Source organism: Taudactylus pleione, unplaced genomic scaffold, assembly GCF_031769625.1.
Source record: "Taudactylus pleione unplaced genomic scaffold, aTauple2 ptg000652l, whole genome shotgun sequence".
NCBI classification, from domain to species: domain Eukaryota; kingdom Metazoa; phylum Chordata; class Amphibia; order Anura; family Myobatrachidae; genus Taudactylus; species Taudactylus pleione.
In genome coordinates, this window is record NW_028285054.1 from 9,217,844 (window position 1) to 9,345,211 (window position 127,368).

The window sequence follows — 127,368 nt, forward strand, 5'->3', positions numbered from 1 at the left end:
GTGATAATGGCCAATTTTCCCATCACTCTCTTGTGAAACTTAACTCAAACCTCTTACAACAACATCCCATAAGATATTGCCTGCAGCTCAGTATCAGGAAATGTTTCTCAACATCTTTCATAAGAGATTACTCTTAATTATCAGTGCAGTAGCACAAAAAGCCATATTGCAAACATGGATCAGCTCAGTCCCTCCGACTCTAATACCACTTTTACATTAAAGTCTTCGGTCTGACCCGGGATTTGGAACATGTTTGCAAACCGATATCCCTTTTACACCAGAGCTAAAACCCGGGTTATTGCAGGGTTAACCTGGGTGGCTCCTTGGTGTAAAAGAGAACAGGGTTGGATTCCTGGGTCGAGTGACCCGTCAATCCAACCCAGGTAACTTGCAGGGTTTAACACTGGAACGACCTGTGAAACCCTGCAGTGTAAATGGCATGATCTGGGTCACAATGCCGGCTTCAGTGATGCTTGGAGATGACGTCATCTCCAAACGTCCACTTCCAGGCCAGAAGAGTCGGGTCACTGCAGACCCAGCTCTGGTGTGAACGGCGCCAACTCGGGAATATCCTGGGTCGGCGCTGGCTAAATTCCGGGTCTGGTCCAGTTTGGAACTCTGGCCCTGATTCAGAGCCGGTCGCTCTGACAGAGCGCTCGCTCTGAATCAGGGCCGGTCTTTTTTTTTGTTAGAACGGCCTCCTGGCCGCTCGCATAGCTGTGGGTGACCACCCACAGCTATAGCGAGCGGCCAGGAAGATGGTCGCGATGGTCAAGACCATCGCGACCATCGAGCTTGCGACGAGACTCTTGTGGTAGGGTCTCGTTGCCGCAAGCCCCAGAGAGATTTCGGCTCTAACAGAGTGATGTCAGTGGGGCCGGCCCCAAACGGAGGCGTTCACATGGGAACGCCTCCGTTTGGGCAGCCACTCCCCCGGCCCGCCCACCAAAGGGGGCGTGCTGTCACGCAACATCGACAGCACGCCCCCTTTGGTACGAGACCCGGAGCGATGGATTGCCCGTCACTATCCGGGTCTCGCGCATGCGCACGACGGAGCCGGCTCCATCGTGCACATGCGCTCTGGGCCACTATCGACCCGGTTGCGAGCGCTCAGCGCTTGCGACCGGGTCTGAATCAGGCCCTCTATTCCAACCTCCTGGTCAAATCCGAAATTTAGGTATAAAAGCGGTAGGAGTCAGTCCCGGGACAGCCCCTTTAACACTGTGGCACAGACCCGGGTTATTCCCGGGTCGGCGCCGTTCACACTGCATCGTGTGCAGTGGAACGCTTCAGGCGGCGCTTGGAGATGACATCGTTTCCAAGCGCCGATCTCCCCATGCTGAAAAAGGGACCCGGGTAGGATGACCCGGGATACCAGTTTCCACTGAGCCCTACCAGACCCCTTCCCGGGTAAATCCCTGCTAGCTACCAGGGTTGGATTCCCGGGACACTGGACTCAGGTTGACCCATTTCCACTGACATAAATCCCAGGTTCATGCGCTCCCACGTGCAATAACCCAGGATTTTCAGATTAGTGGAAAAGGGGTATAACGGTATTTAAAGAAAAACTGTTTCATGTATTTAACATGGATTGGCTTGAAACCACTTTGAATCGGGAGCCTATGTAGGCTTGTTATATCATCCCTTTAATTCGGGACACATATAAATTACACAGATTCTGTGGATGGCTGACTCCATTTCACCAGGTTTTAGTCACTCACGGAACTAGTGTAATTCACATGTGTCCCAAATTACAGGGATGATATGGCAAGCCTAAGCATAGGGCTTCCCAGTTCTTTGACAAACGAAAGAGTTACGTTAACACGCTTCCCCCCCTAGACCAGTGGTTTTCAAACTTGGTCCTCAGGACCCCAACACATAATCCAGGTCACCCAGCAGGTGCACAAGTGTATTCATTACTCACTGACACATTTTAGAAGATCCACATGTAGAACTAATTATTTCACTTGTGATTCTGTAAGGAGACCTGGGAAAACATGCACTGTTTGGGGTCCTGAGGACGGAGTTTGAGAACCTGTGCCTTAGACTTTAAGAAAAGAAGAGCTAAAATAATTTAGATTAAATGGCGCATGACTATATCAATGGTATATACGTTCTGGAAGCCGGCTGACGCAATGCCCACAGCCGGCTTCCCGACTACTGAATCCCGGCGAGAGTTAAATAACAGGCGTCTAAATCTCGACGCCTGTCATTTTACCTACACCGGGAGACCGGCATCCCGATTGAAGTGATGCCATGGACAGCCGAGGGGGGGAGGGTTAAATTAGGGGCTCCCGGGGGGGATTTAAGGTTAGGCACCCCCTCGGGAGGTTAGGGTTAGGCTAGGGGGGAGGGAGAGTTAGGGTTAGGCACCCCTGGGGGGAGGTTAGGGTTAGGCATCCCCCGGGGGACTTAGGTTTAGGTGGCGGGGAAGGGGAGTTTAGGGTTAGGCACCCCTAAGGGAGGGTTAGGGAGTAGAATTAGATTAGTTTATACTTACCGTTAGGACGATCGGGATTTCCTCCTCTGTCGGGCTGTCGTTGCCGGGATTTGAACTGCCGGCCACACGGCCAGCGGTAAATCATACCGAATGCATATCAATACACTATTGTGTCATATATAGTAAGCAAATGCAACAGAGTGTTCTTTAAAAAAAGAAAAAAGAAGTGTGTGAGTACCCTTAGAGAATAGAAATCAGAAAGGGGGTGTGGCGCTGCCATGATGCAGCATATTAACGGGATTGTGAAGCAGGGGGCGGGGCCATGATGATGCAATTCAGCGTCACCGGTCCCCTCCCACTGCGGGGGTTGAGCGGGTCGGCGGGGGGGGGGGGGGCGGGAGAGGCATCCAATTTTCGGGAGGGTCCAGGCCGAATCGGTAGGGTAGGCAAGTTTGTATTATTTATGCATAGTTACCAGTTACTAGGAACCGGATACTCTAAAGACAAGTCACTCTGGAACCTACTATGTGTTTTTATTCTCTAAAGGGTACTCACGGTTATTTCTTCTTTCTCCTTTTTTTTTAAATAACGGATCCTTTTGCATTTGCTTACTGTATATGACACAATAGTGTATTGATATAGTCATGCGCCTGTTAATCTAAATTATTTTAGCACTTCTTTGCCGATAGTATCTTCCTGGGGTGACTACCCAGTATATGCGGCAGCATACTACCATATCTTTTTTCATATATAGAGATATATGTACTGTTCTTTATCTATTGTGTATTTGAAATTTGCATATTATTCACATGTATTGACTCTAGGCATAGCCTCAATACTTGTACTTCTGTACTTTCCAATATCGCCCTAGACTTTAAACTGAGGATCCGTGACTCACATCAGCATAATCAGTGGTACTGTTACCACCAATCATCTCAGGACCCTCCAATTCTCCTGACAGTTGACTAATATTTATTCAGTTCTCCCTTTTCCTGGGTCAGATGTGGGGTCCCACCGTGCGTCTCTTATCATCTTTATCAGTCATTGCTTATGGTGTGCCTCTATTAATAAGTTTCCAACGGGATGCGGTTAATTTACCGCTGCCTGGAATGCCGGCCGTCGGAAAATCCAGACCCGGGACTAAAGATAGGCGTTGAAATGCCGACGCCTATCTTTAGCCCCACGCCCAGCATACCGAATGAGGTAAGCCTGGGACGGTTAGGTTGTAGCCGCGGAGAGGGTGGGGGATAGCTTTAGGTACCCACAGGGGGACTTAGAGCTAGGCATCCCCCCCGGGAGGGTTAGGCTAGGGGAAGGGTGGGTTAGGCACTCCCCGGGGATGGTTAAGTTTAGGGTGCGGGGAGGGGGGTTAGGCACCCCCCAGGGAAGTAGAGGTTAGGGGGGAGGGTTAGGGCACTAAGTGCCCCTGTCGGGATGTCCTCCTGTCGGGCTTCCGGCGTCGGTATTTAATACTGATTCCATTTCAATCCCACTTACATCTCTGAGTATTACTTTCGGATGTTTTTGTTATTATATTTGTTATGTTCACCAATTCCTGCTAATATTTATGTCACAATGTTTTACTGTTGGATGTAACACTGTTTATTTATTGAACCATTGACGTCTTTATTGTATTTGTATTGTAACTCTGTATCTTTAGACTACTTAATGGCAGTAAGTCTGCTTCATCTCAAATAGCTTTAGATCTGATCAACTCCTGATTATTTTACATGTGAAACTATTATTAGCAGCTGGTATATGTAAGAGCTACTTACAAGTGTTATGTTTACTTTATATTCCACGCTGAATAAATAAAGGTCAATTGCAACAAGTTAGTGGCACTCACTGTGTAAAGAAATCTGCCCTGGGCTGCCAGCAGTGCTGCTGTTGTGCCAAGTTCCAACTTTCGGACACTAGGTGGCAGCAGACTGTAGCGCTTCATTTGCACCCCTATGCCATGATAATTGCATGCTCTGTCCCTTCAACTAAGCTATTGGACGAGTCCATTCCACTCGTTACATGGGTGTAGATGATAATTAGTACACGGTCTTTTCTTCTCATGGAAAACTTAGGCAAGTAGAACATTTGCTAAAGAGGCGGCAAATTAGTGGGGCGTGATGTAACTCCCTCTTACCCCCCAAACTTTATGGGTACTATAGATAGTTGACTGGGTCTCGTGACTGTGTGTGGGTCGTAAGCATGCAAGTGGTGTCACGTGAGCGTGGTCGTCATCGAAACCGGAGGAGCCATTGTGCACGTGATGACGCCACGTAGCTCTTAAGTGCTCACACTTCCGGCATTTCGGCGTCCATGCTGGTTTAGGGCAAGGAGTCTGTCTCGCCCTTACTACTGCATTTTGGCATGTCAGCTCCCAGTTATGACGTCACGGTCTTGGTGCTGTAGTGCAGCAGCTTCCCCAGCTGGTGTCTGTGTGACACTATACATATATATATATACTTTTTTTTTTTCCGCTATTACATATGCTTATATTATAGAAATGCCGCTTTATGTATACCTGACTGTTCTTAGGGGGATCCAATCTTGTTCAGCCACACAGCTACTCAAGGATGATCTGTTAGAAAGGGACCAGAACAATGGTGTGTTTGCACCTGGGGTCCCAGCCAAATGGAGATTTACCCCCACTGGTCTAGACATTACTCCAGAGATGAATTGTGGTGTGAAGTATGTATATAATTTAGTAGGTTTGCCAAGCTCCAAAAGCATAGGTGGCTGGTGGGATCTCCCCTGATCTAATTAGCTTTGCTCAGATGAATGGTACAGTACCTACTACTTTTGCATTTACCTAGTTTGGCTGTTAGACGTTATCCTGCTAATTGGGCACCATGTAGTGTTTCTATTGGCTAAAATTCTGCTAGTGGGGTATCACCTGGGTTGGCTATTAGTATTCTGCTAGTGGGGTATCACCTGGGTTGGCTGCTAGTCAGTATCCTGCTTGTGGGGTATCACCTGGGTTGGCTGCTAGTCAGTATCCTGCTTGTGGGGTATTACCTGGGTTGGCTGCTAGTCAGTATCCTGCTTGTGGTGTATCACATAGGTTGGTTGTTAGTATCCTGCTAGTGGGGTATCACCTGGGTTGGCTGTTAGTATACTGCTTGTGGTGTATCACATAGGGTTGGCTTGGCTGTTGGGTAATATCCTGCTAGCTGAGCATCATCTGGTATTTTTCTGTTGGGTAGTATTCTGGTACAAAGGCATGGTTGCCAACTGTCAATACCCTACTAAGATTTCTAAACTACACATGAATTGTACATTAGTATAATAGCCCATATAGGTTTTAACATCTTATTTGAATTTGTTAATGTAATTATCCTCAAAATTGCTACTAATCTCATTTACTAATATACATCAATGGGGTAACCCCTTGCAGACCCTGTTGGGCAATATCCAGAAGTGTAGTAATCCCAGCGGTGTCTGCTAGCACAGGGTATCTCCTAGTGCGTCTCCTTGATGATATGCCAGTAGAGGGGTATCTCTGGAGAGGTCTGTTGCATGGCATACATTTTGCGGGGTATCCAGCCTTTTTTTTTTTTTTTTTGTCCCCCGGAGTATTTGTTGTGTGGTTTTCATCAGTCGGCTATCCTTCAGGTGTCTGCTGTTTGATATTCCAGTAGAGGGGTATCTCCTGGTGTGGCTATTGGGTGACATGGGGTGTCTGTTTGGTGATATTGGGTGATGTCCGAGTACAGGGGATCTCTTGGGATGGTATCTGGTGGTGGGATCATTATGTTGTTTTATATCCCATTAGAGGGGTATCTCCCTAGGTGATGTCATGGCAAACTAGTATATACTTGGGTGGTATATATTGGGTGATATCCAGTGTTGGGGTGATGTATGTTTGGGTAATATCCTGGTAGATACCCCTATCTCCTGTGGACCCTGTTGGGTGATATGCTGGTAGAGGCAGGATTAACTGGATGGTATCCCATGGTGGGTGATGAGTATTGGTTTATTTATATCCTATGTATGATGGGTGGCTGCCAGGTAGAGGCATCTCCTGTGGGTCTGTTGGGTGGTATCCAGATGCCCCAGTAGTGGGGCATCTCCTGGGGTGATATCCAGGTAGTCGGGCATGGTATCTGGGTAGTGGGGCATCTCCTGTGTGTCGGGTTGGGTAGTATCCTGGTAGTGGGGCATCTCCCGGGGTGATATCCGGGTAGTGGGGCATCTCCCTGGGTGATATCCGGGTAGTGGGGCATCTCCCGCGGTAGTATCCTGGTAGTGAGGCATCTCCTGGGGTGATTTCAGGGCAGTCGGGCATCTCCTGTGTGTCTGTTGGGTTGGGTGGTATCCCGGTAGTGGGGCATCTCCTGGGGTGATATCCGGGTAGTGGGCATCTCCTGGGGTGATATCCGGGTAGTGGGGCATCTCCTGGGGTGATATCCGGGTAGTGGGGCATCTCCTGAGGTGATATACGGGTAGTGGGGCATCTCTTGGTGTAGTATACGGTAGTGGACCTGTGTAGTGGAAGCACTGCCTGGCTTGCATGAGGTGATCGGACCTCTCCCGGTGGCGGGTGTGTGACTGTGTGGAGGAGAGCTTGGTGTACGTATGGTAGCTGCTGCTACCTGCTTCTTCCTCCCGGACGCCGGTGTGGGTGAGGCGGGTTAGGCCCCAGGGGGAGGCGGCCTCTCCTCTCTCTCCTCCTCCCTGTGTCCGGGCGGTACGAGCCGCATCTCCCTCACTCTGTATCGGACGCTCAGCTGCCCTCACCCCGTCTCACAGATTGTGGTCTCCCCAGGACATGGGCCCGGAGCCATGCTCGGCCTCACCCAGCGGTGATCTCCTCAGAGCCCTTTGTCAGTGACCCGAGTCCTGGCCCCAGCTTACCAACGTCCCGGAGCATGGAGCACTCCACAAGCCGGCCCAGCGCCGACATCCTCCGCAAGAACCCCCAGCAGGACTTCGAGCTCATCCAGAGGGTCGGCAGCGGTACCTATGGGGACGTATATAAGGTGAGAGTTCATATAGCGCCAGTCAGCCTATGTGACACCTAACAGTAGGGAGCACACACACATCCCCAGTCCTCCTGTACATTAATATACATATCCCCAGTCCTCCTGTACCATACTCATAATATACATATCCCCAGTCCTCCTGTACCATACTCATAATATACATATCCCCAGTCCTCCTGTACCATACTCATAATATACATATCCCCAGTCCTCCTGTACCATACTCATAATATACATATCCCCAGTCCTCCTGTACCATACTCATAATATACATATCCCCAGTCCTCCTGTACCATACTCATAATATACATATCCCCATTCCTCCTGTACCATACTCATAATATACATATCCCCAGTCCTCCTGTACATTAATATACATATCCCCAGGCCTCCTGTACATTAATATACATATCCCCAGGCCTCCTGTACCATACTCATAATATACATATCCCCAGTCCTCCTGTACCATACTCATAATATACATATCCCCAGTCCTCCTGTACCATACTCATAATATACATATCCCCAGTCCTCCTGTACATTGCACATTAATATACATATACACATCCCCAGTCCTCCTGTACATTGCACATTAATATACACATCCCCAGTCCTCCTGTACATTGCACATTAATATACATATACACATCCCCAGTCCTCCTGTACATTGCACATTAATATACATATACACATCCCCAGTTCTCCTGTACATTGCACATTAATATACACATCCCCAGTCCTCCTGTACATTGCACATTAATATACATATACACATCCCCAGTCCTTCCTGTACATTGCACATTAATATACACATCCCCTGTCCTCCTGTACATTGCACATACATATACACATCCCCAGTCCTCCTGTACATTGCACATTAATATACATATACACATCCCCAGTCCTCCAGTACCATACACATAATATACACATACCCAGTGCTCCTGTACCACACTCATAATATACATATACACATCCCCAGTCCTCCTGTAACATTGCACATTAATATACATGTACACATCCCCAGTTCTCCTGTACATTGCACATTAATATACACATCCCCAGTCCTCCTGTACATTGCACATTAATATACATATACACATCCCCAGTCCTTCCTGTACATTGCACATTAATATACACATCCCCTGTCCTCCTGTACATTGCACATACATATACACATCCCCAGTCCTCCTGTACATTGCACATTAATATACATATACACATCCCCAGTCCTCCAGTACCATACACATAATATACACATACCCAGTGCTCCTGTACCACACTCATAATATACATATACACATCCCCAGTCCTCCTGTAACATTGCACATTAATATACATGTACACATCCCCAGGCCTCCTGTACATTGCACATTAATATACACATCCCCAGTCCTCCTGTACATTGCACATTAATATACATATACACATCCCCAGTTCTCCTGTACATTGCACATTAATATACATATACACATCCCCAGTCCTCCAGTACCATACACATAATATACACATACCCAGTGCTCCTGTACCACACTCATAATATACATATACACCCCCCCAGTCCTCCTGTACATTGCACATTAATATACATATACACATCCCCAGTTCTCCTGTACATTGCACATTAATATACACATCCCCAGTCCTCCTGTACATTGCACATTAATATACATATACACATCCCCAGTCCTTCCTGTACATTGCACATTAATATACATATACACATCCCCAGTCCTCCTGTACAGTGCACATTAATATACACACCCCCAGTCCTCCTGTACATTGCACATTAATATACATATACACATCCCCAGTCCTCCTGTACATTGCACATAATATACACATACCCAGTGCTCCTGTACCACACTCATAATATACATGTACACATCCCCAGTCCTCCTGTAACATTGCACATTAATATACATGTACACATCCCCAGGCCTCCTGTACATTGCACATTAATATACACATCCCCAGTCCTCCTGTACATTGCACATTAATATACATATATACATCCCCAGTCCTTCTGTACCATACACAGTGATATACATATACACATCCCCAGTCCTCCTGCACCAAACACATTAATATACATATCCCCAGTCCTCCTGTACCATACACATTGATATACAGATCTCCAGTCCTCCTGTACCATACACATTAATATACACATCCCCAGTCCTCCTGTACAGTACACATTGATATACATATACACATCCCCAGTCCTCCTGTACCATACACATTGATATACATATCCGCAGTCCTCCAATACAGTACACATTGATATACATATCCCCAGTCCTCCAATACAGTACACATTGATATACATATCCCCAGTCCTCCAATACAGTACACATTGATATACGTATATTTAGGGCCGGTTCTAGACATTGTGGAGCTCAGGGTGAAAGTTCACAGTTGCGCCCCCCCCCTCCCCCCAAAAAACAACAACTTTTTGTAGATGACGTACCTCTGCACGCGCTGAAAGCACACACGCTTTCGGAAAGGGGGTGTGTCCTTGCGGAACACCCCCAATTCATCACACTGTGTGGCGTGCCCAGCACTTATGAAGGTGCTGGGCTTCCCGCAAGCTCTCTGCTCGTGGCGAATAATTGCCATGTGCAGTAATGCGCCTTACACAGTAATGCCCTTTATAAATACATTATGCCACACACAGTAATGCCCTGTATAACACATTATGCCACACGCAGTAATGGCCTTTATAACACATTATGCCACATGCAGTAATGCCGTTATAACACATTATGCCACATGCAGTAATGCCCTTTATAACACATTATGCCACATGCAGTAATGCCCTTTATAACACATTATGCCACATGTAGTAATGCCCTGTATAACACATTATGCCACATGCAGTAATGCCCTGTATAACACATTATGCCACATGCAGTAATGGCTTTTATAACACATTGGGTGGAATTCAATTCTTTCTAGCCCCTATCGCGCCCGACAGAGCTATTCAATTCTTGCTCCTGTCGGGCACGATGAGCTGCCAGCGCTACATTTCAGCTCGCAGCCCCTGGGGGATGAGAGCTGAAATGTGCGAAAAGTGACATGTTTGGGCGCCCAAACATCACTTTTCGCGATCGCGCCTAGCACTTTGGTCGGGTTTAGCTGCTTTACACGGCTAAACCTGACCTCTATGAGCGCGATCAGCACGAAAATCTTGGACAATTGCATAGCGGCCCGCGATCTCCTGTCACTTTAGACGGGAGATGCGGGCCGCGAATACAATTGAATTCCGCCCCTAATGTCACATGCAGTAATGCCCTGTATAACACGTTATGTCACATGCAGTAATGCCCTGTATAACACGTTATGTCACATGCAGTAATGCCCTGTATATCACGTTATGTCACATGCAGTAATGCCCTGTATATCACGTTATGCCACATGCAGTAATGCCCTGTATAACACGTTATGTCACATGCAGTAATGCCCTGTATAACACGTTATGTCACATGCAGTAATGCCCTGTATATCACATTATGCCACATGCAGTAATTCCCTTTATAATACAGTATTCCCATTTCAAATTATGCCACACATTAGTCCCTTATGCATGTTATGACACACAATGGTGCCCCTTTTACACAATGCCCAAATTAGTGCCCCTCATAAACAAGGCCCACAGTACTGAGTAGTAGTGCCCCTAATACAATGCCCACAGTAGTAGTGCCCCAGTAATAATGCCCCCTATAGTAGTGCCGACAGTAGGAATGCCCTCTATAGTAGTGCCCAAAGTTGGAATGCCCCCATTAGTGCCCCCTATAGTAGTGCTTCCAGTAGGAATGCCCCCTTATAGACTTGTCCCCATTAGTAATGCCTCCTTATAGACATGCCACCAGTAGTAATGCCCCCTTATAGACATGCCCCCAGTAGAAATGCCCCTTATAGACATGTCCCCAGTAGTAATGCCCCATTATAGACATGTCCCCAGTAGTAATGCCCCCTTATAGACATGCTCCCAGTAGTAATGCCCCCTTATAGACATGCCCCCAGTAGTAATGCCCCTTATAGACATGCCCCCAGTAGTAATGCCCCTTATAGACATGCCCCCAGTAGTAATGCCCCCTTATAGACATGCCCCCAGTAGTAATGCCCCCTTATAGACATGCCCCCAGTAGTAATGCCCCCTTATAGACATGCCCCCAGTAGAAATGCCCCCTTATAGACATGCCCCCAGAAGTAATGCCCCTTATAGACGTGTCCCCAGTAGTAATGCCCCCTTATAGACATGCCCCCAGTAGTAATGCCCCCCTATAGACATGCCCCCAGTAGTAATGCCTCTTATAGACATGCCCCCAGTAGTAATGCCCCCTTATAGACATGCCCCCAGTAGTAATGCCCCCTTATAGACATGCCCCCAGTAGTAATGCCCCCATGCCTCCCTTCTGAAAAATAAAAAATACAAACACAATACTTACCTTAGGTCCCGCTCCTGCGTCCGCTGCCGTCCGGTCCGACCACGGATCTATGGGACAGACGTCATGACGTCCCTCCCATAGTGCTCTCTGCTGGAGCCGGAGCTCTGGAGTGAGCTTCGGCTGCCTCTGCAGGGAGGGAGCCGGGTGCCCACTGATAACAAATATCAGCGGGTGCCCGGCAACATGGGGGGAACCGGCGCTGTTTTTTTTTTATTATTATTATTATGGGATTTTTTTGTTTTTTTACCTCCTGGGGACTCAGTGGCGCCCTCTAGGGGCCGGCGCCCCGAGCGACGGCCCTGTTAGCCCACCCCTAGAACCGCCACTGCGTATACACATCCCCAGTCCTCCTGTACCATACACATTGATATACATATTCACGTCCCCAGTCTTCCTATACAGTACACATTGATATACCTATACACATCCCCAGTCCTCCTGTACCATACACATCGATATACACATCCCCAGTCCTCCTGTACCATACACACTAATATACCTATACACATCCCCAGTCCTCCTGTACCATACACATTGATATACACATCCCCAGTCCTCCTGTACCATACACATTGATATACATATCCCCAGTCCTCCTGTACCATACACATTAATATACACATCCCCAGTCCACCTACACAGTACACATTGATATACATATACACATCCCCAGTCCTCCTGTTCCATGCACATTGATATACATATCCCCAGTCCTCCAATACAGTACACATTGATATACGTATATACATCCCCAGTCCTCCTGTACAGTACACATTAATATACATATACACATCCCCAGTCCTCCTGTACCATACACATTGATATACATATTCACGTCCCCAGTCTTCCTATACAGTAGACATTGATATACATCTACACATCGCCAGTCCCCCTGTAATACTTTATACCTATATTTGGTTCCCCTAACCCTCCCCCCAACCCCGCTACTTACCTTAGGAATTTCTGCGGACGGGATGCCGGCGCCGGTATTCTGTTAAGTGTCAGGATTCCGGCATCGGCATTCTGACCGCTGGAATCATTGCGGTCGGGATACATCACTCCAGACAACACACACAACTGCGAGATCTACTGTATGCAATTCCTTCTTCAAGTACATTATATATTGGCTGTGTTCGAGGTATGCAATTTGGAGATTGGGACCCCAATCTGAATTATATCATTTTGTTGGAGGGGAGTGTATGGGGTATATTTACTAAAGTGTGGTTTAATAAAAGTGGAGATGTTGCCCATAGCAACCAATCAGTATCTAGCTATTATCTTCTAGAAGGTGCTAGATACATGAGTAGAATCTGATTGGTTGCTATGGGCAACACCTACTGTTCTATAAACCTGCACTTTAGTAAATATACCTCTGAGTGTGCCAATAGATATCATTATATAAATAATAGTGGGCCTACCAAATAGGTAGCTCTCTGACACTAGGCATTGTGGTATGCTGTTACAGTGCCGTCATTGGCAGCTGTTGTGCAAATCATATGCATTAGAGTGCCATGACTTCTTTCATGTTAGTGTTGCATTTATATTCCACATGCATTTGTACTAGCAGTAAAACGAACATTGTAGGTGATTCCTGGCCTGCTATACACAGAACAGTATAGGAAATAAGACCCCGAATGGCGCTATCCAAAAACACACCGAATGGCGTTGATACACTAGAAAAACCGATTTCTAGGGTCATACCCATCTACATGCATTTGACAAGCGTTAAAGAGTATGTGAAGTGTTGGCATCACTAAAAATGTGCACGTATATTTCCAGTGTATATATGAGTTTGTTGCATGGTTTCTTTTTCCGTAATCTAGGGTAACACATTGTCTCCGGGGCCTCTTTGTTGGTCTACTAGGACTTTAAATGCTTTCTAACCAGCATCCTGTGGTAGCACCGCAGCTGGAGATGAATCCTGAAGTCACATTACCAACACGCGTGCTCATTTTTCTAAAAGTGTGCGAAGAGTTAAAAACTTGTTTGTCATGTCTGTGGGAAAGGCTGTGTACATGTCTATCTGCACTTATTCTGTGTGTCACAAGTCAAGATCAGCTACCAGAAAGCACATTGTAACATGCAAAGTAATTAAATGAGGCATATAACAACCCCCAGAGTTTCTGTGATCTGATCTAAACAACCTGGACTTGTAATGGGATGTGGATCTGGAACTGGCTTCGCTGTTGTCCTTATACCTTTGCAAACAATAGGATTAACACTGTACATGCTCCCGGATTTAATTAACATCGAAGTGAGGATTAGCCGCGATGCTGTGCCCTTTAGCTATTCAATATAAGCCCGGGGGCTGCACTTAAAGCGGATTTCTGTTCACCTTCCACTGAGACTCCAACAGAAATCCACGTTAATTGGGGCTGTCTGCCCTTATTGCGGCTGCCGCAAATGTGTTATCCCATAGCGCCAGGTGCTTATCCCGAAATCTATGGGTTACGTCTGTTAGCCCCAGATCTACCACACGAGGAAAAGGGTTTGTACTTGAATAGCTCCGGGTGTAAAAGTCTGAGGCTACAACCGTTTTCTTTGTGCGGTAAGGTAACAAGGCTAATTTAATCTGTCCCTATGTCTCTTGTCATCTGATGTTGATCACCCACGGGTTAAAATTATTTCTACAAATGTAGTTATTGGTCCTGCGTGGCAACTACAGTAAATAACCCATTGGCGTTTTGTACAAGCTCTGAGTATGTTACAGATGGTTACAAATGAAATGGAGGAATTTAGTAACGACCGTCTTCCTAAAATGTGTCATGTTTTGTTCATCCTTTAAATTCAGGATTTCTCTTCCTTCCCTTTTAGCACACAGTGTGACACCTGTTGTTTGTATACAGATTCTTCCTTTACCTGAGTATGGTGTTCAATTAGTGAAACGATGTACTTTCTTTGTGTGGTGATAAAAGTGAATTAGTGGTAGGAGCTAGTGCTTACATTGCCTGTCTAGGATAGAGAGCATGGTCTATACTGGATGCTTCTAATGCAGGCCATTCACTGTGCGATTTGCACCATGGATGACGACGGCCGATCCGATGCCTGACATATCGGGCGGTCACCACACACGGAGCGGTGGTGGCTGATCGCCTGATATGCCGGCACCCCCCTCCCTCACCCTCATAGCGCCACATGGGGTCGTACATCGCATCTCCATATCTGGGGATGCGATCCACGGGAGTGCGCACGGGACGATATCGTGCCAATTCCTCGGATCGGCTACTATGTCGCACCGTGTAAGAGTCATCAAGTCACCCTTAAAAAGTGTAATTGTGTCTCTGGTTTAATAAAACTGTTAAGTCGGGTACACACTAGACGACTGTGGAGGAGATGTATTATAGCGGCATATATCGTGCCGTCAGGGGTGTTTCTAGAGAGGAGGGGACCCGTGTGCAGTCTCCGACACGGACCCCCTCCTCTCTGTCCGGTGGCCGGCAGCGCACTGAGCTGTGCGCGGCCAGCGCAGGAGTTATAGACTCTTTGCACTAGAGTGCCCCTAGAGTCTATAGAGTAAGCGCAGGTCACTGGGAAAATGGCCGCAGGGGCCATTTTCCCTGTAATGCGCATGCGCAAATGACGGGAAAATGTCCAGCGGCCATTTTCCAGTTGTTTTTACAGCGCCGGACCCCCGCTCCGAAGTGGGACTCAGAAGAGGTAAGTAATGCTATGGGTGCAGGGTGTGCGGTGTGGGGCCTTGCTGGACCCAGGGGCCCGTGTGCCCTGCACCCATTATAGATCCGCCCCTGCGTGCCGCTATAACTATTCCTGCTTTGCCTCTTTACCGAGGCGAAGCAGGAAACCCTAACGATGAGATGTATTGACATCTCATTGGCCGGAGCGGGGGAGTGAAAGTTCTCCCCTCCAGCGATCCCTGTCTGCTGATGCGCTGTGTCTCACTCGCAAGCACCGCAAAATCCCGCGCGCAGCCCCCGGAGCCAGCAGCCCCTGCAGCAGGGACAGTGCTGTCCCTGCTGTGGGTACAGGGCATGGCCAGGCTGCAGATATCGTTCCCCCGTCACATCCAGGAGCATAGTGTCGGGCACCGGATCTTGAGATCTGTGCAGTGCGTCGTAGAAAACACGCGCATCTTTGCGGATCTTCAGGCTGTTCTGAGTAGAACGGAGCTCGTGGTTTCTCTCCGTTTGTTGGCACTTCAGGGTGTCAGCAGTACGTATGCATGGAAGAGACGTGTGGTGGGAATGTAGCTAGAGGTGCATCCTATTCTGCGTTGTGTGTGCTGAGAGAATGCGTTATTTCAGAGGGATCTCTTACAGCCAGATCGGGGTAGGTGTAAGTGGTGATACTAGTAAGGACAGCTCCGCTGGTGGACAGAGGGCCTAATTCAGACCCGCTCGCGAGCGCTATGCGCTCGCAAGCGGGTCGATGGTGGCCCAGTGCGCATGTGCACGACGGAGCCGGCTCCATCGTGCGCATGCGCGAGACCTGGATAGCGACGGGCAAACTGTCACTCCGGATCTCGTACCAAAGGGGGCGTGCTGTCGATGTTGAGTGACAGCACGTCCCCTTTGGTGGGCGGGCCGGGGGAGTGGCTGCCCAGACGGAGGCGTTCCCATGTGAACGCCTCCGTTTGGGGGCGACCCCACTGACATCACGAGTGATGTCAGTGGGAGAGATTTCGGCTCTGTTAGAGCCGATATCTCAATGGGGCTTGCGGCAATGAGACCCCACCACAAGGGTCTCGTCGCAAGCCCGATGGTCTTGACCATCGCGACCATCTTCCTGGCCGCTCCCTATCGCTGTGGGTGGTCACCCACAGCTATGTGAGCAGCCAGGAGGCCGCTATAAAAAACAAGAAGACCGGCCCTGATTCAGAGCGAGCGCTCTGTCAGAGCGTCCGGCTCTGAATCAGGTCCAGTGTGGTGTGGAGGAACTGTACCATCCTGTATGTATGTATGTATGTGTGTGTGTGTGTATATATATGTATGTATGTATGTATGTGTGTGTGTATATATATATATATATATATTAGTGGTTGCGCATTTAAAAAAATGCAATGGATAATGAACAATAAGGCTCACTTGAGTCCAGCAATGAAACTACTTTGGTTTCAGTATTTAAAATTTATTTTTAAACATCGGGTCCTGGTTCTCTTATTCAAGGACCGCAGCTCTCCTTTAAAAAAGACCGGAATCCAGGTCCACAAATCTGTCAATATAGAATAAAAGGAGAGCGCTCCATGGTGCAAATAAACACTTTTGTAATGTCACATAATGTTGCTAAAAACTAGGGATGTGCAGGCTCGGATAGGTTCGAGTTTGCACGTTGAGTTCGGATTTTTCCCTCCAAAAAAACGGAACTCAGAAAGAGGCAAAATGTCATCTTGCATGGACGAACATCATCATTCCTGGTCAAAAGTCCAGGAATGATGATGTTCGTCCATGCAAGATAACGTTTTGCCTCTTTCTGAGTTCCGTTTTTTTGGAGGGAAAAATCCGAACTCAACGTGCAAACTCGAACCTATCCGAGCCTGCACATCCCTACTAAAAACGCACACGGCAGCGGTATAGTGCCGCTTGTACTTTATTAAAAACAGTGTGGGGTGGTTACCACGTGGTATGTTTAAAATACTCCACCGGACTAGACTCCAGACACAAGGATCCGTCGGGTTCGGCCCCGCTCTAATGCGTTTCGTCATGGACTTCGTTAGAGCCCTCTGACTAAGTCCATGACGAAACGCGTTAGTGCGGGGCTTTGTCACGTGAACACTACAGACTCCCGGCTCTCCTCACAGCGTGTCCAGGACTGACGCGGTCCGACCAGCAGCGGCCTGTTGCCAGTGTCCAGTGGCGGGGTGTGAGCCCGACGGATCCCAGGGACGGTGTCTGGAGTCTAGGCTGGTGCAGTATATTAAACATATCGATGGCCGCGCTGTTACAGTGATGTGGTCAGAAGGCGCCACCTGGTGTATCAGAGAGTCGGCAAGGTTGCCAAGCGACCAAATAAACATGTGCTAAAACAGCAACATTATTATTATTATCCTTTATTTATATGGCGCCACAAGTGTTTAGCAGCGCCTTACATAGTACATAGAACTAATAGGTGAACAAGAAACAAGTAACTTACAGTACATTACAGTGCAGGACAAGGACACGACTTATATACATTGCTGAAATAGTGATTAAAGCACTCACAATAAGCTGCCGGAAGTTGGTGGTCCCGTGTTAGGTGCCCTATGGGGAGTGGAGAGTAGAAGAAAATGTAAAGAGAAGCACATGAGGGAAGAGGTCCCTGCTCATGAGAGCTTACATTCTAAGGCGAGGGGCAGACAGACAGGTGTGACACAGAAGGGGAGGGGCAGACAGACAGGCGTGACACAGAAGGGGAAGATAGGGAGGAAAGAGCATGACGTGGGGTAGGATGATCAACCGGTATACATTACCTATCAATCATTAACCCATATGTGTTACTAGTCTATACCATAATAGTATTACAACTAGGAGAAATTATATATATATATATATATATATATATATATAAGAAATATCAGGTCGCACACAAAACTTGTTCAGGAGTGCACGGATCAAATGATTTGTAGCAGTATTTCCAGTAATGGACAAAAATCCAGCACACCTTTTGTAGACAGCAATATGAAAAAAAATTGAATGTTTAAAAATCACGATCAGGGTATAATAGCCAGCCATAGGGCAATAATGTATGAAGTAATACTCAGCAAATCTTGATAATGTATAGCCTCCATAGGGCCCGGGGAGACACGCTCTGAACCCGGATGGCTCCAACAGCTGTTTCGGGTTACCGTCCTCAGGGAAAGTTTTTTTTTTCATATTGCTGTCTACAAAAGGTGTGCTGGATTTTTGACCTACTGCTATATATATATATATATATATATATATATATATATATATAAGTGCTCACTGATGGACCATAGACAGACATTTACAATCAATTTAAAACAGTGGAAAAACTCCTTATAACATCACGATATATACAATAAGGACAAGATTATATTGTGCTTACAACAAGAATCACAATAGCAATACAGATTTCATCATTCTATAATTTTGCGCTGTGTTAATATCATATAGCTATGCGCTCAGATGACGAAGAGTATATTTTGCTATACCTGTCTCTGCAATCAAATGTATTTGAATGCACCATATAAAAAACAACTTAAAATAGGAATATGCTGTAAACGATTACCCTGCAACCTATGACATCAACAATCGAAGCAATTCTATAAAAAAAACACTGTAACCCCAGGGTTTTATTGAGCCTCATAGGTGTTAAAGTATATAAGGTGTAAATCCACCTACTCTCTTGCATATACAGGTACATCATCTATAATTATAAAACGTATGGCTGCTGCACTGTCTCTTGCCTGTGTGCAGTGTCTGGCTACTGGTTGGTCACTAACACCTGATTCTAAAGCCTGGCATTTTGCGCTTCTATGTAGTGCCATACGTTCCTTAAACTGTCTTTGGGTGTTCCCTATGTAAGCTAAGCCACATGGACATGTGAGCATGTATATTACATAGATGGTACTACAGGTGACCGCAAAGTTGAGTTTATAACGTCTACCCGTATGAGGATGGCAGAATGTGCTGCCTACCGTCAGGGACCGACATGTTACACAACCTAGACATCTATGACATCCGTTTTTCTGTCTCAAAAAGTGTGTAGGTTGTATCTTGTCCCAACCAGCGATATCAAGTTTGACTAGATGATCCCTTAAATTTGTACTTCTACTGTAGCTGGGTAAGAGTCTGGTGCGGGCCAATGATGTTAAATCCTTGTCTGAGGTTATTATCGGCCACCTCTATTTGGCTTTTTTTAAGTAATTGTTCCACTCCAGGGGGTGTATCTATTAACCCTAGGAATACAATCTGTAGGTAAATTACTCCTTTTATGACTACCTGTCTGTAGTGTACAGGCTCGCAGGGTGTTCATAACCTTTCTTTTAAGTTTCTCTAGCTAATTTCGCTTATACCCTCTTACTACAAATTTCATCCAAGATGCTTTCTATCTGACTAGAATCCGAAGTTATACCGAAGTCTAGCCCACATGGGGTAAAAATTAAATTCCTGGGGGTAATGGACGGACAGCCGGGCATGCATATGAATAGAATGATTCATATGCATGACAAGCTGTGCCGCAGGGAGGCTCTAAGCTGGACGCCGGCTGAGATGTTATTACCAGCGGGCGCCCTGCTCCTTCCCTGTAGCACCGCGTTAGCTGGAGGCTGGAGTTCTCTTCTGAACTCTAGCTTTAGGCTCTCTCCATGCGCACTATGGGAGAGACGTCATGGCGTTTCTCCCATAGTTCTGCGGAGCAGCCGGGCGGACAGGACGGCGGCGGATGCAGGAGCGGGGATTAAGGTGTTTTTTTTTTTGTACAAGCAGCACTACAGGGGCATTATATGGGGGCACTACTACAGGGGCATAACTATGGGGGCACTACTATATGATTTCCTTCCTTTCAAATAACGTCAGCGTATCTAAATATATTTTGGGGTAAAAGGTAAAAAAAAGTTCCTTACCCCTGGTCTAGCCAGTAGAAATTGGGAATAAGGCAATCCTTTGCGGAGTGGGTCTTGGTGAAAGCTGTCATGTCGCAACAACGTGTTTCTATCTGTTGGCTTGGAGAATAGGGAGGTATTTAGTTTGCCATTGGCCAATGTAATATTTACATCTAGATATTCTATATTAGTTTTGCTGATCTTGTGGTGTCAATTTGACTACACTATCCAAATTATATTGTTATTCCAAAATTTTGACTAACAATTCCTTCCCACCTTTCCATATCACCAACATATCATCAATGTAGCATAAATATAGGCCTACCTCTGTTCTGAGGACTCCTTGCTCATAGAATAATTGTTGTACCACCTGATACATGAATGTATTGGCGTATAATGGGGCCACTGAGGACCCCATCGCACAGCCTGAGATTGCTAAGTAATATTTCCCATCGTATGTAAAATAATTTCTAGAAAGGACGAGTAGTAAAGAAAAAAACCTCCACTGGAGTTGTATTGCTACGTGATTTTTGTTATATTATTGTTATAAGCACAATATAATCTTGTCCTTTTTTCTATATATTGTGATGTTCTATGGAGATATCTCGCAGTGTCTGTCCGCGATATCTGCAGGCTGACAGGCTGCCGGATAAAATGTCTGTCAAATCACTCAGACCTTTTAGGTTCTTTTCACACACACAACGGTTTTGTCCGAACAGAAAAAAAACGTCCCCCCCCCCCCCCCTGTGGATCAGTCCCTTTCCCACACAACAGTGTGTAATGTTATTGCAGTGTGTTTGAATCTCTTCAATCTTTACAACTGAAATAGTGGACGTCAGCCGTCCTAGTCCTATTCGTGCAGTATGGAAGCCCTAATATATTTGTAACTTCCACTAAAGTTAAACTAACGGTAAAAAAAAAAGTACGTCTTTTTCTTTTTCCCGGACGGACAAAACCTGTGTGTGTGTGTGTGTTGTGAAGTAGCCCTTCTGTGGGCAGTATATTTATTATCTGCCTATCCACACTTCAATAAACTTCCACGTACCGTAGGTTATGTATAAATACTTATGTTGTGGTGCTGTCTTGCCACCTCAAACTTAATATTTCCACCTGACATCTCGATTTCTGTTGATAACACGACAAACAACCCTACCTCCCAAGCCCGCTGCTTAGGTGTCATCCTGTACTGTGAACTGTCCTTTGCTCTCCACATTCAATCTGTTTCCAAATTACATTTCTATACAAATAATAAACATATCCAGAATATGCCCATATCTCACGTAAAGTAAGATGCTGCCAATACTCTTAATACCCCTTTTCCATCAAAATTTGTGTCTGACCCGGGATTTGGAACATGGTTCCAAGTCGGGTCAGACCCGGATTTACCCCAGTTCCACTGCGGTGCCGACCCGGGAATATCCCGGGTCGGCGACATTCACACTGCCCACGAGTGCAGTGCCAGTGCTTGGAGATGATTTCATCACCAAGCACCGGAAACTCCAGATCTCCCCCGAACGCCGGAGCGGACCGCCGACCAGGGGAGGGGGTCCTTTCCAGGGGTGGGTTGTCATTCGCAAGGTGTTTGTGACAGCTGTCACCAGAGAGAGAGATTACAGCCTTCCGGTATGAAGCTGGGATGGGGTAAAAACTGGAACGGTCCAGACCATACAGTGCGGCTGTAATCTCTCCCTCACCGGTGACAGCTGTCACAGGCAGCTTCCAAATATCAGCCAATCACCATGCGGTAAATGGGTCCCGGGACAGAAGACTGAGCCTGACCAGGGATTTACCCACCTAATACCCTGCTTGAGACCCGGGAAGAAATGCAGGGATTTTTTTCCTAGGAGCTTTTTCCACTGAGCCTCTACCCGGGTTGACACAGCAATAACCCGGGTAATTTGGCCAGTGGAAAACGGATATATTTCACACATTCATTAACTCCCGCATTGATTATTGCAATAGTCTCCTTACTGGTCTTCCCCCAACCAGACTGTCACCCCTACAATCTATGTGGAATGCAGCAGTTATCTTCCTCGCAATACGTTCTACTGCTGTTCCGCTCTGTCAGTCCTTACATTGGTTGTCTGGCTTTTACCAAAATTCAATAAAATACTTCTACTAAAGCCAGCTACACACTTGTACAATCATACTTGTGATACAATTCTTCTTACAGTTACACTAGCCACAGACATAGCGATGTGCTGAAGATGAGCCGATGTGTACGATTTCCCTTGAAGCTCTCCCCGGCAGCTCAGCACACGATCTCCACGTGATCTGCACACGATTTGGTGTCCAATCTTCAAACGATCTCTCCTGCATCCAGACTTTCGCAGTGCATCGGGACCTAGATTGTCAGATCTGCCCTACTGCACGGCAGATTTGAAGATGCGATGTGTGACCAGTGGGGACGCGCATCGTGAGTGGGGACTCACGATTTACTCTTAATTTGGCTTATTTTACACGATCTGATGTTCCAATGTGTCGGAATCAGCCAGATCGGGTAAAATATCGCTATGTGTGTGGCCAGCATTACAATTAAATTCCAGATGCAGATTCACTCGTACACGCTATTACAAACTACCATTCAGTCTGTGATCCTCATCTCTTGAAACCATCTGCTGAATGGTTGTGACCGCTGAACGGTTGGTAGCGTATACACACACTTCAGATTTTGTCCAATATTGTACTATTGCATCTGACGAATATCTTCAGATGCGATCAGTTATCTTCCAATAAAACACGATGGAAGGTGCGTACCTAGCTCTGCACATAAAGCCAAACTACACCAACGTACATCTCTTTGCTTGTCTCAACATTTATTTAGCTTTGTTCTCAATGATAAAGCTCAGCGTCATATGTTGGTGCAATATAAGTACATTTATATCCCGGAGCCCAGTAATCAACATTTGCATTACAAACCTTGACACCCAATGTTTACCAAGTTATTGATCTAGAAACTGATGTTTAAAGCTGTTTCGCTAACCACCAGTAATACAGTACTGCTGCATAGAGATTATTGTTACTGCTGTGTGTCTATACTGGTCATGTAAGCGGAGGACCCTCCAGCTAGTAAATACTTTCCTGCAGCGAATACCTTTTTTAAAGAGCAAATGAGAAAAGCAGATGTGAGGAATAGTGCTCTGTGGCTGACAAGTTTCTTGGCACCTCGATCCCACTTATTATTTTTGGCGTTGTCAAACAAGTTCGGTTTGATAATTACACAGTGGAAAATGAGCCATGCCCAACCGCCCTCCCTTTAACCCATTCGCTTTACATCCTACTATATACCTCCGTGCGCTGCGCCATGCCAGGGAGACCACAGCTGGCTTCTGTCAGGCGCGTTTCAGTGTCTAGGTGAATCCCATGTTCTTCCTGGCCTCAGACGTGTGTGTATATATATATATATATATATATATATATATATATATAATATTACTGCATTCCTCCCAGAGAAGTAAGAGATCTGGAGGTGGTGAGAACACCAAGTGTGGAAACATTTTAAATTCCTATAGAAATAGAGGTGCCTTTGGGCCAGCTCACCTGACATGTCCCGTTATGGAAGATGTCCTGAGACGATGACTGTTGGACGCTTTATATTTTATTGTTCTTTAACCATTTGACCAGGTGAATTTACAGGCATCATCCGTCGCAGACCATCCCAAACGTTTTCATATTTGCACTTATTAGCAGTTCTAGACTGCAGTAGGACGCTGCCCATAGTGGACAAATATAATGTTTCAGAATATTGTCCTTTATAAAAGATGCTTTAACCCTTTTTATTGTGAAATGGAAATATTCCTAGATACCTGTATAAGCTTATTATAGGAAAGTGTTACAAAGTGGGCTTGCAGGGTTTCCATTCTGTGGACTGCAGTTCTTATTGTCTCCATACCTAATGCTTTTATGCCTTCCCAGAGCTCATCTGTCAATCTATTTTTTTCTGGACTGATAATCCACCTGCATTACATTATCTTGATGACGTGTCCTATGTGCCAGGCATGTGTCTACCTAGTTAAGGGCGGGGCATGACATGACCAAATATTGGGAAGAACGTCCTAGCTTGTTCACAGCTTATCTAGAGCAGTGGTTCTCAACCTCGGTCCCCAGGACCCCACACAGTTCTCGTTTTGCAGGTCACCAATCAGGAGCACAGGCGTACTCATTAGTCACTGACACATTTTAAAAGATCTACAGATGGCGCTAATATCTCGATTGTGATTCTGTGAGGAGACATGGAAAACATGCACTGTTTGGGCAACTGAGGACCAAGTTTAAACCCCTGCGATCTAGAGTGGTAGCCTAAATGGGATGTCGACAATGTCAGGATTCACATTGTCGACACCACAGTGTCAACCGTTATGATGTTGACAGACAACGTGTTGACATCAGATTGTAGACAGGTGAAATGTCGACATCTCAGAATGTCGGAGGGTTTGGGGGTCTGGCTGCAGGTGTGAGGGTTGTAAAACCTGGTGCTTCTGGTCGTGTTTATGCCCAATGTTTAAAAGGGCAATGCATTTACTTGCAAGACACGGCTAGTAAAAGCATTGCCCTTTTAAAATTACAGGCAGAAGCACCAGGGTTTTACAACCCAACGCTTCGTGAATAAACCCTAAATATTCCCAACAATGTAGACCATCAATTCACTTACGAGCCAGTAGCTCATAATGTGACTATGCCTCACTGATTCCTAGCAAGTAGAAGATGGCAGAGCCGTAGCTAGACTTTTTGGTGCCCTGTGCCAGAAAGAGCATTGGTGCCCCCCTCATTTTCAAAGGGACATAATGCACCCAAAAAAAAGGAATTGCCTCATGGGGAAGGGCCAGGGAATACATAGGGGAGGCCAGGAGATGCTGGGGATGAGATAAGAGGAAGCTATAAGTGATGATGATAAACAAATTTGACAGGCCCAAACAGTGCCCCCTGACCTGTGGTTCCCTGTGTGATGGCATCGGCCGCACTACCCTAGCTACGGCCCTGGAAGATGGACTGCATGCACCAGGTTCAGCTCACAGCATGGGCTCACACAGTATGTGTAGGTGACAGGCCATGTGTAATATGTACAGAATAGTGCAGACTTGTGTGATAGACTTCATCACTGACCACTCGAAATCTGAGTATATAGAACAGACGCAAATCTGGACATTCTTTCACTTTGACACATGGATAGCTTACTGCACCGTCTGTGTAATGCCGTGGGGAATTGTGCATCTTTTATTCCTGTAAGTGTCTCTCCCTTTTATTCCTGTAAGTGTCTCTCCAGTTTTTCATGTCCAACCTCTGCTGCTTTTAATTTGCATAAACTGGGCCAACCCTATAGAAAGACCAGACATGTCCATCCCAGGGCAAGGCTTGTGTGCAGAGAAAGCTGACCGAACTTCCTGGTGCAAAGATGCACTCGCCTGTTTCCAAAATATCACTGGAATTCCTTCCTGTAATTGCTTATATGCTGGCGTCTTATGCGTGCACATACAGCATTCAGATCTTAGGGCCTGATTCAGCAAGGAACACAGTTGCTTATACGCACACAATCGGGCGATTAATTCGCACTGCGCATGCGTATGCATCACAGTGCGCGAACCAGGCGCTGCTATCGGGACAGCCATTGCAGAGGCTACGCAGACACAGAGGGTGGTGACGGGTTTGGGTGAACGCAGGCGTGCCAGTGCGTTTGAACGCAGTTGCATGAGCGTGCATAAATTAGCCACTGCGATGACAGACGCAGCCTGAGGACTCGTAGCTTGCGCTGAAGTAAGCAATTCCTGAGTGAGGTCTGACCTGCCTTAACTGTGTGTCTGGTTCCGATGTTACCGATTGTTTCGCTATGTTAAAGTATACGGATGTGTGTAAGGGTACGTGGGTGTCCTTATGTCAGGCTGCGATCAGAATGTGAATGCAATCATTTACATATCACCGCTGATATTAGCAACTGCGTAGCGTGCGTATAAGCAGAACAGTGATCCGTAGTGAATCAGGCCCGTAGTTCTGTTTTATTGTAGCAGAGTCATGATATAAAATGTTATTTATGTGACGTGTTTTATTCACAGAAAGTAATAAGTTACTCTTGTAATTCCTCTTTACTGTTACGATGTTCCTCTAGTGATTCTGCCTGTTATTTTCACATTATGGGAGGCTGCAACCTATCCCTACGCCAAGGACCTGCTACATTACTGAGGCATGAGCCACAGAAGGTCGCTCGTCCCTAGTGATTTCATTTGCTGCACTCTCATGAATATAGTTTCATCTCACAATTATTTTTTTCTGTCTCTTTTGTGCACAAGTGACAAATGTAGTGTAATAGCACCAAGCATAACACTGCTATATTGTGTCTATATAACACACATAAAATACTCTTTCTTGTTATAGCAAACACTATAGTAACATATTGCTCTCACATAATTGCACGCCATCCGATGGTTGTACAGTCAGTTCTCTGCTGTACACTGATAACACTCTATAAAAGAAAAACACCTACTGTATATTATTTTTCTTTACATAAAGGTGAAGGCATTGCCCGTGCTGCGCTCACATAATGCCTGCTTGCTGCAATACAGAGCTCTAGGTGTAGTTACACTTGTCACTATCTCCATCTGTGTACCTATATCAGGGCAGTATTCTACCCCCAGAAACGCAATGCTTTGAATCTAGTGATCAGGGGTAAGTCAGAACAGACTGTTGGAAGCACTCAGGCCAACACGTGTTTGGAAGCTATACAATACAAATGAAAGTCACTGTGGCCATCAGATAATGGGCCATATTCAATTAGAGGCGAAAAGCCTTTTTCGCCTGTTTTTTTTTTTGCAAAAATTTTGCCTAAAAACTTTTCACCTAATTAAATTCCAGTACGCCTCAGCGGGAACTCGGTGCATTGAATTCGCCAAAAAAGATTCTCCAATCAATAGCAGGTGAAAAGAAATGCAAAATCTTTTCACCTGCTAATCTCTTCACTCGTATATATTAATAATTAGAGTGCTTCTTAAGGTTCTATCATACACTGCAGTTTTGTCATATCATTTTGGTTATCTTCTATCATATTGCCTGTCATGTGTGGGCCCAAATATCCATAATCAACATTTTCTTGATCAAGTACACTGAAAAAAGATATAAAAATGCAGGAATCTGATGAATACAATATTGATGAGTATTCAGTGGGCCAGCCGCACTAATAGAGCCTTGAACTATGTGTTCCGACCACACTGGAAATAGACCCAGTCGTTTGGTGCTCTGGATAAAATGCTGCATCTGTGTCAGTGTGAGATAAGTGCCTGGGGGCAGGGTCTCTGCAGCCTGTGAATGTCGGGGCTGTAGGAAAGTCGTTCTCCTGTAAAGGTGGTATGTTTTGAGAACTAACCTATTTGTGACGTGCCCTTCCCATGATATAATGCAAATTATGACCAGCTGGTGTACAGAAAGGCAAATTAATCTGTTCTCTCCAATGTTTTACAGCACTCGATTGACGAATACGATAGTAGTGATTTCAGACAATAGTGTAGTGTATTAATCCATGACTCTATAGTTGCTGTCTGGATAATACAGATGACAGGTAGCAACAGTGCCTAAAATAGGTAGCTTACAACACATACCCCTGGTTCCTACATATAGTTATCCACTTTTGTATTTATTTAGGACACCACTTGCAGGCCCTTTCCTCTATATACGCCAGCCTAACTTACCTAGCACATGGTGGCAGTTCTGTTAATCGGGCTGTACAGTTTTTGGAGAGCACCTTCCACCCCCTTTCTCCTGTGGCTTCATCTGTCACCCGATTCTTTGTGGCCAGGGACTGCAGTGGTTGGCTGCTGAGAGAGCACTTGGTGCTTCATTGTACTGTGTGGGTAAAAGCCCTGGTCACCTCCAATACGGTCTTAATGGGTATCTGACATGGGGGTAAATCTTTCATACCTCGCTCTTGTACCTGCTGAACACCACTGTCCGGTAAATGTAGGGGTCTAGGGTATGGGTCCTGATGAAAAGTTCCCCAAGTTTATTCCTGTTTTGATGTTTCTTTCAGTCTTTACAGCTTTCTGCTTTCTTTTTTTTGTAATAATCATATGCAGAGTTGAGGATTTGTGTATAGATATATGTATGGGAAGAGCAGGGAAACCCTTGGAAACCAGCTGGCTTTATGCTCAGCTTCGTTATGCATTTTCTACACATTCTTCATTCACTACTTTCTTACCCGTATAATCGGTACTATTGATTAGTGCATGAGGGAGATACAGCATTGACTACGCAATGTGCATAACGCTATAGGCTGTTACTTGCCCTGTGTGTAATGCATTTATTAATGGATAAGTGTGAAATGCCTCAAAGAGTGAACAATGAGCCTCAGCCTTGCCAGGAAAAACTCCTCAGTATGCATTTTGTCTCAGGGAAGAAATGTCTCTGGAGAGATGCCAGCGTTCAACTTGTAGCAAGATCGTAACATAAAATTGACAGCAGATAAGAACCTATTTGCCCATTTTATTATTCCTAAAAAGCACAGGCCAAATCCTGAATACCCCGCCCACCTTCCCCTGCATGCACCATTCCACCCTCACTTCATTCTCCAAACCATACAGGACCCATCATCTCACCCGACAATCTGCTCCTCTATCCTATTCCCTCCCAACTTCTCTGCTCCCTCTCACCCCACACTAATACCCCCTCATGACTGTCCCAATCTCCATTCTGGGTTGCAGTCGCTCCTCTTGTCTCAGCTGTTAGCATGCAAGCTCTCTCTCATGTAGTATCCTGTCAGAAGGTTGACCGTAACCATGTTGATATTCATAATGTCGACATTGTTGAAACTGTCAACTGACACCCTGTCGACATTCTCAGAATGTAGACATCTGAGCTGTCACCATGTGAAATGTCGACAGTCTGAGGATGCAGATGGTTAGGGTTAGTCTGCAGGGGAAGGTTAGGGTAAGGATACTTACCGGAACACCACTACAAAGACTTTGCCGCTGGAACGTATCCTCACGTGGCCGCAAGGAGTCAGAGGAAGAAGCTGCAGCCGATGCAGCTGCTGGTATAAAATAAGACAACTAGGGACCATTTGTCGACAGTTCATCATGTCGAAATATTTATGTAACCAAGATGAATGACCAATGGTACCAAACCCCTCACAAGCAGGGTACTCCCTACAGCAGTGTTTCCCAACCTCAGTCCTCAAGGCACAGTCCAGGTTTTAGTTATATCCATGCTTGAACACAGATGGTCAAATCAAAATAACTGCAGTACTAATTAAAACACTTGTGCTCAAGTATGGCTATCCTTAAAACCTGGACTGTTGGTGTGCCTTGAGGACCGTGGTTGGGAAACCCTGCCCAACACTCTTGTTTTCTTTGTCTATGCTTTGTATGTTCCATTCTGTTAAGATATTTTCCACCGTCGTCTGGCCCTGTGGAGCACAGTAGCGTCTTACTAATCGATAAGGATAATATTTGATTAGTGGATCATTTTTTTGTCTATCCCAAACCTGTTTTATATTTTATTGCCGTATTTGCCTCTCCTACCTCAGTTGGGAGGATGCTTCATATATCTGCTGTCCTTTTTATTATATAGTTTCCCTTAAACACGCTACTCTCCAGCTATAGCGAATATCCCCTTGTGGTAGAATGCTTTCTTCCTGTACTTTGTTAACACTTAATCTATTTTAAAACGTTGATCTTATCTCCCTAAATCCTCCCCTGCTCAATGCTATTCTTGGTGGAGGTCTTTCAGTCTTTCCTGGGGACGTTTCATGACATTGCACCAGTTCAGTCTTTGAATCTGTTTAATTTTCTTTATGTATTTCTGGAGATGTAGCCTCCAGAACTGAACACAATATTATAGGTGTGACATCACCATGTCTTTCTTCTACTAATCCCACTTCATCTTGGCATCTGCTGGCCTTCCCCAGTGCTTCCCTTTATTGTCTGACAACCATTAAGTCACCTGAAATAGTGACTCGGATCCCATCCCTCCACAGTAGTTACCGTTTTTGTGCCGTTAATACTAGAGTTTGCTGATTTAGGTTTTTTGAGAGCCAAGTGCATGATTTAGCATTTTTGGGAATTTAACTGTAAGTATCACATACCATTCCTCTATATACATGATTATAGTAGAGTTTTATACTTGCTAACACTGATACCCCTTTTCCACCAAAATGGTGGGTCCAACTCTTTTTACACTGCACCTTGGACCCGGGTTATTCCCGGTGGGCCTCAATCACACTGAACCCGTATCTTCCCTGCAAAACTTGTGTATGTCATTAGTAATGGATGTTTTTTGGAGATGACAATCATCTATGAGCGCACCTTCCAGCTCTAATCAGCGGCTTTTAGCGTGACCCGGGTCAGATAACCTGGCTCGCACAGTTACCAGCTACCAGGGTCAGATTCCAGGGTAATTTGTCTCAGACCATTTCACACCAAACCTCCACCTGGGTTGCTACGGCAATAATCTGGGTTAAAATTTTGGTGGAAAAGGGGTTGATTAAATTTGCTCATTAATGAATTGTAGAAGGTAGATTTTGGGCTCCGGAAATCTGTACTTGCAGATAATAAATTATTAAAGCTGTGTTCTTGTTTAATGACGTTATGTGTGACAATAGCCGCTTTGGGTCTCAATACCATCTGGTTGGAATTCTGGCAAGGACGTGGCCCATTATTCTGACTATGTATTCACAGTATGCTGTTCTCTATATAATTAGTCAGGGATTAAGGGGAAGCCTGTTAGAAATATGCCAACACGCTCCACTACATGCTACAAAACAGTGAATGCCTCAACGTTCATTGATACTGTGTATTTGTCTAGTTTAAACTCTGGAGAGAAGACCGAGATTACGAATCTGGTTTCTGAAATTGCAGTTACAGTTTGGAGTAATTTCCCAATCACATTAACGTTAATGCAATCACCGACCACTTTTTAGGTGCCTGTTCCAGTATGGCATCCCGTCTGTATGGCTTACCAAAACTTTGCAGCAAGATAAATTTGAAGAAGTTGCCGCTTTTAATTCCTAGATTTGACATGATCAGAATATTCTGTTTGCCACAGTCACTGAGTTAGGAGGAGAATGGGTGCTGACGCATTAGAGACATCTGTACATATTTAGGGGGTGGAATCTCATGTACTAATAAAATGCAGATTGTCTGTGCACTCACTGAGTGGGATCTGTGTGTAGAATATGCAGTCCTAGCACAGTGACTGTCAGTGTATAGCTGTCCTGGCAGCACAGGCAAACACACTGTTCTCTGTCCTATGGACAATGGGAGACCCCTCCCCTAACTCATAATTGGAGACACAGACTGGTACTAATACATACTGGCTCAACTGGAGTCCACATGTGTTGGTTAGGTTTCTCCTATGGAACGGTACTGTTCAAAGCTATGTCCTTGTGACGCTTTATACTTGCTCAACACATTGGTTTGTTTAAGCATCTTGCAGTCTAGACCATGGTTTAAACTTTCTTTTCTTACCAAAGACCTCATACATCAGACAAAACTTCCTCTTGTGACCAGGGACTGGCTGCCTTTGAATATTGCAAGTTGGTCCGGTGACTTTATCTGCTTCCCCTATTATACTTTATCTGTATAATGTTACTCTCACCGTACAGAGCTGCAGAGTATAGGGTATTTTATTTGGGAATATCTGACCCAGTGGAGCTTGCAATCTAATTTTCCTACTGACCGGTATACTCTTGTATCACAGGGAAAAGAGCGCACTCCGGGGGAGGGGGTGGAAGAGCAATATGTGAGCACAGAGAGGGAGAGCATAAAAACTATACACAGACGGAACCATGGGTTGGAAACAAACCCAGGCACTGCAGTGCTGTGGTGCATTAATACGCAGCACTGTCCCCCTGTATTACAGTTGTGTCCACATGCACTTATCCTCAAATGGGACTATTTGCTTATTAATGTGCTGCTTTATACCAATTCATTGGGCGCAAAGAAATTACTAATCACAAGTACTTTCTTCGCTACTAGCAAAATTCTGGACAAAGTATGTAATCTAGGCGAAAAGGCCAAAAGACTAAGGTCCCATACATGCGACAAGCATCACACCTCGTTATGCATAATGTACTACATTATAGCAATTCCTCTGCAACAAAAAATAATGATCCTAAGTACAGGACACCATTATCTATCTGTCTGTCTGTCTATTATCTATCTTATCTCATCATTTTTTAGGGGCACAGGTGCTTGTACAATTCTTGAGGTAAATGGTTCCTAGGTAATAAACAAGTGACATACAGATGTCTCCTCATACATTATTGCTGCAGTTGCGCAAAACTGCCCTTAACGGCGCACCAGGTCCCGTGCAACTTGGCTTGTGCCGAGCGTCTTTCCCGCACAAATGGCCTTTTTAGCCGCAACAAAACCGCTTCAAACTGCACAGATTCATTTGATTAGCGACACTTATATATATCTGTGTGCAAATGAGTCTGAATTTGTACACAAAGTGCTACGATGCAGCGGCCGCAGCATTTTTTTTTACACCAGGTTCTGTTGTGCTAGCTATTCGCATCACTGTGGGCCTGATTCAGACCCACTCGCGAGCGCATAGCGCTCGCAAGCGGGTCGATGGTGGGGTACTGCACATGCGTGGCGCTCGCAAGCCCCGGAGCGAGAAATTCTCTCGCTCCGGGACCTACTACAAAAGGGGCGGCTGTAGATTTTGATTGACAGCTTGCCCCGTTTTGTGGGAGGGGTGGTGGCTACACAAATGGAGGCGTTCCAGAAGGAACGCCTGCCGTTTGTGGGAGGTACCACTGACATCACCAGTGATGTCAGTGGAGAGCTTCCTGCTCTGTTAGAGCAGGAAGCTCTATGGGGCTTGCGACGGACGAGACCCTACCACAAGGGTCACATCGCAAGCCCCGATGGTCGCGACCATCACCTGGCCGCCCGCAAAAGCGTCCGGCTCTGAATCAGGCCCTGTGTACACAAGACGCATTTGAAGGTAAAAAGGCGCTCCGCGCTACCAAGTCACGCAACGGCATGGCGCAACTGGAAGGGCTGTTTAACGCGCAAGGAGGCTAGATGTATCACACATCTGTATATGGCCATTTCCAATCTCTAGATGATGGTGACAGCTTGATCAGAGGTTTATAATTACACTATATCAACATATGTGACTATTAAATGTGATTTGCATAAAGGTTTGACATGTTTTCCTAAGTACGAAATATCTGTAAATTGCTGGCCTGCCCCTGTCTACCTCATGTATTTCCACGCTGCAGTGCTTCATGGGGAATGTTTGCCTGTAGTGTGACACGATAGTAAGCATTGGCAGGAATATTGCATTACAGTGATAGTATCTCGGCAGGATTCGTTCCCTGACCCTAATCCATAAGCAGCTGAGATTCCTCTGAGAGCCAAATACCGAAGTCTTCTGGCACACAACTGGGGGCTTGCGGGACATTTGAAGAACCAGCTGAGGTTTCAGTCACCCCCTCTTGTCAGACCCTCAAACCCAGTCACTGAATGCTGATGGTTCATGGCCTACACTATAATATTGTGATTCTACGTATAACTGCAAAAACTCTTTGGTCTGCAGCCCTTTCGCTACATTACTGAATAGAAAAATTGCACCATATTGACTAAAGTTTTCTACTTCAGGGTCCATAGGGTATCCACAGGATACCTTGGGGGTATAGGTGTGACGTCAGTCATCGGGCACCATAGAGTTAAGCTTTCAGCCTCCCAGGATGCACTAGGGTCCCCCTCCTATACCCCGCCCCCGAGCCAAGGCACCTCAGTTTAGTTTGGTGCCCGGCCGGAGTCGGGTGCACCTGTTGGAGTGGGGGCTAAGAAGAGCCCCTGAATTTTTCTGCATGCAACTGTGGCTGCACATCTGGAAGTACAGCATGGACAGTCAGTCCTCTGACGTCCATGCTGTCTTCCCTACACCCCCGCCGGTACCAGGACGCCGGTACCGATCCGGGGATGCTGGTGAGCATCTGGGGTCACAGCTAGCGGTGACCCCAGATGTTCTGGACCATGGCCGGAATCAAGGGGGACAGCAAGGTAAGCAGCGGGGTCCCGCGGTGGGTCCCCGCTGTTACATGGTCCAGAGTCCCCAGGCAGGGGGCTCCCTTGGTACTGGCTGCAGCGTGGAGCCAGGTATATAACCTGCGCTTCCACTACCCCCCTGGGACAGCGGACCGCAGCAGAGCGGTAGCGCTGCGGCGTCCCGGGGGTTAAATGGATGCCAGGGGAGCGCGCCTTCCCTGTCTCACAGCCGGCGCCTCCCCCGCTGCACACAGCCCTCTCTGCAATACGCCGACTGGCCCGGTGGCAGCGCTCCTCCCCCAGGCCAGCCTCCTCTCTGCTCCTCGGTGGCCTTCTTCAAGAACGCATGGTGAACGCTGCTGGAAGTCTGGACGGAGGCATCGTGGTCTGGGTCCCCCCGCATACCTCTCCTCCGCTGTGGTCAGGTCTGTGTATGCAGCGCTGTGTCCTACCAGACTCTGTGTCTGTGTAGTTGATTGATCAGCGCTGATTAGTGCAGGAATTGAGTTTCTTTGCATTGTATGTGACTGTGCTAGCGCTGCTGCCTGTACTTTTCTTTTCTGACTGTCAGCCTTATTACTGTCCCTGTTCTTTCTGCTAAAGCCCTTGTGGTGCGGTGCTGCAGGGTGGTCTCTCGCCTTTTTAAAACAATTGATGAGAGGGGTCACATACTTTCTACCATCATGTCTGAAAGTGACTTTCCTCTCCGGCTACAGTGTACTACGTGTAAAGTACCTTTAGCGGAGGGGGAGGGTAGCGCGGAGGGCCTCTGCCGGCAGTGTTTGTCAATGGCGCGGCCTATTATGGTTACAGCACCGGTACAGGAGCCGCCTTGGGCTTTTTTCGCTCAGGCGCTTACAACCTTAGTGGGCCAGTTAGCTCCGCAGCCCGCGTTTACGCAGATGGGTTTGTCCCAGCAATCAGTGGTGTCGTCACCCATGCAGGGTTTCCCAAGACAATTGGTGGTACCCCGCAGTCTCCCTATTTCCCCTCTCCCGGTTTCTCAGGAGCCGGCGTGGGTTAACTCCCTGACGAGTTCTGTACAGCACTTGTCGGATGTGTTGCAGGGGGAGGCTGTGATGCGGCCACATAAACGGCCGGTGGCGTCTCTATCGGCTCCTTATGAGGATGACGAAGGGACGTCTGATGGGGAGATTCTGGATCCTTACGATCAGGAACCTCTCCATACTAAGGATGCAGACGCTAGGTCCAAGGTGTATATTCCTGGACTTATTCAGGCAGTCCGCACAGTCTTGGTGATTGAGGACGAAGTTCCCCCGGCGGCTAAATCCAAGTATGCCTTTTTTAAGGATGTGAAGGGTGACGCCACAGTCTTTCCTCTTTCGAGTCAGTTGGTGGACCATTTAGAGGAGGCGTGGAAACAGCCTGGCAAGCGATACCAGCCACAGAGGCGCCTGGCGGTGGCTTATCCGTTCGCGGATAATTTTGTTAAGTGGGAATCCCCTCCACAGGTGGATTCTCATGTGACACGTCTTCTCCGTAGTGCCACATTACCAATGCCATCCATGTCCTCCCTTAAGGATGCTACGGACCGCAAGGTGGAGATCTGCCTGAAGTCCACTTATTCCCTTGCGGGGGGGGGGCAGCGCGGCCGGCTATGGCCATTGCTGGGTTGCCAGAGCTATGGAGCGCTGGGCGGATTCGCTGGAGGCGTCCTTCGATTCCGACTGTCCGGCTGAGCAGGCGGAGTTGATTGGTAATCTCCGTGATTCGGCCACTTATATCAACGAGGCGGCCTTACACATTAGTACCCTGGTGTCTCGAATTTCTTCAGCAGCGGTGGCTGCTCGTCGCACCTTGTGGTTGCGATCCTGGAAGGCGGACGCTGATTCCAAAAAGGGTTTGGAGGCGTTGCCCTTTAACGGAGAAGTTCTCTTCGGTCCAGATCTGGACAAGATTGTAGCCACACTGGCGGCAGCCAAATCGGCATGTCTCCCGTCGGCCGCTGTTCCTTCTGGTTCAGGACCATCGTCCTTTCGGTCTTATAGGGCCCAGGGCAGGCCCAAACCACAGTCTTTTCCCCAACAGGCTGGTCCCAAGAAATCGGCCAAGCCCCAAAGCAGGCATGGAGTACCAGACGTCCGGCCCCTAAGCCAGATGACAAGCCTGCGGCCTGACGGTCCGGGCCTCCCTTTGGGGGATCCCAAAGTGGGAGGCCGCCTGCTGCAGTTCGCCCGGTTTTGGTCGGTCACCACGACAGACACGGGTTCTCGAGGTGGTCTCCCACGGGTACGCCCTCTCTTTCCGGCACAGACCCCCGGCTCGATTTTTCACCATGGGTCTACCATCAGACCGGAACAAGGCCACGGAGCTGCGTAAGGTCTTGCACACTATGCTCCAGGCTGGAGTTATAGTGCCTGTTCCATTCTCCCAGAGGGGCCAGGGTTTCTATTCCAATCTCTTTTTGGTGCAGAAACCCAATGGTTCGTATCGTCCGAATCTCAACCTCAAAGCTCTCAACAAGTCTTTGCTGGTGCCGAAGTTTCGGATGGAGACCCTACGGTCCATCATTCTGGCGCTGGAACCTGGGGACTACATGGTGTCATTGGACATACACGATGCTTACATGCATGTCCCTATTCTTTTGCGCCATCAACAGTTCCTCAGGTTTGCAATCCGCAGCGACCACTTTCAGTTTCGGGCGTTGCCTTTTGGCCTGGCGACAGCACCGCGTGTGTTCACCAAGGTGATGGCGGTTATGGCGGCTTCTCTGCGGCTGCAGGGAGTCAGCATGTTGCCGTACTTGGACGACCTTTTATTAGTGGCAGGATCTCCGGAGCTCCTTCTGCGCCACTTGGACCTGACCATTGCGCTACTGCAACGGCACGGCTGGTTAATCAACTGGCAGAAGTCCACTCTAATCCCGTCTCGGCGGATTCTGCACCTCGGAGCCTTTTTGGACTCGGGACAGCAAAGGATCTTTGTGACGGGGGAAAAGATCTCTGCTTTTACAGTCGAGGGTGCGCAGTTGTCTGCACAGTCGCCGGGTGTCTCTCCACTCGGCGATGAGGTTACTGGGCTTCATGGTGTCGGTGTTCGACATGGTGCAATATGCCCAGTTTCACTCCAGATCTCTGCAGCATCTGATTCTGTCCAAGTGGAACGGGCTGCCTCAGTCTCTCAAATCCCAGACGATAGTGCTCACCCCGGAGGTTCGCCTGTCCCTTGCCTGGTGGTTGCAGACGACCCATCTCAACAAGGGACATCCGTTCTGGGTACCAAATTGGGTCCTGTTGGAGCGCAATCTTCCGGCCATATCAGCTGTCTTCATTCCGGGAGTGCTAAATTGGGAGGCGGACTTTCTCAGTCGCCAGGACGTTCATCCAGGGGAATGGTCCCTGCACCCAGACTTGTTTCAACTTCTGGTGGACAAGTGGGGTCTTCCAGAGATCGACCTCATGGTGTCCCGGCACAACAACAAGTTGCTGGTGTACGGGTCTCGCACAATAGACGAAAAGGCGTCTCTGGTGGATGCTCTGTCCGTCCGGTGGACGTTCCAGTTCGCTTACCTGTTTCCTCCGGTTTCCCTTCTTCCACGGGTAATCCGGAAATTCAAACAGGAAGGAGGGACGCTCCTGTTGATAGCTCCCGTGTGGCCCAGACGGCACTGGTTCTCAGACTTTCAGGGTCTGTCCGTGGACAGTCCTCTGCGGTTGCCGCTACGACCGGACCTTCTGTCGCAGGGTCCTTGTCTTCACCCGGACCTAACTCGGCTGTCTTTGGCGTGGCTGTTGAGACAGCCATGTTAAGGTCCAGGGGGTTTTCCAGCTCTGTAGTGCGTACCATGTTACAAGCTCGGAAACAGTCTTCCGCGAGGATATACCATCGCGTGTGGCATACGTTCTTCCAGTGGTGTCGACCGAGAGGTTATGCACCGCGGGAGTTTCGTCTGTCTCGGATACTCGCCTTCCTACAAGTGGGACTAGACCATGGGCTTCGCCTTGCTTATTTGAAGTTACAGGTTTCGGCCCTGTCTGTCTGGTTTCACCGTAGGATTGCTACAATCCCGGATGTGCGCACCTTTATGCAAGGTGTTCTACGCATTCAGCCACCCTTTGTTCCACCTGTGGCGCCTTGGGATTTGGCTGTGGTCCTGAGGGCTCTCCAGGGACCGCCATTTGAACCACTGGGCTCAGTGGATCTTAAATGGCTAACAGCTAAGACTGTTTTCCTTCTGGCCATAGCTTCGGCCAGACGTGTTTCTGATTTAGGGGCTCTTTCTTGTAGACCCCCTTTCTTGATTTTTCATGGGAACAGGGCAGTGCTACGCACTCGTCCTGAATTTCTTCCCAAAGTTGTTTCCCAGTTTCATGTTAACGAGGAAATAGTTGTTCCGGCCTTTAACTCACCTGGCCTTTCAGTGGGTGAGGCCACTTTGGATGTTGTGCGGGCCTTAAGGACTTATGTTGACCGCACTTCTTCGTTTAGGAAGTCGGATGCCTTGTTTGTCCTCTATGGCTTCCGTAAAAAGGGTTGGCCTGCTTCAAAGCAAACTTTGGCAGCCTGGATCCGTATGACTATTTCTGAAGCTTATCTTCATGAAGATCTGCCGGTTTCTCCTTCTGTGAAGGCTCATTCCACTAGGTCTGTGGGTCCTTCGTGGGCAGCTCGACGTGGTGCCTCTGCAGTCCAGATATGCAAGGCTGCTACGTGGTCCTCTGTCCATACCTTCGTGAGGTATTACAGGTTTGACACCTTCGCCTCTCAGGATGCTTCCTTCGGGCGGCGGATTCTCCTTTCAGCACAGGAGCGTCCCCACCCTTAAAGGATACTGCTTTGGGACATCCCCAAGGTATCCTGTGGAACCCTATGGACTTTGTAGAAATAGAGATAACAAAGGTAAGTTCTTACCATATCTCATATTTTTCTCTAGTGTGGCATGAATCGCTTTCTTCTGGTGTTCATCCTGCAGAGATGTAACCTTTGCCGCTAGAGAGGTGCAGCACTATTGAGAACTGAAACACTTAGAAGTGAAGGATAGGATGCTTCTATTCTGAAGAAGTTGCCAGGAACGGTGTAAAAATAAGTGTGACCCCACCAAAGAGGATTTGGCATTTATTAAACGAGCTCCAGTCTATTAACTATCCGGCTGCTGAATGCACTGCCAAAAATATAGGTATCACTTTTAATTTACCATGACAATGGGTGACCTGGCAAACGTGAACTGTGTGGGGTCCTGAGGACCGAGTTTGAGAACCACTGGTCTAGAGGACCACATAAATGGAAGGCCAAACCACAGGTTTACAATTGTTCAGGAGATGGGCCTACTGATGGCAGTTTGGTTGTACTTCCACCATAGTTAAAGGCTTCACGCGCTTGGTTATCCAGACAAGACAACAGTTTTCCATTCTGTTTATATCATCACTTAGTCATACATTATTTTATTTACTTCCTATTACGAGTTTTTTTTTTTTTTTTTCAAACACCGCCCACCTATTCTTCTAATAAATAACGGAGGCTGTGTTTTTGTAAACGGGAATGAGCAAGGGGCAGTGTGCAATTACTAATTTTACAGGATAATGTTTAAGGCAGCATGAACTCACAGCCCTACACGTACATAAGTAAATTGGAGAAATAGCATAAATGAGGTCCTTTTCATCTCTATGCTGCTGGACATCAGCAACTTATAGAAACTGGTGGAGGAAGCTATGCAGAGTTTAAGTCAAGAAGAGTGCTTGCTCACATCCTTGTGTCTCTTCATGTACTGTAATCCTAGACAGACTCGATGATGTTGAACTCGGGGCTCTGTGGGGGCCATATCATCACTTCCAAGACTCCTTATTCTTCAGCCCTTTGGCTCAAAACTGGCAGAAACCAGTGAGACCCAGTACACCCATCTAATGTTCGGAGAAGTCTGGCCAGAAGTAGTCTTCATGGAAGAATTGCTGCCAAAAGCTATACCTTTGACGTGGAAACAAGGCCAAGCGATTCAACTTTGCATAAAAGCAGAATCCTGGCGGTCAGAATCCCAAAGCCGGGATCCCAACAGGGTTAACATACCGGCACTTGTTGGTCGGCATGCTAACCCCTCCCTCCTTCCCTACCCTAACCCTCCCTCTTTGGTGCCTAAGCCTAACCTCCCCCACCCCATGTGCCTGAACCTAACCTCCCCCTCCCTGCACCCTAAACCTAACCATCCCCCTTCAGTGCTTAACCCTCCCCCTAATGCCTAACACCTAAACCTTCCCCCAACCCCATTACTTAACTTTGGCATCCTGGCGATCAGTATGCCGGCGCCGGGATTCTAACCGGCTTTTGTATTCTGGCGCTGGTAATGTAATCGTCGGCATCCCGACCGCCGGGGATGCCAAACGCGTACCATAAAAACATAGGAACTGGGGTGCAGAAAAATGGCAGCAGGTGCTCTGGACTGATGAGTCAAAATTTGTAATATTTGTCTGTAACAGATGGGAGTTTGTTCACAGATGGGCTGGAGAGTGGTACAATAATGAGTGTCTGCAAGCAAACGTGAAGCATGGTGGAGGTTCCTTGCAAATGTGGGGCTGCATTTCAGCAAATGGAGTTGGGATTGGTCAGGATTAATGGTGTCCTCAATGCTGAGAAATACAGGCAGGTACTTATCCATCATGCAATACCATCAGGGAGGCATCTGATTGGCTCCAAATGTATTCTGCAGCAGGACGACCCGAAACATACAGCCAATGGCATTTAAGAACTATCTTCAGTGTAAAGAAGAACAAATAGTCCTGGAAGTGATGATATGGCCCCCACAGAGCCCTGATCTCAACATCATCCAGTCTGTCTGAGATTATATGAAGAGACAGAAGGATTTGAGCAAGCCTACATCCACAGAAGATCTGTGGTTCTCCAAGATGGGTGTAATATGTATTACCGGCGGCCGCGGAATCCCGGCAGAGGGGAAGATCCCGATCGCTAATAAGGTAAGTATAACTAACCCTACTTTCCCCCCTAACCCTCCCTTAGGGGTGCCTTAACCCTAACCTCCCCCCCAAGTGCCTAACCCTAACCCCCTCTTCCCCGCAGCCCTAATGGAGCGTACACACGGTCAGATTTGTCAGACTTGTCAGATTTGTCAGATGAACGATTGAACGATTAAACGATTTGAACGATTTTACCAAAGTTTTGAACGATTTGAACGATTGAACGATTTTTGACTGCATTAAAATGAATGGAATCGTCCAAGTCTGACTGCAAACACATCAGATATCAGAAATCGTTATCTGACCATCGGGAACGCGCATCGTTGATCGTCCATCGTTCAGGCATGTCAGATATGAACGATTTTCCTTCAGATATGAACGACTGAACGATTTTTAAATCGTTATCGTTCATATCTGAAGGAAAAATCTGATCGTGTGTATGCACCATTAGTCTCCCGGGGGGGTGCCCAACCCTAACCTCCCCCTGGGGGTGCCTAACCCTAACCCCCCCTTCCCCTAGCCTAAACCTAACCCTTCCGGGGGGGTGCCTAACCCTACATCCCCCCAGGAGCCCTTAAAACCTAACCCTCCCCCCCGTGCGGCTGTCCACGCCAGGCTTACCTTCGTTCGGTATGCCGAGCGTCGGGCTGCCAGTCTAGGGATTTGGATGCCTGTCATTAGTACCTAGCCGGGATTAGAAAGTTGGGAAGCCGGCAGTAGGTATTTAGACCGTCGGCTTCCTGACTACGGAATACACACGAATTACCACCGGACATAAGTCCGGCGGTTCAAATCCCGACAGCGGCAGGCCAACATGGCTGAAAATCCCGATTATCCCCAGGTAAGTATCAACTAACCTAACCCCCCTATTCCTAACCCTCCTTAGGGGTGCCTAACCCTAATCCCCCCCTCTAAGTGCCTAAACCTAACCCCCCCTCCCCCTAGCCTAACCCTAACCTCCTGGGGGGATGCCTAACTCTTAAGTCCCCCCCGGGAGCCCTAAACCTAACCTTCCCCCCCACAGCTGTCCGCAGCGGCGCCCGGCATCACTTCGATCGGGATGCCGGGCGCTGGCCTCCCGGCGTCTGTAAAATGACAGGCGTCTAGATTGAGACGCCTGTCATTTAACCCTCGCCGGGATAAAGCTGTCGGGAAGCCGGGGGATTACGTCCGCTGGCTTCCCGATTGCATACCCTGACTACATCCCCTCCAAGATGTATGGAACAACCTCTCGGCTGAGTAACTTCAAAACTGTGTGCAAGTGTACCTAGAATTGATGCGGTTTTGAAGGCAGAGGGGGGGGTCACACCAAATATTGATTTGATTTAAATTTCTCTTCTATTCATTCACTTAGTTTCTTTTTATCAATTAACAAAATACAATTAATACTTCTATTTTTTTAAACCATTCTTTGCAGCGTTTTTTACCCACCTGCCTAAACCCTTTGCACAGTACTGTATATTTGGAAATGACATCCATAGGATGTTGTAAGGAAAGGCTCATTTACAAAATCTTGGTGGAGGAAAGGTGCTTCTTTCTAGTTTTCCGGTCCTTGCAAGTATGGAATGAAGATGTCAGTTTGGCATTCCAGTTCGCATAGCTACCGATGGGCCCTGGTTGTCGGCATCATAGTCTGGCTGCAGTATTGTGTCTGAGAATGGTCTGATTCTGTCCCCAGGCTTCTGATCTCTTGAAAACAAATGTTAGAAGTGGAATCTTCCGCTTTAGAGCTGCTGGGAACCACAGTTATGACACTATAACGTCACGGAGGACTCCTGCAGTGAAGACGCAGACTAATTTATTACCAATTTATTTATTGATTATTTATATAACGCATACAAATTCTGCAGCGCTTTACAGAAAATATTTGGCCATACGCACCACTCCCTGACCCAATGGAGCTTACAATCTATATTACCTCATACATGCCTACCCGCCCGGAAGTCGTGGGAGGCTCACGATTTTTCTGATAACTCTCGCCCCCCCCCTGGAAGGGTAGGCACTTCTCCCACATTCTGCCCACTTCCTAGTGAAGTGGGCAGAATAAGGAGAATTTTCTTGCGGGCCGGCGGGTCAGCTTGAGAATCGCTTCATTTGGCCCCGCCCCTAATGTAAATATGTGCCGCTCGCGACTAATTGCCGTGAGGGAGCGGGGCTTAATGACTTGACCTGTCTGGCCCCGCCCCCAACACCTTCCGTCCGCTTCTCCTCGGGCTTCTCCTGGGGAGTAAAAAGCAAATGTCGGCAAGTATGTATTACCTACCACATGTACACACACACACTAGGATTACTTTTTGTTCAAAGCCAATTAGGCTAGTTATATATTTGGATTAGAAACCCACACAAGCATGGGGAGAATATACAAACTCCACACAATTGGAGCTGTGGTGGGAATTAAAACCACAACCTCAGTTCTATGAGTTAGTAATACTAACCATTGCACTAACCATGCAGCCCCAATGAGTTTCTTTTAAAGTTGCTCACCCCTTCCTGGTTGTAGGTCTTTACATGGTGCATTGCCCTCTTCAGGGGTCAGATTAGGAAGGCAGAAAGGATGACCCTTTAGTACACTGATCACTATGAGGACATTAAAGTCCTTACTGGCAGTATGGTGACTGCTGTCAGTGCTGTGTATTAATCGCCTTCCAGTGACCTCAGCAGCACGGTACCTCTCTCATATAGAGATACTAAACATCTACGTGTCGTAAGATAGCACCTTGGGAGGTGTAGTTTAGCAACCGTATGAGCCCAAATGATGCCAGAAATTATCGGATTGTACAAGGTTGTGGTATATGTTGGCGCTATTCAAAGGTAGTAATAGTTACTATGTCCTTCAGTGCTGCACCCTATGAAGATGTCTTTGCACCCTCCACCTGCCTGTGTGTGTGTTTGGTGAGGCAGGAACAGACAAGCCATGAAGCGTGTCCCCACTTGTTTATCCGGGTTACTTGCTGCTGCTCTTTGTTTGGTTCTCAGTTTCAGTCTCACACCTGGGTATGGGGGGAGGTGGGATGTTTGTATTATGTGGTTTTCATGCAGAACTTTGTTAGAACTAGAACATTCATTTGTTGCATGAATTTATTCCAGGGACCAACAAGTTACCCGATGACCATGACCATGATAGCCACATGCAGTGTTGTTTTGTGAAGTGTTACCTCTCAGTGCAGTAATCCCAGATACCTGTTATACCACATTAGCTGCTTACACATTGGGGATTCCTGGCAGCTAAATAGCGCTGTCTTCCCCCTGTGTACGTCCCATCTGTATTACTGTCATTTCATGCTCATTGGCCCATTCATGAACCAAACTGACATTTTGTCGCCATGAATGTGGCTGTCAGACTGATTTTTCTCACTAACTGCTACAACACTATGCCAGATTGGTTACGCTCTCTTTCCTGGATATAATTCATGATCCTTAACTACAAAGCCCTGAAAAATGCTGCAAGAGCCTATGGGGAGACCTATGATTTTGTAAAATTACCACGTCTCCAGCTAATGTCAAGTCACTGTATGTACTAGAATGCGATTATATGCAAATTTGCTGTCCCCCATTTTTTGGGGGGGTTAGAGCTATAACTCTCCAGATGCAATAGGTAGCGAGTTGTAAAGTTGTCATAAATGCACCAGAAAAATAATTATCATATGGCTCCATATGTAAAATAATTTGATAGAAAACCGTAATAAAAAACCGCATAGGGTACCACCAGCAAACGTGCAACCAGCAGTAGCGCTTCTTCCAAGGTTGGTATTGGTAAAATTGGAGAAACCAGGGCTCCCACCATAGTGCCAGTCAGCACAGGGCTGGTATCCCTAGATAAGAAAGTAAGATTGTACCCTTGGGTATTTTTGTATGGGATTAATAATATATGTATAATAAAAATTTAAGATTATTTTTTTCTGGCGCACTACAGGTCCCAGGTTTTTATGGGTTGTCAGGGAATGCCTCTACTTGGAGAACTACAATTGCCAGCATGCATTGGGTTGTCAGGGAAATGCCTCTACCTGGAGAACTATAATTGCCAGCATGCATTGGCAGACAGTTATCTATGTCCAAGTATAAAATGGAGCTAAACATTCAAAATTAAACATTTGATAAATTACATAATTATGGGCTGATTTATTCAAATGTACAATTCAGCATTTTATTCAATTCCTCTTATTGACTATAGATTGTAAGCTCTTGCGAGCTAGTTTCTCTCACCGTCTGCTGCACAGAATCCCACGTTTTGCCATTGTATCTTCAAATTTCACTCCCTGACGGTACAATGCGGAGGAACATGTTGACATTTTGTAAATAGCATGGATGGTGTAGAGGTTAGAGGTCATTAGTTAATTTCCTGGTCATGGCACATAGGTGTGCAGTTTATATGTTCTTCCTGTGCCTGGTTTCCTCTCACACTCCAAAAATAAATATACTGGTAGGTTTACAGGGTTTTGACATGGGCCCTGATTCAGAGCCGGATGCTATTTGTGCTCGCTCGTTCAGAAAAAATGGGTGGCTATTCAAATGAACGGTTCGCTCTTTGCGGTCTGTTCACGCCTCTAGGTCTGAACGAGCGAACAAAACTTGCGGTCGTTTTTTTGAAAACTACGCCCCCTGGCCGCTCGCATCCTACCTCATGTCCGCTATTTATTAGATAAATCGAGTACATCGACCAGCGTATGAACTGCTCGCTATTCTTGTGGTTGGTTTTTCCTATCACAATCTTGCGAGCAGTTCTGACTATAAAATAACTCAGTGACGTGGTCAATGACGCTGCTGTATTAATTATGCACACCCATAAAACGCCCGTTTTGACCTTTAAGCACGCCTGCGTTCGGATCTCCACTCCCCGTTTTCAAGCACCTTCCCCTGTTACCACCCACATACGCCTCCTCCTGTCACTCAAAATAGCAGGCATTCGCTATTTAGCGAACAAACGATTTTTGGCCGCACTGACTGGTTCGCGCATGCATATTACGATCCGTATGCATGCGCAGTTGTGCAAACATCGCTCGGAACGAATGAGCGGCCGCTTACGAGCGGCTCTGAATCAGGCCCATAGTGTGTATATATGTGTGTGTGGTAAGGACCATAGATTGTAAGCTAAATCAGGGCAGGGACTGATGTGAATGACTGGAATATTCTCTGTAAAGTGCCTCGGAATATGTGTGTGCTCTACCAATAACTGTCTCTAAATAAATAATAGGATATTAGTAATAATGAGTATACACTTATTTGAAGATCATCACATTGTGTTTGTGTTGTCATCACTCACATCATGCGGTATGTGGATGTTTAGTACATTGAGAAGTGTTTATTAATATTTATCCTGTTACAGGAGAAACATTAAAGGCAAAATCCTTGTGAAACAGCGTTGCAATCCTACTAGGTGTCATGGTATTCAATCTTTAAAGGGGCACATCCACTAGACGATCTACTCCCTGTCCAATCTCTACACGATTTTCCCTTGATCTTTTCCCTTGAAATTTTATATTCCAGTCTGAACGATTTGCAAACGATCTTTAATAGATCAAGTGAAATTGACCTGCATGTTCAGTCGACTGACGAGACGATCAAACAACCAGCGGGAGCGCGCATCGTTGATCGTTAACGACCAAACACTGCACGATTTATAAATGATTTTTAAACGATTGAACGATAACGATGTTATCGTTCAATCGCCTGCTAAAATCGTGTAGTGGATGCCCCCTTAAAACACAGCTGTGCTAAATATCTAGATGTGATAGATTACTAAGAGTTACTGTAGGGTTTTCTTTACCTGTTTGATACCTATATATCTGTCTGTTATTACCCAGTTATGTTCTATTAATGTTTACAATTGTAAAGTGCAACTGAATATGCTGCGCTATATAAGAAACTGATGATAATAATAATAAAGACTTTTGTGGCCATAAAAATTCAGATACATGTAATTGATTATTTAGTATAGAAATTGTTGTAATAATGTTTAAATTGCATTTATTGATGTATATTATTGGTCTAAGGAAAATGGCTATTTTTATGTGCTAAAGAGCTGATAAATCCTATTTAGGAAAAGGAATATTAAATTGTTATTTTTTATTTTAGAACTGTGTGTTAGCGCTTTCATTTTTCCGTAGTTTATTTGATCAGTTCAGCATGCACTTATTGACGTGGGTAGAGACAAACTCTTTATTAAACTTGTATAGGAAGTCGGCACCTATCACCCCATCCTCCCCGCTGTCCACTGTGATAGCTGCCAACTTGTACAGTGCCATACCCGACGATGTGCCGTAGGTCAGACAAGCAACTGAAACAGACTGATGCCGTTAGGCAGGAGTAGGCGCTAGCCATCATATTGGCTACTTTCATAGATTAACAATGATGGATTTCCCTTCTAGTTCCATGCTGGTATCCCCTTAGCACCCCTTAGTGAGATGCTTCTATCAAACGTCACCTGGCCCTCACCCCTATTTCTCAGTCACTGAAATATCCTCATTCAGCCACTCTAGCTGTAACTATAGGCAACGCCTAGTGGTGTTATTCGTCCGATGCAAGCATGGGCCACAACCTTTTTTTTCCTTTTATTGTAGCCATTACCCTCATTACTGAAGGTACATACAGTACATCATATACAAATATTACACCACAATTTAGATTCCTGTCCACATAGCTCAGTCCCAGTTGAACTCATTAGACGAAGAGGGGTATTCAATTTGAAACGTTAACTTCACTGCCGAAGTTAACGTTTCATATCGGAGTTTTTTTTCTGCGTTAAGTCTGGTGCGCGCTCCCGCTTATCCCCGTATTCAATATAAAATTAACGAAAACGGGAAACTCCGAAGTTGGATTTGCGTAAAGTTACGAATTTTTCCTTAAAATGATTGTAAGACCCCCCTAAAGTTGTAAAAACATGGGGGAACACTATGGGTACCCCCGTTTTAGCCTTTAATTGAAAGTCGGGGATTTAAATAGCCGCAGCAGGTACTTTTTTCCCGACATTGAAGTGATGCAGAAGAGCACTTAGGTTATTTTTTTCGTTTTTTTAAGTGGTCCCATCAAATTTGGGGTACATGAAAATGGGTACTAGCATATTTTGGTGTCCCTAAAGTAAGTTTTAAAAAATTCTGCATTTGTGCACCTGCCGCTATAATTCTATTCTAGAAAACACCTGCCGCATACTTGCAGAATAGCCCTAAACCTATTTCCCTATTGTTTAATTATTTTTTCCCATTTTTTTTTATTTTTGCACCCCAATTTTTAAATTAATTTTTTGGGGTGTCCCTATTTTTTTTTTAAACTTTTTTTGACACAGTTCTTTTTTAAATGTCAATCTCAGGGGTGCAGGCTATCTTTTTTAAGCCTGCACCCCTAAACCCCAATTCTGCACTTTTTTTCGACACCTATTCAATGGTGAAAAGTTATCCCCGTTTTTTATCAAAGACTTTTCAAAACTGCGATAAGTCTTTGATATTGAATACAGTGTAAAACTAAAACAAGTGATATTAACGCAAAAACGATAAAAAGTGCGATATTAACGCAAAAAACACCCATATTGAATACCCCTCGATATGTCAGTAATACATAAATGTCTAACCATAGATGAATACCTATTACGCTGATGTTCCCCCCTTACGGTTTCCCACTTCCCCATAAGCTGTCCCACGCATATTGTGCACTTTTAAAGATCTTTTAATACATAAGGACGTTTTTGACTAGAAGATTAATGAGTGAATGCAGCCTGCAGATGGAGCAGTGTACGTGTAGAACGCTTTACTGGTCAGACCCATAGCTGAGGCAAGCGATGCGGCTGGCGGTGTCCCCGTTTTCTATGACATAGATGAGCTTTGTGTTTTGTTGATGCTAACCGCCATATTGTATGTCTTTGTTTCCAGGCTAGGAACCTCCAGACAGGAGAACTGGCTGCAGTGAAGATTATAAAACTTGAACCTGGTGAGTTCCCATATACTGTGCACTTCCCTATCAATAGGTAACATGAAGTTGTGACTCTGTTTCATTATCCCCTGTCCAGAGCATGCTAGCGGTTTCCTTACAGGAAGTGTTCAAACAAGATTGAGACTCGCATCAATTTTATGATTGCAGCCTAATGTCCGTTCCAAGTGCCTCTACCGTACAATGCAGTGTCATGTTATTATTAGTGTGTGCACTGGGCTGGGGAAATGCATATTACTGAGGCTTATTCAGTGTTTTCAATATGTAATCTACTGAATGTTTCTATGTTGTGTTCTAATGGCTATGTTTATTCCGTTTGCCTTATAATACGACTGAAAGGGTATATCAAACGGTGTTCCAGAGTATACTGCTGCATGCATACAACATTTGCCATGTGTCCATAGGGGATGTAGTTAGGAAGTCGGCTTCCCGACTGTAAAATCCCGGCATGGGACTATTGATAGACGTCTAAATCCTGACGCCTATCATCAGCCCGACACCGAAATCCCGACGCCCGGCATACCGATCGTAGGTAAGCCAGGCATAAGGAGGGCTTTGGCTTAAGATTAGAGACTCCCCGTGGGACTGGGTTAGGCACCCCCCCCGGGAGGGTTAGGTTTAGGCTAGGGAAAGGGAGTCTTAGGGTCAGGCACCACCGGGGGGGCGTGAGGTGTAGGAGCCCCCCCGGGAGGGTTAGGTTTAGGGTGCAGGAAGGGGGTGTTAGGTTTAGGCACCCCTAACGGAGGGTTAGGAGTGTTACTTACCTCAGTCAGGGTCTTCAACTACCGGTCTTCCGGCATCAGTATTTCATCTGACAGGCTTAGGTCCGGCGGTGATTCATACCGGTTCCGGCTATAAATGTGTGCAGCGTTTAGCAACACCATGAATGCAGCATTGACATTTATATTGGGGATCAGCAAGCCATATGGAAGGCACATCACACACTGTATTCCATATCATAACCATACTTCCAGTTTTTTCTTATTTTTATGGACACTCCAAGCGTGCTGGGTGCATGTTTTACATTAGGGTCAATGATCCTTTACCAAATCACACGAAAGTGGCTATTGTGACAGTGGATACATAAGAATATAGTAAAAGAAGGCTTATGAGAAAAATACTCCGGCCTCAGTGTTCAGCACTCGCCATGCGGCGCACTGACGTACGGGGCGTAGTAAAGCGGCAGCGGAGGATTTTGCATGCTAGATGCCAGTTATTATGCGATTGGCATACCAGCTGCCATTCAGCAAACAAAGAGCAGGGGGACTTCATTTTTTTTTGCTCTGTCCACTACATAATCTCTGGGCCCAGTATTGCTTCACTTAATGTATGGCTGGGCATGCACAGCTCATGCTTAACAAATGGGCATACGACTGGCGCGGCATGTATGCAGCCCATATAATTCTACGGTGTAAGCGTTGGCTGCCGGCCACAGTCTCTTCTCATGAAAAGCTGCGCTGTTGTTTTAATCTGGCTTGGTAAAGGCTGGCTGGATGCTGTTTTAGAGACAAAAACATGGTAAATACAGTCATTGGCTGTGCTCTATTTCTGCCATAAGGATGCAAAAAGGTGACAACAAAACATTGGTAAATCATTCTTTTATCAATTGGGTATATACATTACATTTTACATACTTACGAGCCTGGTCATTTGTACTGGAGGTCTGACTTGCTGTGCTTTTTGCTGGAATTGTTAACACCTGTGCTCAGGCTTTGGCTGTTAAAAGATACGTGTAGTGTAATAAGACATTTTCCACTAGCCTGCCATACAAATGTGTTCTTGCAAATATACAAAATATTCTGCATATAGTTATCAGTAGTCATGTCTCCTCCTGTTCTTGAAAAACGACAAAACAAAACCTAATGACTTTTTTCGTTTTAACGGAACATAAAAGGTTTATAAGAACATACTGTACATCCATATGCACTACTGTACATAACAATCATAGCTACACATTGAATATTAAATTGAACTCTGATTGAAACAATTAAGTGTTTAGGGAACAGCTAACCTTGGCCCTTTACCCCAAAAGTGTCTGGTCACCCCCCACCCTTCCATCCTGGTAATCAGGAAATCGGGTGGTTGCACTCTGTCTTTTAAACGTTGGTTTTATAGGCTTAAACTAGATCCACATTAGAGCGATGTGTATGGTAGCAACCCGCTGCCCTATCTATCAGTATAGCGGTTGGCCGTACACACTGCACGATGTGGTATAAGACAGGCCGATCTATCATTCACCCGCTCCACTCACCTGCACAGCGTTGTCACCCGGGTCTTTCCATTTGACGTATGGAGATAACCAGACCATCAATTTTCTATGTGTTCCTAACTAGAACAGAGCCTCTAAATATAAGCCAGGAGTCCCAGGTTTCCTAGAAAGAAGCCAATGCGTGTTTTCGGACAGTTGTCCGTCTTTCCCTTAAAAAGTTATTTTACAAAGTTTAATCTTAATATTTGATATTTCAGGACTGCTAGACAGCAGCCTGCAGCCATACAATTAATAGAGACCAATCTCTTCATGTTTATTAAAAGGATAGGGTGTTGAATACATAGACCAAGCAGGACAGTCCATATTTTAGGATGGGATATTTGCTCAGTAGGTTACTGAATAGTTTAAACATATCGAGACAAATACTTTACCACAAATTTTAAAAATATGCCAATTCTGCTCTGTTAGCAAAGGCAGGAGATGGGGGTATATATATTATGTAGCCTAGCTTGGGGTCAAATACCACTGGCATAGGGATTTATAACCATTTTTGTAACGATTGCATATGTAACTATGTTAAGATGATCCTAAATCAACCACTACTGGTAAGGGAAAGACTTTCTATTGTATTGTATTGTATTTATTGTTGTCATCAGCAAAACAAGTTTGACAGACGAAATTACATTGCACTTTTTTAAAACAGTGAATAGCAATCCATGGTAAAGGTTATCACAAACAATTTCACAAAAATAATAAAATTAAAATTAACTAAAGAGATACAATCATAGCATTCAACATGCGCACAGCAGATGGAAGAAAACTAACCCTGAAGCGACTCGTACGTGCCCGAAGTACTCTAAACCGCTTTAAAGATGGGAGCTTATCAAAAAATTCATGAAATGGATGGCTTGGATCCGATATGATACCTTTGGTTCTCTTTAGAACCCTAAGCCCATAAACATCATGAATAGTTGGCAACTGCACGCCAATGATTTTGCTGGCGGTCCTAACAACCCGTTCCAGTGCACTTCTTTCACTCGCTGTGCAGTTGCCATACCAGATAATGATACCAAACGTCAGAATGCTCTCAATTGAGCATCTGTAAAAGTTTAGCATAGTTACTTTGCTAACTCCCGAGGCCCTCAAACGTCTTAGGAAAAACAAACGCTGTTGCGCCTTTTTAATTAGGGACAGTGTATTTAAAGACCATGTCAAATCTGCCGCAACCTGGATACCCAGAAATTTAAAAGACTCAACTATATCAACATCCTGGTTGTTAATAGACACTGGCAATTTCTGCTCTAAACATCTCCTACGAAAATCAATTACCAGTTCTTTTGTCTTGTCACCATTTAGGAGCAAGTGATTATCACCACTCCAAGAAACCAAATTTTTGATCTCTTTCCTATAATGGGACTCATCATTCCTGCTAATTAACCCAACGACTGCAATATCATCAGCAAATTTGATGATTTTCACAGAATCAGAATTCGACATGCAGTCGTGGGTAAATAGCGAGTATAATAGGGGGCTGAGAACACAACCCTGGGGAACACCAGTCTTAATCAACACTTCCCCCGACACAGCACCTCCAATTCTAACTACTTGTGGTCTATCAGTTAAAAAGTTTAAAACCCAGTTACAAATAGACCCACTTAACCCCAAGTCAAACAACTTAGATGTTAGTGAGATGGGAATAACCGTATTAAAAGCAGAACTAAAATCAACAAAGAGTATCCGAACATAAGAATCCCTCACTTCCAAATGAGCTAAAATAGAGTGAAGTGCTGTAAGTACCGCATCATCAGTGCAACGATTTTTCCTATATGCAAACTGAAAAGGATCAAAATCTACTGGGAAAAAAGATTGAATATGTCCTAATACCAGCCTTTCAAAGCATTTCATTATCAATGAAGTTAGTGCAATTGGGCGATAATCATTAAGGCATTTTACTACCCCCTTTTTTGGAACTGGAACAATATTTGCCTTCTTAAAACATCTCGGCACTACACAATTAAAAAGGGACAAATTAAATAAGACCGTTAATATCCAACTTAACTGGTCTGCACACCCCTTGAGGACTTTACCGCTAATCCCATCCGGGCCGGCTGATTTACACAAATCAACCCGACGTAGACATTTAATCACATCATACTCCTCCAACATAAGAGGAGACTCCCCCACCCGGGGAATTTGGGGCGTAACAGAAAAACTATTCTCTTGATCAAACCTAGAGTAGAACAGGTTCAAATCTTCAGCTAATAGATTATTGTCATTGCTAATCACCTCCTTTTTTATTTTACAACCAGTAATATCCTGGATCATCTGCCACAGGCTTCTCGGATTCCTGTTATCATGACTTCTAGCTTCAATCTTTGCGGAGTAACTAATTTTAGCCCTCCTAATACCTTTCTGCAATTCACACCTGGAAGATTTCAACATTTCTAAATCACCAGATTTAAACGCTCTATCACGAGCCTTGAGTAGAGATCGAACTTCCCCGTTCAACCAAGGCTTCACGTTGGGAAATATTTTAATACTCTTTGTTACTGTAACACTATCCGTACAGCAACCGATGTAACCTAATATCAATGATGCTAGAGAGTCAATATCTATATCGCCATTTACCCTACTCTCATCAATAAACAAATCCCAGTTTGTGAATTCCAACATATCCTGTAATCTAGTCAGTGCGTCCTCCGGCCATATAGTTACCAGACGTCTGACCGGTCGCACTCTCCTAACTAATGACCTGTAAACAGGTATGAGAAACAGGGACATATGATCGGATCTGCCAATATGGGGGCAAACAACAGTTTCATAAGCTGACTTGAGGTTTGTATACACCTGGTCCAAGGTACGCATGCCCCTAGTTGGAGCCGATACATTTTTATATAACTTAGGCAATACTTTCCTCAGGTCAGCTTGATTGAAATCACCTGCTATAATGAAAACTGCCTCAACATACACAGATTGTAATTTCGCAATTTCCTCGTAAAGAATTCCCAGGGCAATTGTCACATTAGCCTGAGGGGGAATATAAACGGCAATGATAATTGCCACCGAAACTTCTCTGGGCAAATAAAAGGGTCTACATTTGACAGACAGATATTCAATATCCACTGAGCAATGATTACCAATACAGATAGCATCAATACACCAGGTACGCAGGACATACAAACACAGCCCCCCACCCCTACTTTTCCCTGATGAAGAAGTTCTGTCTGCTCTGAACAGAATCCTGTTTCCAAAAGAGACCGCAGTATCCAGAACTAAGTCATTTAGCCAAGTCTCGGTAAAAATTAATACAGAGCAGGACTCCAGATGCTTCATGTATGAAAGAACTGCATGTAATTCGTCCAGTTTACTAGTCAGGGACTGAACATTTGCTAGAAATAAGCTAGGCAAAGGGGGTTTGATAAAACATAAATTGAGCCTGGCTCTAGTACCAGCTCGTTTACCCCTTTTTTGCCTCCTCTCCCTCCTCCGATGCCTCTTCCAACCCTGCCTGCGTCTCCAGGGATAACCGAGTCTCCAGAAATGCCCCCCTCCAGAGCGCTGCCCACCCCCATAATCTCTACTTCCATTGCCGTGCACATGGCTCTTCTCACAACTCCAGTCTCCAGACCAGCCACCACTCACCACCCCAGCTGCGACAGACCCATCCAGGGCCGCCACGCTTGCAGGCACAGTAACTCCAGGGGCAGCAGACACACAAGCTCCAGAAGCGGCAGCAATCCCAGCCACCCCCGCTCCACCCACAATGCCTGTGGCTGAGGGGTTACCCGGGGCTGTACCTCCCTCAGAGACCTGCACAGCCTCTGCGCCGGACCCAACAGCTCCTGCAAGCGGCTCCACTCCACCAGCTCCGGAACCTGCCACTCCACTCCAAACTCCAGTCAGGCGGAGACCAAGGAGCACCTCGCGGGGGTATGTGATCCCACACCAGCCGCCGTCACCACACAGGACTCCGACAAGCAGGAACAGGAACAACCACACCACATCCGGAGCGCGCAACACACGGACACCCGGACCATAGGAATCGCCATCACCGGCACCAACGGTAAGTGCAGCCGCAGCGTATACACGCGCCGCCATTTCCAGGCACAGCAGGGATCTGGCAAGAGTCCACGAAAGACAGTTAGGTTTTCAAGTGTCTCTGAGCAAACTCCCTGTCTGCTCTCCCAGGAGCTTAGATTCTCTTGTAACATGAAAAAGTATTCTATACACCAGCAAAATCGTCCAGTATAGTTAGAAGATAGCTCTCAAGACTTGATCACATAACCTCTCAAACTTTGTCAGTCTGGTGACCATGTTTTGTTTTAGAATTTGGAATGACAATCCTTTAAGTTACAAAGGTCGTAGTTTGTAGAATGTTAAGGTGCCTACTTACCCGATCTGGCCGATTCCGAAGCATCGGAACGACAGATTGTGTAAAATATGCCCACAAATCGTGAGTCCCCACTCACGATCACGATGCGATGCGCGTCCCCGCTGGTCGCTCATCGCATCTTCAGATCTGTCGTGCTGTAGGGCAGATCTGACAAGCTCAAGTCATGATGCACTGGATAGTTTAGGAGGCACAATAGATCATGTGTCAAAATGGCAGCTTTTTCAGACCAAATCGTGCCCATGACTGCCGGGGAGCTCCCGGGGACAGTTCAGTGGGAAATCGTACACATCGTGGGATTGTGAGCACATCGCTATGTGTGTAGGCACCTTAAGTGCCAGGGTGAAAAATTAGCTATCCAACGTTGCATGCTCCCGAGGGAAATCCTGGACTCGGGTTCTGGTGTGAAGCAGCAGGCACTTAAAAAGCTTCCTACAGCTTAGATGAGGTAATGGGCGAGATTAATCAACGCGTGATATTCTTGTTATCACTCCTTACTAATCCTACAAAATGCTACAACCACTCAGCTCCTAACAGTCATTTTTCAAACACATGACAGGAGCTGATTGGTTGGAGCACCATCTAAGATTAGTGACAAGTGAATATCCCTCGTTGATAAATCTGGGCCAATGGAGTGGCTTTTAGCGCAAGATAAACCTGAAGAATCAGTTCAGTCTACAAAACAATGGCAGGACCTTGCACTAGTTTGTCATGTTGCCTCCCAGTAAGGGGTTTCAGTTTAACTAGACCGTTTTACAAGGGTATTTCATTTATGACATGATCAGATGATGAGTAATGACAGATGTCCGTTTTGACAAAAATCATTAAATAAATCGATGTGTTAACAGGATTGATCGCATGAGTCATTGAAGGAGAAAGTAAAATAAAAAGGCAAAAATAAACAAATATATGGGACAGACAAAGGTTTTCAGGGGTGTGCATTAGCCCGCAGAGTCCTAAAATAAAAAACTGTATAAAATCTATGCGTTACACTAATAGGGGCTACCAAAGTGCTTAAGGGATGGGTCTGGTTCGTATCTCCATCTTTGTAAAGCCAAAAATAACTTATAAGAACAAGCTTGACAACTAGTATATAATACAGTAAAATATCCATAAACTGTAACCCTAAGTGGCAGTAATTAAATATTTTTTAATGTTTTTTTTTTTGCAGTAGTGAACTAGCCAATGACTGTGACGATTTGGTCAGACATAACTAATGACTAAGGCGGGCTCTGCTCTAAATTACTTCTTGGGCTGCCTATGATGTTTTATGTAATACGCATAAACTCCTAGTGATAAAGAAGCTTAAAACCACTCTACAGGATTGATATTACTTTAAAACACTGTCATTTATTTAAGGGAGCTATAGTGCAGCCATTAATGTGATCATCCTTTCTGAACCACAAAAAGCCTGTCTGGGTGCTCAAAGCATAAATGAATTGCTTTTCCAATTACATTTTTCTTTTTCTTTTTTTTTGAGCATCACATTCATTTACAAGTATTGAGCATGATTTGTCAAAATACATAAAAGCAAAATAGGAAAAACATAAACATGTTTGTAGTCGTATACAGAAATATACAATATTGTACATAAATCTGGTCATACATATGGCTAATACGCCCAGAACCATTAGTGAGTGACTATCAAATATAATGACCGCTGTTAAGTCTATATCTTAATAGGGCCCTTATTGGAGACGGGAGGAGCCAAGGACCCAACTTGAATAATAAGATATGAAGGAGTTAACTAGCCAGTATTATCGGAGGATCACCAAACACCATTCTGGTTTCATACCATTCTGTATTTTAAATGGAATGTTTAATTCGACCATGAAAATCTGCTGGGAGGATGGAAATATAACTCTCTCAGGACTCAAACAATTTTTCAACCAATTTTTCTTTGTCCAAGGTCGTCTCTATCCCAGCCATTCGAAAAATATCCCAGTTACATTTTACTAACATTGCACAGTAAAATTATCCTTTTTCAGTTTTGCTTTGTAAGAAATCGGACAGGGCAGTGAGATGGCCAATCCGATTATGGTGATTAGCAGCCAAGGGTGGAGGTTAAATCAGTCCCTTGTCCAGATGGGGGTCATTAAAGTTAGACCTCTTCCCCATTCCATCCACAGCAATGCTAAAAACTTTGCAAACCATTTAAATAATTGTGACCTTAAATGAGTTTATATTGTCATGTAAGGTGTAAAATTAGATTTAGAATCTAATAAATCGATTTACACAAAAGGGCATTTTCTTTCAAATTATTTTATCAAAATTATTATTAACATTAAATTTCTTTGCCGAAAAAATATGGGAACCTATTCTTTCAGTAACTGTTGTGGCTCCACGTACAGCATACATTTACAGTTATTGTTGATCAATCCCACCCATTGGCTATGAGGAATTTGGGCCATTCCCCCTTACGGAACTTCTGTAACTCATGGATGTTAGTGGACTTTCTAGCATGAATACACACCTTCAAGTCCTGCCACAGTATTTCTATTGGATTAAGGTCTTGTCATTGACCCTCCCAAAATGTAAAATATATTTTTTTGTAGATGGACTTGTGTGTTTAGCCTTGTTGTCCTGATATAGGACCCCTCTGTTGAGATTCAGTTGGATAAGCCGACAATTTCTTGTACAATTTGTTGGTACATTAAAGAATTCTAGGATTTAATCTATGGTAAGCTCTTACTAGCAGGGCCCCCTACCCTCTTGTGCTTCTCCCTACTTTAGTTTCATCTACTTCTTACTCCCCACTAGGGCACCTAGCACTTGGTTGCTTATGCACTGTTGCTTATCTGGGTGTTATGGTCGCTAATGTAGCAATATATATTATCCATGTCCTGTATTGTATTGTTCTGTAAGTCGCTTGTCAACAATTTGTTTATGTACTTTGTAAGGCGCTGCGGAACACTTATGGTGCCATATAAATAAATTATGATAATAATAATAATGGTGGCAAGCCGCTTTGGTCCCAGGACCTAAAAAAACAAAAAAAACAAACCATGGCTGGGGTGAGGTTCTTATATTTGAGTGAGGTGTTTGGTTTTCTCCAAACATAACGTTTCTCATTTAAGCCAAAACACTTAATAAGTAATTTTACAAAGATTGTTCTGTATCCAAATGAACATTCACCCAGTAGTCCTCTGGCTCATCCAGGTTGTCTTCAGCAAACTTATAATGGGGCAGCTCTTTATATTGAATGTTTGCTTGATAGTGAACCCAAGAACATGAACTCCCCGGAATGTGTACTAAGGTTTGGAGAGAGAGAGAAAGTACCAGCCAATCAGCTCCTAACTGTCACTTTTCAGGCTGGGTTTGAAAAATGACAGGAGTTGATTGGTTGGTACTTTATCTCTCTCCACTTTATCTCTCCAAGGCTTAGATCATCTACCCCTATATGCCGTGTACTGTGAGCGTTTTTGTTGAACGACTACTCATGGTGAGAGTTAGTGGTGTTGACGTTCTTTTTCCATTTGTGCACTATCTGACGGGATAGTGGATTGGTGAAACTATATTGCCAGCTTTTCCATCCTCCTGAGCATCAACAACTCTTTCATAGTGATTAGCACTCATGACTATGCTATTAACTGAACTGATAATCCTAGAGGTTCACAAACTTTCCCCACAAAGAAATGTAATTCTGGAACATATTAATCCATAAATGTTTATAGTCTCCATCACTGATTTGATGGCCCTTCTACTCTCTCAGATGTCATTGGGCTGCAGTACACGTGTAAGGTGTCTGGTTTCAAATGTTTACTTCCCAGTTTATAGTGTTTCCGATGTTTGGTACAAAAATAATACTTCACAACATGTAGGGCTTTCTCTTATCAGTCTCTCAGCAACCTATTCCTTCACACCTTGTTATTCCCACTTGTTGCGGCAAATAAACTATTTCTAATGAGCCTATAATAGATTATTTGGTACTTTGTGGTGTTGCCTTAAACTGAAGAGAGAGAGTGGGACTCCTGAGGGGTCAGATCAGACCATGCAACTGAGGCTTTAAGATTATTAGCTACCTCAGGGCTCCTTGCTACCTCCTGGATTCTTGTATTTCTCTCTTGGCCGATTCAGTTCCCAGTGATGTGCCTGTGGAATGGTGTGGGAGTGTTCGCAATGGCAGCACATTGTGACTGCAACTGCGCTCAGTTTACTTCCCACCTCCACAGCAGGCGTGGTAAAATGAGCGATGTTACTATCCCATAATTAAGTCCTGTGTGCAGCCGCACATTGTGACCACAGGTCATTCCTAATTGAATTGGCCTTTTTGAGTTATAGGGGTAAATTCCATTAGCTGTTCTAGGCTGCATCCATTACACATCGGTCCAGCTTGCCATTTTTCCCTCTGTAATGAGGGTCTCTCGTCATCTCATGCTGTATTTATCATCAGAGTAGCAGAACTGTGCAGCGGGATAACACTGGATGGAATCGTTGTTGTGTGCTCTCAACACCTATGTAGACGGAATGGGATTGAAATGCCGGCGACTGTTTAGCCGGTTCAAATCCCGACAGCGGCTGCCCGACAGGATGAAAATCCTGACAGAGGCAGGTAAGTATGCTAACACTTCCCCTGCCCCCCCCCCCCAACCCTAACCCTCCCTTAGTGGTGCCTAACCCTAACCTCTCCCCTAGTGCCTAATCCTAGCCTTCCCCCAGGGGTGCCTAACAGCCCCCTTACCACTCCCTACACCTAACCCTCCCGGGAGGGGGGGTGCCTAACCCTAACCTCCCCCCCTTAGCGCCTAACCCTAACCTCTCCCCCTAGTGCCTAATCCTAACCTTCCCCCAGGGGTGCCTAACAGCCCCCTTACCGCTCCCTAAACCTAACCCTCCCAGGTGGTACCCGACCCAAACCCTCCCCCCTATGGGTGTCTAATCCTAACCCCCCCCCCCTGCCCAAAACCTAACGCTAACTGCCTTAAACCTAACCCTCCCACGTGGCTAACAGGACAGGCGTCCGGACTAACCTCATTCGGGCACGCGTCGTCCTGGATTCTGGCGTCGGGATTATGATAGGCGTCGGTATTTCGACATATATCATAAAGCCCTAGCCGGCATTCTGCTGCCGGGATTGTGACTGGCGGCCGTAGTAGACAATCCCGTACATCTCGTAGTAGACAATACACTTGGCCAGAGTGCATAAGGTGTAAGACCTGTTGCGCAGTTGTTTGGTGCTGGTGGCGGTTAGTCCACACGTGATATAGCTTAACCAGGTCTTAGTTATATTGACCAGGTAGAACAATGAGTAGCGTTCCCGCTAGGCTGTTTTATTGGGGCGCTGTGCCCTGCCCTCCTTCTGGAGGGCAAAAAGCGCCCTGCCCTCACAGCCTGCGGGTGCCGTCTTCACTCGAGGGTCGCAGTGTCCCGCGGGTGGGGAAATGTGCGCTGACTCGGTCACTGCCAGTGAATAGACGCTGGGCACATGCGCCCGGCATCTATTCTCCCTGTCAGCAGCGCTTGGGGACTGCCCGGCGTGTCCGTAAGTGCCGGGCACTCCCACAACAGTGACGATTTTGTGACGCGTTTTCAATGGCCACGCCCCCTTTTTGGTTGCGTGCGCGGAAGTGCCTTCTCTAGCTCCGGCTCCCTGCCTGACACCAGAGCTAAAGTGAACACTAAATAAGTAGCATATGACACAGGGTTATAACAGGTAAACAGTAGTACTGAAGCAGCCTGGAGCCATTAGGGCAGAGGTTCTCAAACTCGGTCCTCAGGACCCCACACAGTTCGCATTTTCCAGGTCACCCAGCAGGTGCACAGGTGTACTCATTACTCACTGACACATTTTAAAAGATCCACAGGTGGAGCTAATTATTTCACTTGTGATTCTTTGAGGAGACCTGGAATACATGCACTGTTTGGGGTCATGAGGACCGAGTTTGAGAACCTGTGCATTAGGGTATTGCTAGGTTTTGTAGCGCGCCTGGTGTCTGGGTTAAATGATAGGTAGCGCTATGCTCCTTTAATATACCGGTGGTGATACAGTGTACTTGCAGGCTCCTAGTAGTCACTGCAGGACTGCTGCCATAGGAGAGTCTCAGAGCTGCTCCCATTAACTGAGGCCGCCAGAGAGGAAAGGTGCGCATACGCAGTACTGCATGTTAGAGATCAGGCCTCTTGCTGAGCTCTGGCGGGTCCTTGGGGCCACCGGCTCAGTATATTTGTTTGACATTATGGATGGAGTCAGCACAGGAGTGCTCCTCATCCTCCAGCATTTTCATCTCAATGGGGGCGATGCAGTTCAGACTGCGCTGTTAGGGTGACTAAATGCTTTCTCCTTTGCGTTGCTTTCACAATCTCTCTGAAATATTTCTTCAAAAGTAGGCAAGTATGGCTTTCGGTATCATTGTCAGTGGGCTTAAAAAATGCAAATGATTTCTTTATTAGCAAATGACTGTATAGATCTGCGTAATCTCTGGCTTCTGTTATTCTACAATACAACAGGAAGTGTGCTGTGTGCAAGTAAATTCTTCCCCAGGGCAGAGGGTGACAGATGTGCATCAAAGTATATTTTTATTTACCTATTAATGATCCTAATTTTAAGTACTCTGTAAGTATTCTCAGACCCTTCAGTTATCCTGTAGGAGTCTCTGCAGCTGGGTCATATGGAGTGCTTGTCTGATTGAATATGAGCTGATTTATACTCCGGGACTGAAGTGTTATGTATCATTGATGTTGCGGGAAGGGGTATTGCAGGTGATCTGTTTTGTCTGCTAAACAACAATAATATGGTCCTGCTGTTTGTTAATGACTTGTCTGTGTCCCACACACTGTACAGATCAGATGGCAAGAGTTATTCTGAGCACACACGTGTGTACAGGCTCCTGAGTTATTCACTTAGCCAGCTATTGTTTGCCAGGACGTGTTTTGTGTAAATCTATACAGGGAGTATCCCCAGTGATGTGGATGTGGAATTTGTGGACAGTAAGTAGACTGGTATCGCTCTGAGGTCACTGTGGTATCATGTAATGACATAATCATCGTCACTGCTGGAAAATAGCATTTATGTATAGCCAAAAGGCTTTAAATTGCACACTAGCTGCAAACACTTCCTCCTGCTCTCTCCCTTGCTATCTACTATTCCTTCCTCTCTCCCCATTTCTGCATATTATTCCTTCCTCTCTCTCCCTTGCTACCTACTATTCTCTCTCCTTGCTACCTACTATTCCTTCCTCTCTCTCCATTTCTGCATATTATTCCTTCCTCTCTCTCCTTGCTACCTACTATTCCTTCCTCTCTCTCCATTTCTGCATATTATTCCTTCCTCTCTCTCCCTTGCTACCTACTATTCCTTCCTCTCTCTCCATTTCTGCATACTATTCCTTCCGCCCTCTCCCTTTCTGCATACTATTCCTTCCTCTCTTCCTTGCTGCATACTATTCCTTCCTCTCTTCCTTGCTGCATACTATACCTTCCTCTCTTCCTTGCTGCATACTATTCCTTCCTCTCTTCCTTGCTGCATACTATTCCTTCCTGTCTCCCTTGCTGCATACTATTCCTTCCTCTCTTCCTTGCTGCATACTATTCCTTCCTCTCTTCCTTGCTGCATACTATTCCTTCCTCTCTTCCTTGCTGCATACTATTCCTTCCTCTCTTCCTTGCTGCATACTATTCCTTCCTCTCTCCCTTGCTGCATACTATTCCTTCCTCTCTCTGCTTTAATGACAGCTTGGATTCTCCGAGGCATGCTATCAATATGACTCTAGATCACATTCATATCGCATTGCGCCCACTCCATGACCAAGTGGTCCTTCAGTGCAGCCAAATTCGTAGGGTGTTTGTGTTTCTTTTTCACAGTACATTCCAACATGTCCCAAATTTTCTCAATAACATTGAGATCTGGTGAATTTCGAGGGCTACGTGAGATGTGGCATGTCAGTCTGGTGCTCTGCAAACCAATCCTGCACAATCCTAGCGCAATGGATGGTACAGTTATTATCCTGAAACCGTGGATCCACGAGATTGTCTTAGTCTTTCAGAAACTGGACAAATGGCAAAACCGCATGATCCAACAATGTCACATAGTCCACCACTTTCATGCGATTGGACACCTCGACCAAGGGTCCAGCTCCAGCACTCAATATATACACCCAAAACAAGATAATTCCAACTCTTTCTTCACAACTTGTTGGACACAGTCTGGTTGGAACAATTTCCCAGCCCTCCTCATGACTCTGGAGCGGCCGTCATTGGAATATAAGCAAAATCAGGATTCATCAGACCATATGATGCGTCTCCACTATTCAATGGTCCAGTGACGATGCTGTTTGGCCCATGTCAGATGCTGTTTCTTTTGGATGGTTGTTAACCTGGGACGCACCTGGGCTATATGACTGAAAATTCGTAACCCATGCAGTTTGCGCCAAAGTGTTCGTTCTGATACTGTTTGGCAGGGTCCAGCTTTGTACTGTTGTAGCAGTTTCTGACGCGTTTGGAACAGATTGGTGGTTGCTAGGCACCCTAAATGCCTGCAGTCCCGATTTGTCATGATTGACTTTCGGCCACTGTTCTGCCGCTGAGATTCTTGGTTTCCATGCTTCTTCCATTGTAGATGGAAACTGCTCACTGTCTTCCAAGACACACCAACAAACGCCGCCATCTCCTCCAGGCTATGGCCATGCTCTCGGCCTAAAACCAGTGGCTCCCTTTTGCCACTCAGTGACGTCACTTGTACGACCCATGGTTCCACCTGAAAAAGAAACACTATCTCAACAGTTCGCATTGTATCAATACCTCAGACATTCACAGTGATCATCCAATAGTTTGTGTCACCATCTACACGCATGTTCACGTCCTGCTTCGTTGAACTTATACCACCTTGTCTTTCCGCATTCCATATTATTTTGTCAAGTGTGTTTACTACATCAGTGGTCAGTTTAGTCAAACACACGAGTGAGGACTGAATGGCGCTGAACCAGTTGTTCAAGTAGCACACAAACAAATGTAATAAACCCACAACAGGGGCAGATCTAATTGTATATAATATGTGGGCGTCTGCGCATGCTACAATGATCGTACAAGACTGGTACAGAACAAAATAGAGATCTTGTTGTAGGCTTTTATCCTCTGTAGTCAGTCTCTACAGAGTTTATTATATTTTGGTCCTGATAACGTGTAACTTTGTTACAATTTTTGCTGCAATATTCTCTTTAAAATATGTGACAGCTATAGAATTAATTAAATTTCAATGTATTGTCACTAGAAAACTTAAAAAAATGCATTTAAGTGATGTCACATTGTGATCTGTACTAAAACTCCCAAGTATGAATACAAAAGAGTCAGCTAAGGATATAATATAAATTCAGCCTAACCGCCTTGGAAGGAAAGAAACTATTTCACAACTCTAATAGTACGGCATTTAATACACCTATATCCAGGGGCGTAACTAGGTGTTTGAAGGCCCCATAGCAAAAGTATGTAAGGGCCGCTATGTACCAACCAATGGTGAAAAATTTACTTAGCACATGTACCTTTGACAAGGAAGATGCCCCCCCCCCCCCCCTCAGCTCCGGGCCCCATAGCAGCTGCACCCCATGCACCTGTGGTAGTTATACCCATACCTATATCATTTTGAAAATAGGGAGCAACATGGATGGCCAGGATCAGCAGTGATCTTATTGGCTTTCAATAATTTGCTTCTCCTAGCAAATAAAATGTCTCCAACTGCTGCAAAGATCGACCAGTGATTCTCTCAGCCACTTTACCCATCCAGGCCATAGATTCATGATCAGACCATGTACAGTGCCCATACCACACCCTGATAACATAGGTTCAGAGACTGTCGATAGCACCTCAATAAAAATGTTCATTACTCGGTACGCCCACCGCCCGCAATTTTCTCAGAAAGTAAAGATGGCACTTTGCCTTCCCAACTACAGATGAAATGTGTGAAGGCCATGATAAATCATCATGATTGAGTCCTTAAACCTTAAAACAGCTAACCGTGTCCAGCTCTGTGCCATATAACGGCTGTGGGACAGTTTTCTTAGAGCTCCTAAAGTCCCATTACTTTTCCTGCCATTTAAAGACCGGTAATTATCCTCTCCCCACTTAATAATGAGCTCCACCTCATTTCTGTAACGAACGTTGTCCCCACTGGTAATTAGACCCACTACTGTAGCGTCATCTGCAAATATTTACTATCGTATAAGACTGAGCTTGTAGCACAATCAGAAGTATACAAAAAGGGGCTTAGTACAAACCCCTGAGTGTATCCTGTACTTTATATATAATATAATTATAATATTTAATATAGGCTCAGACAAAAACGCAGTTCCCATCTTAACCGACTGCGGTTCCAGCCTCCTCACAAGTCTACCCCAGCCTCAGCAAGTCTAGGGCACTTCCCCCAGGCAATGGCTGCTCGACAGGGGACTGGCGGCTCCCAGACCTCCTAGCACTGAGCCGAGTCTCGGCGACAGAAGATCATGCCAGCCGTAACAGGTCTAACCTAAACAGTTGGTACACAACGCACACGGCCAGCAGTACAAGCAACAGTCCACGCCAGGCCAATAATCCTGGAAGACCAATAAGTCCTGGAGTTTTGGCAAGAATCACAGCCGCTGAGCCTGCGCGCACCACCATCGTAATAGGTATGTCTATATATATATTATAACAGAAGGTTATAATATATAGGGGCAGATTTAATTAGCCATGAAAAGTCACGTTTTGGTGAAAAGTGTTCGCAGGTGCGAACTTTTAGCACAAAACTGTGCATCGTGCAATCCTATTGCCGAAGTTTTCACATGTGCGAAAGAAAATAAAACGGCAAACTGTTCTCACCACCTCAGAGCCGGTGAAAAAAATATGCAAAATCCCTATTTTTTGCTACAAATGTGGGGATTGGCTCAGAACCCCTTGGACACTCCCCCCTATTGACTAATTTTGCAAAAAAATTAAATTTAATTACCTTAATTTGACCAATAATGAAATGACAATTTTGGGGAGAGAAAAAATAAAAGTAATGTAAAATGGATTTACAGTACTGGGTCGGGTACTTTGGGGGGCTGTATGGATGGGACGCTTTATAGACACAAAATGATACTAGAACCCATTTTAATGTACCCCCAATTTAACTACAGCAATTATTTTCTCCAAAAAAATTAGCTTTGTTTTTTTTTTTTTTCATTTTTCAGCACTTAAGCAAATATGAATATAACAGCCATTTGTCACAATTTCAGGACCCAAAGTATTTATATTAATGGCACTAATATAAATACAAATACTATTGATTTCCTATGTCAGCTAGGCTTTTTATGGGATGCAGACTGATTTCCCCAAAATGTGCTGTACCTTTGGCTGGTTTCACGTGCGCAGTTTTCGCACGTATGCGTTTTCACGTCTTTTGTAATAGCATGGGGCGAAAAACGGGAGCGAGCATTGCCAAATGACGCGAAAAGATCGCACCAAAACACGCAAATAGTGCGAAAACGTCTCCGGTGTTAAGTTTTTGTTTTATCGCAGCTAATTGAATCTCCCCATAGTGTCCTTTGTCTGTCCATGTGATCATCTTCTTACCTTGCTGCAGGGTTTATCCCCTACGGCTCCTTACTGTAAGGGAATGCTGTTCCGTGGTGACACTCCCTGGCAGTGTCCTGGAATAGCAGGTGAAGCGTCTCCTCCCAGACAGTCGCACAGAGCTGGGCGTTGGTAGAGCGGCTCTGGCTCTCAGCTGACAGAATTGATGTAAACAAAGCATTTCATGTCAGGCCCAGGCTTGCCTTCCTCATACAGCTGCATTGCAAAGGGACTGCGGTCCTGACGGAGATTGTAGTCTGCACGGGAAAAGCTACTGATGACATGCTGCTTGTATGCATGGGCCGGGTACAGTCTCAGTGAGCCACATTCTGTCAAGTGTTTTTTTAAAATTCTTAACACTTGTCCATTTGTTTTTTTCTTCTCTCGTTAATTCCTTTTACTTTATCATGAAACTGTCTTTAGTGCATTACTTTAGAATTCATTTTGGATTAGTATATTTTGTTGTTGCAAAGGAAGTGGTATCTGGCATCTTAATTTTCTAATAGTTTATTATGTATTTAGGATTAGTATAGGTGGGAATTCAATTAGCCACAGTAATTTACCGCAGGCTAGTTGACCCCCTGGGGCTATCCAATTATAGCCACAAAGCGCGGCCGCCAGCAGCACTTATCGGGGATTTACTTTCGGGAACCCAGCAGACTATGGAACCCCCCCCCTGATAATTAGCCTATTTTCGGGAAGCCGGCAGCAAAAAACACATAGGTCCATGAAATTATCATGGATTCTATGTGTTTTTCGCCCCAAAACAGATCATTTTTTTGCGGGCAAAAAAAAAGTGCTCTAATTGAATTGCGCGAAGCTTAAAAATTTGTGCTAAAATGTCCCCGAAACATTATCGGGGCTAATTGAATTCCTCCCTATGATGGATATTTTAAGCAAAAAGTCTATATATGATCTATATTTTTAGAACTGAAGCTGTACCAATGTATTCCTATATACTTTCTCAGGGCGTAAAATCCTCCTCTCTGCCATGTGTATGGGACTGAATGCCCTTTAAAACAATTTTTACTGTATTTTCCCAGCTTCTTAACGGTTTAGAATATGATCATCTGAGCCTTGGTTAGATGTCTATACATGCGTGATCCTTTCCCTGTATCGTTCTGACATACAACACGCACATGGCTGTGCATTACATACTGTCACTCTCAATCCTGCAATCACATTCCTATCGGCATGTCATAACCTAGAAGGTAATCACATTCAACTTTGAAAGACCTTTTAGTTGTTTAGTTCCATTCCTATCCGGTGTTATAAATGCACAGAATCAACAGTAATGCTGGGTACACACTGGCCGACATCTAAATTGAACGGCCGCTATATTGTGGATACGTCAGCCAGTGTGTACAGACGATGTATCAACGTTCACAGATATATCGCACTGCCGATGGCAGATATATCCAGTTTAAGTCAGGGTGTAAGTGGTGCACAGTCTGCATCTGAAATATTAGGTAGGTTTTGAATGTATACAGTAGTGGTATTTGTTTTTCCAGATGCTGGTGTTCAAGTTTTGTTACTGTAAACTTACAGTCTTGATTTATTTATTTATTTTTTTTAATATATATATATATATTTTTTTATATATTTACCAGTGATCAGTTTTCAACGCTAGGTTTAAAAGGACAATAGAAATACACGACTGAGTTTGTGTGTATTGATATTACCCTTTTAAATCCAAACTGGTCTTTTGTAAATATACCTTCTAAGATCATTTTGATGTGTGTATTGTTTGACAATTTCTGCTTAGACTGATACATTTGTAAACTTAGTCATTTAAAATATAAATGTAAAGAATAAATTAAAAGCCACATATATGTGTGCCCCATGTTTTGCTACTTTAGGGAGAGTGTAGTGCAGTGGATTCTTCTTTTCCTATTTTACAACAACCTTTAGATTGTGTTGCTATGTAAACTGCGTGACAGATCCTTGTACACTAATGGAGCATACACACGGTCAGATTTGTCAGATGAACGATTAAACAATTTGAACGATTTGAACGATTGAATGATTTTTGACTGCATTAAAATGAATGGAATCGTCCAAGTCTGACTGCAAACCCATCAGATGTCAGATATCGTTATCTGACCATCGGGAACGCGCATTGTTCATTGTCCATCGTTCAGGCATGTCAGATATGTCAGATTTTCCTTCAGATATGAACGACTGAACGATTTTTAAATCGTTATCGTTCATATCTGAAGGAAAAATCTGACCGTGTGTATGCACCATAAATTTACATTGCAAGTCTTATCTGTTCTCTTCCGTCTTCTCATTCCAGACGGACAAAGTACTTGTTAGAATGTTATTTTTTTTATTTGAAGTGGTGTGTACATAAGGACAGTGATTCTAATGTATTTCCATTTGGTTGTTCTCTGATTAACTTGAATACTGGCTCCCAGATTCTTTGCTACCAAACCCCAGGCTACAAGTTGTTGCACGCAGACCTATTGCAACACTACAGGTTATACGAAGAAGCTGCACTTCTCTTGGCAGGACTTGAGATTTTTCACATTGTTTCATATACGTTTTTGTATACATTTTTATTAACCTTACAACTGAAAGTGGGTATTTAGATCAGCTTGGCGTGAACGTTTTGTGGTTTTACTCTTTACGTGGTAAAAGGTAGACTATAAATTTACGATGAAATCTATGAACATAACATTAGAAAGCTTCTGAAAGAAACATTTACTTGTATAACAAAAAAAAAAAGAAACTAATAAGGATCTTATAGCAACATAGAATGATAGCAGATAAGAACCCCTTGGCCCATCTAGTCTGCCCTTTTTTTTTTTTAACCTTTTGGAGTAATTCCAAAGAACCATTACAGCAAAGATCGTTATTAGCAACGGCATCTAGTGTTTAATCTTGTGATTGTACACGGCTAACGGTTCATTTTGAATCCTCCATTAAACCCTCTATGGATCCTTGTGTTATACCATATGGGTATACCATTTTTTGTTGACATTCTTCATGTCGAAGTGGTATCATGCAGAGTATCAACCATGACCATGCTGACAGTCATCATCTTAACACTGATTAAATTTCGACATGATCAGAATGTTGAGAAAACGTTCCTGATGGTCTAGTGGTGACTTACCTGGTACGGAGGCCCCAGCAATGTCCCGGGTCTGGGGATGACGTCTGGATGACCTCCGGTGGCAATTATGACTAACTCTCTGCAGCCAGTCCTTGCAGAATTGACATGACACATGTCGACATTCAGCACATGCCGTCATGTTTAATTTCCACATCATAATTGTTGACATTGTGATGTTGACATTATGGCTACATCCCGTACATACAGTTTGCTTCTCTTTGTCACTGACTGCATTTACTATGTGGCCGCATTGCTGTTGGTGTTCGCTGTTAGGCTTTTGCAGTGCCATGAGACCTTTGCAGTTTACTTGAATAGGCTTTAGCTGAATACCTTCGTATAAATTTTGGTTTGTTCACCAAGTTAGTCATTTTTTTCAAATTCCCCCGATCATTACTTTGTGTACCACCCAAACACTCTTATCTGAACAATCAAAATCGGTTTTAATTTGTTTATTGCAAAATCTGCCCAACCAGATGTCTTCCGTCATGTGGGAGGTCGTTGTCTGACCTTCAAGTGGTATCTACGCACTTTTCAGTGTGATCAGTCCAACACCAAAGGGACTGATCACGTGGCGTTGGCCTTCCTTGATCTGGATATCCAGGGTGGAATGTCCTAAAACTTGTCTTAAAGGTGTTCTGTAAGCCAGTGGGGGATGACATACGTAAGTACGGGCAATGCAGAGGCATAGGGAAATTTCTCATGTGGGCAAGGTTCAGCGAGCACATGCCGATTCAAATGTACGCTATGCAAAGTTGAACTGAAGTCTAAATACGCCTGATTTCAGACATATCATTTGCCCCAAGTATAGGTTAGTGCCAGTTTTTCCTGATGATGATAATGATTAGCATACTGATCTCACGCATAGTCGCGGGCGGGCGACAACGATGCCTATGGCTCTGCATGGAGGTGAATATACACATTTTCCCCCTCTGCATCAGGCTCTATATGTATTAAAGGATGTATGAAAATAATTTATTAATGAAATCAGAAATTACAGGTTATTATTAGATGGAGCCACAACACTCTGGCCAACCACATCAAGCAAATCCAAAGCCATGTGACCATTTTTTTGTCTAGTCATGATGGTAGATTACACAACACTTACATACCAGCAAAGCGTGTGGGTGGTTTTTTGTGTCTGTGTCTAGATCTTGGGCTGAGAATTGGTCCAGGGAAATGCTATCCTGACTGTAGTATTAGACAGGTGCTACCCTCAGGTCGCAACCTCTAGGGGTGTCGGCGCTCCCTGCTGGTCTTCCACAGAAATGTTTGTAGGCAAAGCATAAGTCAACATTCTCTACATTTGCAAATTATTAATGCAGTTTTGGAAATCATAGCATTTATATGGGTTATGGATTGAAAGATCTACAGACAATGTCTAGATAAACACCAGATATTAGACAGGCAATAGGTCGACTGGGACAAAAAGTCAACACACTAAAAGTCGACAGGAACAAAAGGTCGACATGAAAATGGTCGACACATGTTTATTTTTTTTCCCTAACAATAATCTTCACCCTAATCCTCCCTCCTGGTGCCTAACCCTAACCGTCGGGGTAGGTGCCTGACCCTAACCGTCCCTTCTAGTGCCTAACCCTAACCATTGGGGTAAGTGCCTAACCCTCCGGTAAGTGCCTAACCCTAAAAAATACATTAAAAAAAGCACGTGTCGACCATTTTCATGTCGACAATTTGTAAATGTCGACATTCTTACATGTCGACATCTAGTGTGTCGACCTTTGTTCCTGTCGACTATTGTCTGTCTAACATCTGGTGTCTATCAAGACATCGTCTACTTTTTTGCTGTAGATCTTTAGACCGGATACCTTGATATGTCTGTTCTCTCTTCATAGAGATTTGTGTTTCCTAGCTTAGTAATGGCTGATGGGGCCTGGGATCACTCTTAAGTGGGGAAACTGTTACTATTGTCCCTTGTTCTGTGTAACAATATGTGTGTTAAGTTATAAACGGTACCTTCATTTAGCAAAGCTTCAAGAAAGTGCATTGCAACAAACAAACTAAAAAGCTGCTAGTAAGATTTGAAACTTTCTTTTCTAACATAGGAGCTGACTTTGCTCAGCACCAGTGAAGCCTGTGCTTGTGCCTCATGCCTCCGTTATGTAACCCCACGCATTTGCCGCCTTGTGTAATGCTGCTTTTTCTCGTGGTGCTTTATAATACTGACGTTCCGCGGTTTTCTCACATTATTTTGTCTCTTACTTTTTCAGGTGACGACTTTTCTCTGATACAACAAGAAATCTTCATGGTGAAGGAGTGTAAACACACCAATATCGTGGCTTATTTCGGCAGCTATCTCTGGTACAGTATACTCCAGATGGAGTTAAATGGACCTCATTGCTTTTTACTGGGATTTACTTAATAACAACATTAAATATATCCAGTAATTTGAAGCAACTAATCAGATGTCTTTTTATTGTCTACTGTGCACTAGATGGATGAAAGTTGATTGGTTGCTGTGAGTTAGGGAATGACCTCTACTATAGGTCCATGTTCACACCATTTATGATGGACAATTCCTAGCTGAGACTATTATTTTACGGTGGACAGTTCCTATCTGACAGTCTCTGTATTGTCATCTGTATTCTGTCTTCTTTCCATGCTAGCCGGGAGAAGTTATGGATCTGTATGGAATATTGCGGTGGAGGGTCTCTCCAGGACATATACCATGGTAAGTCCACATCCTACAACATATGAGGAGACTGTAATAGATGGTAATACAGTAATAACTGTAGGCTCAGTAATCTGCAAAACCAATATTTTTGCGATTCATAATTGTTTCCCAATTCTCCAATTTGCTTGGAGACGCTCCAAAAAAAACTACATACGATTTCCTTGGCGCCCCACAAGGGTTATTGTCCTGTGGGGCTCGGCTGAGATCCATTTCTCTTTTAATTACTCCAGCTTAATTAGTAACTTTCATCTGCAGTCAGAGGGGACATAGAACAGCTGTACGTGGCCCTAATTATGTGGAGATATTGTATAACGCTTATTTATTTTAACCATCTGACTTGTCAAACTGGTCCACAGTTTGCATGAACAGTTACTCAATAGTGTGAACTGCCTGATTACAATAATTTGTTTCAAAAGTGGGTGACACTCCGCTGACCACCCTATGTCGTAAGTCTGCAGTGGATAATAAAAATTATCATTTTAGAAAATGAATAAGTTCTGACTCAATCTACAGTAACTATAGATGTAGAGGAACAGCAGCATCTAATCCTCCATTCTTAACCAACAACTAGGGGTTTTTACTCTGTTAACAAATAGGTAAAATTATTACTTAATTATATGGCGCCTCCAAAGTCTGCAGTGCCATGAAATGGTTTTGATGATGAAATTACGTCGACATGTGAAATGCCAATTCCTCATTTGTAGCTAGAGCTGAAGATCTGACTAAAGGCCGGGATAAGCTGTCATTGCCGTATCATAATTCCCAAATGTATCTGTAATTTTAGCCCTAGCTCCATGTTTATATCGACTATGAGCGTCTTTTAGGATAATCCACTGTTGTTGCTAAATTCGGGCCTGTCAGTGCGAGCACTTCCTACTTACCCCAGGAATGCCTTGCTGGCTGGCACAATGTATAGCGGCGGATAGTCACATTGTTGTTCCTCCCTCCTGACATATGCCATGAGACTCTCTTCAAACAAAATAACTGTATGTTCTGCTGTATAGCATGCACCCCTTATTATTCCTATGCCAACGTTGTACTTAGTGCTGTACAATGAGGATCACGGACGTTGCACACTAATACATACTGAAGCAATGCATTGCAGAGGGCTGTGAGTAAAATATAAAGGCATCAGCACTGATCCTTACATCATAGTTATTTATTTATTCCCAGTGGTAGCTATCGTGTTTATTCCGTGACGGGGTAACATTGATTGACCTTCTGTTTTCCTCTCTGCAGTAACTGGGCCACTCTCAGAAAACCAAATCTCCTATATGTGTCGGGAGACCTTACAGGTATATTACTTCCCATGTGAGCTCATCTAACATGTATGGTTAAGTGATAACAGTATGTGTATTATGGAAAAACAATAACTACAAAACACACTTATCAGGCTTATGGTACATATCGCTTTTATAGCTGTCTTTATGGATGTAAGTTGCACTGTATTTCTCACTGGTACGGACTCCTGTGCTGAACGCTCAAATTGCATCATGTTAAAGCAGAACATAGACTTGATTTACTGCTGACTTTCAGCGACTATTTATGTAGGACACATCACACACTGCATAGTGTCCACCATTCATCTAGGACACATCACACACTGCATAGTGTCCACCATCCATCTAGGACACATCACACACTGTATAGTGTCCACCAGTCATCTAGGACACATCACCCACTGCATAGTGTCCACCATCCATCTAGGACACATCACACACTGCATAGTGTCCACCATCCATCTAGGACACATCACACACTGTATAGTGTCCACCAGTCATCTAGGACACATCACCCACTGCATAGTGTCCACCATCCATCTAGGACACATCACACACTGTATAGTGTCCACCATCCATCTAGGACACATCACACACTGTATAGTGTCCACCATTCATCTAGGACACATCACCCACTGCATAGTGTCCACCATTCATCTAGGACACATCACACACTGCATAGTGTCCACCATTCATCTAGGACACATCACCCACTGCATAGTGTCCACCATTCATCTAGGACACATCACCCACTGCATAGTGTCCACCATCCATCTAGGACACATCACACACTGTATAGTGTCCACCATCCATCTAGGACACATCACACACTGTATAGTGTCCACCATTCATCTAGGACACATCTGCATAGTGTCCACCATTCATCTAGAACACATCACCCACTGCATAGTGTCCACCATTCATCTAGGACACATCACCCACTGCATAGTGTCCACCATTCATCTAGGACACATCACACACTGTATAGTGTCCACCATCCATCTAGGACACATCACACACTGTATAGTGTCCACCATCCATCTAGGACACATCACACACTGTATAGTGTCCACCATCCATCTAGGACACATCACACACTGTATAGTGTCCACCATTCATCTAGGACACATCACACACTGTATAGTGTCCACCATTCATCTAGGACACATCTGCATAGTGTCCACCATTCATCTAGGACACATCTGCATAGTGTCCACCATTCATCTAGGACACATCACCCACTGCATAGTGTCCACCATTCGTCTAGGACACCTCACAAACTGTATAGTGTTCACCATCCATCTAGGACACATCACACACTGTATAGTGTCCACCATTCAAGTAGGACACATCACCACTGCATAGTGTCCACCACTCATCTAGGATACATCACCACTGCATAGTGTCCACCACTTATCTAGGACACATCACCACTACATAGTGTCCACCACTCATCTAGGACACATCACCACTGCATAGTGTCCACCATTCATCTAGGACACATCACAAACTGTATAGTGTTCACCATCCATCTAGGACACATCACACACTGTATAGTGTCCACCATTCAAGTAGGACACATCACCACTGCATAGTGTCCACCACTCATCTAGGATACATCACCACTGCATAGTGTCCACCACTTATCTAGGACACATCACAAACTGTATAGTGTCCACCATTCATCTAGGACACATCACACTGCATAGTGTCCACCACTCATCTAGGACACATCACACACTGTATAGTGTCCACCATTCATCTAGGATACATCACCACTGCATAGTGTCCACCATTCATCTAGGACACATCACCCACTGCATAGTGTCCTCCATTCATCTAGGACACATCACCCACTGCATAGTGTCCACCATTCATCTAGGACACATCACACACTGTATAGTGTTCACCATCCATCTAGGACACATCACACACTGTATAGTGTCCACCATTCAAGTAGGACACATCACCACTGCATAGTGTCCACCACTCATCTAGGATACATCACCACTGCATAGTGTCCACCACTTATCTAGGACACATCACCACTACATAGTGTCCACCACTCATCTAGGACACATCACCACTGCATAGTGTCCACCATTCATCTAGGACACATCACAAACTGTATAGTGTCCACCATTCAAGTAGGACACATCACCACTGCATAGTGTCCACCACTCATCTAGGATACATCACCACTGCATAGTGTCCACCATCCATCTAGGACACATCACACACTGTATAGTGTCCACCATTCAAGTAGGACACATCACCACTGCATAGTGTCCACCACTCATCTAGGATACATCACCACTGCATAGTGTCCACCATTCATCTAGGACACATCACCCACTGCATAGTGTCCTCCATTCATCTAGGACACATCACCCACTGCATAGTGTCCACCATTCATCTAGGACACATCACACACTGTATAGTGTTCACCATCCATCTAGGACACATCACACACTGTATAGTGTCCACCATTCAAGTAGGACACATCACCACTGCATAGTGTCCACCACTCATCTAGGATACATCACCACTGCATAGTGTCCACCACTCATCTAGGATACATCACCACTGCATAGTGTCCACCACTCATCTAGGACACATCACAAACTGTATAGTGTCCACCATTCATCTAGGACACATCACACTGCATAGTGTCCACCACTCATCTAGGACACATCACACACTGTATAGTGTCCACCATTCATCTAGGATACATCACCACTACATAGTGTCCTCCATTCATCTAGGACACATCACCCACTGCATAGTGTCCTCCATTCATCTAGGACACATCACCCACTGCATAGTGTCCACCATTCATCTAGGACACATCACACACTGTATAGTGTTCACCATCCATCTAGGACACATCACACACTGTATAGTGTCCACCATTCAAGTAGGACACATCACCACTGCATAGTGTCCACCACTCATCTAGGATACATCACCACTGCATAGTGTCCACCACTCATCTAGGACACATCACCACTACATAGTGTCCACCACTCATCTAGGACACATCACCACTGCATAGTGTCCACCATTCATGTAGAACACATCACGCACTCCATAGTGTGCACCTTTCATTTAGGACATGCCCAATATAGAAAGTCATCTAGTGATATTATGTTTACATACCATAACAACTATAAACACCAAAAAAATAAACTTGTATAAAATGCACGTTTCAGTCTTCACATGACCTATCACTGCAGATCTGTTTAAAAAGAAAAGTGGTAATGGTAAAACTATAGGATACTGACCTACATGGGTCAGATACAGAACACATTCAAACAATAAAGTGCAGTATGTCATTTAGCTTCAGTGACATTATTGACTTAGTATGTGTCCATCAACTGTCACATAGCTGTACTGCAGTGCGAGATAACAGAGAGATGTAAGGTAGAGAGGCACCTCCCTCTTAATATTGCCATCTGCTATGGGTGAGATGGAGAGACGGAGACCAGAACGGCTACTTTAGTTGCATATATGGGCAGCACAGACGGTGTAATGCTTAGCGTTACTGCCTCACAGTACTGAGGTCGTTGGTTCGATACCCACTACGGCCCTAACTGTGTGGAGTTTGTATATTCTCCCTGTGCTTGCGTGGGTTTCCTCCGGGTACTCCGGTTTCCTCCCACACTCCAAAAATATACTAGTAGGTTAATTGGCTCCTAACAAAATTACCCGTAGTATGTATGTGTGTGTGTGTGTGTGTGATAGGGAACATAGAGTGTAAGCTCCACTGGGCAGGGACTGATGTGAATGGCCAAATATTCTCTGTAAAGCGCTGCGGAAAATGTGTGCGCTATATAAATAACTGGTAATAATAATAATAAATAATAATAATATTAACTATTTAGGTAATCTATTACAGGCTTTTAGTTGCGTTTTATATAAGTCCATTGTGATGTACTTGGTTGCTTAGCTGGTTCCATTGTGTGTACAGGTCATACTGCTAAATAAAGTTGGAGCTGTTTGTAGGTATGTGTTGCTATTATTTTCAGATCTTCGTGTTTGTTTTATATGTCATGCAGGGTCTGGCATATTTGCACATTAAGGGGAAAATGCACAGAGACATTAAGGTAAGTAGTATGTCAAGGCGTGAAAGAAGACTGTATCGTTTAGCATGCTCTCTGTACGGCACAGCCATGCAAGTTCATTTGTTAGTAACACAGTGTGAAACGCACAAGAATGGGTACAATTTAGTGTTTTTATTCTATAACTTTTTGGGGGAAGGATTGTTCTAGTGCTCCTTAACATTAAGCTTTTTTGTTTTCTCTGATGTTTGTTTTGTTTCTATTATACCTGTTTCATTGTCTTATAAAGGGGTGGGAAAAATCCATCATTAGGAAATGTTTTCAAGTTGTTGTTTTTTTGGCAACATTTATATTTATTATTCGCCGCTTATGAACGGCCTTACTGGACAAATCCCAAGAGTTAGGTTACCAGCATTTTGTGAGTCATTTCTCCTTGTTTTAATATTTGCTTATTGAAAGCAGATTCAAAATATAAAAGAAAATACAGTACATGGCAATTGTCAGCACAATCAAAAGGCAGTAAAATGACAAGGAAGGAGGATCGGTCCACTCAATAGAGATATACAATAATAGCAATAGGGAGAAACCGCAAGTAACTGTGTGAAAAGCATACTAAAATAGTGTCACAACGTCTGATAATAACAATCAGCCAAATCAAAATAAAGGGATTCCATTGGTAGAAATCATGAGGTTATATACCATGATTTTAATTGAATGGATGCTCTGCAGATTAGGCAGACCTAATTTGGAGCCTTTGGGTGAGGACATAGGGGAGCCATGTGAAATTTTTTTTTATCAGCCCTTACTTCCTTATCTATGGACATTTCTGTCCAGTCCATGTGAAAGATGGGATTAAACTAGGCAAAAAGAGAGACATGCTAGGTACATCTGGGGAGACCCATTGGGAAAGAATGGTCTTTTTTGCAGCAGGCACTACTTTAGCAAGAAGAAGCTTATTACCAGGTGTTAAGGCATATTGGGACTGAAAGGCTATAGGATCTATAGTGCCCATGCATTCATTGAGTCAAATCACACCGGATGTAGTCCCAGAAGTCAGCCAGAACCCCTACTGCTGGACCACATGCAGTGCTTGAGATCGGCCTCTGGGACTGTGCATTTAAAGCTGCCTGTCCCTATAATATATCCTGCTGGCTCCTAGGTGTGACTGACTGGCCCTTGCATTGCACATTATTTTGGCCACTTCTTGATACATCTTATTGCCATGTAGTTTTATTTCCATGTGAATTAATAATAAGAACGTAGCCTATCCCATTCTAGCGTACAGTGACATCACTGCGGCGTCTAGGTCCTGGTCATTTAGTAGTTTGCGTTCCCATGAACATTGCTCAGAAAATTGCTGCCATCGCTGAGTGTAGACAACTTGTGCTCTTTGGGGCGAGTGCCAGCGTTAGCCCCACGTGTACCATTATAACGTGTTCTATGTTTCTTGCAGGGTGCCAACATACTACTTACAGACAATGGAGATGTCAAGCTCGGTAATGCCTGTGTGTCTCTTGGTTTCTGTTGTATATGAAGCTGGGTGTATTAATGGGTTGGCCAGAATACTGTTTGAGAAGAACTGGTTGTCTTAATGGCCACTTATTGCTCTCTCTCACTTGTATAAAAAGATGGCAACATGCATAGTCCACAAGGCACATACATTGGGAATAAATGGGGCCTGGTCACACAACAGATCATTCATATGTCTATTGTAGAGACTGTTAGGGGTCGATTCAGTAAGGGGCGAGTCTTCTGGTGCATATGTGGCACTTATGGTACCCAAAGACTTGCTGATTTGTGTTTGCAGCCCCACAGGGCTCTGTACATAAGTCTGCAAATTTGGGTTGTGTTCAGGCACCTTTACAATGGCACTTCGCTCCGCTAATTTATAAGGCCCCTTAGTGTGCGGTTGTGCGTTATTTGCTGTGGTCCGTTTATAATCTGTTTATGAATTGATCTTTTTGCCGCCTTGTCTTACCGGGTGGCCCTAATTAATATCCACAGGAAGCGGCCTGCCAGCTCACTACAACTCTGTACTGTCACTGGTTCTTAGTGAATTTATAGGCCGTTTATTGTTCAGTATTAGATTAGCCCCATGACGTAGCTTTACCCTTATGTGTTAGCCACCAGTACACGCAACATTTTTTTTTTTTGTACTTTTTTTGCACAGCGGATTTTGGGGTGGCAGCAAAAATAACCGCAACAATCGCCAAGAGGAAATCTTTTATCGGAACACCATACTGGTAATGTCACAGTGTGTATGTCTGTGTTACATATATGTATGTGTTTTGCGTACGCGCTCAGGGTGGTCTAACCGCTTGTGACCATGTTCTTTGCCCCCTAGGATGGCCCCGGAAGTTGCAGCAGTGGAAAAGAACGGAGGGTACAACCAGCTGTGCGACATCTGGGCCGTCGGCATCACGGCCATAGAATTGGGAGAGCTGCAGCCGCCGTTGTTCGATCTTCACCCCATGAGGTCTGTTTGCTTCATTCAGTGGTATAGTTATGATAAAACAATGTTATTCCTTAGCGCTAAATGATCCATTACCTTTATTAGGCAGAGGCTAATTAGCACAATTATTTTTAAACAGAGGCGTTATTTAGCAAATAAATAAATAAATAAAGGCATAAAAACATCCTAATAATCAAAAGTGAAAACCGGTTGTAGTTGAGAGATATTTTGTAAATGCCTGCCCAATCTTGAGTGGCATTTACAAAATATCACTTAACTACAACCGGTTTTTATGTTTGATTATTAGGATGTTTTTATGCCTTTTTTTTTATTTATTTGCTAAATAACGCCTCTGTTTAAAAATAGTTGTGCTAATTAGCCTCTGCCTAATAATGGTAACTGGATCATTTAGCGCTCAGGAATAACATTGTTTTATTTATATATCGTACTAAGGGGACCTTGAGTACTTTTTCCCTACAGCAGCAGTAGATTCAGTAGGAGAAGTGCAGGTTTTCTGATTTCCAATTCTGTATAGCCGTGGTTCTCAAACTCAGGTCACATTCTCCAGGTCACCCAGCAGGCGCACAGGTGTAGTCATTACTCACTGACACATTTTAAGAGTCACAGGTGAAGCTAATTATTTCATTTGTGATTCTGTGAGGAGACCTGGAAAACATGCACTGTTTTGAGTTTGAGAACCTGTGCTGTATAGTATAGTTATGATAGCTCGGCGATGCCTGGGAGTCGCCAGCTAGTACATTTCTCCCTATATGACAGATGTTTTTTATATCATCATTTCTTTTGCTTTAGATAACCAAAAACTTTTCTTTACATTTATGGAATTGTACATAGATTATAATAATACGTTATGATGTTGCTGGTCTCCCTCATACAATCTGTATTTCTGTGGAGGGAGAGAGATTGAGTTTCTCTTTGCGGGTGGTGAAGGGAGTGGATCACAGAGTGACTGAGAAAGGCATTGAAGGTAGGAGTTAAGCACCATATGTCCTTGTGTATATTATAACATTGAAAGGTGCAGAGAAACCTGTGTGAATTACATCTATGGAGAGATGTCCCGATTTTTAGCAGACTTGGCATATGTTGGAGACCGAATACACAACTTAGAGTAGTTACGGGCGGGTCAGATGTGTACGGATCTCAGTCGTATCTCCCCTTACAGCCTAGTGGGTGTAACTGGGTGGCATCTGAGCACCTGCAGGCAGGATCAGCGTGCCGCCGTGGGTGTGTAGATGGAATTGCTGGCTATACAGAAGTGAGCGTATGCTGCAGTCTGACTGCTTCCAATCAGATCTCCTGCAGCAAGGACAGTGCTGGCGCAAATGCGTGCGCTGATGGTGGCGACTGCTTCAATCAGCGGATGGACGGGGTGGTGCGGTTGCATAGATTTTACCGACCGTGAATTCAGGCAGAGATCCACATTTAATTCTGAGCATACAGAACACTTGCAGCCCCTTTATGTTCAACCCCAACTAAAGCCCTAAATGTTTGACATCTTCATTCTGTATATATCTACTAAGGGGCATATTCAATTGGCTGTGAGGTTTTTACCGCAAAAAATGACGTGGACCTTCATGACCAATTTTGGATCACCGCGGGTATACGCGCTCCCGATACCAGCGGTATCCAATTTAAAAAAATAAAATAAAAATTCATGCAGGGTTTTCAGCATTGAAAACCCCACGTTGCATGAAAAATAAAAATAACTTGCCTGGCATCCACCAGTTACGACACGGTTATCACTGTTGGCATATAGGAAATACCTTTGGAGAGTACGCTGCTGTATTTATCATCACTAGAGCTGGAGAGTGCTTGTGTGACAGGAAGGAGCGCTCCCCATTCCCTCCCCAGTTTGTATGATGAGAGTGATTCTGCTCTCATAACGGTGTCTAATAGTTGTGACTCCACATGAAACGTTCCCCACTGTACCCTACACCAGTCCTGCCCAAGATTGTGGGCCAATATGTCCTTTGTGGCATCCACCAATTACTGTATATCACGGTCTCCGTTACGGCTGCGTACATATTTGCCTATTACGGTAGACTTAACATCACAAGTTTTCCTGAGTACCTCTATGGGGTGCCAGAAAAATCTTGCAATGTTGATGGCCGCAATGTGCCGTTGTGTAATGGCACATCTTGGCCACTGCGCATAAATAAATCGTGCACACAGAATTATAGTCTTCACTGAGCTACGTGGGAAGTGTTTGTAGAATCAAGACAATTTCTTAGATTCCACACGGATCAGGGAACACGTACATACGTCAGTGATTGTTACTAAAGACTGTTTAGCTTACTTAGGAAATATATTAAACTATCAAAGCCCAAGTATTGGATGATGGACACTTACAGATATATCTTTGGTGACCTGAGAGTTGCTAGGGCGACTCTGGGAGTGTGTGGTTATTTATAAATTCCCTACATACATTCAAATACCTATATGTTTTGTTTGTAGAACCCATTTGATCATGTCCTCTCTATTGTATGTGTGTGTATTTTTTTATTTGGACTTTTGTGTTCTGCAATACATTTGTATTTATTTTAATCTTTTATTCCACATTTTAGAGCGTTGTTTTTAATGTCTAAGAGCAATTTCCAGCCTCCGAAGCTGAAGGAGAAGCTGAAGTGGTGAGTATAGAGAACACAGCTCATTAATCCGGCACTCACAGAACAGAAAGCTGTGGCTGAGCCCCTATGCTGGCTATAATAGCTGTGTACAGCCATGTATTGGTATTAGCTGCTGGCATTGGTTTGGTGGCTTCTGTCAGATGTGAAGCTCTTCAACAAACACGAGTTTAGAAGATGAGTTTAGGTCTGTAGTCTTCTGTCAGTGGCACAAACATACTTTATCATTATGCCTATGGTCAGACTCCAAGACCGTGCATGAGAAGCAAATATGGGAAAATACTTCTCTTACTAAAGGAATAACAGAGTTGCCAGGCTGTATACAAGCTCTGCTGCTGCTGAGCCTCTCACCCAACCTTCCCGACATTGACTGTTGCTGCCGCCTTGGTACCATTCTGGGAAAATGTTGGTTACATAACAGTCACTTTCCCAGCCATGCCATTGGCTGCTCATTCAGTGGCGTGCGTGTTTGTTCACTGCCAATTCGGAGACACGCAGTCAGGTGCGTGGTCATCTATGGCATCAAGGGATAACCAAATTTAAACCATTCTTAAAATTCAGTGTCCGATTATATTCGCCCGGTGCCGGCTGAGCGCTGTTTCTTGATCATCCTTTCCTGTTTTCCACTTTGATCTCCGTCCGTCTTTGGTCTAGTTCTCTGCACAAGTACAAAAGCAAAACTTTGGTTTTTACAGTTTTCGCTCTGGAATAACTATTGCTTTAAACCGAAGTTCTAATATCCTTTATTAACAGGACTCCCGTGTTTCATAACTTCGTCAAAGTTGCTCTCACCAAAAACCCAAAGAAACGACCAACTGCTGAACGACTTCTTACTGTAAGTACCAGTCCTGAATGACTTTATTACAGGGGCTCCCGTCCTAAGGATGTTTGTTTTTCTGTTATATACTACAGTGCATCCGGAAAGTATTCACAATGCTTAACTTTTGCCACATTTTGCTATGTTACAGCCTTATTCCATTGTTATAAGCAATTGAGCATATGTAGTCAGTGCTGGCTGAAACCCGTACCCTATTTGAGGGGTGCACCAGAGTGTAAGCATGAGAGGGGGGAGGGTGATTGCAAAAGTGAGTAGAGTAATGCTGGGTACACACTGACGGATACATTGGCCAATCAATTGATCGGCCAATATATCTGCTGCCCGTCGGCCAGTGTGTACCCGCGATATGTCGGTGAACTTCGGCGTTCGCCGACATATCGCATTGGCTTTGCTACACAGCCGATAGACAGATATGTCTGTAGACATATCTGTCCATCGGCAAGTGTGACACACACAGCGCAGCTGCGAGTAGGGGGGCGGGACATGCCCCCGACCTGCCCACCGGCTGCCAGGTCCCGGCCGCCAGGACGCGAGCAGATGATGGCCGTTCAGTGTGTATGAACGACCATCATCTGCAGATATATCTGTCAGGTGTGTACCCACCTTAAGATTACATGAAGGAGGAGGATCTTGCTCCTGAGAACTCACAATCTATATCTATCTAGAGAGTTAAAAAGTGGGAGGTATGTGGTAACAACACATTACTGACTGTCATTGCTCATGGTTACCGTTTGGCCAGGACATTGGTGTAGGTCATCACTTTTGCTCCCTACAGATCGTGGCTACCAAGAACAAATCAGAGTTTGGAAGCTGGTTATAAAACATCAGGCTAGATAATAACCAGGACAGGCCAAAGTATGGGCATGGTAACCAGTCGCAGCAGAGAGGCCACGGTCTGTCATGTAGATTATGCTCACTTGAATTTTTCAGTCTTCAGTCTGCATCTTCCCTGTTGTTGAGGATTTGTGTTGGGGAAAATCAGAAAATATGGTTAAAATATATAACGTGGTACATACGTTACTCTCACCGTGGGCACTGAGGTGTACATTTACCTACAACGTTCAACTCTGTACCCTCCAAGCCCTTAGCTGACTCAGATATCTGACATTACACGTTACTGCACCAAGCCTGAAATCTTATCCAGTAATTACAATGGGTGTAATGATTTTGTATTTTAAATGAGTGTATCCCATCAGCTGCTTGTATGAACCCTAATGTCCTCTATTTCAGCATACGTTTGTGGCGCAAGGTGGTCTCTCCAGATTAATGGCATTGGAGCTCCTGGATAAGGTGAACAACCCAGAACACCATCACCATTATAATGAGCCTGATGATGACGACCTTGAGGTGAGCAACAGACCTCTGCAGACCCAATTCTTTGGGAACGTTACATATTCAGCCTTCACAGAGGGGTGGAGTGGGGGGTGGCACATTGATCGGTGTGGTGCTTATTGCTAGTAGGTTTGGTGTGGTGCTTAGTGCTAGTAGGCTTGATGTGGGGCTTAGTGCTAGTAGGCTTGATGTGGTGCTTAGTGCTAGTAGGCTTGGTGTGGTGCTTAGTGCTAGTAGGATTGGTGTGGTGCTTAGTGCTAGTAGGCTTGGTGTGGTGCTTAGTGCTAGTAGGCTTGATGTGGTGCGTAGTGCTAGTAGGCTTGATGTGGGGCTTAGTGCTAGTAGGCTTGATGTGGGGCTTAGTGCTAGTAGGCTTGATGTGGGGCTTAGTGCTAGTAGGATTGGTGTGGGGCTTAGTGCTAGTAGGATTGGTGTGGTGCTTAGTGCTAGTAGGCTTGATGTGGGGCTTAGTGCTAGTAGGCTTGGTATGGTGCTTAGTGCTAGTAGGATTGGTGTGGTGCTTAGTGCTAGTAGGCTTGGTGTGGTGCTTAGTGCTAGTAGGCTTGATGTGGTGCTTAGTGCTAGTAGGCTTGATGTGGGGCTTAGTGCTAGTAGGCTTGATGTGGGGCTTAGTGCTAGTAGGCTTGGTGTGGTGCTTAGTGCTAGTAGGATTGGTGTGGTTCTTAGTGCTAGTAGGCTTGGTGTGGTGCTTAGTGCTAGTAGGCTTGATGTGGTGCTTAGTGCTAGTAGGCTTGATGTGGGGCTTAGTGCTAGTAGGCTTGATGTGGGGCTTAGTGCTAGTAGGATTGGTGTGGTGCTTAGTGCTAGTAGGCTTGGTGTGGTGCTTAGTGCTAGTAGGATTGGTGTGGTACTTAGTGCTAGTAGGCTTGATGTGGGGCTTAGTGCTAGTAGGATTGGTGTGGTGCTTAGTGCTAGTAGGCTTGGTGTGGTGCTTAGTGCTAGTAGGCTTGGTGTGGTGCTTAGTGCTAGAAGGCTTGGTGTGGTGCTTAGTGCTAGTAGGCTTGGTGTGGTGCTTAGTGCTAGAAGGATTGGTGTGGTGCTTAGTGCTAGTAGGCTTGGTGTGGTGCTTAGTGCTAGAAGGATTGGTGTGGTGCTTAGTGTTAGTAGGCTTGATGTGGTGCTTAGTGCTAGTAGGCTTGGTGTGGTGCTTAGTGCTAGTAGGCTATCAGTTTTATCCTTTATTTTGTGCACCTTTCTCCTACACGCCGAAAAATAACATTCATGAGAATGTAACCTACCCAGACTGGAAATATTGCCGGCAATGAGGCACAAAGGCAGCCATTTCCCATGGGAAGAAAGCTCAGGAGTCGGTGTGTGTTCTGCATCTCCTGTACACTGTACTGCAGAAATCCAGTCGGCAGATAACGATTCATTTGAAGAGAGTGAGTTTAGATGATGAGTAATAGATATCACTGTCATTATCTTGCAGCACATCCCTGCAGTGCGACATACCATCCGCTCTACAAACAAAGGCATGAGAGCGGAGAGGACCGCGTCTGAGCTCAACTGTGAGTTACCCCTGATTACTTCATCCTAATAGAGGGAATCTGATGACTTTACACATTAAGGGGTCTATTTGCTAAGCAGTGTTATGAGACAGAGTGAAAAGTGATAAGGTGCCAGCCAATCAGCTCCTAACTGCCATCTCACAGGCTGTGTTTGAAAAATGACAGTTGGGAGCTGATTGGCTGGCACCTTATCACTTTCTTATCACTTTTCACTCTGTCTCCTAATACTGCTTAGTAAATAGACCCCTATGTTAGAAAAGTGTTGAATGAGTACGGTATGAATGAGTGTTACCTGGTGCTGGTAGGTTTTGTTAGTGTAATAGTTTTACAGAAGAACTTCAACCAGGATCTATTAGCCCCAGGAACCCCACTCTCACCTCATCTTTGAACCAACACTCAGCTGTTGTTACTTTAGCCCCATTCATAGCCCTGCATTGTGTGGGATTAGATTTAAACTTGTTAAGCGAGGGAAGGGGATGTTCTGGCCGTGATACTGGTACAGTGAGTTGCTGTGGCAGGATGTGTATCTCCCAAACTGTGGGGGCTACCAGGCTTCAGACCCCTCCGGTTATGATAGCTGGGTTGGGGGTATTCTTGGCCTTTAAAGGGTTTCACTGGGAATAATACATCCTGATTCTCCCCCTCTACCGTTTACTTGTTTACCAATTTGGCAGCGTTGTCTAAGCCAGTGGTTCTCAAACTCGGTCCTCAGGACCCCACACAGGTCACGTTTTCCAGGTCTCCCAGCAGGTGCACAGGTGTAATCATTACTCACTGACACATTTTAATAGCTCCACAGGTGTAGCTAATTATTTCACTTGTTATTCAGTGAGGAGACATGGAAACCATCCCCTGTTTGGGGTCCTGAGGACCGAGTTTGAGAACCTGTGGTCTAAGCTGTATCCTGTTCATCTCAGGCTTAGTGGAGAGCAGCCAGGCTTAGAGACAGGATTTAGTGATCCCTATAAAGAAACAGAGGCCATTCACCCAGATATTAAATAGCTTAGGTGACGGAACTTGGAGGTGCAGCCATTTAGTTTTTTTCTTATCATGTAATTTGCTGCTCCCAAATGCATGCTGAATTGAATCCCCCCTACCATATAAGGCTTATTGTGGCAGATGTATGAAGCTCTGGAAAGTGATAAAGTGCAGAGTGATAACCGTCCAGCCAATCAGCTCCCAATTGTCATGTTAAAGGCTGTGTTTGAAAAATTACCGTTGGGAGCTGATTGGCTGGACGGTTATCACTCTGCACTTTATCACTTTCCAGAGCTTCATACATCTGCCCCATTGTGTGTCATTTAAACTTGGTTAATGGAAAATTTTAAAGTTTCTCAAAATTGAATTGAAAATAAGTATTTCCTCTTTTTGTGACTATAACCCTTTCACTGCTGTCATTGTGTTGTGCTGATCAGTGACACAGGCATACCTGTGCTGTGTACTTCCTCCATCATCCCCGTACAGCAGCAGCCAAGCCAGCCCTAATAGACAATACCCTTACGTGATCATTTAGGGGGAAATGTATCAAGCTTTGGAGAGAGATAAAGTGGAGAAGTTGCCCAAAGCTACCAATCCGCTTCTAAAGCTGCACACACACTTAATGATATCGCCGATGGAGCATATCGTTAAGTGTTTCCCCTGCACTGCCGGGCTCAATGTCGTTAATGATATCGTTCAGTGACTGCACCCTCCCTCATCCCCGTACTTGCAGAACCTGACGATATCGTCAGGTTAGCCTGCAAGTACGGGCGATGAAAGATGCGGTCAACGACCAGATATGACGGCATATCCACTGGGCGATATTGCGGACGATGAACAACAACAATATCGTTTTCGTTCAAATCGTCCAATATATCGTGGATATGCGGCTTTAGAAACTGATTGGTTGCTTTGGGTAACGCTGTATCTCTCTCTTAGGGCTTGATGCACCTCCCCTATGGTCTGTGACCATGACGCATCTGCCTGTGTAGTGTATAATGTACCATTCATGTCTCTCTCTTCCAGTTGACAAGCTGCAGTTTGAGCCTCCCCTCAGGAAGGAGACAGAAGCCAATGAAATGGTGAATGTTCTAATCCATTAGTGCACATCTTCATAACCAGAATATCAGTTTCTGTTGTTACAGATTTTCACAAGTGTTTTTTTTCCTACTTCTTGTTACTACAGCGTATTAATGATTGTCAGGAGAATATTTATATTGTGGGAAGTTTCTAGTTACAGTACTATCCATATTTTACTTTCCCTAATGTTCTGTTATATAAGGAGTCTAAAGACCATATCCAATTAGCCCCAAACACTGTCACATCAGGTCCCGAAAAAACCCCCCTGATAAGTGCCGTTGTCAGGCCGACTTCGGGGCTAATTGGATAGCCCCGAGCGAGCTAATTGGCCACGGTAATTTACCGCGGCTAAATGGATATGGCCCTAAATTGTAACTCTGTATATAAACTAAATGGCCAAAAGTACATGGACACCCCTTGTGTTTAGAGCGTTTGGCCATGTCAGTCACACCTACGCGGATAGGTGCATTAAATCCAGCGCTCAGCCATACAGTCTCCATAGTCACACATCTGATTGGTTGCTATGGGCAACACCACCAATTTTTTATTTTTAGAAGATTTAGTAAATTTTCCCCAAAATATCTAAGAGGAACAGGTCAGTTGCGAAGCATTGCTACACACAATAACACATCACACCGGCCTGATCTCAACTGTAACACTCACTGTCCAGTACAGAAGTACCTCTGGGTGCAACGTCGGCACAATAACTGATTGTTGTGCATAGCACACCGCCACTGGGCTCTGGAGGAGTGGAAATGCGCTCTCTGCAGTGACAAGATACGCTTTGCCATCTGGTAGTCTGACAACCGCCAGGAGAATGCATCCTTCCCGAATATACACTGCCAACTATAAAGTTCGGTGTAGAAGGATCTTGGAGCTCTTTTTCATGGCTTGGCCTGGACCTATTCGTTCCAATGAAGTGACATTTTAATGCTACAGCAGTTGTGTGGTTTGTGGTAACTGTTTGGAGAAGACAGTTACCTGTGTCGGCATGACCATGCCACCACACAAAAAGGAAGGGTCTTTAAAAGATGGCTTGCCGAGTTTGGTGTGGAAGACCGTGACCATCGTGCAGAGTCCTGGCTATAACCCCTATTGAACACCTCAGGGACTCTGCAGCGATGGCGGTGACTTCAACGACCTGGCATTATTGCTGGGTTGGGCTGCCAGTCTGAAAGGGCTCACACCCAGGATGGACGCGTGTACAAATCCCAGGTGCGACCCGCCAATTGCGATTTGAAAGGGGTATTAGTAATGCTTTGATGCCATCTGCTGGCACGATGTGGAACTATATTAGAGAATTTCTTCTCTCTAAAAAGAATTCACCTTCCTGTCAAAGTGCAGCCAGAGCCCCCTCTTGGAGTCTGTACTGGGAATCTTACCTTTAACTTTATCATCCACACTGCCTGCACCATCTCCTACTTAAATTAGTCTCCAGATGGTTTGTAGAGCCTGGGGTCACGGTCCTGGAGTATCACACACCCGTGCTCTCTGTTTTATTAATAGATAACAAATTAGTAACATTTGCAATATAGCAGCACTTATCAGGGTTATAAAATTAGGCATATTTTATACTGTGTCTACTAGGAAAGGCCTATCGGCAGTCCCTGAGCGATCTTTCAGATCACAGCCGGTCATTCCTGTCTATGGTTGTCTAAATAATATCGATCTTCTACTAGATTTATATTATTTTGCCGTGTATGCTGTTAGGGAATTAGGTAAAGATTGCTCATGCACAGTTAATTATGAAAGGCAGACGAATGTGCAGTGGAGGAAGGGGTCCTGGGGCCCCACAGCAACATCGTGAATTTGGATTGATTCTATTAATACATCATGTCTCCAGAATCCATCCAAAAATCGCAATGCATCGGGCATTAAACACAGACTTTTGGCAAATCTCTCCTGGCTGGTAGGGTATGCGTCGTGGGGCTCTCAAAATTCTAAAATATCACCATTGGACTTGCCGTAAACAAATCCCTATAATGTTGGGGGAAGGAATGTGTGTTTTTTTTCCTGTTTTACCCAACTGTTAATAGCCTTATACAAAGCTACATTACAGCTTCATGAATAGTTTAATCAGAAATTGGTTTGAAAAAGAATAAAAATTCCCAACAATTAAATGCAGATTTTTTATTTTTTTTGTCACTTTTCTGAATTATGATCATTTGTTGGTATGGATCTCTATTCATCGGTCCTTGTTGTGCAATCCCTGTCACACCATTGTCTGCAATGCTCTGCGGCAGCAATATTCTGTTCGCTGACATCTCTCTGGCCAGGTGACTGTATATATAAATTTTATGGATGCAATAATTAATGTGTTTTTTTTTTTTTTTTTGGACACATTTTTAGGGCAGCAGCCGGGACATTGAATTTTCTCATAACTGGAATCCGTTTTCCAATGGAGCAAACAATGAGTAAGGAAGTTACTGACTTTAGTACTGAAATAATAAATAAATATTTATATTTGTGAGTGTATATATGTTTGTGTAAAGCTCATTCTATGTTCTATTGTAGTTCTACAATGAAACGTGCTGTTCCCCCGCCGCTACCTCCCAAGGTAAGAGCATCACAGATTTGATGCTATATTATTGTGGGGCTGATTGTGAGATTCTCTCTGCACAGACGCAAACAGCGAGTTTCTGCAAACAGCACATGCGCAGTAGCGACTTTACACATTTTTGGGCACTTCCGTCTTTCTCTTGAGTCGGTCGCAACTTGGCCGGATCTGTCCTTTCCGTGAAATAGGGTGAGAACTGGGCGGTGACCAAGCCTCTATGGTTTTTAAAAAGAAATAACAATAAAAAAATTAACTAAAAAGTATTGATAAGGGCAGACGGGTAGCTGGAATAGTCGGCCACATTGCCACACCAGGCTTAATAGTCAGAACAGCATAGTGCTATGTTGAAAAGTATAAACACCATAGACTGCAAGTAAATAAACATACAAATAATAGGCAAATGACCACTTTGAATTATATTGGTAAACGGTTTGTTCCAGTGTAGAAGCTGCCCATGAAAATATATCTACACTCAGATACAATAACACTATTGCACTGGTCCTTGTCTAGGCAACCAGCTCTCCTACCATTAGTTTACTGACATCTAAATCACTACTCTCTCTGCACGTCAAACTGACGCTGCAATGCTCATTGGGGCAGATTCACTAAAGATTCTAAAAATGACAAGTGTTGGTGTTACTCATAGCAACCACTCAGATTCTGTCTATCATTTCTCTACTGCATCCTAGACAATGATTGACAGAATCTGTATGGTCAACACCTCCACTTGTCTTTTTTAGAAACTTTTGTAAATCTAAGCCCATTACCTGGGTAATTTCTGTGGGTTAAAAGCAGAAAGTATTAAAATTGAGATGTAATAGATTTTTTTTTAATAATGTTCTCCAAACATTCTCACCCATGCCGTTATGTCGGTGGCAGACAATCCGTAGCTGGCCTGTTAGCTACTTTGAAACTACAAGTTCCAGCATCCTTGCACGCCACCAAGAGCCACTGGTTACCAAACCTCTTCTATATTTCTACATTCGTTCTTGTCCATGTTGTGGGCAGGGCATGTGTTGGTCCGTTATAATGCGCAAGCTTGTCCGGCATGCAGAGCAGTAATGTCATTGACACTCCTCTTCCCCCAACAGGTCACCCTAAATCATGTTGCTTACTTTTACAGCCGATGAGAATGAACAGCTGCCCAGAGGAAAACATGGCTGACGACGAGAGATCCGAAACTATTAAGCACCAGCCGGATAACCGGGCTCCTCAGATCCACCGGAGGCAGAGCTCCCCAGGTTTTGGTCGTCACACAGCCCCCCCTCATAATGTCCTCACTAGCAGCATCAGCAACCCAGGATTGTCCAGCAGTAAATTCTATGAGATGGGTAAATAACACAAAGCAGAGGCAGGGAGGGTCGGAGCCTTCCCTGGCAAAAGGAAGGGGTTATCACTACATTACACGTCTGCCTGATAACGAGCACATCTGTATTTATATAAACCCATAACGAGTATGGCTTCATGCTTCCATCTCTTCGCCTCACTCTATTTCTGCAGTTCTCCTAGCTTCAGGTTCCAAGTGGTGGCTGGAGTAGGCCTGACCTGGGACCGACTGTGGCAACAAGTGGGGAGGACCTCTCACATCCAGACCATGGCGGATCGCATCAGTTTGTATTGTTTCAGGTCTTCAGCCATCAGTTGGTGGCAGGAGGGGTATATTTCCAGCCAGCAGGATAGTTTTTTTTTCAAATACGAAATGACTACTAGCACATTGGCATAATATCTTGTCATGTTTTCAAAAACCATTGGGTGGGGCATTGACTCAGAGGACTGCCACGTCAATGGTATTACCCATACGTTCCTTCTCCCTATGGAGAGACTTATTTACATCATTTGTAACTAGACGTGGAAGTGTGTACTCCAGTATATCCATCTGGCTTCCATTTATCTATGAGTAACCGAAATCCCAAAGGGATCAGGCTTTGCCACGTCATGATGTTTATGTGCACACACCAGTCGTTGGCCAATGCTCCATGTAGTAGTAATTTCCGATGAAGAAACTTTGTAATCTGCGTGTAGACCATTCTCTCACTGTTCATTCTCAGAGCTCTCCTTCCCTTAGTCACATTGCTCTCCATTGAATACACATTGCATGAGAGGGTCATAATGTAATTTGTACTATTTCATATGGTATCTTCTAACTTCAGCCGTCTTACACAAATGGTGCACCTCCATACATCTCCCTGCTTCCTGCTTTGTGGCTTTACTGCATCACAGTAGCTTCCAGCCTCACTTAGGTCCCTCACCCAGGAGTGGACTTTTGTGTAGGTGTACGCTGGCTCTGCGCACAGACCTAGTTTTGCTGCTTCACGCTCCGCAGACCGAGACTCTGTGTATTCGGTGTAACAGTAACGATTGTCACGGTTATCGGACATCGTTTCTAACTGGTCACGTTTTCTCCTTCTGAACACGGAAGGCCAACAGTCCTCATTGCTTCGCCTACCATCATTCCCATCTCTCAGTAGCTTGCATTTGCTTTACTCCTTGTTTCGCTGACCATTATCCATCTTATTTCAAAGGATATTCTACGTATGAGTGGAATATATTTGTCTCTTTCTCCTTCAGCAGGCAATGGAGAGGGACATATGAGACTGAACAGTCCTGTTAGAGAAGGCTCTAAGCCACAGCTGCCACAGAAGAAAGAGAAGAGGGATTTTCCAGTAAGCGAATACTTATTTCTCCAGCTAGTGGAAAACTTCTACCGATGAGCGTAGAATCATATGTGTGTCTGAAATAGGCATTTCCCTTGGTTTGTCCAGGATGACTTCAGAAATAGTGGGGCAAGCATTGCCTGTCTTCATGAATTAAAGATGATTTTTGTTTGGCGCAGCATTAAGTGACACATAACCTTGTTGTACCCTGCCAGGAGTTACAGTAAATGAACTCCCCACTTATGTGATACCTACCGCAACACACTGCTCAGCTTTTAGCTCAGTGTTGGAAACTTTAATTTCTATGCTTTTTTCCTATTTGCTAATATAACAGACAGATGTGTCCCCCAGTGGTTACAGTTTCCTTAATATTTACTGTCAAGATGTGGCTTTAAGGAGGTAGAAAATAAATGAGCCACTCAAAATAAAATAGAAGAAATAATAAAATCTAATCTAAAAGATGCACAAACAGATTTACCAACATTTACTATATAATGAACTCAAGTGATCCAGATGCATGAACTACAGTAGCTAAGAATTACAAATCTGTCCCTTTTAAATGTAGTACTACAGTTGAGTTGCAGTAAGGGGAATAGGACATTCTCAGATCAGTGAGTATGAAGTTCTCAGTCTGTATTTTTCTGTTCTAGAAACCTACAATAAATGGATTGCCACCCACACCCAAAGTCCTGGTGAGTAGTTCTTTCCCTATGTTTTATCATAAAGTATTTATCTATACGTCGTGGTTTGAAGAGGCATTTTTATCATATACAGATGTGCCCGCACACCATTTGGTCACTCACAGTGCACCAGAGACGCCAGGCCGCGACTTTAATAGCAAAGGAATATATTTTACACACGTACAAAAGTCGCAGATGGAACACGGAACTCTGCGTGAGAAAAAGTTGCTCACATCGAAACACATATTACACAGATTGACTCAGTCGCACACAGATGTGCAAATGTTGCACACCCACATGATCAGTGTACGCTAGAAATATAATTTGTCGTTCCCACTTGTTTTATTTCTTCGAACAAGACGCGCAATTTTGAGCGAAAAAAATGCTCGGAGCCTGAGACGGAGAGAAGAGCTATATGGCGTGACTGAAGCAATTTAAGAATTTAAGAATGGGCACATCTGTAGTTACTCCGTTACGGTGCCAGTGACTATTCCAACGATGTCCGGAACACATAGCGCACAAGCTTCATTCTGTAACTCTGCAATGTAATGATTTTCTGCATAATTATGTAACCCCCCACCTGCCAAGCTATACCCCCTGGGGGTACACAAGATTTGGGGCTACGTCTCTGCCGTCTTTACCTATTATCCCAGGATTTCTTTTGAGAGATGTGTACCTATATATGTGGCAGAGGTTGTGTTACATATTTAGGGACTATCCTATTTTTGTGAATTTTTTTTTATTTCGTTTTTATTTGTATTGTTTCTCTCAGACAAATATTTTTATAATCTTCCCCTTGAGAGTCGGCATAGGGAATATTTCTTCCATCTGGTTACCTCCTCATCCTCCTCCTCCTTGTCTCTTGTTTAGATGGGAGCCTGTTTTTCCAAAGTGTTTGACGGCTGTCCATTGAAGATCAATTGTGCCACATCCTGGATACACCCAGATACCAAAGGTATTAAGCAGATGTGATGGCGAAGCCTTATGTACATTGCATGTGCCCGTGGTCCTATACTGTGCAGTATGAAAAGTAACTGCATTTAAACTTCTGCAAAATAAAGGGATCCTTGATCCTTCCGAATTCCGCAGACTATATGACATTAAAGACTATATGACATTAAAAAAATAAAAATATATATATATTTTTAATATATGTTACGTAGTTTATAATACAAAAGAAACATGGGTCAGATTGCTGTTATAGATAATTTTTTAGTCAAGTATGGGAGCAGACTGAGCCAAATCAAATATGTGCTTAGTGTAGAATGCAGGTCTGAATTGCAATCTGCCTTCTGCGAGTGTTGTCACGAGGAGTCCTGGGGTATGTACTATGGGGTCCATGTAGTGTTTGCAGTAAATACAGCTAGAAAAGACTGGGGGTCTAAAATGTCCAGTGGGATTTAGAGTTGAGAGGGTGCGCGTACTAGTTAGACCCTAAATCGCAGTATAAATGTCACACTGGCCAGCATTTGTGTGCTTCATGCAAAAGCTGACGGTATTTTCTCTACCTGCACGACCTGATGCTTTGTACAAGTGCGAATTCCTACCAGCTCGCTGGATTTGATCACAAACTGTATAACTGAGCCCCAGGTGTATAACTGAGCCCCAGCCCCAGGCTATTATAGAAAAATACTGCAGGAAACCTAAAAGCAAGTGAAAGAGTAACATTTATAGGAATCAGTAATTCCTACCTCTAACCTACGTTCTGGTCCTAGCACCATCTGGTTGAATTCAGCTCAATTGTATACATCCAAAAAGTTAGGCTTAAATGGTTCTTCTAGGATTGGATGAATGAGCGAGAGAGCTTATATCCTAGCGTGCACCATGAGCAATGTGGATCTATTATATATTGAAAACCATTGTACACTTTCAGTGAGTTGTTCTCCGTTGCCTGTGACCTGTCCCCTGCCCTTAGCCGTGTGGACTCATTTGTACTAAGAGGGCATTGCAGTGGTTTTAATTTTTCACCTGGATTACACAGAAATATTGATCATTACTATGGATTCTGCAGAATAAACATCTGACGAATCCCGTCGCTGACGATCGGTCGGACCTTATATTTGGATGAGCTGCTCCACTGAATTACGGAGCGTAATAATGTTACAGTATGCAGCTTGTGGTTGAAGAGTAGCAGGGACATTACATGTTTGTAGTTAGCTGTTAGCACTTGTAGCTGTAATGTCTGACACAGACTGAATGTACAGTCTAATAACTGCAATGATTTTCCTCATCAGACCAGTATATCATCTTTGGCACGGAGGATGGAATCTACACCTTGAATCTGAATGAACTCCATGAAACCACAATGGAACAGGTAGCGCAGTAATTTAGACAAGCCTGCGGATACATCACCATATCCGGGTCCGTGATTATGGCATAACACCCCGTTATCTTTTTGTTTTACAGCTGTTTCCTCGGAAGTGCACGTGGCTGTACATAATTAATAATACCCTCATGTCCTTATCAGGTATGTTCTCCACTTAATATTGTTATGCCATGTGACTCCACAGTAAACTATTGCAATCACTTTTTGTCTATTAAAGTCTAAGCGGTATATTTACTAAAGTGAGAGTTTTTAGAAGTGGAGATGTTGCTCATAGCAACCAATCGGATTCTACTTATCATTTATCTAGTACCTCCTAGAAGATAATAGCTAGAATCCGATTGGTTGCTATGGGCAACAACTCAACTTCTAAAATTCCGCTCTTTAGTAAATATACCCCCTATTATTTATTATCTCTCTTTCGTCCTCGGCAGTTTACAAAGGTGCCCGTACAGTTTCTTATGTTGGCCAGATCTGCAGGCTCGGCATAAGTGCCTAATATTAGCGGTCGTTTTACACTGTTTACAATCAGTCCTAATCGACACGTGATTGGTCCCGACCAGTTTGTCATCATTTCTTACATTCTCTTTAAATTTGTGCTACAGCTAGTTATTATATATTCATCAATCGTTCTAATGTACAGTTTATTTTTATCAAGGTCTATAGTGTGATATCTGCCCTTTTGTACTACATAAGGTTATGTCGTGGGGCGCGGAGCTGCATGAGGCAGGAGCCAAACTGGGAATGTAGGGGTTATATTGTTACTGCGGGGGGCAGTGGTAGTATGCCAGGAATAAAGGATGCATTGGTTGGCAGATGGCATGACTCCAGCGGGATGTGACCTTTACACACTACAATGAAGACGGCAGAAGATAATAACAGCCATGAGAACCGTGTTCTATGGCTCCTCTCCTGCACTGCTAAAGGTCTGCTTCTCTCTACTTGGCAACGTGGAGGTCACCTTCTTGTGTGCTAGGCCGCACTTTTGTGCACAGCAATGTCTGCACGCAGCGCGGCTGTGCCAAAACCACCAGACTGCCAGGGCGTTCTGCCGGGACCAGGAAGCTATTGCTCAGGCACCTTTTGTAAGGGCTGTTTCCCAGATGATTTAACTCCTGGCTTCCCGCACTTGTGGGTAGATATTGGGCACCCTTTACACTTTAGTCTAACCATTGAGAGTATAATGGTAGATATTGGAGTAACGCAGATCGCGATCTTCGTTTGACTTTTATATGCATTGAGAGACATAAAATGTAGCTGTCTGTGTTTGATTATATATTGCATATACTGCATGTGTTTTAAAATGAACCTACAAGAGGATATTTCTGATCATATGTCTTCCTTATTTTTTTCTTCTTACGATCGTGAACCACACGCTGGCCCGATTTGCAGAAGGTAAATACACGTTATAGGGTTTGAACTTTTTATCAAGGGTATCTTTTTCAAATGGAACATATCTCATCGATTTTATTTTTTTTAATTTACAGGCAAAACTCTACAGCTGTATTCACACAATCTAATAGGTCTGTTTGAACAAGCCAAAAAGCTCGGGTTAGCAGCCCATATCCAAACACATCGCTTCCCAGATAGGATATTACCCAAGTAAGCAGACATCTGACATTTAGAAGTACAATGCACCTTTTAAATAACCAATGTTTTTCATTATTTTGACATCAGTTTAATAAGCATGTGGAAATGTTATTCCGCCTTAGGAGCATATTCAATTAGCCATGATAAGCCATTTTCGGTGAAAAGTTCTCCCAAGTGACGTCATTTCGCCAGGCAAAAACTTATCCCCGTATTCAGGTCCAAAGACTTTTCGCCTATGCGGACAGTCATTGGTATAAACCCGGCGAAAAAGATTCGCCTTTGAATAGGGGTCGAAAAAAAGTGCAGAATTGCGGTTTTGGGGTGCACACTTCAGAAAACCCCCCAGCACCTTTGGGACAGTCCCCTAAAGGTAAATTGCGTAAAAAAAAAAAAAAAAAATACTTGAGAACACCCCAAAAAAGTACTTTTTGTTTTGAGGGCGAAAAAGAACAAAGTTGCGGGACAAAGTTGAAAACTAGCGAAATAGACTCCAGGGGGGTCCCCAAGTGTGCCCCAGGTGTTTTTTGGATTGCAGGTGGTTGCAGCAGGTGGATTTTTTTACGTTTTATAAAACTTCACTTTAACAACTGTAAAATATGCTAGCACCCGTTTTCATGTACCCCAATTTTGCTGGGACTACTTCTTTTCACCAAAAAATAATGCTAAATGCTATTCTTCACCACTTATGCAAAGACGCTAAATAGCAGCTATTGAGATTATTTAAGTACCCCAAATACCTTCAGCAGGCCTATTCGGGGGTATCTATAGTGATCCCCAATGTCAGTGCAACTTTTGCGGGGTGTCAGGCTGATTTCCCCAACGCTGACAGCACTTTTCGCCTGTTTCAGTTTCGTCGGGTCCCGTTTTCGCGTCCTTTGGAATTGAATTGGGCAAAAAGCGGTTGCGCGCACGGAAAGACTTTTCTCCAAAAACACGCGATGTAGGCGGAAATTCCGGGAGGCAAAACTTAGCCGACTTTTCGCTGCAAATTGAGTATGCCCCTTTAATGGGATATTTTATTTTATAGTGATGATTATGGTATACTACCCTATAACTGAAAGCAAATAAAATATAACTGTTTATTGTTATTAATGGCGGCATCTTTTTATGATCTAAGTCAATGTACATCAGTAACAATTTATTGAAAGGCAATTAGAAACCTGCATAGTGAATACTGGATCACAGCAGAAGGACATTGTTGGGAGGGAACGATGCTTTAACAATGTTCCAATTTTTTCCCCCCAGAAAGTTTGCCCTCACTACAAAGATCCCAGACACAAAGGGCTGCCACAAGTGCTGTATCGGTGAGTAACACGCTTCCTGACACTGGAAAGTCGTACAAGTACATAGACTGGGCGGTGGAGAGACATATACTGTGCAACCTTTTGCTTACGATAAAAGGCAAAACATTGAACAGTTGCTCTTCATTTAATGGTGGTGAAGGGGCAGCAAACTGTTAAGTAATAAATTGCAATTTCCAGCTCCATTCACGTAACAGAAATAAGAAGCTCCTTCGTGAGACGATCTGTGCACAGTAAATAGGGGGACATTCATAAAAAAAAAACGTCCAGCGGTATTGTACATATCATCCAATCTGATGTTTGTTTTCATTTCCTAAATTCTGCTAGAGAAAAATGAGAAAATCGGATTGGTTGCTATGGGCGACGCCTCTTTCTATACAATTTACTTGTACAACAGTTTTCACAAATGTCCATCATATGTAACCCTTTAGTAACCCAACAGATATGTTTTACTTGGCTACACCAAATTGCCAAAGGCGATTGTATATCAGTTATTGCTCTCGATCCTGTGCTACTAATAAACGATACCAGCGGATGACCTATAATAATCTAGTTATGATATCAGATTGCTTGCTGGGTAGTATCAGATGCTTTGTAGCATTTGCACATTAATGGGGTCAATCCAGTTAGCCGTGAAGGGAACGAGTTTCCATTGCGTTAAAACGGCGGCAGCGGCACCTCATCTCGCACCCCATCTCGGCCTGCTCCGAGCTCGCATTTGCACAATTTTGCTCTGAGCCCTATGGGGCGAGATCATCGCAGACAATTGGATTGAGACCTTTGTTTGAAAATGACTCATTAAGGATATGTGCATCTAGCTGTCTGTAAACTGCACCGACTGCTCTTTTCTTACTGCTGTCTTTAATGGTAATCTCAGCTGGGCACTCGTTAATGCATGTTCTCATTTCTCTCCGTGCAGTAAGGAACCCATACACGGGACATAAGTATCTGTGCGGGGCACTGCCGTCTGGCATAGTGCTGTTGCAGTGGTATGAGCCCATGCAGAAGTTCATGTTAATACGGGTTTGTATTTTTACACTTCTCTTTGGTACCTGTGATTCTGCCATAAAGAACATATAGTAATGTCACATTTGTCTGCAGCCATGAAACAAGCATCTGTCTGCAATGTTATTTATACCTCCGCTAAGATGACTGTTATTATGTCTAGTATTTGATTCATAAGGGAATTATTTTAACCACGTCATTTATGTTTTATTTTTTTTTGCACCGCACAGAAAGATGTATCTAAATACTTTATTAGAAAGAGATTACAGTTTTCAGTTTTTGCTTAGTGACGTATGAACCTTACAGGGTGATCCGCATGTCCGTTGTCTCTTTACACTTAATTTTCTTGTCTTTCAGCACTTTGACTTCCCCCTTCCAAGTCCACTGAAAGTGTTTGAAATGCTGGTAATCCCAGAGCAGGAGTACCCCATGGTGTGTGTTGCCGTCAGTAAAGGCATGGACCCAAATCAAGTTGTACAGTTTGAAACCATTAACCTGAGCTCTGCCTCCTCCTGGTTTACAAAGATCGGTACTGGTAAGTAACATCAGCGTTTTATACCCTGTACTTACCTGACCACACACTACCTTCTCATTCTGTCTATGTAGCTACTTACTGATAACCTGCACATACTGTATAGCACCATTTTTTATTTGTCTCTACAGAGAGTCACCAGATCGAAGCTATACATGTAACTCAGCTGGAGAGAGACACAGTCCTGGTCTGCCTGGACCGTAAGTCTAAGATTGCGTCAGAGTACAGATGTGACTGTCATCAATGCCAGGTCTCCTAGTGGGAAATCTCACTATAGACATCATGCTTGTATTTGTGCTGGGGAGTGGGCGGATCCACTCTCGGGGGCTTATATTGGTCAAATTGGAAGCAGGATTGTGTTTCTGTGACTTTGTTGGCTGATTTCTTTGTTCTGATTTTTTTTTTTTTTTTGTCCAGATTACGTGAAAATAGTAAACCTTCAGGGAAAGCTTAAATCAAGCCGAAAACTGGCCTCGGAATTGAGCTTTAAGTTTCAGATTGAGTCTGTAGGTGAGTATGGACAGCGCCACGTGTCTCCTGTGGCTGTGCCAGTAGATTATTGTGCCCGCCGCACACCTGCCAGAGATGAAATCATATTGCCTTGTGTTGAGCTTCTTGGATTTTGTTTTCCCCAGTGTGTCTGCAGGACAGTGTGTTGGCGTTCTGGAAGCACGGCATGCAGGGGAAAAACTTTAAGTCCAATGAGGTGAGTCCATTTTCACTAGTCTTTTGCTGTCCAGCTCTGATAGGCTAGCATACCTGCTAGGTGTACATCTGGAGGTGTGACTTGACCCTTAATAGTAAATGCTAATCATAACCGTACGGAATTCACTGCGTCTGGGCAGTGTTATTACTAAGTAATAAAGGTACATAATAAAACCTGTAAATTACAATTAAATCCAGACACAAATGCAAAATGAAAGTAATAATTTCAGACTGCAGCAGCCACACTACTAATGGTCATAGTATAACTGGGAGGGATCAAGGCGCACTCAGCCAATCAGAAATGGCTGAGGATTGGGGTAAAGCCGAGAGCATTCAGGCTACTTCTCCTTTCCTACTGTTGTTTTATTCTATCTTATTGGGGTCAGTTACAGTCTCTTTAGGGTTTGGCCAGACCACTCCTGTCAGATGGCGTCTCTAACCATTGCATGGAGACAAACGAAACCATAACCTCTATGGAAGCAAGGGGGCTCTACTGAAAGTCCAGGACAAGTTTCACCATCACAGGTGTGAAATAGTGGAGCTCTTCCCCATCTCAAAATGATTTCTCTTGTGGCGAAGAGGTTATCCAACTCCCCAACTTTTACAGACTAAGGGGTAAATTTACTAAAGTGAGAGTTTTTAGAAGTGGATATGTTGCCCATAGCAACCAATCCGATTCTAGCGATTTTATTCTAGAAGGTGCTAGTTTAATGTTAAGTAGAATCTGATTGGTTGCTATGGGCAACATCTCCACCTCTAAATACTCTCAATTTAATAAATTTACCCCTAAGCCTCAAAACCTCAGGCTCCATGGTCTGTGTCCTCGTTAGGAGACTCTCCTGTCTATGAACTTTGTGAGACTGAAAATAGTTCTCTCGGCTCTTCAGAGGTGGACTATCGGGAATCTGTGCGAGCACAGGACCCATCCTGCGAGTGTGCAGAATGGGTCCTGCGTGATCGCACACAGCACCTTCTATGCCTCTGCCTGATTGACAGGCAGTGGTATTTAAGGGGCGGCCATCATTCCCGGAAACGGGGCATCGGCTCCGTTTTCCGGGAGTGGCAAGACCAGGGGCTGCGTCCACGGACGCAGTTCCTGGCCTCACAAGCCAGCCAGCCTGAGAAAGCCGAGGCTTACTCAGCTGGCCAGCGCCATCCACCATTGCGCTTGATGGGTCTGCATCGTAGGATGCAGGTTTCCTGACCTCGCAAGTGGCCAGGAGCCAGCCAGACTGAGCAAGCTTCAATAGTCGCTTTGGTAATCCAAAGCAGCATCTGCGGACGCTGCTCTCGGACCGCAGATGCATGCAGGTGGAGTCTATTGCCTACAGACACCTGCTGCTACATTTAAGCTGTTGTGCAATACCGCTCACATCTGAATCAAGCCCTTAGTCTGTTAACACACTTCTGTTTCAGCTAGATGATCTGGAAAACATGCACTGTTAGGGTTCCCATGAAAGGAATGTAGGGTTCCCATGAAAGGAATGTAGTCGCCACCCGGCGGTCGCGATGCCGACGCTTAGAATACTGGCGTCAGAATCCCGACTGCCAGCATCCTGATGGTAAGTATTAGGGTTAGTGGGAGGAGAGGGTAAGCATTAGGCTGCTTTAGGGTTAGGCTGCGGAGTGGGAGGGTTAGGCTGCGGAGTGGGAGGGTTAGGGTTAGGCTGCGGAGTGGGAGGGTTAGGCTGCGGAGAGGGAGGGTTAGGGTTAGGCTGCGGAGTGGGAGGGGTTAGGGTTAGGCTGCGGAGTGGGAGGGTTAGGGTTAAGCTGCGGAGTGGGAGGTTTAAGCTGCGGAGTGGGAGGGTTAGGGTTAGGCTGCGGAGTGGGAGGGTTAAGCTGCGGAGTGGAAGGGTTAGGGTTAGGCTGCGAAAGGTGGCTTAGGGAAGAGGGTTAGGGTACTTGCCTCCAGATGTCGGGATTCTGACCGCCGGTATTCCGTACCCAACCCCCATGAGAACCGTGTTTGATGAACACTGGTCTGTGAGAGAAAATGTAGACAGGGCACCGCTTACCCCAGCTAGTCCGTCCTTGGCTAGGTCTGTCTGGCTATCAGGCAGGCATATACAGTAGTTAGATCCTGTTCAGGCAACTGCCTATTACACAAGGGCCACAAAGCCTTCCTGGGCCTGGAGGCACGAGGCTTCAGCTGTGCAGCTATGGAAAGCCATTTCCATCTTTTAGTGGCCTTCATGTCCACACTGTAATTGGTTTGTCCCCATTAGTAATGCGATGTGAAGACTATGTACGCTTGGTGTGTCGTGGAGTGTACTGCTGACTAACAGTGGGGTTCTTTTAGTCCTGATCCTTGCTTTTGGGAAAGTGTCATGGTACAGCAACCCATCCCCATAAGGAAGTCTGGCTGCCAAAGTTTATCCAGAGATGATAAAGCTGTTTTTTTTTTAAATTTATAAATAAATCCTTTTCTGTGGCCCCTGGAGAACTCGGACCTGCCCTTCCCGGGATGTCTGTGGCTTATCTTCATGGTTCATCCCTTCAGATATGGGTTTGTTTTTTCCCCCCCTTAAGGTTTCTTGATGATATTTATGAGCTGGGCTCCCCTGTTGGTAGAGGGGTTAGGTGGAAGGATCTATCTCAGGGCAACCCTTGTCCTCCAATGTCTGTGGCGACCATTGTCCTTCAAGGTCTGTGGCGACCATTGTCCTTCAAGGTCTGTGGCGACCATTGTCCTTCAAGGTCTGTGGCGACCATTGTCCTTCAAGGTCTGTGGCGACCATTGTCCTTCAAGGTCTGTGGCGACCATTGTCCTTCAAGGTCTGTGGCGACCATTGTCCTTCAAGGTCTGTGGCGACCTTTGTACTTCAAGGTCTGTGGCGACCTTTGTCCTCCAAGGTCTGTGGCGACCTTTGTCCTCCAAGGACAAGGATATGTACAAGTAAAAATTATTTTTTTATTGTTACAAAATCTTGAATTTGTTTTATTTGTTAGAACTTGACAAAAAGGGTAAAAAATATACATGTACAGTATACAATAAACAGCTTCTTATAAGCACAGATTTTCCTACCTCAGTTTATCTATAAATGACATCACATGCCCTTTGTTGTAGGTTAAACCTTATCTGCTTTGTTTTAGGTTACACAAGAGATTTCTGATGAATCGAGAGTCTTCCGCCTATTAGGATCCGACAGGTACTTTTCAAACAGAAATGTGTTTATATGTAACACTGCAGCTTTACCACAAGGGGGTGCTGTTCCTTGCAAAAAGTGTTGCTGAATCCCAATTATGCAAGAGAATACTGCACTTGATGGTCTCTGAAGTCAGCATACTGTTCAAATAGGAGAGAGAAGACAGATTGAGTAATAATACTCACCACTTTTGTTTTAAGGAGGGGAATGAAAATTCCCCTTATTTAAGTGCCACTTGTACATATTCTTATTTAAGTTTAAAGAAATCAGTTTTGCTGGTTTTGTAATCAGCTAAGTTTTTAATGGTTCTCTCACAGAAATAAAATAATGCTGGGTACACATTGGCCGGTCAATCAATCGGCAATATATATCTGCTGGCCGTCGGCCAGTGTGTACAAACGATATGTCTGTGAACCACGTTGTTCACAGACATATCGCATTGGCTGTGTTGCACAGCCGATGGACAGCTATGTCAGCAGACCACCTGTACATACACAGCGGCAGCCGCGGGGAAAGGAGGGGGCGGCCCCACCTCCCTGCCAGCGGGACCTGCGGCTGCCGGATAGATGATGGCGGTTCAGTGTGTATGAACGACCGTCATCTAAAGATATATCAGATCACTCGATATACAGATATATCTTTCAGGTGTGTACCCACCTTAACAAAACCAGACAGACAGGTCTCAAGAGAACCAATATATACAGTGTGGGAAAGCAATGCAATCTAATTATCAGTATACATGAGTCACAAACCACTGCAAGGCGCTGATAAAGAATCCTATGCAGAAAACAGGCAAATAACCATAAAGTCTCAATTTGTCTACAAGTGTTCACCGTGTGGCGTCCAAAGGGCCTATTGCTGACAATCAGGGGTTGTCATAGTTTCAGCGCAACCCAAAACGAGACTGACACGAACGACCCCAAACCCTATGGTATCTGGGAACAGTTTTCCTACTAGTATATAAGCACCTCTCATGGTCAGCTGTATCATTAAGTAATGCATGCCATTTATGTATACAGCTTTTCTCAGGAGCTAGCCAAGTTCGTGCAATAATAACTTTAGCTTTAAAGACCCGGAGCCTTTAGGTTCAGCTGCTTCTTTTCAGCCACGGCTGCATTTTACTTCCAGGGCATTGTACTTCAAAGCCAGGCCTTCAGAAGCTTGCACAGTACTTGGTCATCCTAGTGGACAGACCCAGGAACACTCTCCTACATTTAGATGACAGGTCTACAATAACATTCTGCTTAAAAAGATAAGCACATAATGGAAAACATTGCTACTTTTTGTTCAGTAGGAACTGGTGATAACACCGAATGACCCATTGTTGGATTGTAGCCTCTCGGCTCACTAGGGACCTGTGATCATCACTGAGGCAGCCAGTTGTGAGCGGAAACTGCATGTAGTGGACAATATAGAGTCACTAAATAGGACGTTGGGTTTACCAGTGTCTGCAATTGTGCAGGAAAGATACCGCGCCATTCTGCAATAAAACAACACAATTGGGGCCTGATTCAGACCTGTTCGCAAGCGGGTCGATGGCCGGGCAGTGTGCACGTGCGGCGTGCGAGCCCCGGAGTGTGTGAGAAATTCACTCGCTCTGGGGCTCGCTACAAACGGGGTGGCTGTCGATGTTGATCGACAGCTCGCCCCGTTTTGTAGGCGGGTCGAAGGGGTGTCTTGAAAAATGGAGGCGTTCCCGAAGGAACGCCTGCTGTTTTGGGGCGGCCCTACTGACATCATGAGTGATGTCAGTAGTGAGCTTCCGGCTCAGAGACCCTACCACAAAGGTCTCGTCGCAAGCGCGATGGTAGGGATCATCGCGACCATCATCTGGCCACTCACTAAAGCTGTGAGTTGTCACCCACAGCTTAGAGAGCGGCCAGAAGGCTGGTCAAAAAAATAAAAAGACCCACATCCTTCAGACCTGCGATCTGCCTCCAGCAGCGAGCGGGCCTGAATCAGGGCCTTGGCTCTTGGTTGACAGTGATGTAAAACGCTGTCTCAGACGTCGTCCCAAAACATCCCGGTAATCTCAATTGGGTTCAAATCTGGGAAGTGATATTATCTTGACATGTACAGTATAACATCGGTCTCCAGCTCATCCAACCATTACGTGACCACACATTATGTGTGCCAGCTCACAATATGATGGAACCAGCAGAATCCTACACCATCGGTGTCATCCAACCATTGGGTGACCACACATGATCTGTGCCAGCTCACAATATTATGGAACCAGCAGAACCCTACACTGTTGGAATCGAGCACCTAGGGCTGTGCAGTTCTTTAGGTTGGTGCTGTCCGTGTGCCCATCTGTACCGAAACCTGCTCCTCCACTGCTTGGAAGCCCATGACTTGTGCTCTTTGCACTGCTGGATTTACAGGTGATGCAGTGATGCAGTGCCGGGTCTTACTTTGTGGCCTTCTTGTCTAACCATTGGTGATGGAATTGGCTGCTTGCCCCCACAACTGACCTGCGGTTGCTCACCTGTTTTGTCTTGCACTTCAAAGTAACTTGTATTGCAATTCTAAATATGTGCCGCTGCCTCTTGTTGGTGACGATTTCTTATCAGGGTTCCATGCTGACATCACTGTTGCTTGTGAATTTGAGCTATTTTGCCCACTGATGCACCTGCCAAACGCACCCCAACAATCATCGCTCTCTCACAGTCACCGAGTTCTCCTCTTCCAGCCACTGTTGCCACAATTAAAGAGCCGCAAGGCAGTCCAGCCACATTAATGCATATAAGTCATACCTGTGTGTAAGCACCCGGCTCTCAATATGTTTGGTGGCCCTCATTTACTCGGGTGATTCAGTTTTGTTTGACCACTACTCATTTATTAAGAAGGACACTGACTGTCATTTCACTAGGATTCAGTGACATTACTGAGGAATTCATGTGGTGACCCAATATCCATTTTCTAATGAGCAGTGACATCATCTGAGGCACTACATGCTACTCACGAAGTGCTTTGTGATGTCACTATTTCCTTGTGAGCTGATAGGCTGCATTCCTGTGACTGTTAATCAGCATAGAGAGTGGCTGCTCCCCTTCTATACACTGAGGATGATCGGTATAACCAGAAGCGTTATGCTCGCAGTTACAATGTCATGCTTCTCTCTTTGTCTGTTTACAGGGTGGTTGTCTTGGAGAGCAGGCCAACGTCAAACCCAACCGCTCACAGCAACCTGTACATCCTGGCCGGGCATGAAAACAGCTACTAGACACTCCGTGCTCCCAGTGTTAGTATGAGACACATGACATAGGAATATAAATTCCATCACAAACTGCTTCTTTTCGGGACTCCTACGTACAAGCTGGATTGCAGATCAACTTGTCCTTTGTTTTGTTATTGTATCTGTATTATTTGGTAGAATTCTTGTTTTAATTTTGTGCCGCTGGAAACAGCTAATCTCCTGTCACCACCGTGTGGTGTTTGGTTTTTATTTGGTTGCTTAATAAAAAGCTGTGACACACAGCCCCTCTATCTGTAGGTGGGGGTTGGGGGTAAAGGGTTATGAAAGCATTAAGGGGGGGGGGGGGGGAGTGTTGAAATGTTCACTCTTTTCTGTGCTAAAATCAGGATTTTCTATTAGACACAACTGTATCTCACCGCAGTGCCATTTACTTGAAGATAAGTAGATCTGACGTCTCTGGATATACGCTTCAAATAGCCCTTTTGAAATTCTACTCGTACAACTCCATAAGCTAGAACACACTGGGGGGAGATGTGCTAAGCCTTGGACAGAGAGAAAGCACCAACCAATCAGCTCTTAAGTGTCATTTTTCAAACACACAGCCTGTAAAATGACAGGAGCTGATTGGTTGGTACTTGATCTGTCTCTACTTTTTCTCTCTCCAAGGCTTAGCACTTCTCTCCCTCTATTTGTTACTCATGAACGGCTTAAGAAACCCAGTTTTACCTGTGCTGTCTAAGGATACATCTTGGAAATCAGGTATTTGCTCAATTTTTCTACAAAAAATAAAAAAAACGCAAATTACTTTGGAGCTTAAGGGAAATAAAGACCTGACATTTTTTGTGTGTAGTTAAAACGTTAGGTCGCCCAATCACCAAACACGCTTGCATTGAGCCGCCTTTATGTGCTGGTCACAGACCTGCCGATTTGGATGACCGTTGCACACATTTGTAAGGGAGACAGCCTGAATCCAAGCCACGCCCACAGTCTGCAGAAGCCACACCCCCAACTCAGTCCTCACCCCCTCCAAATATTAGGACTGACCTGGTAAAGTTGGAGTTATAAAGATATATTATAGTAGTAGGGTGAAATCTGTGCTATTATGACAGGGAGTGATATAAAAATTGTATTATAAATCCTTAGGGCTGCCACAGATCAGAGTGACCCCTTCCATGGTCACCAGAATAAGTCATTGGTATGTGGATATGATCTTATAGGGCGCACCTAATGGAGCTGTATATGTTAAAATCTAGGGTCAATGCTGTCAACAGATGTCCTATCGTATACTACTATGCGTGTCTTTATATATATATATATATGAGTAGATGGATATAATATATACAGATGAAAGTAGCGTTTATTAAAACATGATATAGCAATTCAGTCCAAATAAAATATAACATATAGCAATGAGTATATACAATGTGCATCAAGGTTAATGGCAGCACAAATTGGTACCATAAATTAAAAATTAATCCATAAAGTCACACAGTGGCTATAGTTTAAGACCAGAGTATTTCAAAATCACTGCTTAACAGATGGATTAAGAGACCTGTAGTTTCTGAGCAGTCTTCTCAAGGTTATCTTTGTACAAAACAGGAAAATAACATCCGGCACTATTTATCAAGTATTATGTCCACTTTTTTCTTCCCTTGGGCAATATTCCCAATGCCGTCTGTGTTAATTATATATGACCTGGAACAAGTCCGGTCAAAAATGCTGTATTTATATCGATGGACAGTCAGATAGTAACGCCTTATTCTGATGTCCTAATTAAGGTATCGTATATTCATAGGAATGCAAGGTGGGATAGGTGTGGTTAGGGTGCGCGCACCTCCTACCTTTGGCTTGTCAGCTTCGCTTGCAAGTGGTGAGTTCCAGCTTGGCGTGTTCCCTACCTTGCGTGAACTCGATCTGAGGGGTCTGTGTCTTCCACCTCCCTCCGTGTGTGGTCCCAATCAGGCGCCGGTGATGCAGGCAGCAGGTCTGGGTCCCCCCTGGTAGAGCTCTTACCACGGGTCCAGGTCACCTGTTGCTGTAGCGATGTAGGCTGGCGCGTGTTGGAGCGTGTAAATCTGTAGTTAGTGCATGCAAGCTATATGTTATATTTTATTTGGACTGAATTGCTATATCATGTTTTAATAAACGCTACTTTCATCTGTATACATTATATCCATCTACATCTACATATATATATATATATATATATATATATATAAAGATATATGGTTTCCCCTTTACAGTGGGATCATTAATAAAGATTTTTTTTGGGTTTTTTTTGCTCATTAACCCCCGACTGACAAAACTGTCTTTTGTACAATGTCAAATGTGTACATGTACCCTGGCTGAGGTATAGCCCAATGTTGTGATACGTTACTAAGATGATATCCTGTCAGATTTGTTCATTTCTTAGGGTGTGTGCCAAGGAAGTGTCACCATAGGTCAGTTCATATCTATCTAAGGTAGGGGCGGGCAATAAACATCTCTCCAGCTGCTATGGGACTACACAGCCCTGTATGTCCTGCCACAGTTTTGCTATCGGGGTAGGTATGCTAAAACTGTGGCAGGGCATGCTGGAATGTGTAGTTCAACAACAGCAGGCGGACGTTTATTGTCCACCCCTGATCTAGGTAGGTATTCTATGCCGCTACAGTCAAATCTTTCTTCTGCCTTCTGTAAGATAAAACATTTTATTCTTATTTATTAATAATATCTGCTTGTGTGGGTAATATACATATCTGCTAATCCATAGGACATTTGCAGCCGATTATAATTCTGTTTTTGTACTGTTGTATAGAGGAACTTTGTGTATTCTGTTTAGTGCTAGTGCCTTATTATCCTCATTTTAATTTAGTATGAATTCATTTTGCACCGCAAGTACAAAAGGGACCCTAAAGGTCTAGACTCTCCTTATTAAGGGATTGTGTATCGCCAAAACTGGAGCAATTACATGGAAATATATATATATATATATATATATATATACACATATATACATACACACATATCAAGTGGGATTTTACAACAAGATAGTCTGCTTTCTTTGATACATGGTCTGATACACTTGACAACCCAATAGGCCAGAAATGTGTTGTCAGGCTGCTATTGTAGGTATTATCTGAATTCTCAGTATAGGTCATTTTGCAAAATGTAGGTTACATATTAAAATGCAACTTCTTAACTTGATAAGAGAATAAGGGGGATCTTGGTAAACCCTATTTTTATAATACATTTGTAATCTTTTAATGATTGCCCTTCCTAACCTATGTGCAGATTAGGAAGTGTTATAGCCTTAATCCTGTTTTGGAACAATTAGCAAAAAAGCAAGCTCTGTTTGTTTTTGTGGCCAAACTACCGTTGCCAAAAAAAAATTCTGGCATAGTATAAAGGGATGTGTGCCAATATTGCCACTGAAACACTTAGACTTCATTCCAAACAACAGGTATCAAATTCCGTTTTATCCGGACTCATTTAGAAAATGAAACGTGTGTACATGTAATTCTTTGTGCGTTTACTCACACTAACGCATTTCACCGTCTTTGGAAAGCAGCCTGTGCCTAGGTTTGCATGTTGGCGGTTTGTCCAGAGAATTTGCATATGAAGACCATAGAAATGTCACATAGAAGAGCAACCTGCTAATACTTTCACATCACTCCTTTTTATAAATGAACAGTTTGGTTTTTGCCCTAATGTTTCGTGAGGGGATATTTAACTCTCTATTACATGTGGCACTTTAGTGCGCAGACTCCACCATCATGGATAGATATTAGAGAATGCAGCATTTTCTTCTCCAAATACTTTTACAAAATTGCACACAATTTTAACCAAAGTACCCTTATTTTTTATTTTTACCTGAACATTGCCTTGTTTTCCAGTGCCTGTAATAACAATGACTCACAGCCCACCAATAGCTATTTATGGGAACAGTTTCCCTTTATTGAAACTAAAGATCACTAAAGGGTTACTGTAACACTCATTTTTTTTAAGTTTACCAATGTACTGTTTATTGCCAAGAATTGTTTTACATGTGTTCTGAGATTTTCTAAAGTGGAAAACTGAAATAAAGTATGCCAATGTTATATGTGTTGCATTTTTTTTTCTAACTAGTTTGCAGTCATCCGTATTCACCATACATAGGAAGGGAATAACATTGCTCTGTGCCCAGCGCTAGGAAGGGAATAACATTGCTCTGTGTCCAGCGCTAGGAAAGGAAAATCATTGCTCTGTGTCCAGCGCTAGGAAGGGAATAACATTGCTCTCTGTCCAGCGCTAGGAAGGGAATAACATTGCTCTCTGTCCAGCGCTAGGAAGGGAATAACATTGCTCTGTGTCCAGCGCTAGGAAGGGAATAACATTGCTCTGTGTCCAGCGCTAGGAAGGGAATAACATTGCTCTGTGTCCAGCGCTAGGAAGGGAATAACAGTGCTTTGTGTCCAGCGTTAGGAAGGGAATAACATTGCTCGGTGTCCAGCGTTAGGAAGGGGATAACATTTCTCTGTGTACAGCGCTAGGAAGGGAATAACATTGCTCTGTGCCCAGCGCTAGGAAGGGAATAACATTGCTCTCTCTGTCCAGCGCAAGGAAGGGAATAACATTGCTCTGTGTCCAGCGCTAGGAAGGGAATAACATTGCTCTGTGTCCAACCCTAGGAAGGGAATAACATTGCTCTCTGTATCCAGCGCTAGGAAAGGAATAACATTGCTCTGTGTCCAGCGCTAGGAAGGGAATAACATTGCACTGTGTCCGGCGCTAGGAAGGGAATAACATTGCTCTGTACCCGGCGCTAGGAAGGGAATAACATTGCTCTGTGCCCGACGCTAGGAAGGGAATGACATTAGGAAGGGAATAACATTGCTCTGTGTCCAGCGCTAGGAAGGGAATAACATTGCTCTCTGTCCAGCGCTAGGAAGGGAATAACATTGCTCTCTGTCCAGCGCTAGGAAGGGAATAACATTGCTCTCTGTCCAGCGCTAGGAAGGGAATAACATTGCTCTGTGTCCAGCGCTAGGAAGGGAATAACATTGCTCTGTGTCCAGCGCTAGGAAGGGAATAACAGTGCTTTGTGTCCAGCGTTAGGAAGGGAATAACATTGCTCGGTGTCCAGCGTTAGGAAGGGGATAACATTTCTCTGTGTACAGCGCTAGGAAGGGAATAACATTGCTCTGTGCCCAGCGCTAGGAAGGGAATAACATTGCTCTCTCTGTCCAGCGCAAGGAAGGGAATAACATTGCTCTGTGTCCAGCGCTAGGAAGGGAATAACATTGCTCTGTGTCCAACCCTAGGAAGGGAATAACATTGCTCTCTGTATCCAGCGCTAGGAAAGGAATAACATTGCTCTGTGTCCAGCGCTAGGAAGGGAATAACATTGCACTGTGTCCGGCGCTAGGAAGGGAATAACATTGCTCTGTACCCGGCGCTAGGAAGGGAATAACATTGCTCTGTGCCCGACGCTAGGAAGGGAATGACATTAGGAAGGGAATAACATTGCTCTGTGCCCAGTGCTAGGAAGGGAATAACATTGCTCTGTGTCCAGCGCTAGGAAGGGAATAACATTGCTCTGTGTCCAGCGCCAGGAAGGGAATAACATTAGGAAGGGAATGACATTGCTCTGTGTCCAGCGCTAGGAAGGGAATAGCATTGCTCTGTGTCCAGCGCCAGGAAGGGAATAACATTAGGAAGGGAATAACATTGCTCTGTGTCCAGCACTAGGAAGGGAATAACATTGCTCTGTGTCCGGCGCTAGGAAGGGAATAACATTGCTCTGTGTCCAGCGCTAGGAAGGGAATAACATTGCTCTGTGTCCAGCGTTAGGAAGGGAATAATATAGCTCTGTGTCCAGTTCTAGGAAGGGAATAACATTGCTCTGTGTCCAGCGCTAGGAAGGGAATAACATTGCTCTGTGTCCAGCGCTAGGAAGGGAATAACAGTGCTTTGTGTCCAGCGCTAGGAAGGGAATAACATTGCTCTGTGTCCAGCGCTAGGAAGGGAATAACATTGCACTGTGTCCAGCGCTAGGAAGGGAATAACATTGCTCTCTGTATCCAGCGCTAGGAAAGGAATAACATTGCTCTGTGTCCAGCGCTAGGAAGGGAATAACATTGCTCTGTGTCCAGCGCTAGGAAGGGAATAACATTGCTCTGTGTCCAGCGCTAGGAAGGGAATAACATTGCTCTGTGTCCAGCGCTAGGAAGGGAATAACATTGCTCTGTGTCCAGCGCTAGGAAGGGAATAACATTGCTCTGTGTCCAGCGCTAGGAAGGGAATAACATTGCACTGTGTCCAGCGCTAGGAAGGGAATAACATTGCTCTGTGTCCAGCGCTAGGAAGGGAATAACATTGCACTGTGTCCAGTGCTAGGAAGGGAATAACATTGCTCTGTGTCCAGCGCTAGGAAGGGAATAACATTGCTCTGTGTCCAGCGCTATGATCTTTATTATTATTATTATTATTATCCTGAAACATGTTTCTTTTTTTGTTCAACCAGCAGGAGGTACTGCTAGGCAGCAATTACTTAACATACATGGATGGACAAATCTTGTTCAGTGGCTAATCTCTCTGCGCACAAAGCTAACGTTTTTTAATACTTGACACAGAAATAGTATTTGTATATTAAATTAAAGCATAGGGGGTATGCAGTCACCATTTTGACTTGTATGTCTAGTTTTATGATTTTGACAAAAAATGTCGACAATACATAGGTTGGGGTTAGCATGGGCTTAAAAATTATTTATCGACATTTCATCAGTGCCGATCTGCTGAATGTCGACATTTGGAAGGATGACATGGTGACTGTCGACATAACATACCGAACCTGTGTAGGGTGGGAAAAATACAACTAAACTATAACATATAAAGAGGTAATGGTCATGTACACCAGCATATAAAAGCCCGTTACAACTGGCAGAGGTCTAAACTGTGACGTTTTAATCCATATGAATGCAGTAATATATATATATATATATATATATATACCTTACACAAATGCACTTAAAGTTGTAATTATGATGTCTTAAGGTGCCTACATACTTTTACACGATTTACCCGATTCCGATGCATCGTGACGACAAATCGTGTAAAATATTCCCAAATCCTGAGTGTCCAGTCATGATCACGATGCCGATGCGCGTCCCCGCTGGTCGTACATCGCATCTTCAGATCAGCCGTGCTGTAGGGCAGATTTGCCAATCTCAGTCACGATGCACTGGAATAGTTAGGAGGCACGATAGATCGTTTGTCACATTGGACAGTTTTTAACACCAAATCGTGCCCACGACTGCTGGGGAGCTGATGGGGAGAGTTCAAGGGGAAATCGGAAACCATGTCGGATCGTGAGCACATCGCCAAGTGTGTAGGCACCTTTACACAGGCAGGAGAATGACTTATCTAAAGCTACAACATGCTGACAGCGCATCATAGAGCATTTATTTCTACTTCAGGGTCCATAGGGGGTCCACAGGGTTGACCTTGGGGTATAGCTGGATCTGGATCCACGGGCACCACGAAGTTAAAGCTTTGCTGCTCCCAGGATGCACTTGGGTCCGTCCTCCTCTATACCCCGGCCACAGGCAGTTTTAGTTTGTGCCCGGCCGGAGTCGGGTCACCCTGCGCAGTGGGCTGCATAAGCAGCCCCTAAGCTTTATTTTTTATTTTTAAAATGAAGATTTTATTATTTTATTTTTACTGTCTTCAGAGCGGCAGCATCAGACTGTCCATCTGGACGTCTACACTGCCGCTCCAACAGCCCCGCTGGCGCTGCGACGCCGGTACTGATCCGGGGATCGCAGTGGGACCCCGGAGTCAGTACTAGCGTGGCTCCGGGACCTCCCAAGGACTGCTGCCGGACTGAAGGGGCCAGGTAAGCCGCGTGCAGCGCTGTCAGCGCTGCACGCGGGGATAATGCAGTCTTCATGCCGCCGGTCTCTGGGGACAGACCGGCAGCGCTAGTAGCGGCGGCTGGCTTCCCCGGGGGTTTAGTACTAGCAGGGGAGGCAGCCTTCCCTGCTTCAGCGCTCCTCCCCTCAGCCCAGCGCGCCTTCTCTCATGTGTGCTGGCGTCGCTGGGCTGTTCTCTTCTGGCCACTCCTCCTCAGAGCTCTCCGGCGGCCATCTTCCTCAGGCAGCATCGCAGAGCTCCCAGGTAGGCTTACAGTGGACCAGTCCCCCTGCGTACCTCTCCCCTGATCAGGACGGTGTTCGCAGCGCTATAGCCCTCCCAGACACTGAATCTGGGAGGTTGATTGTAGCGGAAGGTGCAGTGAGTAATACTTCTCTGCATGGTATGTGACTTTTGCTAGTGCTGCTGTCTGTGCTTATTTTCTACTTACTGTCAGCTTTTTACCTATCCCTTTCCTTCTCCTACGGCCCGCAGGTGCGTGGGGGAGGGGTGTTCTTTCTGTGTACCTCACTTATATAAATCTACGTATTTGTTAGGTCCGTCACATACTGCGGTGTGCTCCTCAGTACCATATTGTGGGCTGTTTGGGTTGCATACTTGGGAGTGCGTGGGTGTTATACGCCTTACCTCGTTTCGGTGAGACACTTTTATTGCAAAAAAGTTTGTGTCATGTCTGATGAGGGGAATGAGTGCTCCGAGGCTCCTGTGTTGTTTTCCTGCCGACGCTGTTCGGCAGGGGTTGACGGGGCAGATTTGTCTCAGGACGGTCTGTGCGGCCGGTGCCAGTTGGTACCTGGACCCTCTAAACCCCCGGTGGCGCAGGATCCTCCGTGGGCGATGTTTACGCAAGTGCTCGCGTCAATCGCGGACCGACTTGCGGTCCGACTGCGGCCCCTTCTAGGGCGTTGCCCCAGCCTACCATCCCCCGTTCCCCGGGTGTGACTCGTCTGGTGCAGTCTCCTCCCGGGTCTCAGACTGTGGGTCCTTATGCGGGTTTGCCGGTATACGTGCAATCCCCCACGGTGCCGCAGCAGTCGATGGTACCTTTTCAGGGGTATCCTCAGGCAGTACCCCCGCCTTGGGTGGACGTCCTCTCCAGCTCTGTTCAGAGTCTGGCGGCTTCGTCATCGGCTTTTCAAAATATGTTGCACAGTGATTTGCCCCCACGGGCGTCCAAGCGTTCCGTTCCGGCTTCGCTGGCGGCTCAGTTCACGGACACGGACGTGTCTTCGGATGACGGGGAGATACATGAAGACTCTGACTCGGATGCCGGGGCCCAGGAGATGGAGGCTAAGTCTTCCATTAATGTGCCGGCATTGGTTAGGGCGGTGCGGGCCATCCTTCACATTGAGGAGGATGTGCCCGCCCCCAGGTCAAAATACCCAAATTTTAAAAAGGCCAAGGTAGCTTCGACGGTTTTTCCCGTCTGATCAATTGACGGATCATATGGCATGGGCCTGGCAGTTGCCCAGCAAGAGGTTCTGCGGTTGGCTTCGAACTATCCGTTTCCGGAGGCTCATTGCAGAAAGTGGGAAACTCCTCCAGCGGTGGATTCCCACGTTACCCGCTTAATTAAAAGCGCTACGCTGCCTTTGCCGTCGATCTCCTCCCTGAAAGATCCCACGGACAGGAAGGTGGAGACTTGTTTGAAGTCTATCTACTCTCTCTCTCGGGGGCGGTGGCCCGTCCGTCCATGGCCATCTCTTGGGTGGCTAAGGCCATCGAGAGCTGGGCCAATGCTTTGGAGGATACCTTTCCGGAAGATGCTCCGGAGATCCAGAGAGCGTTGATAGGTCAAATGAGGGATGCAGCTTCCTACATTGGGGAAGCATCGTTAGACGCAAGCCTGCTAACCTCTCGGGTGTCGGCTGCAGCTGGGTCGGCGCGTCGGTCCTTGTGGCTGAGGTCTTGGAGAGCTGACGCTGACTCCAAAAAGGGACTGGAGGCCTTACCTTTTAATGGGGAGTTGCTTTTTTGTCCAGACGTGGACAAAATTGTGGACACTCTGGCTAAGTCTAAATCAGCCTTCCTCCCTTCGGCTTCTGCTCCTACCAAGGTACGGAGCTCTGCTTTTCGGTCCTTTTGGGTTCAGGGCAAGGCCAAAGGTCAGTCCTTCCCGAGGCAGTCGACGACCAAGGCCGCTTCTAAGCCCAAGAAGCAGCCCTGGAGTGCCAGGCGCCCTTCTTCCAAGCAGGAAGATAAACCTTCTGCCTGATGGGACGGGCCTCCCTCTGGGGGACCCCAGAGTGGGAGGCCGACTTCTTCTATTTGCCCAGTGCTGGCACAATACCACCACGGATGCCTGGGTTCGAGAAGTGGTCTCCCAGGGGTACGCCCTGTCTTTTCGGCACAGACCGCCCCACCAGTTTTTCTGCACGAGTCCTCAGGATACGACCAAGTCTTTACAGATTCAGGAAGCTATAGAGTCCTTGCTGACAGCAGGGGTCATTGTTCCCGTTCCTCAATTACAACGAGGGACGGGGTACTATTCGTCTCTGTTTCTGGTGCGGAAACCCAATGGTTCTCATCGCCCTATCCTCAACTTGAAGTCTCTGAACAAATTCCTCAGAGTTCCCAAGTTCAGGATGGAAACGTTACGTTCCATCATTCTGGCGATGGAACCGGGGGATTACATGGTGTCCCTGGATATCCAGGACGCCTACCTCCATGTTCCGATAGCACCTTCGCACCAGCGGTATCTGAGGTTCGCTATCCTTCAACACCATTACCAGTTCCGGGCGCTACCCTTTGGTCTCTCCACGGCACCGAGGGTGTTCACGAAGATTATGGCGGTCATGGCCGCACATCTTCGGAACCAGAATGTACGGCTACTACCGTATCTGGACGACCTCCTGTTGCTGGCGAGTTCCCCGGAGGTACTGCTTCATCATCTCCACTTGACGGTCGCTTGCCTGCAAGCGCACGGGTGGCTGATAAATTGGAAAAAGTCCTCCCTGATTCCATCTCAGCGGATGGTTCATTTGGGAGCCCTGCTGGATTCTCGTCAGCAAAGGATCTTCCTGACCCCGGAGAAGGTCTCCTCCCTGCAGCTGAGGATACACAGTTGCCTGAGCAGTTGCCGCCTGTCGGTCCATTCGGCTATGAGGGTTTTGGGCTCCATGGTGTCAACATTCGACATGGTGGAATTTGCCCAGTTCCATTCCCGGCCCCTGCAGGGGCTGATTCTATCTGAATGGAACGGGTTACCTCACCGGATCCGCTCTCAGTTGCTGGTGTTGTCCCCGGAGGTTCGGCAGTCTTTGGCTTGGTGGCTTCAGACAGCTCATCTGGTCGAGGGGCGCCCCTTTTGGATCCCGGACTGGGTCCTGCTCACGACGGATGCCAGTCTTCGGGGTTGGGGGGCAGTGACCGGCTCATTGTCACTTCAGGGTCGTTGGTCTGCGGAAGAAGCTCTTCTTCCCATCAACATTCTGGAACTGCGGGCGGTTTATCGGGCCCTGCAGTCCGGTCCCGCTCTTCACGGAAGGGCGGTTCAGGTGCAGTCCGACAACGCCACCACGGTGGCGTATATCAACCACCAAGGAGGAACTCGAAGTCGGGCAGCGATGTCGGAGGTGTCTCGCATCCTTGCTTGGGCGGAGTGTCACATTCCAGCGATCTCGGCAGTCTTCATTCCCGGAGTCCTCAATTGGGAGGCGGACTTCCTCAGCCGTCACGACGTGCATCCCGGGGAATGGTCGCTTCACCCAGAGGTGTTTCAGCTACTCGTGGACAGGTGGGGGCTGCCGGAGCTGGACTTGATGGCCTCCCGTCACAATCACAAGTTGCCCGTTTATGGGTCAAGGGCAAGAGACGCAGGCGCCAGTCTGGTAGACGCGCTGTCGGTGAAATGTACGTTTCACCTGGCGTATCTGTTTCCTCCGATATCCTTACTTCCTCGGGTTCTGCGGAAATTCAAGCAGGACGGCGGCACGCTCGTGCTGGTTGCTCCGGCGTGGCCCAGACGTCCTTGGTACTCCGATCTGAGGTGTCTCTCCATCGACGCTCCGTACCTTCTTCCTCAGCGTTGGGTCCCTGTTGTCTCAAGGGCCCTGCCTTTACCCGGATCTGGGTCGGCTGTCTTTGACGGCGTGGCTCTTGAGACAGCCGTCTTGAGGTCTAGGGGTTTCTCCAGTTCTGTCATTGGTACCATGCTTAGGGCATGCAAGCCTGCCTCCGCACGGATTTACCACAGGGTGTGGCGCACTTACTTTCAGTGGTGTGAATCCAGAAACTATGATCCTCAGGTGTTCCGGGTTTCCAGAATCTTGGAGTTCCTTCAATCAGGTTTGGACCTCGGCTTACGCCTGGCCTCTCTGAAGGTTCATGTGTCTGCTTTGTCCGTGTGGTTTAAGCGACGGATTGCTACACTACCGGATGTTCACACCTTTTTCCAGGGTGTTCTCAGGATACAGCCTCCCTTCGTGCCTCCTGTGGCTCCTTGGGACTTGGCGGTGGTGCTACGGGTCTTGCAGGGTCCTCCTTTTGAGCCTCTTGAGGTGGTGGACCTCAAGTGGCTGACGTTCAAGACCGTTTTTCTCCTAGCAATTGCTTCTGCCAGGAGGGTGTCAGAGTTGGGGGTGCTTTCCTGTCGCCCCCCTTTTCTGATTTTTCATCAGGACAGAGCAGTGCTCCGCACTCGTCCTGAGTTTTTGCCCAAAGTGGTCTCAAAGTTCCACATTAATCAGGAACTTGTTGTGCCAGCTTTTCAGTCACCTGATCTTTCAGCTGGTGAGGCTTCCTTAGATGTAGTCCGGGCACTTAGAATCTATGTGGACCGGACTGCTTCGGTTAGGAAGTCGGATTCATTGTTTGTCCTCTTCGGTTTTCACAAGAGGGGTTGGCCTGCCAACAAGCAAACGTTAGCCCGTTGGCTTCGTTCTGTTATTTGTGAGGCTTATGCACAGGAGGGTTTACCTGTGCCAGCCTCTGTTAAGGCTCATTCCACTCGTTCTGTGGGTCCCTCTTGGGCTGCTAGACGTGGCGCCTCCGCTGTTCAGCTGTGTAAGGCGGCCACTTGGTCTTCAATTCAAACGTTTTTGAGGTTCTATGCGTTTGACACCGTCGCCTCTCAGGATGCATCCTTTGGGCGCTGGGTACTCCTTTCAGCGCAGGAGTGTCCCCGCCCTTAGTTGAACTGCTTTGGGACATCCCCAAGGTCAACCATGTGGACCCCCTATGGACCCTGAAGTAGAAAACAAGAGATATGGTAAGAACTTACCTTTGTTATCTCTGTTTCTACGAAGTCCATAGGGTCCACAGGGCGCCCGCCCTGCCGCACCTGGCTTCAAATGGGCTGTGTGGCTGGTCACCGGTTTTCCGTCTCCCATTTCTGTGAGTATGGTTTCTTGTGTGTTCCAGTCTTCCTTCTCTCTGTTTAGTCTCCTCCTCCGGCCTTAGCTGCTTACCAACTGAGGTGCCTGTGGCCGGGGGCGGGGTATAGAGGAGGACGGACCCAAGTGCATCCTGGGAGCAGCAAAGCTTTAACTGTGTGGTGCCCGTGGATCAAGATCCAGCTATACCCCAAGGTCAACCCTGTGGACCCTGTGGACCCTATGGACTTCGTAGAAACAGAGATAACAAAGGTAAGTTCTTACCATATCTCTTGTTATTCAAATGTACTTACAGTATATAGGAGTATTCTCAATGAAACTCTAATGGTGCGTACAGATGGGATGATTAAAATGCTCGATATGAACGATATCGATCACATCGTTATCGTGCATTTTTTTTGTCCCTTCCAACCCACCAACGACCTGCGATGCGCGGGCACGCATGGACAATAACTATATCGTCCATCGCCTGTGCATGCAGGCCGACCTGGTCGATATCAACCAGGTTACTATAGGGACCCGCGATTGTTGATCGCGGATCGTTGCCTGTTGGTGGTGTGCTGTATGTTCGATATCGATCATCCAGCACTACAGGGAGATCGGTCCACAATATTGTTATTGCTGACCGTCTTCCAGTGTATATGCACCATTAGATTTGGGGATTTTGTTTGTGCTGCTACCCAGAGGAATATCTACCCATTGGCCTGGATGGCACTCGCCAGGGGTGCCGGCTGGCAGTGTCACCAGCAGCCAATGGGTGGACTACCCCGCTAGTCCCCTGGACCCTAAGTATAGGGCAGACCGCAGTGACAGCAGTCTGCCCTACGCGGTTTACACACATCCGCCATCGGCGGCTGTCTGAATGTTATAACAGCCAGCCAATGAGAATCGGACAGACTCTCATTGGCTGCTGCGTCCACGGAGGGAGCCTGCTGGAGCTCACCCATGAGCTCCGCCTTCCGGTCCCCCCCCCCCCCCCCCCCGCAGCGGGTGATGGGAGAGATGACGTCATGACAGAGCGAGAGAGTGCAGAACGAGAGCGGGTTCGGAGGAGTGGACAGCTGCGGACGTCGGCAGGAGCGGGGATCAGGTAAGTTGCTTTTTTTTTTTTGGCACGGCACAGTGGGGGGAGTGTGGCTACTAGGGGGCACTATATAGGGGTGGCCGCTACCGGGGGCATGTTATGGGGGTTTGGCCGCTACTGGGGGCACTGTATAGGGGGGGCTACTGCTGGGGCACTGTATAGGCGGACTACTACTGGGGGCACGTTATGTGGGGGGGGAAGGATGGCAGCTACTGGGGGCACTGCATAAGGGAGACTACTACTACTGGGGCACTGCATAGGGGGAACTGCTACTGGGGGCACTGTATAGTGGGGCTGCTACTGGGGGCACTGTATAGTGGGGCTACTACTGGGGGCACTGCATAAGGGGGACTACTAATGGGGCACTGCATAGGGGGAACTGCTACTGGGGGAACTGTATAGGGGGACTACTACTGGGGGGAATGCATAGGGTGGACTACTACTGGGGGCACTGCATAGAGGGGACTACTACTGGGGGGAATGCATAGAGGGGACTACTACTGGGGGGAATGCATAGGGTGGACTACTACTGGGGGCACTTCCTGAAATTATGGGGGGCGCCAGTCCATTACCTTGCCAGGGGCACTCGGATCCCTAGATCCACCCCTGCTGCTGCTGTTATTGTAACATTTCTGTGCAAGTGACCAAACTATTATCGTCTGAAGTAATGAATGTGCTGTGACAAGCCAAACAACCTCTATGCTGATATGTATTTCCATTTCCAGAGGGGGCATAGTCATTAGGTTTGTCGACACCACAATCTACATCCATGATGTTGACATTCTCAGAATGCTGACGTGTGGAATGCCGACAAAGTCAGAATGACGACAGGGTTAGGCTGAGGGACAGTATTGGGCACTATAGGGAGGTTAGGGAGAGGGGGGCTGTACTTACCAAAATGCTGCTTTGTCGGATGACTCAGCTGGAAGTAACACTGACATGATCCCCCTGACCCGAAAAACACAGCTGGAACCGTTGCAGTTGATGGGAACATGTAAGTAACCACTGGGCGCTTGGGGACGATATGTCGACATTTCACCACTGTCTACATCTACAAGATGAATGTTGACATGTCATACCACATCCTTTCGCATAGTTACATGTATCCTCTTATATTCATAAATAAAAGCTCATTTATTACCCTTGTATTTAGGATGGAAAGTTTGCACTTTATTGCAGCAAGCTGTCAGTGGGAGCCTTCTGTCTAGTGCAAATTAGTACAAAGACTTTAAGTATATTTAATTACAGCTTTTTGTATAGTGCACACAGGGCCTGATTCAGAGCCGGACGCTATTTGCGCTCGCTCGTTCAGAAAAAGGGGCCGGCTATTTAAATTGAGCGCTCGCTCTTTGCGGTCTGTTGACGCCTCTATGTCTGAGCGAGCGAACGAAACATGCGCTCGCTATTTTGTAAAGAGGCCTCCTGGCCGTTCGCATCCTACGTCATCTCCGCTATTTATTTGATTAATCGAGTACATCGAAAGGCGTCTGAAGTGCTCGCAGTGCTTGTGGTAGCTTTTTCCTACCGCAATCATGCGAACAGTTCAGGCTAAGAGACAACCAAGTGACGTGGTCGATGACGCTGCTTTGTTAATTATGCACACCCTTAAAACGCGCGTTTTGACCATTTGGCACGCCTGCGTTCGGATCACCACTCCCCGTTTTCAAGCACCTTCCCCTATTACCACCCACAAACGCCTCATCCTGTCACTCAAATTAGCAGGCACTCGCTATTTTGCGAGCGCTCAATTTCCGACCGCAATGACTGGTTGGCGCATGCTCATTACGACCCATACGCATGCGCAGTTGTGCTAACATCGCTCGGAGCAAACGAGCGACCGCTTACGAGCGGCTCTGAATCAGGCCCACATTCAGCAGCGTTTTACAGAGTATTTAGTTACATACATCAGTGCCTGGCCCCGCAAAGCTTACAATTTATTTTTCCCTAAACCTAACCCTAAGACGCCACAAAAAAAATGACATTTTGGTAACATGTTAAATGTAGAAATTCTAAACGTGTCAAGATTTTAACCATGTCGACCCAAATACATTCCTACATGTTGATCGTCGTCCTGATGACAATGTCGATATCCAGAAGCTGTTGACATTCTGGTGTCAACATTCTGAATGTCAAAAAGTCGACCGGATAAAAGCTGACAGACGGGTGATACAAGGGGGAGAGACAGTGAGCCAAGAGCATGGAGCAGTGGGTAAGGATGAGAACTGGGAGGCTTTGATAAAGAATTGGGTCTTAAGAGGCCATTTGAAGTTTTGTAGAGTGTCTGATATCTACAGCCATGACCAAAAGTTTTGAGAATGACACAAGTATTGGCTTTCACAAAGTTTGCTGCTTCAGTGTTTTTAGACCTTTTTGTCAGATGTTACTATGGTATACTGAAGTAAAATGACAAACATTTCATAAGTGTCAAATTAAGTTTATGCAACGAGTCCATATTTGCAGTGTTGACCCTTCTTTTTCAAGACCTCTGCAATTGGCCCTGGCATGCTGTCAGTCAACTTCTGGGCCACATACTGACTGATGGCCGCCCATTCTTGCCTAATCAATGCTTGGAGTTTGTTAGAATTTGTGGGTTTTTGTTTGTCCACCTGCCTCTTGAGGATTGACCACAAGTTCTCAATGGGAAATATCATGCAAACATTAAAGCATTAATATTAAAGGGGTTACTTCTCAGCCAAGGGAGTGGGATCACTCACAATTTTGCCCAAGAACACAACCATGAATAAAGAATGGTACCAAAACATCCTCCGAGAGCAACTTCTCCCAACCATCCAAGAACAGTTTGGTGAGGAACAATGCCTTTTCCAGCATGATGGAGCACCTTGCCATAAGGCAAAAGTAATAACTAAGTGGATCGGGGAACAAAACATCAAATTTTGGGGTCCATAGCCAGGAAACTCCCCATACCTTAATCCTATTGAGAACTTGTGGTCATTCCTCAAGAGGCGGGTGGACAAACAATAACCCACAAATTCTGACAAACTCCAAGCATTGATTAGGCAAGAATGGGCGGCCATCAGTCAGTATGTGGCCCAGAAGTTGATTGACAGCATGCCAGGGCCAATTGCAGAGGTCTTGAAAAAGAAGGGTCAACACCAGGGGCGTCTTTAGAGAGGAGGGGGCCCGTGTGCATTTCCTGTCCGGAGCTCCCTCCTCTCTAGAGTGTGCCCGGAGTCTACTGCGCATGTGTAAAACGCCAGAAAAATGGCCGCTGCGGGGCCTCGGAGAGGTAAGTTTTAAGTAATATGAAGTAAAATTACAAGCATTTCATAAGTATCAAAGGCTTTTATTGTCAATTACATTAAGTTTATGCAAAGAGTGAATATTTGCAGTGTTGACCAGGGGCGTGCAGGGTGTGCGGTGCGGGCCCCCCCTGGACCCGGGGGCCTGTGTGCACCGCACACCCTGCACCCATTATAGATACGCCCCTGGTCAACACTGCAAATATTCACTCTTTGCATAAACTTAATGTAATTGACAATAAAAGCCTTTGACACTTATGAAATGGTTGTAATTTTACTTCAGTATACCATAGTAACATCTGACAAAAAGGTCTAAAAACACTGAAGCAGCAAACTTTGTGAAAACCAATACATGTAATTCCCAAAACTTTTGGCCATGGCTGTATGTTTCACAGCCTTTCAGTGGCCAAATGTCACCACACATTTATCACATCTTGAAGAGGAAAATGGTAAATACTGTTTTTTTTGGTAAGGGGTGGTTGCTGTTCAGATCACATATATCATATATATGGCACCCCTCCCGGGAGGCCATGCGGCCGGCAGTCATACACACTGATTCCTTTTGAGGATTACTGTGAATCATGCACAGGTGAGTTAATCTATGTTGTTGGGTCAGTAATTATCCCTCCTTCCACAGACATAAATCCTCAAAACATGGCCTGTTAGGAAAACTTTATAGGTTGAGGACCACTGACGTTGCTCTTAACCAGACCTGAATAAGGCAGGACCAAGAATTAAAGCCGATGTGAAGTCCTTAAATCAACCAGATGGTATCCACCTGTTTCCACCTGAATCACAGATC

At 45.2% G+C, this 127,368-nt stretch overlaps 1 protein-coding gene across 3 annotated transcripts; it reads left to right on the forward strand.

Annotated features, from left to right (window-relative positions):
* The first annotated feature begins 6,888 nt into the window (after positions 1-6,888).
* On the forward strand, positions 6,889-109,328 carry MAP4K5 (mitogen-activated protein kinase kinase kinase kinase 5). 3 transcript variants are annotated; one of them, XM_088455347.1, is made up of 32 exons: positions 6,889-7,413; positions 49,129-49,186; positions 72,649-72,739; positions 73,045-73,109; positions 74,352-74,407; positions 78,451-78,498; positions 79,907-79,949; positions 80,624-80,696; positions 80,798-80,929; positions 83,488-83,550; positions 84,301-84,382; positions 85,616-85,732; positions 87,168-87,246; positions 89,251-89,306; positions 91,654-91,718; positions 91,819-91,861; positions 92,985-93,192; positions 94,433-94,524; positions 95,166-95,207; positions 96,066-96,150; positions 97,430-97,509; positions 97,602-97,662; positions 98,911-98,913; positions 99,006-99,120; positions 100,354-100,412; positions 101,329-101,432; positions 101,772-101,949; positions 102,078-102,146; positions 102,364-102,456; positions 102,582-102,652; positions 105,745-105,800; positions 108,936-109,328. In XM_088455347.1, the coding sequence occupies exons 1-32, from the start codon at positions 7,303-7,305 to the stop codon at positions 109,021-109,023; spliced, it is 2,586 nt and encodes an 861-aa protein (XP_088311473.1). In that variant the 5' UTR covers positions 6,889-7,302; the 3' UTR covers positions 109,024-109,328. The 3 variants fall into 3 exon arrangements, with proteins under 3 accessions (XP_088311473.1, XP_088311472.1, XP_088311474.1); XM_088455346.1 differs by lacking the exon at positions 98,911-98,913 and having other exon boundaries at positions 94,430-94,524; XM_088455348.1 differs by lacking the exon at positions 98,911-98,913 and having other exon boundaries at positions 6,890-7,413; positions 92,985-93,102.
* The last annotated feature ends 18,040 nt before the right edge of the window (positions 109,329-127,368 follow it).

Bases quoted from the DNA above. Each gene is read 5' to 3' on its own strand.
- MAP4K5 (XM_088455346.1), top strand. From the start codon at position 7,303: ATGGAGCACTCCACAAGCCGGCCCAGCGCCGACATCCTCCGCAAGAAC. The intron at 80,930-83,487 runs GTCTGTTTGCTT...TCCACATTTTAG, and splicing joins TTCGATCTTCACCCCATGAG to AGCGTTGTTTTTAATGTCTA. The intron at 91,862-92,984 runs GTAAGAGCATCA...TTACTTTTACAG, and splicing joins CCCCGCCGCTACCTCCCAAG to CCGATGAGAATGAACAGCTG.